Raw genomic sequence first — 144,179 nt, 5'->3', positions numbered from 1 at the left:
CATTTCTGAATAATATGTGCAACTGTAGTCACAGGAACATCAAGCTGCTTGGAGATGGTCTTATAACTTTTACCTTTAACATGCTTGTCTATAATTTTCTTTCTAATCACCTGAGACAACTCTTTCCTTCGCTTTCCCTGGTCCATGTTGAGTGTGGTACACGCCATGTTACCAAACAGCACAGTGGGTATCTGTAGCCCTATATGCAGGTCCACTGACTGATTACAAGATTGTAGTCACCTGTGATGCTAATTAGTGGACACGCCTTGATTTAACATGTTCCTATTGTCACATTATTTTCAGGGGTGCCATCATTTCTGTCCAGGCCTGTTTCATGAGTTTTATTTTTTGCTTCCAAGCGCTAAGCACTTTGGAAAAAGCGCTACTGTGAAAACCCCCTTAGAGAGCTTTCACACTAGCGCTTTTTCACGAGCGCTTGACGGTCAGGAAAAGCACTGCACTTCTCCAGATGGAGCGCACACACTGCATTCAATGCCGCTGGTGAAAGCGCCCGCTTTTCCTGGTGGCAATTTAAAATCTTTTCTTGGGTTCCATTTTCCAGCACTAATCACTGCTGCCAAAGTGCAGCAATTAGCAATCCAAAAAGCGCTCATGTGAAATTAGCCTAAGGTCTCTTTCACACCAACACTTTTGAGAGCGCTAATAGCTGCGATTTTGTGAGCAAAGGGTCATGGGATATCTTGAAAATGTAGTGCAAAAGTGTGCGAAAGTAGTTGAAAAAGTGCACAAACCGTGCAGCTAAAGCGCACGCTTTAAAAGCATGCAATGTTGGCGCTTTTAAAGCACTTGTGATTAGCGTTGTTACAAGCGCCAAAATGAAAGCCCCCTTAGGTCTCTTTCACATCAGCACTTTTGCAAGCGCTAATCACTGCGATTTTGTGAGCGGCGATTAGCGCTCGCAAAAGCACTCAATGAATGGGTGCTTTTATATAATGGAAATCAATGTAAGAAAAAGCGCTCAGGTTTAGCACGAGCGCTGAGAAAATCTTTGTGCCATGAGGCTATTTTCCAGCGCCAAGCACTGGAAAATAGCCCATGTGCTTCAGTGGGGCTGTGCTCACCAGCATTTTTCTGAACACTTTTTACAAGCGCTTTGCTGGGTGCAACATGGGCGCTTTTCATAGCGCTTTTCCAGACATGGACTACAAGTGTCACATTTCCTGTGTTAAGCCACTCACGAACAACAGACAATGCCAAAAGCCCCTCATGTATGCAGCCACCCCATGAATGCAACCCCTCCATGTATGCAGCCACCCCATTGTATGCTGCCCCCCTGTACGCAGCCCCCCATGTATACAGCCCCCCATGCCTCCATATAGTGCCCTTATATGTCGGTATATAGCTGCTCCCATTTCTCCATATAAAGCTCCCCCAATGTACACAGTTCCCCCTCAAGGGTACACAGTTCCCCTCCAAGGGTATACAGCTCTCCTTTCTGGTATATAGCTCACCCCCAAGGGTATACATCTCCCCTCCCTGGTATATAGCTCCCCCAAAGGTATACAGCTCTACCCCAAGGGTATACAGCTCCCCGCCCCCCAAGGCTATACAGCTCCCCTCCCCCCAAGCGTATACAGATCTCCCCCCAAGAAGGGTATACAACTCCCCCAAAGGAAAAAAGAGAGAATCCAGCACTCGTGTCCGATGCAAATATAAAACTTGACTTTTATTTACATTCCATTAAAATTAGATGTAAGTCACATCCAGGATATAAAAATCCCCATGAAAGATGAGATAAATAGCAAGATGGTACGCGTTTCGAGCTGAACGCTCTTAATCTCAATCCATGTAGGTTAGAAACACAAATGAAAATTTAAAAGAAAAAAGGGGGAGGAGAAGGAATAAAACGGACATGACATCATAGAAAAGAAAAAAGTCTGACTTATATGTGAACAAATAACATAGATATATACTCAGAGCATAGTTGTTATAAATATAATATAAGCAAGGGGAACACAAAAAACTAAATAAACTAATAATGTGCAAATATATAGTCATATACAAAAATGCATACACATGATTGAGCATATATGTATATTATTGTATGTTCTCATATCTAAATTTATGGACCGCAATATACAGTATAGAATGAAAGAGTGTCAATTTCATACATTAGAAAACCTAGAAAACATGTGAGCATAGAAACAATGTTGAAGATTAAATACACAAATCATACCTCCACATATAGAATTCATGAATTAGAGCATATAGCAAGCATGAATCGGAGGGACAAAATTATTCAGTAATATATATTTCTTAGTTCGTCCCTCAGATTCATGCCCAGGGGAGCTCTTGTCTCCTTTAAAAAAATCCATCTTGCCTCTTTTTTGCGCATGATTTTTATAAGATCCCCATCTCTATGTGGCAACATGATTTTTTCAACCGCATTCACACGGCAGCTGTCCGTGCAACCACCATGAACAGAAATATCGTTCAGCTCGAAACGCGTATCTCATCTTTCATGGGGATTTTTATATCCTGGATGTGACTTACATCTAATTTTAATGGAATGTAAATAAAAGTCAAGCTTTAGATTTGCATCGGACACGAGTGCTGGATTCTCTCTTTTTTCCTTGGAATTTCCTGGCCGGGCCGGCCCTTTTCGTGCACCTGTCCTCCATTGAAGTCTCCATTGATCTGGGTGAGCTGATCTTTTTTCTCTATGTTCTGTTACCTGCTATGGCCTTCGTGCTCCCTTGATTTATTGATCACATTCATAGTGTGAACTTTGCTGCAAGATTAGGGCTAAGCCACACGGCGAGAAAATCGGTGCGAGTGGAGTGCGATAAAACATCGCATTCCCCTCGGACCAATTCTAGCCTGTGTGTCAGCACACATGGGCGATTATTTTCTCAGCCCTAATCGGACTGAGAAAACAATCGCAGCATGCTGCGATTGTAATCCGAGACTCTTTCTCTCGCACCCATTCAAGTGAATGGGGCGAGAGAAAAATCGCACTGCACTCGCGGTACACCGGTGTACTGCCAGTGCAATGCGAGAATGGCTATAGCTGACTACGCAGGAGAGAGGGAGAGAAATCCCTCCCTCCCCTCCTGAGTGCCGGCCCGCCCCCCGCAGCTGAGGTCTGCTCGCACGAACGGACCTCAGTTGCAAGGACACAAGCATGAGACTCGGCTCTGCTGTACTGCCAGCACGAGCCGAGTCTCATGCAAGAGGATCGCAGTAGTGCCCGTGTGGCCCCAGCCTTATATTGAGAAACTTTCTATGAGATTTGTGGCTTGATCACATTGCATTAAATATGGAGACTTCTAACCCTCATATTTCTACGTATACTGATGAATTTTTTAACGTTAATTGTCAGACAAGACTTAATAGAGCAGCAAATATTTTTCTTAATAAAACTGGGAACCCGACTTCACAAGAGCAAAGTGATCTGAACTCACTAATGCATAAATTGGAAAAACAAATGTCCTCTCGATTGAAAACGTGGTGGGACTACAAAAAGTTATCTGCTTATTTGGACAACAAAATGATCCCTAGAGGACTAAGGATAAAAAAATGCCCCACCACTGAATTTGATGCAGTTTTTTTGAAGGAGTGGGATACCATCCTATCTGAATGCTCTCTTAAACTCATCAAGCTCACTACAGATAGGGAACTACTGAAATTAAATGGGAAAAACCAAGGAGAAAAATTGTATGAAAAATACCCTGAATATAAATAAATAAATTGCAAGTGCTTAATAACAGGGTACTTAGTGTATACATTTTTGCAAAAAGGTAAAAAGCTGTCTCACCTCGTCACGGTGTACCCATCTGAGACAGTCCCTAACCTACTGAAGTTAAAAACATTATCAATAACTGACTTGTGTCATGTCAGAACTCCAATATGGATGGCGGCAAGTGGCTAGCTGTGTCCCAGATAAAATACACAGCAAAGTGAGACGCAATCAGCTGTTCAGTCTCAGTACTAGGAGGGCTGCGCCCCCAACTTGCAACCAAGCAAGAAAACATACAAAAAACACAAAAACCTGAGCTGAAACAATGTTCAGTAAACATGCAGCATTAAGCATGTGAATTGCAGCCTTAAGACTAGAAAAAACCAAGGAGAAAAATTGTATGAAAAATACCCTAAATATAAATAAATAAATTGCAAGTGCTTAATAACAGGGTACTTAGTGTATACATTTTTGCAAAAAGGTAAAAAGCTGTCTCACCTCGTCACGGTGTACCCATCTGAGACAGTCCCTAACCTACTGAAGTTAAAAACATTATCAATAACTGACTTGTGTCATGTCAGAACTCCAATATGGATGGCGGCAAGTGGCTAGCTGTGTCCCAGATAAAATACACAGCAAAGTGAGACGCAATCAGCTGTTCAGTCTCAGTACTAGGAGGGCTGCGCCCCCAACTTGCAACCAAGCAAGAAAACATACAAAAAACACAAAAACCTGAGCTGAAACAATGTTCAGTAAACATGCAGCATTAAGCATGTGAATTGCAGCCTTAAGACTAGAAAAAACCAAGGAGAAAAATTGTATGAAAAATACCCTGAATATAAATAAATAAATTGCAAGTGCTTAATAACAGGGTACTTAGTGTATACATTTTTGCAAAAAGGTAAAAAGCTGTCTCACCTCGTCACGGTGTACCCATCTGAGACAGTCCCTAACCTACTGAAGTTAAAAACATTATCAATAACTGACTTGTGTCATGTCAGAACTCCAATATGGATGGCGGCAAGTGGCTAGCTGTGTCCCAGATAAAATACACAGCAATACCCTGTTATTAAGCACTTGCAATTTATTTATTTATATTCAGGGTATTTTTCATACAATTTTTCTCCTTGGTTTTTTCTAGTCTTAAGGCTGCAATTCACATGCTTAATGCTGCATGTTTACTGAACATTGTTTCAGCTCAGGTTTTTGTGTTTTTTGAAATTAAATGGGTCAGAACTAAAAGTCAAAGAGATTGAAACTGAACTAAAGGATTTTTCTAATAATCCACAATTTACATCTCTTAAAGAAAAAAATCAGTAACAATCTAATAAGATTAGACTCCATTACCCTTATGAAGGAAAAAAAATTCAAAAGGGACACTTTTGATTATAAAAATGACCAAGTGTATGACTGGCCGCAGGCTCGGAGACAATTTAGACAACAGATGACACCCAGGTCAATCATGAAAAAGAGAGTGAGTTTTTCCTCTACGGAAATGGACTCTTCTGAAAACAACATTGAAACGTCTGATTCAGAAGGACAATCTTTTTTGGATGCACAGAGTGTTCAGATGAGCATGTCAAAAAACGCTCAAGAAAAATTCCCAAAAAAACCCACCAAAAAAGAAAAACAACATTTCAGACGGGCTGGACGGAAGCACCGTAATAGGAAAAGATCTATTCTTTCACCGGACCCAGAGGGGCAATTATTAGGGAATAACCATGATCTCTTTATACCTCAAAATCAAATTATAGGGAGGAACCCAATTTATCAAAAACCATGAAAAAAATTCCTATATTAAAAATATCAATCTTTATTAGTCAATATCTAAAAAACTGTCAGTGCAGTCACAAAAAGAAAAGAATAGCCAAAAAAAGTGGTTGGGCGGGTAAAACAGGGGAGACAAGTGCGCCAGATGACGATATTGAGGATGTAGGCAGGGAAGGGGGGGGCCTATCCTAGCCCTATGAATTTCCCCTACCTACCAGCGGAGTGAAAACACCCTACTTTACTCGGTGCCCCCGCTCCTCGGCGGCTGTCCCTTAATGTCCCTCCAACCATAAAACCACCATCACCAAAAAGTGTACGTGAAAAAGTGCAAGTCAAAACACTAAAAAGTCTGGTATGCAGTTCAGTTAATACACATGCAGTCAGGTAGTTCCCAATCAGGGTGAAACAATGATCACACTATTTCCCTTAGGGATGACCAACGGTGCTCTTGTTTCAGAGGACACAGGCCTAAATAGTCTGAGTAACCACCCTAATGTTCATACACATCAGGTCAACTGCACACCCATCTCAGTTGAAAAAATATTTTTGACATTTTAGAATGAAGTACTCATCAGGTCATATCATAATATCAAAGATGATTAAAGCACTTAACATGTCAAGCTGTATACTCTCTCAGCATCTCTCTCAAGTCTGGTGTGCAGTTCCATTCATGCAATTGCAATAAGGTAGTTCCCCTATCAGGGTAAAAAACGACAATATTTCCCCTAAGGGTGACCGACAGTGTTCTTATTCCAGAGGATACAGGCATAAATAGTCTGGGTAGCCACTCTGTTGTTAATACACGTCGGGTCAACTACATACCAATCCCAGATGAAAAATTTGATAATTTAAAATGAAGTACTTATTATCAGGTTATATATCATACTCTCACAATAATAAAAGTACTTATCCATGTCATGTTGCATATCATCTCAGCATATCTCTCAGCATATCTCTCTCAACGCGTTTCTCCCTCAGGATCTCTGGGGGTTCATCAGGAGATTTTCAATCAGTAAAGCCGATCTCACAATGGAGCGGTTGCTATGCCTAATAACGCCACTCAGGACCGCAAAAATATGGGTCCTGGCTCATTAGTGGTATCAGAGGTAATGCCTCATTTGGCCACACACCACCTCCACTTATATCAACTCGATAAGCGTCACTTAACCCCACCCCCATGCGACTTACTGTCCATGATAATTTCAAAAGGCCGCGCCATTCCGCCGGCGGTCACTTCCGGTTTGCAGTCTATGTGACGTAGGAACGGAAATCAATATTCCCCATCAGGCCTTGTACACAGTTCCAGGCCTCTGACGTCACACCGGAAGTTCCGGCCCATGGACCGCACATTGCGTTCCACTTATCAGGGACGCCCACATGGAGCACATGTTAGGGGAGGGTAATTGGCGAATCACATGACAATACACTGGCGGAACGCAAATTGCGCTCCACATGCAGTAAATGCCCTCATAGCAACAGGGGCGTCGCCTGTAGTGAGGGCTAGTCACGTGACTACCGAGTAAAGATTGGGCTATTCATATGAATGGAGAAATGAAAAAAAAAACGATAACATTATATCGCCAGGAAATAACCATGCTCGTCCTATAGGGACAATAAGCGCATAGGCATAAAAGTCAGCTCCGCTCAATAACTCATCCCATAGAGATGTAAAGGGGGTTCCCAAACCACCATAAACCTTTCACAGGGGAGTTAGATGAAACTGGTGAAATTTAATTGTTCATTAATCCCATCTGGGGACATACTCCGCAGAAGGTAGATCCACCTCGTTTCCCTTTGGAGAATCGCCCTATTCCAGTCACCCAGCCTCTCATGTTTTTGAACGGTCTCAATCACCCTAAATAGGATATTTTTATCCCCATTATGGTATTGGACCATATGCCGGGCCAGTGCAGTATCCCTTTTGTGGAGAATATCCCCCATGTGCTCTCCAATCCTTACTCTCAGTTCCCTCTTAGTTTTCCCCACATAATTTTTGGGACACTGACAGGTGCACATATAAACTACTCCAGTGGTCTTGCAGTTCGCAAAATCCCTATTGGAGAATACTCTCCCTGTCGCTGCACTTGTGAAGGTTTTAGAGGGGTCAATATACCTACAAAAACTGCAGGTCCCACACCTAAAAGTCCCAATCGGTCTCCTGTCCAACCAGGTCCCTCCCGATTTTGGTTGCTCAAAGTGGCTATGGACCACGTGGTCCCTTATTGACCTCCCTCTCCTAAAAGTGACTGAAGGTTTTGTAGTTAGGGTATCTGCCAAATCTGGGTCTGCCCGAAGAATGTCCCAGTGCCGCCTTAGAATGTCCATAATCCTATCCGTATGGTCGTCAAAGGTCCCAATCAATCTTGTCAGCCCATCATTTTGTATTCTCTGGCGGGGCGCAATTAGCTCTGTTCTGTTTCTTCCCTTTGCGACTCTATATGCTTCCTCAATTACTCCCACTGGATAACCTCTATCTCTGAACCTGCGTCTAAGGTTATTAGATTGTGCCTGAAAATCTCCCAAATTAGAACAGTTCCTCCGAAGTCGAAGGAACTGTCCCTTGGGGATCCCTCTCTTCAGGCTAGTGGGGTGACAGCTCTCCCATCGCAGCAAACTATTAGTTGCCGTCGGTTTTCTGTAGATGGTGGTATCCAGATAGCCGTCCTGGTTCCTCTTAATGTACAGATCCAAAAAGGAGATCCTGTCCCCCCCTATCTCCGAGGTAAACCTCAGGTTCAAATTGTTCAAGTTCAGATGTCCAACAAAGGCCCTGAAGGAGTTTTGGTCACCCGACCAAAGGATGAGGATGTCATCAATATATCTCCCCCAGAACAAAATCCTGGGGGTCCAGATGACATCCTCATCCCTAAAAACAACAGTGTCCTCCCACCAACCCAGGAGCAAGTTTGCGTATGTGGGAGCACAGGGGCTCCCCATCGCTGTGCCCCTGAGTTGATGGTAAAACTTCCCGTTAAACAGGAAGTAGTTGTGTCCCAGGACAAACCTCAGCAGTTCAATAATTAAGATGTTATGGGGTCCGAGATGACTCCCCCTACTCTTTAAAAAGTACTCGACTGCCTCAATGCCCTTCTCATGCGGGATACTGCTGTACAGGGCCTCCACGTCTATAGATGTTAGGATGGTGCCCTGTTCCACACAGATTCCATCCAACTTCCCAATAAGATCAGCAGTATCCCTAATGTACGATGGTAAAGATGTTACAAACGGGCGCAACAGTTTGTCCAGATATACACTCACATTCTGACACAGTGCTTCTATGCCCGAGACTATAGGTCGGCCTTTCAAGGGCACCACCCCTTTATGTATCTTAGGGAGTGAATAGAATGTTGCTATTCGTGGATGTTTAAGATACATAAAGTCAAACTCACTCTTAGAGATAAGCAGGTCCTCCAGTGCACGTGTCAATATCTCCAATAATTTACAGGCATAGTCATTAGTCGGATCCCCCCTCAGTACCTCATACGTGGCAGAGTCATGGAGAATGGAAAAGCACATGTCCTTGTATTTACCCACATCAAGGATCACAGTATTCCCCCCCTTGTCGGAGGGCTTTATTACGATGTTTCTGTTTTTTTCTAGAGACAATAGTGCATCCTTCTCTAGTGGTCCAAGGTTGGTATCAGATCTCCCCTTTCTCGGATTAATTTTACTAATCTCGGCCGACACCAGTTTGGCAAATATGTCAATATTACTACATTCTCCCAAGGGTGGAAGTCGTAAGCTCTTAGGTTTAAGGTCCGAAAAAGGGCCTTCGCCAATCTCACGGTCACTCTCCTCTGCAAGTCCGGCCAAAACCCTAACATCATTGAGCGATTCAAGAGGAATCCCCAATTGTTGGCATTTATTTCTATCGTTAATGACAAAATATTTCTTCCACTTAAGTTTCCTAAGAAACAAATTAATGTCCTTGATCCAAATAAACGGATCGCACCGTGTGGTCGGAACAAATGAAAGGCCCGCAGCCAGAACCCTCTCTTCATTAATAGATAGAGTATACGAGGACAGGTTAATAATTCGTTGCCTATCTTCCTCTACACCTGCCCCTACTATTTTTTCTGTACCCCCACTAATCGTGTGCGTAGTTGGTAGGACATACCGTCTGTCCCCTCTAAAAAAGAGGCCGGAACCGAGGATGAGGTAGAGGATGAAGATGGAGCAGAAGGTTCCCCCAGGGATGCTCCAACTACCGGGAATCTCTGATTCCCCCTTTTTTCTTCCCATTTTTTGTTCTTATTTTTGTACCTCCTGAATTGGCCTCTCCCTCTATTATTTCTAAATGGGCCCTCTCTCATCCGAAACTCAGTATCCGAATTCTCTGCGTCTGAGGAGGAGGGATCAACTGCGTGATCGTATGACTCCAAACTGGGATAAGCTTTGTTATCCTTAAAATCAGCCAGGTCCCGTACGTAGTGTCTGTGTTTTCTCTCTTTGAGTTCCTGCTGATATTTATCTACTGTAGTTTTGAGTGTAATTTCTTTATTACTAAAGTCTGAGTCAGATTTATATTCACGAGCTTTCTCGATTTGGCTCTCAAGTTTCTTAGACGATTCTTCTAAAGTCAATCTCTCCTCCTCTAGCAGGATTGTCATAAAACGAATTGATGACGCTATTGATTCCTTGCGCCACTTATCTAGCAGTGTCTGGGTTCTAGACCTCGGTGCTGGTGTAAGTGGGATCCTTAGGCCTCTTGGAACAATGCCACTCTTAATATAATGCTCTAACGATCTCACCTCCCACCAAGACTTCAGGTGGTTTTTGTAGCATGCAAGTAAATCCGAAAAAATATTTTTAATGCTAGGTTTGGCCAAGGTCCTGCTCAGTTCAGAGGCCTCAGAAAACACCTCCTCCACATCACTCAACCAATCAGACGTGTTAAGCGGAGCTGACAAGAAGCCAGCCATATCAATTTATACCTCAAAATCAAATTATAGGGAGGAACCCAATTTATCAAAAACCATGAAAAAAATTCCTATATTAAAAATATCAATCTTTATTAGTCAATATCTAAAAAACTGTCAGTGCAGTCACAAAAAGAAAAGAATAGCCAAAAAAAAAATGGTTGGGCGGGTAAAACAGGGGAGACAAGTGCGCCAGATGACGATATTGAGGATGTAGGCAGGGAAGGGGGGGGCCTATCCTAGCCCTATGAATTTCCCCTACCTACCAGCGGAGTGAAAACACCCTACTTTACTCGGTGCCCCCGCTCCTCGGCGGCTGTCCCTTAATGTCCCTCCAACCATAAAACCACCATCACCAAAAAGTGTACGTGAAAAAGTGCAAGTCAAAACACTAAAAAGTCTGGTATGCAGTTCAGTTAATACACATGCAGTCAGGTAGTTCCCAATCAGGGTGAAACAATGATCACACTATTTCCCTTAGGGATGACCAACGGTGCTCTTGTTTCAGAGGATACAGGCCTAAATAGTCTGAGTAACCACCCTAATGTTCATACACATCAGGTCAACTGCACACCCATCTCAGTTGAAAAAATATTTTTGACATTTTAGAATGAAGTACTCATCAGGTCATATCATAATATCAAAGATGATTAAAGCACTTAACATGTCAAGCTGTATACTCTCTCAGCATCTCTCTCAAGTCTGGTGTGCAGTTCCATTCATGCAATTGCAATAAGGTAGTTCCCCTATCAGGGTAAAAAACGACAATATTTCCCCTAAGGGTGACCGACAGTGTTCTTATTCCAGAGGATACAGGCATAAATAGTCTGGGTAGCCACTCTGTTGTTAATACACGTCGGGTCAACTACATACCAATCCCAGATGAAAAATTTGATAATTTAAAATGAAGTACTTATTATCAGGTTATATATCATACTCTCACAATAATAAAAGTACTTATCCATGTCATGTTGCATATCATCTCAGCATATCTCTCAGCATATCTCTCTCAACGCGTTTCTCCCTCAGGATCTCTGGGGGTTCATCAGGAGATTTTCAATCAGTAAAGCCGATCTCACAATGGAGCGGTTGCTATGCCTAATAACGCCACTCAGGACCGCAAAAATATGGGTCCTGGCTCATTAGTGGTATCAGAGGTAATGCCTCATTTGGCCACACACCACCTCCACTTATATCAACTCGATAAGCGTCACTTAACCCCACCCCCATGCGACTTACTGTCCATGATAATTTCAAAAGGCCGCGCCTTGAAAGGCCGACCTATAGTCTCGGGCATAGAAGCACTGTGTCAGAATGTGAGTGTATATCTGGACAAACTGTTGCGCCCGTTTGTAACATCTTTACCATCGTACATTAGGGATACTGCTGATCTTATTGGGAAGTTGGATGGAATCTGTGTGGAACAGGGCACCATCCTAACATCTATAGACGTGGAGGCCCTGTACAGCAGTATCCCGCATGAGAAGGGCATTGAGGCAGTCGAGTACTTTTTAAAGAGTAGGGGGAGTCATCTCGGACCCCATAACATCTTAATTATTGAACTGCTGAGGTTTGTCCTGGGACACAACTACTTCCTGTTTAACGGGAAGTTTTACCATCAACTCAGGGGCACAGCGATGGGGAGCCCCTGTGCTCCCACATACGCAAACTTGCTCCTGGGTTGGTGGGAGGACACTGTTGTTTTTAGGGATGAGGATGTCATCTGGACCCCCAGGATTTTGTTCTGGGGGAGATATATTGATGACATCCTCATCCTTTGGTCGGGTGACCAAAACTCCTTCAGGGCCTTTGTTGGACATCTGAACTTGAACAATTTGAACCTGAGGTTTACCTCGGAGATAGGGGGGGACAGGATCTCCTTTTTGGATCTGTACATTAAGAGGAACCAGGACGGCTATCTGGATACCACCATCTACAGAAAACCGACGGCAACTAATAGTTTGCTGCGATGGGAGAGCTGTCACCCCACTAGCCTGAAGAGAGGGATCCCCAAGGGACAGTTCCTTCGACTTCGGAGGAACTGTTCTAATTTGGGAGATTTTCAGGCACAATCTAATAACCTTAGACGCAGGTTCAGAGATAGAGGTTATCCAGTGGGAGTAATTGAGGAAGCATATAGAGTCGCAAAGGGAAGAAACAGAACAGAGCTAATTGCGCCCCGCCAGAGAATACAAAATGATGGGCTGACAAGATTGATTGGGACCTTTGACGACCATACGGATAGGATTATGGACATTCTAAGGCGGCACTGGGACATTCTTCGGGCAGACCCAGATTTGGCAGATACCCTAACTACAAAACCTTCAGTCACTTTTAGGAGAGGGAGGTCAATAAGGGACCACGTGGTCCATAGCCACTTTGAGCAACCAAAATCGGGAGGGACCTGGTTGGACAGGAGACCGATTGGGACTTTTAGGTGTGGGACCTGCAGTTTTTGTAGGTATATTGACCCCTCTAAAACCTTCACAAGTGCAGCGACAGGGAGAGTATTCTCCAATAGGGATTTTGCGAACTGCAAGACCACTGGAGTAGTTTATATGTGCACCTGTCAGTGTCCCAAAAATTATGTGGGGAAAACTAAGAGGGAACTGAGAGTAAGGATTGGAGAGCACATGGGGGATATTCTCCACAAAAGGGATACTGCACTGGCCCGGCATATGGTCCAATACCATAATGGGGATAAAAATATCCTATTATTTATTATTATTATTATTATTTATTATTATAGCGCCATTTATTCCATGGCGCTTTACAAGTGAAAGAGGGTATACGTACAACAATCATTAACAGTACAAGACAGACTGGTATAGGAGGAGAGAGGACCCTGCCCGCGAGGGCTCACAGTCTACAGGGAATGGGTGATGGTACAATAGGTGAGGACAGAGCTGGTTGCGCAGTGGTCTACTGGGCTGAAGGCTATTGTAGGTTGTAGGCTTGTTGGAAGAGGTGGGTCCTGTTTAGGGTGATTGAGACCGTTCAAAAACATGAGAGGCTGGGTGACTGGAATAGGGCGATTCTCCAAAGGGAAACGAGGTGGATCTACCTTCTGCGGAGTATGTCCCCAGATGGGATTAATGAACAATTAAATTTCACCAGTTTCATCTAACTCCCCTGTGAAAGGTTTATGGTGGTTTGGGAACCCCCTTTACATCTCTATGGGATGAGTTATTGAGCGGAGCTGACTTTTATGCCTATGCGCTTATTGTCCCTATAGGACGAGCATGGTTATTTCCTGGCGATATAATGTTATCGTTTTTTTTTCATTTCTCCATTCATATGAATAGCCCAATCTTTACTCGGTAGTCACGTGACTAGCCCTCACTACAGGCGACGCCCCTGTTGCTATGAGGGCATTTACTGCATGTGGAGCGCAATTTGCGTTCCGCCAGTGTATTGTCATGTGATTCGCCAATTACCCTCCCCTAACATGTGCTCCATGTGGGCGTCCCTGATAAGTGGAACGCAATGTGCGGTCCATGGGCCGGAACTTCCGGTGTGACGTCAGAGGCCTGGAACTGTGTACAAGGCCTGATGGGGAATATTGATTTCCGTTCCTACGTCACATAGACTGCAAACCGGAAGTGACCGCCGGCGGAATGGCGCGGCCTTTTGAAATTATCATGGACAGTAAGTCGCATGGGGGTGGGGTTAAGTGACGCTTATCGAGTTGATATAAGTGGAGGTGGTGTGTGGCCAAATGAGGCATTACCTCTGATACCACTAATGAGCCAGGACCCATATTTTTGCGGTCCTGAGTGGCGTTATTAGGCATAGCAACCGCTCCATTGTGAGATCGGCTTTACTGATTGAAAATCTCCTGATGAACCCCCAGAGATCCTGAGGGAGAAACGCGTTGAGAGAGATATGCTGAGAGATATGCTGAGATGATATGCAACATGACATGGATAAGTACTTTTATTATTGTGAGAGTATGATATATAACCTGATAATAAGTACTTCATTTTAAATTATCAAATTTTTCATCTGGGATTGGTATGTAGTTGACCCGACGTGTATTAACAACAGAGTGGCTACCCAGACTATTTATGCCTGTATCCTCTGGAATAAGAACACTGTCGGTCACCCTTAGGGGAAATATTGTCGTTTTTTACCCTGATAGGGGAACTACCTTATTGCAATTGCATGAATGGAACTGCACACCAGACTTGAGAGAGATGCTGAGAGAGTATACAGCTTGACATGTTAAGTGCTTTAATCATCTTTGATATTATGATATGACCTGATGAGTACTTCATTCTAAAATGTCAAAAATATTTTTTCAACTGAGATGGGTGTGCAGTTGACCTGATGTGTATGAACATTAGGGTGGTTACTCAGACTATTTAGGCCTGTGTCCTCTGAAACAAGAGCACCGTTGGTCATCCCTAAGGGAAATAGTGTGATCATTGTTTCACCCTGATTGGGAACTACCTGACTGCATGTGTATTAACTGAACTGCATACCAGACTTTTTAGTGTTTTGACTTGCACTTTTTCACGTACACTTTTTGGTGATGGTGGTTTTATGGTTGGAGGGACATTAAGGGACAGCCGCCGAGGAGCGGGGGCACCGAGTAAAGTAGGGTGTTTTCACTCCGCTGGTAGGTAGGGGAAATTCATAGGGCTAGGATAGGCCCCCCCCTTCCCTGCCTACATCCTCAATATCGTCATCTGGCGCACTTGTCTCCCCTGTTTTACCCGCCCAACCACTTTTTTTGGCTATTCTTTTCTTTTTGTGACTGCACTGACAGTTTTTTAGATATTGACTAATAAAGATTGATATTTTTAATATAGGAATTTTTTTCATGGTTTTTAATAACCATGATCTCACAATACTAAATATGTCAGCTACCATCCTCAGCAATGATCAAATAAGTGTTTTACATAAGGGTCTGAACTTTGTTCCTACTACGAGATTCAATGTTTTTGAAACACTTATGGACATTAACAAATTTATCAGACGTTTAACCATCAAAAAACACTTTTATGAGGGGGCGGAGCTAGCCGATGGCGTGTTAGGACGCAGTGAGAGGGAGCTCCCACAGACACACGGCAGAAACCTGAATCCACAGGCACTCACCGGGTCCCAGGTCGCTGTAATGGCCCGCAGGAGAGGGCGGGCGACGGGCACACAAATCCCTGAAGGAGAAAGCACCGATATCGCCCGTTTCTTCGGGGCCACAGCTCCCCAGCCAGACACTGCAGCAGCTCACAAGATGGCGCCGGCAGACGGAGAGACAGGAGGTAACGCTCAGCAGACATGCAGCGGAGCGGCCTCGCAGCCTCAACAGGTGGGAGCAGACAAGCCAGCCTTAAGCCCAGACATACAGCAGCAGAGCACCACAGAGGGGAATATTGAAAAACCCCCATCCCAGTCTCAGCAGCGATCCCTAAGTGAGCTGCAGGCAGAACAAGGCCACAGCACACCATCACTGCAGACTCCAGCAGTCATAGGGAACAGACCTGCAGCACCCGGAGAGGAGCCTATAACACCACTACAACTGCATGCATCATCTAAAGAGCAAAGATCCCCTAACTTAAATACCACCACCCGCAGAAACAAGGGAGAAAAGAATAAAACAGACCAGGCACAGACACAAGAGGAGGACTGGGACTGGAAAGCACATATCAGATCCATCCCAACCAGACAGGAAATGGATTGTTTACTGGGGAAACTGAGAGAATCCCATAAGAAAGACATGGCCTCTATACAATCAGAGATCAAGCAGATTGGCCAACGGGTAGCAGCAACAGAGCAGATATTCTCCCATATAGAATCACACCAACAAGTCCTAACAGAACATACGGTCCAGATACAGGACATTCTGACCCATTTAGATGACATCGAGAACAGACACCGCCGAAATAATCTAAGGATCAGAGGCCTCACAGAAGCAGTGGAACCACCACAGCTGGAAGATTGGGCACAAAAATTCTTCACCAGTCTTCTCCAACGTGATCCAGGACAACACATAGAACTAGACCGCATCCACAGATCCTTGGGTCCCAAATCCCCTGATCCGGCCAGACCAAGAGATGTGATATGTCGGATCCACTTCTATAAAGAAAAAGAGGCCATACTACAAAGATGCAGAGATAAGGGAGCGGGTACATATAAAGGGTCGCTCCTGATTGTCCTACCAGATCTAGCACGAAGGACACTGCAACTGCGCAAGGCCTTAAGACCACTACTCCAGTCCCTTAAAGATAAAGATATTCCATACCGCTGGGGATACCCTTTCCAACTTATAGCAAAGAAAAATGGGAAGTCGGCGGTCCTCCGATCCTTGGGAGATCTACCCAATTTCTTAGGGACTTTTGAACTGCCAATGATCAGCTTACCAGATTGGCCAACCCCGGGAGGTCCCACACCCTTAACACCGAGGGAGCAATGGCGACAAGTCCAGAGCAGACGAGCCGGAGGATCCCCCCGAGATGTGCACCGTTGATCATCCGGAGAAAACTTAATGGAAGAACCAGGAGACGAGACACATGTTGATTATATTTGATTATTCACCTGTTTATAGAGCGTAACTTTATCAGGATCTTTCCCCTACCTTTTTTTTTTCTCTCCCCCCTTTCCCTCTTCTTCTTTCCCCTCACTCTCTTTCTTACTCACTTTCTTTCCTCCCCCATACCGCGCATCTCCTCACACTCTCCATACACACACTACTTCACAACAATCAGATCATTTTCATTTAACCCCCCCCCCTACGCACAATCACAAAGGCCATATGCCCCCACGCTACCCTCACTTATTTCACCCTCCCCTCTTCCGGGACATGCCATTATACACACTCCCTCACACACTCTTTACACTCCATCTTTCCATCACCCAATCCATCTCACACCGCCTCCTGGCCCTCTGCCTTGCACTATTCTCTGTCTTATACTGGGTGTTTTTTTTTTTTCTTTCTCTCTCTTCCCTCCTCCTCTCCCCATCTGATATTGAGCTCTGGTTTAACTACACTTCGGGCTGAGTTTGTTGCCTCGTGTCCTCTAAATGCCATACGTTTTATATGTGCTATATTCGAAATGTACCAAACATTGCTGGGTCTGGGGGGGAGGGGGAATAGTGCAGAGACTGACCAATACTAGACTAAATTTGTGGATTGACACTCATAATACTTGTAGGGTTCTGCCGTGGGAACGGGGGAGCTCCTGACAGGCTGTAGGCTTCCCCGTACCCCTACTAGGGACGTGACAGAGCATCACAGTAGACAATAGTCTATTAGTAGAAACTTAGGATCAGTAGGCAATCTAGTCCTACTTAGCCTATCTAGCTTTTTTCTTTCTTCGCTATCCTCTTTTTGCTCTTTTTCCTCTTCCTTCGGTTTACCCTACCTCTTACTCGCCCTCTTCTCTGATGTCACACCTATCCTTTTGTACCTATAATACCAAAGGTTTAAATAAACCTGAAAAGAGGAGTCAAATCTTGTACCGCCTTCACAGGAAGGGAGTTAAAATAGCCCTATTTCAAGAAACACATTTCATAGCCTCTAACACACCTAAATGTAAAACCAAAAATTACCCGATATGGTTCCATAGCCCACATCCTGATAGGAAGGTATGTGGGGTTTCCATAGCCTTCCACAAGACATTCCAACCAATAATTCTTGACACACTCGTCAGTCCGGAGGGACGTTGGTTATTTATTAAAATATCTTTTTTAAACAACACCTACACTATTGCTAACACTTATTTTCCGAATCAAGCCCAGGTATCCTTTGGACTGGAGACTCTGGAGAAACTTGCAGAGTTCGCGGATGGCACCTGTATCATTTTGGGAGGAGACTTCAATCTCGTACTGGACCCGGCTCTTGACTCGTCCTCTGGTAGGTCTGCAATCCCCTCCTCGGCACTACGTAGATTGAAAAAGGAACTGACATCCCTTAAATTAGCTGACCTTTGGAGAGTCTTACATCCCGGAGTCAGAGACTACAGCTTTCATTCCATAGTTCATAATAGCTACACTAGATTGGACCACATCTTTATTTCCCACGACCTGCTAGACAAATCCCCGGGCTGTTCAATGGATGTCTTTCTTTGGTCCGACCACGCGCCATTATATGGGGAAGTTGGGGTAAGAGACGGAAGGGGAGTGGGACACACTTGGAGACTGAATGACAATCTGCTCAAGAATGAGCAATGTCTGGAGGATATCCATAAAACTATTGCAAACTTCAAAGTAGACCATGCGGCAGATCCCACACCTGCCCCGGTCAAATGGGAGGCGCTGAAATGTGTGATTCGGGGGGTTTGCATATCCCATGGTGCCAGAATTAAAAAAGAAAATGCAAGGGAACTAAAAGAGCTATTACTGCAATTAGGTCACAAAGAAACAATAAATAAATCCAGGTCCAGTGATATCCTTAAAACAGAAATATCTAACATCCGGCACCAAATATTATCTATCCTTGATCAAAAAACACTATGCGCCAGAGATAAATTTCGTAGGAATTTTTTTGAGTTTGGAGATAAAAGTGGGCGATTGTTGGCTAGAACCCTACACCCCAGACATACACAAACCCCAATACTTGCGTTAAACTCGCAGACAGGAACCCAGATCCACTCCACTTCTGACATATTAGAAGAATTTAGAACCTACTATGCTAAGCTGTATAACATCCCAACACCACATGCCCCATTATCTGATGCGAGACACCATGACATTTTGGAATATCTCAACAAATATGCACCTGACCCCCTTGAGGATGTGGAGGCTGGAGATTTAGATGAGGATTTCTCAGATGCAGAGCTAAGCGATGCCATTAAAACTCTTAAGGTTGGTAAATGTCCCGGTCCTGACGGGTTCACTCCCCGGTTTTACAAAATATGTGGAGAGGCATGTAGCCCTATAATGTTGACAGCTTTTAACTCTATAACTAACACATGCCAGTTCCATAAACAGACACTCCAAGCCCGAATCACCGTAATCCCAAAACCTGGTAGGGACCCCATGGCTTGTCCCAATTACAGACCTATCTCACTAATGTAGATATTTGTCACGCTCCCCAGGTCCTCGGCTCCCCTTCCCGGGTCCTCTGTTCCGCTCCCCGGGTCCTCAGCCCCGCTCCCCGGCTCACCTGCCATGCTCCCCGCTCTCCAGCCTCCGGTGCCCGTCCTTCCCAGGCCCCCTGGTCTCCGATCCCGGCGCCCGACGGCTTCCCAGGCCCTGGCCGGCTCCCATGCGTCCTCCTCTCAGCTTCCTTCCCTGGCTTCTGGCACCCGGGCCGCGCGCATGCGCATTAGGGCGCGCGCGCGGTCACTGACCCTTTCTTAAAGGGCCAGCGTCCATTAACAGGAAATGAGGCTAAACAGGTACAGGGTATAAAGGGGTTTATTGTCCAAGGGGGCGGGGCCTGATCTTCGTGTTTCCTAAGCTAGGAGTCAGGTCTCCTGGTGTCTCTGTGCATATACTCACCTATCTCTCTTGTAGAGCCGTGCCTGCCTCGCCATCCAGTCCTGCCGTATCCTGAACCCCGAACGCTGTCCATCTGCCATCCTGACAGTCCGCACCATCTCGGATCCCTGCGGTGACCCGTCATCTCGCTCCAAAGGTTCCGGACCCCGCCTGACATCATCTCGGCTTCCGAACCTGAGCTGCGTCACCCGGACTACCACCCTTGACTCCGTGGTCCCAGGGACTTCTCCGCTATACTCGTGTGCACGGACTGTTCTGCTGTTTATAGTGTTCCAGCTACCGGACTCTTTACTACCATCTAGGAGTTCGGCCCAGTGGATCCACCTCCTGGGTCTGCCCGTCCACCTGGCCGTGACAGTAAGATCAGGCCATGGATCCCGCTGCAGCACTAGCAGCCGTACAGGAGGAACTCCAACGCCAGCGTGAAGTCCAGACCCGCATGCTGCAATTCATGTCTTCTGTGGACGCCCGCCTGAACACGCTACAAGCGGCAGTTACGACTTCAACATCCCGGGCTTCCACTAGTCAATCCACGGATCCAGCTCCTGTGGCGACTTCTTCAGATACCACCAGACTTCGGTTGGCTTCACCACCCCGGTACGCCGGAGACCCCAAGACCTGCAGGGGATTCTTAAACCAATGCTCCCTCCATTTCACGCAGCTGCCGCATTTGTTTGCCTCCGACCAAGCCAAGGTCGCCTTCATCATGTCCCATCTAGAGGGTGAGGCACTGGCGTGGATGAACCCCTTGTGGGAGAAGGGGGATCCTGTGACCACGAACATCCAGGACTTCCTGCAGGCATTCCGTGGTACCTTTGATGAGCCCGGACGCGCCTCCGCGTCTGCTTCGTCTCTTCTCCGGTTACGTCAGGGGACTCTGACGGTGGGTCAATACGCGATCCGGTTTCGCACCCTGGCCTCAGAACTCGGGTGGAACAACGAGGCCCTAACCGCCGCCTTCTGGGAAGGACTCTCAGGGTGAATTAAAGACGAGCTGGCGGGTCGTGACGTACCGACCACCCTGGATGCCCTGATTGCCCTAGCGACTCGAGTGGACATTCGCTTTCAGGAGCGATCCAAGGAAGTGTCCCGTGAGAGACGTCCGGTACGGCATTCCTCTCCTCCGCAGAAACCCTCCGTACTTCAGTCATCGACAGCTGGGGCTCCCGTCCACGAGCCCATGCAGATCGACCGAGTGCGTCAGTCTGAACAACGTCGAGCAGAGCGGCTCGCCAAGGGTCTCTGCTTTTACTGCGGTGAGGGCACACACCTGCTACGCTCCTGTCCAGAGAGGCCGGGAAACTCCAAAGCCTAGGGTTGGTAGGAGAGGCCACCCTAGGTGCTGGGACTCTCTCTGACCCGGTTACATGGACAGTGCAAGTGACAACGGGAGACACGCGGTTCACGGCTGATGCCTACCTCGATTCCGGGGCAGCAGGCAATTTCATCCAGCAGGCCACGGTGGACAAGTACCGGGTGCCTGTTATTCCACTCGACAAGCCCCTAGTGATTGCCTCGGTGGATGGGAGACCCCTCTCTGACACCATCTCCTGGATCACCAGGCCGGTCGAACTGCGTATCGGTGCCCTTCACACCGAGAACATCGCTTTCTACGTCCTCCCACACATGTCCCACCAGATCCTGCTGGGACTTCCATGGTTGCGGACACACGAACCATCAGTTAGCTGGGGCACTGGCGAAATCACGCGATGGGGCTCTTCGTGTCATGAGAGGTGCCTAAAGTCCATACAACCCATCCGACGACCTCCGGTCCCAGAGAACCTACCGGGGCTGCCCTCGGCCTATTGGTCCTTTGCAGATGTCTTTGATAAAAAGGAATCCGAGGTACTGCCGCCACATCGTCCATACGATTGTGCCATCGATCTGCTCCCAGGAACAACACCACCACGAGGACGGATATATCCTTTATCTCCAGCCGAAACAAGGGCCATGTCTGCTTACATCTCAGAGAGCCTGGCAAGGGGGTTCATTCGGAGATCCTCCTCTCCTGCTGGAGCAGGTTTCTTCTTTGTCAATAAGAAAGAGGGCGACTTACGCCCATGCATAGACTACCGGGGTTTGAATCAAATCACCGTAAAAAACAAGTACCCTCTGCCGCTCATTCCCGAATTGTTTGACCGGCTTAGAGGAGCTCGTGTGTTCACCAAGCTGGATCTTCGGGGTGCTTACAATCTGGTACGCATCCGCTCTGGTGACGAATGGAAAACCGCGTTCAATACGCGCGATGGACATTATGAATACTGCGTGATGCCCTTCGGCCTGTGTAACGCTCCTGCCGTCTTTCAAGAACTGGTGAACGACGTGTTCCGGGACCTTCTCTACATCTGTGTGGTAGTGTATCTAGATGACATCCTTGTCTTCTCTCCGGACCTCCAAACCCACAGAGAAAACGTACAGCTGGTTCTACAAAGACTGAGAGAGAATCGTCTGTACGCAAAGCATGAGAAGTGTGTCTTTGAGCAGTCTTCTCTCCCCTTTCTGGGGTACATCATCTCTGATACTGGACTGCAGATGGATCCCAAGAAGGTCTCCGCCATTCTCAACTGGCCTCCTCCTTCTGGACTGAAGGCAATCCAACGCTTCCTGGGATTCGCCAACTACTACCGCCAGTTTATCCCTCACTTCTCTGCCTTGACTGCTCCTCTCTCCGCTTTGACTAAGAAGGAGGCTAATCCAAAGGACTGGTCACCTGCGGCTGACGCCGCGTTTGGCTCTCTGAAGCGGGCTTTTGCTTCCTCTCCTGTACTTCACCGTCCGGAGTTAAACCGCCAGTTCACCTTGGAGGTGGATGCCTCCTCCTCAGGAGCCGGAGCAGTGCTCATGCAAAAGTCCTCCTCCGGGAAGATGGTGACTTGCGGATTCTTCTCCAAGGGCTTCTCAGCGCCTGAACGCAACTACACCATCGGTGACCGAGAGCTCTTGGCAGTCAAACTGGCTTTGGAGGAATGGCGCTACCTCCTGGAAGGTGCAGTGTACCCCGTGATTATTTACACGGACCACAAGAACTTGGAATACCTACGGTCCGCTCAGCGTCTGAACCCACGGCAAGCCAGGTGGTCCCTATTCTTTGCCAGGTTTGATTTCCAGCTTCACTTCCGACCCGCGGACAAGAATGTACGCGCTGATGCCTTGTCCAGGTCTTTCATGCCCATGGAGCAGGAGGAAGAGACTACCCAACCCATCATTTGTCCTAGTAAAATCATTCCGGTGGCCCCTGTCACCCTGGCCCAGATACCGCCCGGGAAGACCTATGTCTCCGAGGTAGACAGGAAAAAAGTGTTACACTGGGGTCATGCCTCGAAAACAGCCGGTCATGCTGGTCAGAAAAAGACATGGGGTGCGATTGTACGTCATTATTGGTGGCCATCCCTTCGCACGGACGTCGCTGCTTTTGTATCCGCCTGTTCCTCTTGTGCCAGGAACAAGACGCCCAAACACCTCCCATATGGCCGTCTTCTGCCTCTGCCGATACCCTCAGTTCCGTGGCAACACATAGCAATGGACTTTATTACGGACTTGCCATTGTCCTCCGGACACACAGTCATATGGGTCGTGGTGGACCGGTTCTCTAAAATGGCCCATTTCGTCCCTATGGCTGGACTGCCCTCTGCTCAGGAACTCGCGGACGCCTATATACAACACATCTTCCGCTTGCATGGCTTTCCATTACACATCGTATCCGACAGAGGAACTCAGTTCACCTCCCGCTTCTGGAGGGCTCTCTGTAAACATCTGGGAGTGACTCTGGACTTTTCATCTGCATACCATCCTCAGTCTAATGGCCAGGTAGAGAGGGTCAATCAAATCTTGACCTCTTTCTTACGTCACTATGTTAACGCCCATCACGACGACTGGTCCGCTCTTCTTCCTTGGGCTGAATTCTCCCACAACCACCACATCAGTGAGTCGTCCTCCAGCTCTCCCTTCCATGTCGTTTACGGACTTCAGCCTTCCATCCCATTGCCTGTATCCCCTTCTTCGGATGTCCCTGCTGCAGATACAGTAGCCCGTGACTTTGCAACCATTTGGGACTCTGTCAAAGCGTCCCTTGGGCGTGCTTCCCTGCGGATGAAAAGACACGCAGACAAGAAACGTCTGGACCCTCCGTGTTTCTCTCCTGGAGATCTCGTCTGGCTTGCTTCCCAGTACGTCTGCCTGAAGATACCATCATACAAGCTGGGTCCTCGCTACATTGGGCCGTTTAAAGTCCTCAACAAGATCAATGAGGTCTCCTACAAGCTACAGCTCCCGGCCACGATGAGGATACCCAACTCATTCCACGTCTCCCTGCTCAAGCCGGTTGTCCTTGGTCCCTTCTCCGCTGCTGCCAGTCCGGCTCCTCCACCTATTGCCGATGACGACATCTATGCGGTAAGGGATATCGTGGCCATGAAGACCGTACGAGGTCGACAGTTCTTCCTGGTGGACTGGGAAGGGTATGGTCCTGAGGATAGGTCCTGGGAGCCCAGGGAGAACGTAGGCACTCCTCTGATCCGTGCCTTCATGTCCCGGTTGCGGGGAGGGGGGCGTGGGGGGGGGGGTACTGTCACGCTCCCCGGGTCCTCGGCTCCCCTTCCCGGGTCCTCTGTTCCGCTCCCCGGGTCCTCAGCCCCGCTCCCCGGCTCACCTGCCACGCTCCCCGCTCTCCAGCCTCCGGTGCCCGTCCTTCCCAGGCCCCCTGGTCTCCGATCCCGGCGCCCGACGGCTTCCCAGGCCCTGGCCGGCTCCCCTGCGTCCTCCTCTCAGCTTCCTTCCCTGGCTTCTGGCACCCGGGCCGCGCGCATGCGCATTAGGGCGCGCGCGCTGTCACTGACCCTTTCTTAAAGGGCCAGCGTCCATTAACAGGAAATGAGGCTAAACAGGTACAGGGTATAAAGGGGTTTATTGTCCAAGGGGGCGGGGCCTGATCTTCGTGTTTCCTAAGCTAGGAGTCAGGTCTCCTGGTGTCTCTGTGCATATACTCACCTATCTCTCTTGTAGAGCCGTGCCTGCCTCGCCATCCAGTCCTGCCGTATCCTGAACCCCGAACGCTGTCCATCTGCCATCCTGACAGTCCGCACCATCTCGGATCCCTGCGGTGACCCGTCATCTCGCTCCAAAGGTTCCGGACCCCGCCTGACATCATCTCGGCTTCCGAACCTGAGCTGCGTCACCCGGACTACCACCCTTGACTCCGTGGTCCCAGGGACTTCTCCGCTATACTCGTGTGCACGGACTGTTCTGCTGTTTATAGTGTTCCAGCTACCGGACTCTTTACTACCATCTAGGAGTTCGGCCCAGTGGATCCACCTCCTGGGTCTGCCCGTCCACCTGGCCGTGACAATATTAAATTATACTCTAAAATGATAGCCTTGAGATTAGGCCCTCTTATCCCCAAACTGATACACAAAGATCAGGTGGGATTTGTGCCTGGGAGGGAGGCACGGGATAACACTATTAGAACCCTGTCTCTGGTGGCTCAGGCAAGTCAGCGCCAAACCCCAATGTGCCTCTTGACAGTGGATGCTGAAAAAGCATTTGATAGAGTCCATTGGGGTTTTCTAGAGGCCACACTGCGGGCAATCGGTGTCCGTCCGCGCTTGCTACAATGGGTTAAAGCACTATACCATGAACCAACGGCACAAGTGGGCGTGAACGGGCGCCTGTCAGCTCCATTTAATATTAGAAATGGCACCAGACAGGGATGCCCCCTGTCACCATACCTATATATCTTAGTGATGGAGTCCCTGGCAAACGCGCTTAGGAAGAATCCTTCGGTGAAAGGGATACAGATAGGACAAATAACCCATAAACTGGCATTGTTTGCGGACGACCTTTTGATATATGTGACACAGCCGAGGATCAGCCTACCTGTTATATTACAGGAGTTTGAGACTTTTGGTAGACTTTCCAACTTTAAAGTAAACCTACAAAAAACAGAGATCTTAAACGTATCGCTGCCAACTGCAGAAGAGAATATCCTCAAACCAGCCTTCCCCTTTAAGTGGAACAGTAATTACATTAAATATCTAGGGATTAGGGTTTCCCCTAAACACCAAGACCTATATGACTATAATTTCCCAGACCTCCTAAAAAATATACAAAAAGACCTCATGGCTTGGCATAACCTACCTATCTCGTGGTTTGGCAGAGTCAACACAATAAAAATGGATGTTCTACCCAAAATACTATATATGTTTCAAACCATTCCATTGAACCTGGGAGAAAATTTCTTCCTCAAATTAAAGAAGATGATTAGCAATTTTATTTGGCGCGGTACCAGACCTCGACTGAAACATACCATGCTAAATAAATCCCGTTGGGACGGAGGGGTGGGGCTACCGGACTTTAAAGCATACCATGCCGCGGCAGTGGGCAACTGCATACTGGATCTCCTTCACAATAAAGACAGAAAATTGTGGGTGGAGATTGAGTGTGTTTTAAACCCGACTATGACACAAGGAATCTTCTGGTTGCCATCTGGAACCAGGCTGGAGACTTTGGGAGTTTCTCCGATCCTCTTATCTTTGGCTACCGCGTGGAGGAAGGCTAATAGGCGATTTGGACTGACAGAGGAACCGGGTCCTATGACACCACTGGTGGGCAACCCCGCGTTCCAGTGTTGGCTTCATGAGCCCCATCCTAGCCTGATTTCAACGCCGACAGGAGGAATCTCACGAGTCAAAGATGCAATTACCCAACAGGGTTGCAGATCATTGATGTCCCTGATCGGTGAGAGGCCGAGAGAACCAAGTCATTGGTTTCAATACCTGCAATTACGCAGTTTTATAGACTCACTGACTCCGGGATCCGAGATTCATAGGGATCTGACTCCATTTGAAAAGCTATGTTTCCTCCAAGAAACACCCCCTCACACAGTTTCGATAATCTACAACATAACAGTGTCCGGGGGGGGTTGGAGATGACCTGCCTGGAGTACGTTAGACATTGGCAATCAGAACTGAGCCAGACCCTCCCTAAAACACAGTGGTATAAGTCATTTAACTTAACACACAAATCCACTATTTCTTGTAGAATGCAGGAACTCAACTATAAAATCCTCTCACGGTGGTACAGGACACCCGCTAGATTGCACAAAATGTTCCCAGAAGTCCCGGACACTTGTTGGAGGTGTCACACCTCGGTGGGCACAATGCTGCATGTTTGGTGGACATGCCCAGGGATACAGGGGCTATGGGAAGAGGTCTTTGCGCTCTACAACCATTTACATCACACGGAAATTGCACCCTCACCGGAAGTGGCTCTATTGTCAATGTATACGGGAGCAATCTCCAAGGTGAAGAGGGGTCTGCTATCGTACTTCATGATTTCAATGAGGCAGATCATACCGAAACATTGGAGGTCCACGTATGTGCTGGGGAGAGCAGACTGGGTGGAGGCCGTTGATACCCTTCGACGTCTAGAGGAGATGAGAGCTTTCGATGAAGGGAGAGACTCCCTATGCTTCTCTACCTGGTACCCATGGCTCCAATTTAGAGAGACACAGCAATTCCAAACTTGGCTGCTTACAGGTACTTTACCACAATGAATGTTGAGGTGGGGTGGGCTGGATCCCCCAATAAGAAGGCGGTGTGGCATCACGTCACAGAACCTCCCCTCCCTTTTCCGTTCCTCCTTTTTCCTCGGCTCCTCCTTCCCCTTTTCTCTTTTCATCTTTTTCTTTTTCTACCTTTTTTTCTTCTAATTGATATGCATAGGTTTTCATGTTCATATTTACAAGACTTTACAGAAGGATGTTGCCTTCCATATTCCATATTCTAAATAGAACAAGATAAAGGATTATCATACATTTAGTTCTTGAGGTTACTTGGAATAGCATATAGATATTATTTCATGCAAGATATGTGACAATTCTACTGTACTTTATGTGTATGAGACTCATAGGCCCAGGTTATGTTATAACCTTTCCATATTGTGTAAAATTGGGCAACACGAAATATCTATATACACTGTTTGTTATATAAAGTTTTGAAATAATAATAAAGAAATATTAAACGAAAAAACACTTTTATAACAATACTGAATCTACATGTTCTGATGAGATCTCTAAACCCCAGGAATTTTTCCTTACCTCATTTCCTGAACAAATGTCTTTAACCATATTGCGTGATTTGTCTGATCTGGATTTGGAACCCTCAAATAACTATAATACGCAGTTTTCTAACCTGGTTCCCAATCCAGATTACTATCCTATCCATTCTAAAACTAACAGCATGGAGGATTTCCAGAATGTCATGGAGTACAAACTAATTAAACTAAGAAAAAATACTAAAAACATCAAACGTAATTTAAGTTTACATGAACAGACCGCTTTGTCCCAATTACGGGATAACAATAATATTGTTATCAAGAGATCTGACAAAGGCGGGTCCGTTGTTGTATTAGATGTCCGACTTTATGAACTGGAATTAACTAAAATGCTTAAAGAAAATTCCATATACAAAAAAAATCTCTACCAACCCCAGTGAAGGAGTTAAAACTTGTCTTTCTAGAATTCTGGAGGAGGGTGTACATCTTGGTGTGATTTCAGCTAAACAAAGTGAGTATTTAAATCCATCTTCCTCTATTACATACACTACCAAAAACGCACAGGAATCGCTTTCCTCCAGAATTCAGGCCCATTGTATCAGGGATTGGCACTGTGACGGAACGATTATCTGAGTGGTTAGATACACATTTGAAGTCTTTGGCACAAATTTCACCCAGTTACGTTAGGGACACCAAACATATCTTGAGCATTTTTTCTAAGTTTACATGGAGGAGGGGTTACAGCTGGCTAACTTGCGATATTGCCATCCTTGTATACTTCCATACCCCATGAATTGGCCGTCCTGGCCCTTAAACATTATTTGTCTAGATACAGTGGCTACCCATTTGATCTCCAGAATTTTATTTTGGATGTAACTTGGTTTCTACTTAAAAACAATTTTTTCACCTTTTTGGGTAGCTATTATATCCAGACACAGGGCTGTGCTATGGGGGCCAAATTCTCCCCCTCCTTAGCAAACATTTTTTTGTCCTGGTGGGAGGAAGGGACCATCTTTTCTGTGGATAACCCATATTCACACAGCATTGCGATATTTCTCCGTTATATTGATGACGTGATTATTGTGTGGAATGGGGAAGAAGGAAAAATCACAGATTTTATGGCATATTTAAATAACAACCCTTGTAACCTCAGGTTTACGCATGAGTATCATAAAGAACAAATTACCTTCTTGGTTGTTAATTTTTCATCTAATGCTGAGAGTGGAGCTGTAACATGTAATCTATTTAGGAAGCCGACGGCAGGGAACTCTCTACTTCATGCCAACAGTTGTCATCCCAGACATGTGGTGAACAACATCCCCACAGGGGAATTTATTAGAGCAAGAAGATGCTGCTCATCGGGAAAAAATATATGAAAACGAATATAAAATTACACTGGGGAACAATTTGAAAAAAAAAATTCTGTTGAGTTAGGTTTTTGAGCTGATTTATACTAAAATTGGCATGCTGATTCCAAAAATTTAGTCAGTTTTTTTCTATCACGTCAAGTTTTTCCTCCTCAACTTACCTGCCATAGAAGCACAATTGCAATGATTTCTGTAATAAGACTTGTTATCTGAGTACAATTCGACTCATATAGAGCTACGTGGCAACTTGTAAGAGTAGTCACAACTGAGGAGACAGTGTGGTGAGAGGTGTGTGCAGCTCCCAATAAGTCATAATTATCAATATCTTTACACAAAAAATGTATCATAGTAGGAATAAATAGGATTTGTGATAGCTTTTCTCTTTACATTGGGCGCTTAGTTGTAATTTATATATCTTTTATGATTTTTTTTCTTTGTTAGTTTTCAAAGCTTGTAACTTTCCATCTCAGTGTTTTATTTACTTATGTACATATTTCCTTTGTTTCAGATCATTTCTGCTCCTTCTTCCTCTCGTCGTAAATGCCTAAACAACCCTGACTCCTTCTGCTATATTTGTGGTGTTTTCACCATTCCAGTTCAAAGGGCAAACATCAGTGCATTTGTCAAACAAGCATATTTTGCATATTTTAAAGTAAAACTCAGTGATCAAGATAAGTCATGGGCCCCTCACATAGTGTGCAAGCAGTGTGTCGAGAGTTTACGGATGTGGACCAAAGGAACACGTGAAAAGTTGGCATTTGGTATCCCCATGGTGTGGAGAGAGCAAAAAAGTCATTCCACAGACTGTTACTTCTGTTTAGTGAAAACATCAGGATTTAACAGGAAAAATAAAAGTAAAATAGAATATCCAAATCTACCGTCAGCTATCAGACCAATGCCTCATTCAGCTGAAATTCCAGTGCCAGTTTTCGAACAGCTACCATCTCTAGAAGTTCTGAGTGATGTTGACGAACACAGTGACAGCAATGATGCAGAATTTGAAATTCACAAGGATTCAGTTCGTAAGGGATTTGATCAGCACGAGTTAAATGATTTAGCACGTGAATTGGGCTTATCAAAAAAAGCTTCAGAATTACTAGCATCAAGGCTGAATGAGAAACAGTTACTTCAATAAGGAGCGAAGGTATCATACTTTCGTACTAGAGAAAGTACATTTTTGCAGTACTTTCGGTGTGACAGCGGTTTTGTGTTTTGCCATAATATTCCTGGTTTACTACAAGAATTAGGGCTTTCAATGTACAATCCAAATGAATGGCGACTGTTTATTGATAGCTCAAAGCGGAGTCTTAAGTGTGTCATTCTACACAATGGCGATTTATTTGGTGCAGTCCCTATTGGGCATTCTGTCTCTCTTCGTGAAGAACATGGAGATGTAAAGAGAGTTATTGAGTTATTGAAATATGACACACACGATTGGATCATCTGTGTTGACCTTAAAATGGTTTGCTTCCTTCTTGGTCAGCAACGTGGGTACACAAAGTATCCCTGCTTTCTCTGTATGTGGGATAGCAGAGCTCGAGAAAAGCATTGGGTTGAGTCGAATTGGCCTCCAAGATCTGGTCTTAAACCTGGAGATCCTAACATTCTAGATCAGCCACTTGTTGACAGGAAGAATATACTATTCCCACCTCTGCACATAAAACTAGGTCTCATGAAGCAATTTGTAAAAGCATTGCCAACTGACGGCGACTGTTTTAAGTACATCATGTTGGCACTTCCTGGACTGTCCATTGAAAAAATCAAGGCTGGTGTGTTTGATGGTCCACAAATTCGACAGCTCATCAAAGATGAACATTTCACCGGGACTATATCAGATCTTGATAAGAATGCTTGGTTATCATTCAAAGACGTCGTCAAGAACTTTCTTGGAAATACACGAACAAGTAATTACAAAGAAATTGTTCAGAAACTATTGGAGAGCTATAAAGCGCTTGGTTGCAACATGAGTATTAAACTACATTTCCTGCATTGCCATCTTGCCAACTTTCCGTAAAATCTTGGTGCTGTTAGCGATGAGCAAGGTGAACGATTTCACCAAGATTTGAAGGTTATGGAAGACCGTTACCAGGGTAGATGGGATGTACATATGATGGCTCACTATTGCTGGAGCATCAAATGTGATTGTCCTCAAGTTAAACACTCCAGAAAAAGCTATAAATGTACATTTTTACCTTAAATACTTGCATATATATATATATATATATATATATATATATATCCTTTGTAAAAAACATGATAGTGTTAAAAAACATATTTGTCATGCCTATTTCTTATATATTTCATTTTTTGTTCATATTTGTACTATTTAAAAAAAACAAAACACTTTTTAGGTACAGTAGTTTACATATTTTTGAGAAGACAAAAATCCTATAGTTCAAAAACTTGACATGATAGAGAAAAACTGAGATCATTTCTGGATTCAGCATCCAAAAATTAATTAAGAACAGTTGTCTGACCTAACTCCTAAAAAATTGCGTTCCCCATTGTTATTAGAGAGAGATTTCTCTGTCGGGGCTTTTCTGATGCGGTTATTTCTAAAGCTAGGGCATGTGCGGACTCCAAAAATAGAGATTAATATTTGGAGGATAAACAAATAAACCCTGTACTTAAACAGTCACCAATTGTATTTTCCACTAAATACAGCACAGATTTTTACCCTATTGTGAATATTATAAAGAAATATCTTCCTATACTCAGCACCGATGATACCATTAGGAATATTCTTGAAAAAGGAGTAAGATTTGTCTCCAAACGTAACAATACCATCGCATCTACTATCTCCCCAAGTGATCATACTAACCGCAATAAAACTACTATATTTTTCGCTTTATAAGACGCACTCTTCCTCCCAAAAATTTGAGAGGAAAATGGGGGGTGCGTCTTATAAAGTGAATATAGCGGTACCTGGGGGTCCTGTCTGTGCGGTGATCGGGCGGCCGGGTGCCTGGCTGGGTACCTGTGCTTGCGTGCAGTGGCAGCCGGGTACCCGTGGCTGCGTGCTGGCGGCAGTCGGGTGCTGTGTGCAGGCTGCGGCCGGGTGCTGTGTGCGGGCGGCGGCCGGGTGCTGTGTGCGGGTGGCGGCCGGCAGCCGGGTGCTGTGTGCGGGCGGCGGCTGGGTGCTGTGTGCGGGCGGTGGTCGGGTGCTGTGTGCGGGCAGTGGCCGGTGGCCGGGTGCTGTGTGCGAGCGGCGGCTGGGTGCTGTGTGCGGGCAGCGGCCGGCGGCCGGGTGCTGTGTGCGGGCGGCGGTCGGGTGCTGTGTGCGGGCAGTGGCCAGGTGCTGTGTGCGGGCAGTGGCCGGCGGCCGGGTGCTGTGTGCGAGCGGCGGCTGGGTGCTGTGTGTGGTCAGCGGCCGGCGGCCGGGTGCTGTGTGCGGGCGGCGGTCGGGTGCCTGTGCGGGCGGCAGATGGCTTCCGCCCGCACGAAAGCGCAGTTACCCGGCCGCTTGCACGCAGGGTGGGCGGGCAGCCTGCTGGCGGCCACTCTGTGCGTGCGGGGCGGGCGGCTGTGCAGCAAGTTACCCAGTTTGTCCGCGGTCCCAGTTTCAAATGATGGCAGCGGGCGAGTGCGCAGATGGAGCTCTTGAATGAGAGCTCCATCTGCGCACACGCTCCCCCGGGAGTCAGCGCGTGCGCAGATGGAGCCCTTGGATGAGAGCTCCATCTGCGCAGGCGCCATTATTTGAACCACGACCGCGGACACTGGGACACTCACTGCACCGGCCTGCTGCATTACTCACCCGCCGTCGCTGACGCGGCTGCTGCCGCCACCACCACGGGCCCCGCGGCTCCTGCCACCACGGGTCCCCCGGCTCCTGCCACCCCGGACGCCACCTGCCACCACAGACCCCGCTGCCACTGACCCGCCGTGCCTGCCAGCACAACCTCTGCCTCCTGTGACCCTGCTTCACCACCACTGCTGCCCCCCTCCGGTAAGAGAACACCGGATTATAAGACGGACCACATTTTTCTTTTTTTTACCTTTTTTATGTCTAAGTTTGGGGTGCGTCTTATAATCCGGTGCGTCTCATAAAGTGAAAAATATGGTAATCCCCATAATTGGCTGTCTGTTGCTGGTTCATATAGGTGTGGACAAAAAGCATGTGGTCTATGTAAGCATATGCCTAACACGAAAAAAATTGTGTCTAGTGTAACAAAAAAAAGAATATAGTATTAATTCCTTTATTAATTGTGGGACAACCCACGTTATTTACCTTATTACATGCGATGTATGTAATATTCAATATGTCGTGGAAACCCCTTACCTGGGAGAGCTAATTTGGGTGAGATGCAAAGTGATCTCCAGATCTGCCAATGTTGGTCCAATTAATAGCGATGCATCGGAGACAAACACAAGAATACACAGTCAATGTCCGTGTACCAGGCTTTGTCTGGATCTCAGATGCCCAAACAGTAGTTTATTAAAACCACAAAAGATAAGTGGACGGCTTAGTACATGACCAAAAATGGAATGAAAGTTGGAAATAACAAAATCGTAAATTATGGATCCTGCTGAATTCCTTAAAACCAGATCTGTCCAGTTTTCTGGACCTTCAGTAACAAAGAAACTTTAGACAAAGGCCTCTTTAAAGACACTACACCCAGTGCTATTGCTTTTATGAATAACACTTATAAAGCTAATACAAAAATACAAAATTATTAAACATATATAAATTTCTTAAATGATAATCAAAACTTGATATAAAATATTAACCATAACAAGGGTTATGTGAGACCCATTATACTATATGGCAGGCTAGGTGGGGGCCATTATAGTATTTGGAGAGCTTTATACAAGGGAGGACAAATATACAAGGATGGGAAAGTGTTGTGCTGAGAGAAAGAGGCTATTTCCCTCAGTACCCAGCTTTCCCATGCTCTGCTATACATCTTCCCTCAAAACCCAGCTGTCACATGCTCTGATATTATGGGAAAGCTGGGTGCTGAGGGAAAGATGTATATTAGAGCATGGCAAAGCTGTGAGCTGATGGAAAGATGGATAACAGAGCATGGAAAAGCTGGGTGCTTAGGACAAGATGGATATCAGAACATAGGAAAGCTGGGTGCTGATAGAGGGGTTTCAGATCATGGGAAACCTGGGTGCTGAGGGAAAGAGCCAAGTGTCAGCATCATTATCCCGTACCCCGAGTGTCAGCGTCATTATCCCATACCCCATGTGTCGGTGTACGTGGTGTGTGGGGGGGGGCAAGTACAAATTTTGCACAGGGGCCCATCAAACTCTAGTTATGCCATTGTATCTAGCTAATCCACAATTTGTCCTTAACACATCTCTCTTGGAAGGTTCTACTGCAGCATTTCAACTGGCTTGAGGTCTTGAATTTGACTTTGCCATCATAACATGACTTCTTTTTTTTTAGCCATTCTCATGTAGATATGCCGGTCTGTTTGGGATTGAATTGTTTTGTCTCTGGCCGAGATATATTAACCTGTATGTAGAGATTTCAATGTCTACTGTGTTTTATAACTTGTGGGGTCACCGTTGTGGTCAGCTCTCTGGGTTTTTGTTATCATACAATTTAATAAAAGGCTGCTGTGGCCATTTCACACAAGTCACAAGCGGTCACGTGTCTCATATATAAATATTAGGCATTATAAGGGGGTTAGAATTGGTTAAGGAATAATTAAACTACCGGATCCCTCTTAGCTTGTCAAGTAGACATAAGGGAAATGTTATTTATTAACTGTTTTTGTGATATAACTATCTAGTTTAAGAGAATAAAAAAATAAAGTCTGAAAATTGCTAAATTTCAATATTTTTTATAAATTAACTCAAATCATATTGAATGAAATTTACCACTATCATGAAGTACAACGGGCCACAAAAATCTCAGAATCACTGGGATATGGTGAAGCGTTCCAGAGTTATTAACACATAAAGTGACACTGGTCGGAATTGGAAAATGAGACTGTCATTAACATACAAAGGGGCTCAGGCCTTAAGGGGTTAAATATTCAGGGTATATATCAGCAAAGCTTTAGTTAAGGATCCTCCAAATTTGATTATCTATCCATCTCATATCTATACCTATGTATTTATCTATCTATCTATCTATCTATTATCTATCTCTCGCTCGCACTCTCTCTCCTGCTGACATCACAGTAAAATCAATGTCACAAGTGGTGTGATGTCATCATGGCGTTCTATTTCCCAGTGTTCCGGCCACAGAGAGCTCATTGCTTCACAGACTCCCAATAGTGACGCAACCCCTTAGATTTTCGTGATAAACGTAGCGAAAATTTATTTCAATATGGTTAAAGAGAAAAGAAGAGCCCAAAGAGATCGGGTTCTGAGAGAGAGGAGAGGAATAAATGAAGAGCAGGTAATGTTGTTCGCTTTAGGGCGAAATGACGTTATAATACCGGACATGGACACTGACGCCTTAAAAATGGCGTCCAAAAGACAAAATCTGGAAAAAATAGGAAAGACCAGAAGACATGAGCTCTTTACAAAGAGAAGGAAACTGGAGACCCCCATCCAGACTAACTCTGCAGACTCCGCTGAGCTTCAGAGGGCCATACTCATCTCCTTGAAAAAGCTTGGAGAACTGGTACCTGAAATAAGGAGACGGAACAAAGATGCCCTCCTTAATAAGCGGAGAAACATCAGTGCAGAGATAGAGCTGGAGGAAGATCTCCAAGAAAGACCCAGACATGTCACATCCAGTTATGGAAGTGAAGACGACGCCCTGAACCTACAAAGAGTGGCAGCCCAGAAAAGAATCAAGAACAACAGAGACTGGGTTGTCCAATGTAGGAGACGTCTCATCAATCCCCAGCATATGATAAATGGGAATGGTGCAGTATGGAGGCTGCAGTCATCAGCCAAAACCATCTCCATTCCAGAGTATCTATTTCAGCGGAGTGATTCTCCCCAACCAATGATAAATGGGAATGGTGCAGTATGGAGGCCGCAGTCATCAGTCAAGACCATCTCCATCCCGGAGTATCTATTCCAGCGGAGTGATTCTCCCCAACCAACGATAAATGGGAATGGTGCAGTATGGAGGCCGCAGTCATCAGTCAAGACCATCTCCATCCCAGAGTATCTATTCCAGCGGAGTGTTTCTCCACCAGACGGATCACTGGATAAGGATGAACCAGGTAAGATAGAAACAGCTCAGAATAAGAAGACTGGGGGGAGACGGATTGTACAAATATTATGTACAGACCTCAATTATCAATGCTGTTTAATGAAAAAACTGCCCTTATTGCCCCTAGCAACCAATCACATTTCATGTTCTATAGAATGTTCAGGAATGGAATCTGTGAGTCGTTGCTATGGGCAACAGGGACATTTTTGCTAATAGATAGTTTAGATAAATATTGGACACTTTTTGCTCATTTACATAATCATGTTTAACATAGTAATATATGCTCCGGTGCTAGATTTATTAACCCCTTCTTGACCCGGTAGTTGTTTTTTTTCTTCTCTTTCAAAAAAAACCATATTTTCTTAATTTGTCTGCCAATATAGCTGTATGAGGATTTGTTGTTTTTAGTTGGTGAAGCTGCAGTTATTTTTTGTCACTGAATGTTCTGGAAAATGGGTCAAAAAATGGCAAGTGTGGTACAACTGTGGGAAAAAGAAGTGATTCCACCATTGTGTTTTTTACTGTGTTCATTGAGTGGTAAAAATGACCTCAGAAAATGATTCTCCGCCCGTTACATTTATTGTATTAGGGAACATGCAGAGAGTTTTTATTTATAGAATTGGTGATGAAAGTAAATGTTGGAATTAAAAAAAATAATTTGTCTGTTTTTAAATTCTGAGACTTGTAACTTTCTTTTGATGGCTCGGTGGAGCTGTGCGAGGGATTGTTTATTGTGTGTCAGGTTGTAGCTTTTATTGATACCTTGCTTTGGTAGACAGGACATTGGGATATATTTTCAAAGCAGTTTTTAGATGTATACGGCACCCCAACAAAATGCAATTCCAGAGTTGCAATTTTTCCTTCTCATTTCACTGCTTACTGTTTGGGTAAAATAAGGAATTGACCCTTGTAATCGTGTCATGAGGAGGCTAATAGGAGCTGGTGCAGGCAAATCTGCAATTGCTTCACTGTCAGCATTGAAACGGATAAACTGCAGTAATCAGAGTGTGCTCCGGTCGCTGCAGTTATAGGCAGATGGCAGCAATGTAATACAGCCGGCATCTCCCTGGTATGGTGCATCCTCAGGTCCTGAGCCCACTACATGCACTTGCCGCACAACATGATAAACATTTTCCATTATGTGTTCTCAAAGAGGTTAATAACTTTTGTATCATCTCAGCAGATGGAAGCCTTATGACACCTTCTGATGTAGCAGACATGCCAGCACACGACCTTGGTGATGCCAGATCCCGAATTGTACCCCTAAGAGAAATGGTCAACTCGAAAAATTCTATTGATCTTTCTAGTCTTAAAATCCAGAAAGATCTTGCAGAGGGAGACTTCGGAAAAGTAAGTGTGAATTATCCTCCTCTGTGTTTCCTAATGTGTTCTGCACCAGATACACAGGAGGAATATACATATTCATTATAGGATATTCATGTGTAATGATAACCAGGATAATCCAGTGATCCATTACACAGATCCATATAATAGATTGCAGAGTTTGGTCTGATCTGTTGTGTTTTTCCTTTAGGTCATCTTGCCATCAGATCCGGTCAGTGAAGAACCGATGGACGTTGATATACCAGTTGTCTGTTCCCGGAGAAAAGTGGTCTACACAGACAAACTTTTAGACAATGACCGTCTAACATTCCACACAAAGCTTGGACAGGGAGGGTTCGGAAAAGTAAGTGTGAATTCCTGCTCTTCCATACTCACCAATGTATCCTGACCAGATACACAGGAGGGTACACATATTCATTACAGGACGTTCATATGTGATAATAATTGGGATAATGTAGTGATCCATTACACAGATCCCCATTACAGATGACAGTCTGGTCTGATCTTTTGTGATTTTCTTTCAGGTCCTTTTGGCATCACATGTGGACAGTGAAGAACTGCTGGCAATAAAGATCATCAAGAAGAGCCGTTGTTATAAGGACATGATATCCACAGAGTTAGATGTCCTGACAATGGCCGCCGGGTGCCGCTACCTAATGCCTATGCGAGAGTTTCTGGAAACACCTATCGAATATGTAATCGCCATGGACTATATGGCCGGGGGAGACCTGTATGGCTGTATGGAATATTCGATGATGTTTAATACAAAAACAATAAGGTAAATTAATGTTTTATATTAAATCCTAATATTCCACTGCCCGTACATTATAGCCCTAGAGAAACAGACAATGACAGCAGGAGAAAATAATTACATAAGACGAACCCGTGTGTGATCTCCTCATGTTCTCTGTATAATTGTGTATGTAACCACTGATCCATCTTCTACTTTCTTCTCCACAGACTCTTTGCGGCAGAGATGGTATGCGGAATACAGTTCCTCCATGAACGTGGCATCATACATCGGTAATCAGTTCATCTTCATACATCTGTCACCTCTGATTCTCTGTTGTCTCCTTATATATCTATTGTACAATGATTTCTTCATGAATTATCCTCACAATCAGTGTCTGCTTCTTCTCCCTACAGTGACCTGAAGCCACATAACATCCTCCTCCAAGACACCGGACACATAAAGATCTCCGACTTTGGCTTAGCAGCCATGAATGTCCGTGAGGATGATGTACTGAAAGAGTTTGTAGGTACACAGGGTTACATGGCACCCGAGGTAAGGAACATCCCGGTACGGTTGATACCCACACTAAGACTGATTAATAGTCTGATCCCTATGTATCCTGCTCATATCTAACCACAGACCGTCCCTCTTACCCTCTGTGTGTAAATCCCCTCCCCAGTATATTCAGCTAATCTCATGTCTCCTCTTCCCACAGCTAATGGACCGCGCTGGATACAACCATCTGGTGGACTCTTTTTCCTTTGGTGTCATCCTATATATGATGACTGTAGGTGAAGAGCCTTTCTGGAGCGATGCTACAATGGACGACTATCACTATTCTCTGCAAGAGGACATCCCATATTTTCCACCTGGGATCTGCTCTAACGCCATTAATATCATCCAAAGGGTGAGTAGGATCAGAAGGAGAACGATGATGTGGATTATAAGGAGAGATAGAAGATAAGATGTTGACAGTCCATAGAGATTGTGTAATATCCTATCAGTAAGACAACATCATTTAATTAATAATGATCTCTCTCATTTTCCAGCTTCTTTGCAAAACTCCATACGGCAGATTGGCCATAAAATCATCCATCAGAGCTCACCCGTTCTTCCACTCCATCAACTGGAGCGACGTGGAGTCCGGCAGAGCCGAGCCACCATTCCCATATTTCTATGTAAGTATAATAGATAGGGACATCCAAAGTGTTATCACTGCCCAGTAACACACAGACCCACTATACACCTTAATGCTATATTCCCCCCAGTATACAGTATATATGCGGAGCTGATTCTCTAAAATGTACATTTCTCTTCTTACAGGACATTTAGGCTGATAGAAATCAGCCCCATTCCAATAACATCATGGAATGAAACTTTACATCAAAACGATGAGACGACTAAACTGGACTTTCCTATTTACCGAACTACGACAAACCCACCGCGCTTCCACCACATAACATCCATGTAGATGTGAGCACCAGACATCCAGGGATTTACTCCGATCGCCATATTTGGGGTCAGGAAGGAATTTTTTTTCCCTTGAAACGAGGATAATCCAACAACAAGTCCTCAGGGTTTTTCGCCTTCCTCTGGATCAACATAACAAGTAGGCTGAAATTGAAGGAATTCTTTCAGCCATACTTGCTATGTTACCATCTGGTTGACTCATCTACAATGTGGTGGTAAAGAGAAGACTACCGGATATGGACAAATGAAGGCAGCGGCTGCTCCTTCACAAACCTAATATGGACAAATGAAGACAGCGGCTGCTCCTTCACTTACTGAATATAGACAAAAAGAAGGTAGCGGCTGCTCCTTCTCCTACTTGGCCTCGTACAGACAGAAGGTAGCGGCTGCTCCTTCTCCTACTTGGTCTTGTATGGACAGAAGGTAGCGGCTGCTCCTTCTCCTACTCGGCCTTGTGCAGACAGAAGGTAGCGGCTGCTCCTTCTCCTACCTGCACATGGTCAGACAGAAGGTAGCAGCTGCTCCTTCTCCTACTCGGCCTTGTGCAGACAGAAGGTAGCGGCTGCTCCTTCTCCTACCTGCACATGGTCAGACAGAAGGCCGTATGGTTGATCACGGTGCTGTAGGAATCTAGGAAAACTCCAACTACACACATCACACGTTCCTGCTCTTCTCCTCTCCGTCATGTGTGATTTAGACCTGGATATCCTAACACAGCACAAGTGCGACCAGAGGCCTGAGGAGCAGAATCATCATCATCTGCTCCTTTCTACAGAAAGTGACTGTATCTACAGACTTTCTTTTTAATGTTTGCACGATATTAACAACTTTCATGCACAAATAAAAAAATCTATAACATCTATGGAGCTTTAAACTTTCATTTCATATACAGAATTTAGTGTTTTTATTAATTTCCTGATGATCTAATGTAATTGTGGAAGGGGCTTAATAAGGTGTTAGAGCCACAGAAGATTTGTAGGAAAGTAATCCGAAAGGGAGACCTGATGCCGTCCTCAGGGCAAGTAGAGCACACCAGTTGGGCGGAGTCAGGTGGAAAGGCACGCCCACCGAGAAGACACGGCACCTTGCACCCCGACATCAACGCCCGTCTCACCGGGCCCCGGGACACACCGCCCCTACACACGGAGGGGCTAACATCCAGGCTGCGCCCTCAACACCGATCCCGGGAGCCCCCTTCACTCCGGCCGCAGCGGTGGTGCATCCTATCATCACGACCCGTGGGTGGCGTCACGACCCGTCCGGCGACAACGCGGCCCCCGGCTGCGAGCCTCGTCCTACACCACCACCCCACTGCCTCCCCTTAAAAGAGCGACGTGGCCCCCGGTCCAGAGGCGCTCGAGCCACCGACAATCCGAGCCCGGACCTCGAGCGGCTCGGCCCCGAGGCAAGGGGAGCGGCCGAGCCCTCTCAGGGCGGTACACATCGACTCTTCTGGCGTCACGAACAGGATTCGGACAGTCCACTTACCTGTGGAAGTGCGCCTTAGAAGTATCCGTCAGCGGCGTCCTGCCGAAAAAGTTGAAGATCCGCCATCTTAGGTGCGAAAGTTTCCCGCTCGAGTTGTCTTCCCCGAGCAGTGAAGGCGCGAAAAGAAAGCCCCGCCCCCAGAGCAGAAAGTGCTGGAAGAAAACCAGGGGGGAGGCGTGCGAAGAGACCGCCTGATGTGACCAAGAAGATAAAAAGGCAGGGACTCCAGGACCCTGCATCCGTTCCTGGATCCCGACAGTGCGACAGCAGCAGGACAACTCCCGTCCAGAGTCCCGAGATCCCGGAGCCCGTGCCAGGAACAGCGGCGTGGGTGAAGGCCCGGACAGAGGAGATGTGCCGCCGCCTTCAGCACCAGGTACGCTTTCTAGTAGAGCACTGGGCAGTGGAGATGGGGGAGATAGTGGCTACCGTGTGGGCCCGTGAGAGGATGACGGTGTTGGCAGGGTTGGAAGGCGACCCACGTCCCTGTGCCCTTGAGGGGTCGGCCATCACGGCTGAGGGACTCGGTCTGCTGCTGTCCGCCATACCGCCTCCTCCATTGCCCGCAGTGGTTGTTGCTGCTCCTCCGCCCGTATCCCCACCCCCGACACCGGTGGCGGAGTCCGTCCTGGGCGCTCATGGAAAGCTGCTTGGGGAGGCTGGCCCGGACCTGCTGTGGAATTCATCCACGCTGTGCCCGTTGTCCGAGAAGACCCGTCCCCAGCCAGCATTTGATCCCGAAGCGGTGCCGGCTGTTCCGGAAGTGACCGCGCCCAAGAGCGCACCGGCCCCGGCAGGCCGCCCGGCTAAGAAGGCCTAGAAGGCGGGGCAGGCCTCGGCTGAGGTTCCGCGGGGAGGCAGCTGCAAGGCAGCAGAGCCGGCCGCGACACAGCGGGGCTCCCCTCCCAGGGAGAAGAGGAGAGAGGAGGTCCTTGCCCGTACCATCGAAGGGAAGGAGCATCTGAGGAGTGCCGGATACTGGGTGCGGGGCCCGACATATCAGGGCCAGGTCAGAATATTCAACCGGGATAAAGGCTGGGGGTTCCTGTATGACCTCAACTTGGAAGGAGAAGTCTTCTTTTCCCGGCAGGACGTGAATGCTCATCTCCCGTTTGGGCACCCGGACCGTGATCTCCTGCCCGGTGATTTGGTGCACTACACCCGGCACCGCGAGGAGAGGGGCTGGTTCGCCCTGGATGTTCGTAGTGGCAGAGAGTGCCACGTGCAGGTGCGGTCCCCATCCCCTCCTCCACCGTACAGCCCCGATGTGGAGGTTGAAGAAGAGATGGAGTAAAGTTGTTTGCCGGTAGCCCGTTGGCTCTAAAGTGCCCGTCCCCGTTGGGACTAGTGTTGATCCCCATTTTGCCCCTGTTGCGTGATTGACTGCTCATGGACAAGGCCGTGGACTTGCAGGCCACCCAAAAACTATTGGGTTTGTAAATATTGCCCCATCCTGCCCCCTTTAACCATGCCTTCCCGTTCTGTTAGCCTCCGGAGAGGCAGATTTGAGGAAGGACCCGCAGCAGAGCAGGCTGGGGTCCGGTCACCACCGGGACCGGTGACCATCCTTCGGGGAGCCTTTGGGCAACTGCCGGGTGCGCCGCATGTACCCGTTCCCACCTGGGTGATCTGGCCATGTTCCTGTTTCCGGACTGGGGAAAAGGGGTGCTGCCTGTTTCTTAGTGGCAGCATCAAGGCTAGGTTGTTTGGGTGGGAAAGGCAGAAGAACATGAACCTGTTCCGTTATTAAAGTTATGCAACGTTTAAGTAAAATGCCTCCCGTTATGGGAAGACCTTCAGTAATCATATGTTTGTAACCTTGTTATTATACTTGTAAATGTTTCCCCGTTTCACAGTTAAAAAAGAAAACAAAAATAAACCGGAGTTGGTCGGGCAGCCCGCGGACAGTCTGCATTAAACCAAGGGGGAGTTTGACGCCCTGGATCCCAGGGGTCACAGGTAACAACACCACCAACACCACACACACCCCCATCCCTTGTGATGACACACCCGTCACCTGAAAGGGAGACCTGATGCCTCCTTCAGGGCAAGTAGAGCACACCAGGTGGGCGGAGTCAGGCAGAAAGGCACGCCCACCGAGGAGATTACTGTCCTGAGGCAGGAAGTACCGTTTAGTTTTAAGTTTAAGTAGGAGTGGAGAACAGTTTAAGTACAGTGAGAGTTGTGAGAGGAGCAAAGCTGACAGGGACCCAAACATCCAACGGGCTAGTGCCTGCGGGCAACGGAGGGCTCTTCCGGCAGCCAAACGCCGGGGAGCGGGCTACCACTGTCCAGGCAGGGGAGCCAAAAGTCAAAACAAAAGTGCAAGGGAAAGGGACCACCATCGGCCTCACAAGGGACACAAGCAGCCAGCTGCGGAACCCGACCATATACGAAATTTGGTTTACCAGTGACTCTGAGTGTGAATTAATCGTGAGTACACCAGTGCCATCTGGGCATGACACTGCACCGCAGCACGGCACCTTGCACCCCGACATCAACGCCCGTCCCACCGGGCCCCGGGACACACCGCCCCTACCCACTGAGGGGCTAACATCCAGGCTGCGCCATCAACACCGATCTCGGGAGCCCCCTTCACTCCAGCCGCAGCGGTGGTGCATCCCGTCACCACGACCCGTGGGTGGCGTCACGACCCGTCCAACGACAACGTGGCCCCCGGCTGCGAACCTCGTCCCACACCACCACCCCACTGCCTCCCCTTAACAGAGCGATGTGACCCCTGGTCCGGAGGCGCTCGAGCCACCGACAACCCGAGCCCGGACCTCGAGCGGCTCGGCCCCGAGGCACGTGGAGCGGCCGAGCCCTCTCAGGGCGGTACACTTGCACTGGAGGCAGGCGAAGGAGGCAGCAAACCAGGAATTGCTCCTTATTTGGAGAATTTTTGGAGGAGTTTTTAGTTTCCTGAAGACTTTTGGAAGAGTTTCCTTTTAATTTCTGCAGCTTTTTTCAGTGTACAGTGCTTAGTTTGGAGAGGTTTAGGGTGCTGTTAGGATCCTCATTGATAGATATATATAACAGCATTAAAATTAATCCTTTATTAATATATTCTAAAAAGAGGAACCCAATCCCTCTGATTAAATATTCGTCAACTCACAAAGCCTTCACCATGTATAATCATATGCGTGCCCAGATAACCTAAGGCAATACATCCCGCATTTAGAACATCATGGATGAGGCCACTAGTTCAAAAGCAAATAAACAAACCAACATAATAAACAAACACAAATGTTTGTATGCCAAATCAACGGACGTTAGTCCAATTTGATAGAAAAACTTAGGCATAAAAAAACTAAATATACCTAACAAAAATTCATCAATTATTATATGGTACTGACAGCGGTCAGATACCACAATTATAGACATATATTAGGCATATAACAGGAATGGTCTCACCAACTCCTTCCACAGATAGGGGGAAGGCAGTCTCTCCTTTGGATTCCTGGGTTCAGCATACTGATCCAGCATTCACTTTCCCTGTCCAATCAGGAGACCATAAAACAACAAATTACCTGCCACCCCAAACTCCCGTCCTAACAAGGACGGTCCACATCTAATGCAAGGTTGGACCCCTAAGCTGACCCTGTTAGCGTCCCGACGCGTTTCGTCCACATCGACTCTTCAGGGGACATATCAGAAATAAACCAGGTCCTCACTGCCAGCCCTCACATGCCTCAGATGTCAAAAGACATGTGTTTGTTTATTATGTTGGTTTGTTTGTTTTTGAACTAGTGGCCTCCACCATGATGTTCTAAATGCGGGATGTATTGCCTTAGGTTATCTGGGCACGCATATGATTATACATGGTGAAGGCTTTGTGAGTTGACGAATATTTAATCAGAGGGATTGGGTTCCTCTTTTTAGAATATATTAATAAAGGATTAATTTTAATGCTGTTATATATATGCTGTTAGGATCCGCTGCAAACAAATGACATGCACTGTCTTTCGTTCCCCCCAGGCATTTATCAAAACCTCTACAGGTAAAAAGAAAAAAACAAATACCTAAATACATCTTCATAAGATCAGCAAAGTAGATTCCCCATTGTATTGGATATGGATCCAGTCTCTGTGACTGCAGACTTGCACATACTCACTGTGCTGTCAGGATTCTCCGATGCCGGTAGCGGGCAGTCATGTGACCGTAAGTATGTAATCTGCATTCTTCTGGCCACATTCCAACTAGACAAGTCCAGCCTCGCTCAATTCACTTGTATTGAGTGAGACCATGCACATCTAGTCGGCACGTGACCGTATGTATGCAAATCACATACTTGTGACTGCCCGCTCTTGGAGAATCGTGACATTGCGCGCTCACACAGTGTGCTGTGAGGATTCACAAGTTTGTAGTCACATAAAGTGTCTGTAGACTTGTACCCCAAGGCCGGACAACCCCTTTAATTATGATTTATAGATGAGAGGCTGCCAAGTGTCCAGTGATATTGGATTTATCTAGCCAGGGGCGTAACGACCACGGACGCAGAGATCGCCACTGCGATCGGGCCTGGCAGGGTCAGGGGTCCACGCGCCCACCCTGGAGAGAGGCAGCCGGCTACTCTCTGTGAGAGAGGAGCAGCACTGTAACAGCAGACCAAGCGGACGCTATGGGGCTTGTGAGTCAGGGGGGCCCATTGCAAGTGGGGTCACCGGGCCTCCCTCACCTGCAGACCCTCACCTATCATCATACACACCATTAATGAAGAATGGAGCCGAGCACTCCGCTCAATTCTTCATCATTCTTCCCCTGTGCCTGCGCTCGACGTCTCAGTGCAGCAGAGCGTAGTGACGTCACTTCTGTGTGTCTGCTGTGCTGAGACTGCAGAATGCGTGGGACACTGACTGGGACAGCGGGAGAACGAGGAAAGGTGAGCACTTGTTTATTTATTTTTTTTCAATCGGTGAGCACACGGTGGCCAGAGGCCTATGGGGCTGCATTCAACTGTATGGGGGCTGCATAATATAATATGAACTATAGGGCTGCATTATACAATATGGCCTATGTGGCTTTATAATGCAGTATGGACTATGGGGCTGCATTATATTATATGGAGGACTAATGGGTTACCTTATACATGGACTATGGAGGTGCATTATAATATATGGAGGACTATGGGTTGCAATATAATATATGGAGAACTATGGAGTTAATTATACATGGAGGACTATGGGATGTGCATTATAATAATTGTAGGGCTATGAGGACAACCTTATACATGGAGGACTATGGGGAATGCATTATAATACATGGAGGACTATGGGGGTACATTCTAATATATGAAGGGTTATGTGGGACCCATTATATTATATGGAAGACTATGTGGGGGGCTATTATAGTATTTGGAGAGCTTTATACAAGGAGGGACAAATATACAAGGATGGGAAAGTTTTGTGCTGAGAGAAAGAGGATATTTCCCTCAGTACCCAGCTTTCCCATGCTCTGCTATACATCTTCCCTCAAAACCCAGCTGTCACATGCTCTGATATCATGGGAAAGCTGGGTGCTGAGGAAAAGATGTATATTAGAGCATGGCAAAGCTGTGAGCTGATGGAAAGATGGATAACAGAGCATGGGGAAGCTGGGTGCTGAGGACAAGAAGGATATCAGAACATAGGAAAGCTGGGTGCTGATAGAGGGGTTTCAGATCATGGGAAACCTGGGTGCTGAGGGAAAGAGCCAAGTGTCAGCACCGAGTGTCGGTGTACGTGGGGGGGGGGCAGGTCCAAACTTTGCACAGGAGCCCATCAAACTCTAGTTATGCCATTGTATCTAGCTAATCCACAATTTCTCCTTAACACATCTCTCTTTCAAGGTTCTACCGCAGCATTTCAACTGGCTTGAGGTCTTGAATTTGATTTGCCATCATAACATGACTTTTTTTTTTTTAGCCATTCTCATGTAGATATGCCGGTCTGTTTGGGATTGAATTGTTTTGTCACGGGCCGAGACATATTAACCTGTATGAGAGGGGAGCCAGCACGATCTGAAAGTGGCATGCATCATATAAAAAGTGCAAATTCACAGATTTATTCCAACTGTACTGTAATATAAATGAGATTTTTAGTAAATAATTGATCAATTCTTTGAGCCACCCCTGCCAACGTCACGGCAAATCTCAATAGGGGGGGTCCTACTCTATATTCTGTATTTCATGTGCCATGCGGCCTCCTAGAAAAATTTAAAAGCAGAACCATAATGGAGCACACATACCTGTAACCTGTATATATAACCGCTTCTATGTTGCAAAAGAGGCAATTGTGGATAGAGGCCAGCCCAGGTCCCAGCATGTGGAGCAAGCTCTACACATACCAGGACTATATCAGAACTGACCCTCCCAGTGCCAGACAGCAACCATTGATAAAGGCGGACCAGATCCAAGTATGGTGCTTAATCAGCAATGCCTGTGGAAAGGGTGAGGCAACTGAATGTGTACAGCTACCAACAGGAGGAATATATTGCAAACCAAGATCAGGCGTGCATAGCATGGTGGTGACCAGCCACCAGACATTTGTAGCATAACTACAACCAAACAGAGAGAGAGGGGAGCCAGCACGATCTGAAAATGGCATGCATCATATAAAAAGTGCAAATTCACAGATTTATTCCAACTGTACTGTAATATAAATGAGATTTTTAGCAAATAATTGATCAATTCTTTGAGCCACCACTGCCAACGTCACGGCAAATCTCAATAGGGGGGGGTCCTACTCTATATTCTGTATTTCATGTGCCATGCGGCCTCCTAGATAAAGTTAAAAGCAGAACCATAATGGAGCACACATACCTGTAACCTGTATATATAACCGCTTCCATGTTGCAAAAGAGGCAATTGTGGATAGAGGCCAGCCCAGGTCCCAGCATGTGGAGCAAGCTCTACACATACCAGGGCTATATCAGAACTGACCCTACCAGTGCCAGACAGCAACCATTGATAAAGGCGGACCAGATCCAAGTATGGTGCTTAATTAGCAATGCCTGTGGAAAGGGTGAGGCAACTGAATGTGTACAGCTACCAACAGGAGGAATATATTGCAAACCAAGATCAGGCGTGCATAGCATGGTGGTGACCAGCCACCAGACATTTGTAGCATAACTACAACCAAACAGAGAGAGAGGGGAGCCAGCACGATCTGAAAATGGCATGCATCATATAAAAAGTGCAAATTCACAGATTTATTCCAACTGTACTGTAATATAAATGAGATTTTTAGCAAATAATTGATCAATTCTTTGAGCCACCCCTGCCAATGTCACGGCAAATCTCAATAGGGGGGTCCTACTCTATATTCTGTATTTCATGTGCCATGCGGCCTCCTAGATAAAGTTAAAAGCAGAACCATAATGGAGCACATATACCTGTAACCTGTATATATAACCGCTTCTATGTTGCAAAAGAGGCAATTGTGGCAATTATAGTACAGTTGGAATAAATCTGTGAATTTTCACTTTTTATATGATGCATGCCAATTTCAGATCGTGCTGGCTCCTTTTTCTCTGTTATGACTCAATTGCCTTTTTTGCAACCTGGAAGCGGCTATATACAGGTTACAGGTATGTGTGCTCCATTATGGTTCTGCTTTTAACTTTATCTAGGAGGCCGCATGGCACATGAAATACGTAATATAGGTTAGGACCCCCCTATTGAGATTTGCCGTGACGTTGGCAGGGGTGGCTCAAAGAATTGATCAATTATTTGCTAAAAATCTCTTTTTTTTTCTATAGTACAGTTGGAATAAATCTGTGAATTTTCACTTTTTATATGATGCATGCCAATTTCAGATCGTGCTGGCTCCTTTTTCTCTGTTATGACTGTAGTTATGCTACAATTTCTGGTGACTGACCATCACCATACCATGCACGCCTGATTTTGGTTTGCAATGTATTCCTCCTGTTGGTAGCTGTTCACATTCAGTTACCTCACCCCTTTCCACAGGCAATGCTAATTAAGCACCATTCTTGGATCTTGTCCGCCTTTATCAATGGTTGGTGTCTGGCACTGGGAGGGTCAGTTCTGATATAGTCCTGGTATGTGTAGAGCTTGCTCCACATGCTGGGACCTGGGCTGGTCTATCCACAATTGCCTTTTTTGCAACATGGAAGCGGCTATATACAGGTTACAGGTATGTGTGCTCCATTATGGTTCTGCTTTTAACTTTATCTAGGAGGCCGCATGGCACATGAAATACGTAATATAGGTTAGGACCCCCCTATTGAGATTTGCCGTGACGTTGGCAGGGGTGGCTCAAAGAATTGATCAATTATTTGCTAAAAATCTCATTTTTTTTATAGTACAGTTGGAATAAATCTGTGAATTTTCACTTTTTATACGATGCATGCCAATTTCAGATCGTGCTGGCTCCTTTTTCTATATTAACCTGTATGTAGAGATTTCAATGTCTACTGTGTTTTATAACTTGTGGGGTCACCGTTGTGGTCAGCTCTCTGGGTTTTCATTATGATACAAATGTAATAAAAGGCTGCTGTGGCCATTTCACGCAAGTCACAACCGGTCACGTGTCTCATATATAAATATTAGGCATTATAAGGGGGTTAGAATTGGTTAAGGAATAATTAAACTACTGGATCCCTCTTAGCTTGTCAAGTAGACATAAGGGAAATGTTATTTATTAACTGTTTTTGTGATATAACTATCTAGTTTAAGAGAATAAAAAAATAAAATATGAAAATTGCTAAATTTCAATATTTTTTATAAATTAACTCAAATCATATTGAATGATATTTACCACTATCATGAAGTACAACGGGCCACAAAAATCTCAGAATTACTGGGATATGGTGAAATGTTCCAGAGTTACTACCACATAAAGTGACACTAGTCAGAATTGGAAAATGAGACTCTGTCATTAACATACAAAGGGGCTCAGGCCTTAAGGGGTTAAATATTCAGGGTGTACAGTACAGACCAAAAGATTAGACACATCTTCTCATCTCTAGAACAACTGTTAAGAGGAGACTTTGTGCAGCAGGCCTTCATGGTAAAATAGCTGCTAGGAAACCCCTGCTAAGGACAGGCAACAAGCAGAAGAGACTTGTTTGGGCTAAAGAACACAAGGAATGGACCTGGCCTCCACAGTCACCAGACCTGAACTCAATCAAGATGGTTTGGGGTGAGCTGGACCACAGAGTGAAGGCAAAAGGGCCAACAAGTGCTAAGCATCTCTGGGAACTCCTTCAAGACTGTTGGAAAACCATTTCCGGTGACCACCATTTGAAGCTCATCAAGAGAATGCCAAGAATGTGCAAAGCAGTAATCAAAGCAAAAGGTGGCTACTTTGAAGAACCTAGAATATAAGACATATTTTCAGTTGTTTCCCACTTTTTTAAGTATTTCATTCCACATGTTTTCTTTCAAAATTTTGATGTCTTCAATGTGAATCTACAATTTTTAAAGTCATGAAAATAAAGAAAACTCTTTGAATGAGGAGGTGTGTCCAAACGTTTGGTCTGTACTGTATATCAGCAAAGCTTTGGTTAAGGATCCTCCAAATTTGATTATCTATCCTTATTTATCCATCTCATATCTATACCTATGAATTTATCTATTATCTATCTCTCGCTCGCACTCTCTCTCTCCTGCTGACATCACAGTAAAATCTATGTCACAAGTGGTGTGATGTCATCATGGCGTTCTATTTCCCAGTGTTCCGGCCACAGAGAGCTCATTGCTTCACAGACTCCCAAGAGTGACGCAACCCCTTAGATTTTCGTGATAAACGTAGCGAAAATTTATTTCATATTTCAATATGGATAAAGAGAAAAGAAGAGCCCAAAGAGATCGGGTTCTGAGAGAGAGGAGAGGAATAAATGAAGAGCAGGTAATGTTGTTCGCTTTAGGGCGAAATGACGTTATAATACCGGACATGGACACTGACGCCTTAAAAATGGCGTCCAAAAGACAAAATCTGGAAAAAATAGGAAAGACCAGAAGACATGAGCTCTTTACAAAGAGAAGGAAACTGGAGACCCCCGTCCAGACTTACTCTGCAGACTCCGCTGAGCTTCAGAGGGCCATACTCATCTCCTTGAAAAAGCTTGGAGAACTGGTACCTGAAATAAGGAGACGGAACAAGGATGCCCTCCTTAATAAGCGGAGAAACATCAGCGCAGAGATAGACCTGGAGGAAGATCTCCAAGAAAGACATGTCACATCCAGTTATGGAAGTGAAGACGACACCCTGAAACTACAGAGAGCGGCAGCCCAGAAAAGAATCAAGAACAACAGAGACTGGGTTGTCCAATGTAGGAGACGTCTCATCAATCCCCAGCATATGATAAATGGGAATGGTGCAGTATGGAGGCTGCAGTCATCAGCCAAAACCATCTCCATCCCAGAGTATCTATTTCAGCGGAGTGATTCTCCCCAACCAACGATAAATGGGAATGGTGCAGTATGGAGGCCGCAGTCATCAGTCAAGACCATCTCCATCCCGGAGTATCTATTCCAGCGGAGTGATTCTCCCCAACCAATGATAAATGGGAATGGTGCAGTATGGAGGCCGCAGTCATCAGTCAAGACCATCTCCATCCCAGAGTATCTATTCCAGTGGAGTGTTTCTCCACCAGACGGATCACTGGATAAGGATGAACCAGGTAAGATAGAAACAGCTCAGAATAAGAAGACTGGGGGGAGACGGATTGTAGTAATATTATGTACAGACCTCAATTATCAATGCTGTTTAATGGAAAAACTGCCCTTATTGCCCCTAGCAACCAATCACATTTCATGTTCTATAGAATGTTCAGGAATGGAATCTGTGAGTCGTTGCTATGGGCAACAGGGACATTTTTGCTAATAGACAGTTTAGATAAATATTGGACACTTCTTGCTCATTTACATAATCATGTTTAACATAGTAATATATGCTCCGACGTTAGATTTATTAACCCCTTCTTGACCTGGTAGTTGTTTTTTTTCTTCTCTTTAAAAAAAACAAAACATATTTTTTTAATTTGTCTGCCAATATAGCTGTATGAGGATTTGTTGTTTTTAGTTGGTGAAGCTGCAGTTATTTTTTGTCACTGAATGTTCTGGAAAATGGGTCAAAAAATGGCAAGTGTGGTACAACTGTGGGAAAAAGAAGTGATTCCACCATTGTGTTTTTTTACTGTATTCATTGAGTGGTAAAAATGACCTCAGAAAATGATTCTCCGCCCGTTACATTTATTGTATTAGGGAACATGCAGAGAGTTTTTATTTATAGAATTGGTGATGAAAGTAAATGTTGGAATTACAGAAATAATTTGTCTGTTTTTAAATTCTGAGACTTGTAACTTTCTTTTGATGGCTCGGTGGAGCTGTGTGAGGGATTATTTATTGTATGTCAGGTTGTAGCTTTTATTGATACCTTGCTTTGGTAGACAGGACATTGGGATATATTTTCAAAGCAGTTTTTAGATGTATACGGCTCCCCAACAAAATGCAATTCCAAAGTTGCAATTTTTCCTTCTCATTTCACTGCTTACTGTTTGGGTAACATAAGCAATTGACCCTTGTAATCGTGTCATGAGGAGGCTAATAGGAGCTGGTGCAGGCAAATCTGCAATTGCTTCACTGTCAGCATTGAAACGGATAAACTGCAGTAATCAGAGTGTTCTCCGGTCGCTGCAGTTATAGGCAGACGGCAGCTCAGTATTACAGCCGGCATCTCCCTGGTATGGTGCATCCTCAGGTCCTGAGCCCACTACATGCAGTTGCCGCACAACATGATAAGCATTTTCCATTATGTGTTCTCAAAGAGGTTAATAACTTTTGTATCATCTCAGCAGATAGAAGCCTTATGACACCTTCTGATGTAGCAGACATGCCAGCACACGACCTTGGTGATGCCAGATCCCGAATTGTACCCCTAAGAGAAATGGTCAACTCGAAAAATCCTATTGATCTTTCTAGTCTTAAAATCCAGAAAGATCTTGCAGAGGGAGACTTCGGAAAAGTAAGTGTGAATTATCCTCCTCTGTGTTTCCTAATGTGTTCTGCACCAGATACACAGGAGGAATATACATATTCATTATAGGATATTCACGTGTAATGATAACCAGGATAATCCAGTGATCCATTACACAGATCCATATAATAGATTGCAGAGTTTGGTCTGATCTGTTGTGTTTTTCCTTTAGGTCATCTTGCCATCAGATCCAGTCAGTGAAGAACCGATGGATGTTGATATACCAGTTGTCTGTTCCCGGAGAAAAGTGGTCTACACAGACAAACTTTTAGACAATGACCGTCTCACATTCCACACAAAGCTTGGACAGGGAGGGTTCGGAAAAGTAAGTGTGAATTCCTGCTCTTCCATACTCCTCAATGTATCCTGACCAGATACACAGGAGGGTACACATATTCATTACAGGACGTTCATATGTGATGATAATTGGGATAATGTAGTGATCCATTACACAGATCCCCATTACAGATGACAGTCTGGTCTGATCTTTTGTGATTTTCTTTCAGGTCCTTTTGGCATCACATGTGGACAGTGAAGAACTGCTGGCAATAAAGATCATCAAGAAGAGCCGTTGTTATAAGGACATGATATCCACAGAGTTAGATGTCCTGACAATGGCCGCCGGGTGCCGCTACCTAATGCCTATGCGAGAGTTTCTGGAAACACCTATCGAATATGTAATCGCCATGGACTATATGGCCGGGGGAGACCTGTATGGCTGTATGGAATATTCGATGATGTTTAATACAAAAACAATAAGGTAAATTAATGTTTTATATTAAATCCTAATATTCCACTGCCCGTACATTGTAGCCCTAGAGCAACAGACAATGACAGCAGGAGAAAATAATTACATAATACGAACCCGTGTGTGATCTCCTCATGTTCTCTGTATAATTGTGTATGTAACCACTGATCCATCTTCTACTTTCTTCTCCACAGACTCTTTGCGGCAGAGATGGTATGCGGAATACAGTTCCTCCATGAACGTGGCATCATACATCGGTAATCAGTTCATCTTCATACATCTGTCACCTCTGATTCTTTGTTGTCTCCTTATATATCTATTGTACAATGATTTATTCATGAATTATCCTCACAATCAGTGTCTGTTTCTTCTCCCTACAGTGACCTGAAGCCACATAACATCCTCCTCCAAGACACCGGACACATAAAGATCTCCGACTTTGGCTTAGCAGCCATGAATGTCCGTGAGGATGATGTACTGAAAGAGTTTGTAGGTACACAGGGTTACATGGCACCCGAGGTAAGGAACATCCCGGTACGGTTGATACCCACAGTAAGACTGATTAATAGTCTGATCCCTATGTATCCTGCTCATATCTAACCACAGACCGTCCCTCTTACCCTCTGTGTGTAAATCCCCTCCCCAGTATATTCAGCTAATCTCATGTCTCCTCTTCCCACAGCTAATGGACCGCGCTGGATACAACCATCTGGTGGACTCTTTTTCCTTTGGTGTCATCCTATATATGATGACTGTAGGTGAAGAGCCTTTCTGGAGCGATGCTACAATGGACGACTATCACTATTCTCTGCAAGAGGACATCCCATATTTTCCACCTGGGATCTGCTCTAACGCCATTAATATCATCCAAAGGGTGAGTAGGATCAGAAGGAGAACGATGATGTGGATTATAAGGAGAGATAGAAGATAAGATGTTGACAGTCCATAGAGATTGTGTAATATCCTATCAGTAAGACAACATCATTTAATTAATAATGATCTCTCTCATTTTCCAGCTTCTTTGCAAAACTCCATACGGCAGATTGGCCATAAAATCATCCATCAGAGCTCACCCGTTCTTCCACTCCATCAACTGGAGCGACGTGGAGTCCGGCAGAGCCGAGCCACCATTCCCATATTTCTATGTAAGTATAATAGATAGGGACATCCAAAGTGTTATCACTGCCCAGTAACACACAGACCCACTATACACCTTAATGCTATATTCCCCCCAGTATACAGTATATATGCGGAGCTGATTCTCTAAAATGTACATTTCTCTTCTTACAGGACATTTAGGCTGATAGAAATCAGCCCCATTCCAATAACATCATGGAATGAAACTTTACATCAATACGATGAGACAACTAAACTGGACTTTCCTATTTACCGAACTACGACAAACCCACCGCGCTTCCACCACATAACATCCATGTAGATTTGAGCACCAGACATCCAGGGATTTACTCCGATCGCCATATTTGGGGTCAGGAAGGAATTTTTTTTCCCTTTGAAACGAGGATAATCCAACAACAAGTCCTCAGGGTTTTTCGCCTTCCTCTGGATCAACATAACAAGTAGGCTGAGATTGAAGGAATTCTTTCAGCCATACTTGCTATGTTACCATCTGGTTGACTCATCTACAATGTGGTGGTAAAGAGAAGACTACCGGATATGGACAAATGAAGGCAGCGGCTGCTCCTTCACAAACCTAATATGGACAAATGAAGACAGCGGCTGCTCCTTCACTTACTGAATATAGACAAAAAGAAGGTAGCGGCTGCTCCTTCTCCTACTTGGCCTCGTACAGACAGAAGGTAGCGGCTGCTCCTTCTCCTACTTGGTCTTGTATGGACAGAAGGTAGCGGCTGCTCCTTCTCCTACTCGGCCTTGTGCAGACAGAAGGTAGCGGCTGCTCCTTCTCCTACCTGCACATGGTCAGACAGAAGGTAGCGGCTGCTCCTTCTCCTATTCGGCCTTGTGCAGACAGAAGGTAGCGGCTGCTCCTTCTCCTACCTGCACATGGTCAGACAGAAGGTAGCGGCTGCTCCTTCTCCTACTTGGCCTCGTACAGACAGAAGGTAGCGGCTGCTCCTTCTCTTACTTGGCCTCGTACAAACAGAAGGTAGCGGCTGCTCCTTCTCCTACTCGGCCTTGTGCAGACAGAAGGTAGCGGCTGCTCCTTCTCCTACCTGCACATGGTCAGACAGAAGGTAGCAGCTGCTCCTTCTCCTACTCGGCCTTGTGCAGACAGAAGGTAGCGGCTGCTCCTTCTCCTACCTGCACATGGTCAGACAGAAGGCCGTATGGTTGATCACGGTGCTGTAGGAATCTAGGAAAACTCCAACTACACACATCACACGTTCCTGCTCTTCTCCTCTCCGTCATGTGTGATTTAGACCTGGATATCCTAACACAGCACAAGTGCGACCAGAGGCCTGAGGAGCAGAATCATCATCATCTGCTCCTTTCTACAGAAAGTGACTGTATCTACAGACTTTCTTATGTTTGCATGATATTAACAACTTTCATGCACAAATAAAAAAATCTATAACATCTATGGAGTTTTAAACTTTCTTCTTTTCATATACAGAATTTGGTATTTGTATTAATTTCATGATGATCTAATGTAATTGTGGAAGGGGCTTAATAAGGTGTTAGAGCCACAGAAGATTTGTAGGAAAGTATTAAAATAGAGTTGTAAAGGGAAAGAAAAAATATCTATCTATCTATCTGTCTATCTATCTATCTATCTATCTGTCTATCTATCTATCTATCCCTCTATCTATCTATCTATCTATCTATCTATCTATCTATCCCTCTATCTATCTATCTATCTATCTATCTGTCTATCTGTCTATCTATCTATCTATCCCTCTATCTATCTATCTATCTATCTATCCCTCTATCTATCTGTCTATCTATCTGTCTATCTGTCTATCTATCTCTCTATCTGTCTATCTATCTCTCTATCTGTCTATCTATCTGTCTATCTATCCCTCTATCTATCTGTCTATCTATCTATCTATCCCTCTATCTATCTATCTATCTATCTATCTTTCTATCTATCTATCTATCTATCTATCTATCTATCTATCTATCTATCTATCCCTCTATCTATCTGTCTATCTATCTATCTGTCTATCTATCTCTCTATCTGTCTATCTATCTGTCTATCTATCTGTCTATCTATCTATCTGTCTATCTATCTGTCTATCTATCTGTCTATCTATCTGTCTATCTATCTATCTATCTATCTATCTCTCGATCTATCCTTCATATCTCATATTCATCTCTCTTCTGCTGAAATTCAATTCAATATATTCAATATACAGTGTACACAGAAAGCTGCCAATCAGTGGTGTGCGCGGGGTTATACACGGCTTTGCTAGATCTGCAGGGATTGTATCACAACTGCTGCACCCAGTAAACTAAGTGATTTATCACTGGAATAGAGTATTTGCCCCAACATCATGTTGCTGTCAGATTACATAGCAAAAACCTGTGAACAGATTCCCTGTAAATTTAATAATAGTTCAAATTCCACTGTCTTCTCTATTAAGGGCACCAGAAGGGGGAGCAGGTACAGGTGTGATGGATCCACTGCGCCATGGGACCCGGGCTTACCCTGTGTGGAGGGGAATGACTAAGCGGCTACCTGGTCTTCATTAGAGCCTCTGGTGGTGAGGTTAGGCTTGAGCCACATGTAGGCCCCAGGTGCCACTACAGGGCAGTCCCCGAGCCTGCAGCAGCTGACTGGAGGAGTCAGGGTGCAGAAAACGTTAGGCGGATCACAGACACTAGGGCAGCCTGAATCTCTGTCCTGGGTACAGAAGTGCCTCAGACTCACTACAGAGCTGGTTTAATTACTAGTTTGTCATATGATAAATTCTCTCCTCTGTGCAATTAATATGACAGCAGGTGTGATTCTACAAGCAGTGAATGAGCTGAAGCAGGGGCTGGGGCAGGTGTGGATCACATTTACCCGTCATGAAGTCCCCCAAGTGTCCGACCACACAGTCAAATTCTGCATCCTTCAGGGAAGATCTGAAATGCAAAGGAAAGGGATTATACAACCATTTTCACAAGCATTGTCATTATAAGCACACCAGCCTCATCAGGTCTAGAAGATATTTTATAGTGATATTCAGTGACAGATTTTCTTTCATGTACAGACTTTTTTGTGCAAAAGCCCACAGCCGGCGGTAATGGCGTGGTGGAAGAACCCACAGCAGTTCGGTAACAGCATGATGGAAGAGCTCAATGCTGCCCGGTAACGGCATGGTGCAAGAACCCACAGCTAGGAACTAGGCAGTAACGGCGCAGTGGAAGAGCCCCCAGCCGGGAAGTAACAGCACGATGGAAGAGCCCAATGCCGCGCGGTAATGGCATGGTGGAAGAGCCCATAGCCAGGCCGTAACAGTGCGGTGGAAGTGCCCCAGCCGGGTGGTAACAGTGTGGTGGAAAAGCCCACAGCCGGATGGTAAGGGTGCGGTGCAAGAGCCCAAATCTGGGCGGTAATGGCGCGGTGGAATAGCCCAAAGCCGGGTGGTAAGGGTGCGGTGGAAGAGCCTAAAGCCGGGCGGTAATGGCGCGGTGGAAGAGCCCACAGCCGGGCAGTAATGGCGTGTTGGAAGTGCGCACAGCCGGGCAGTAATGGTGCGGTGGAAGAGCCCACACCATCCAGCTATCTTTACAGCAACGCTTACTAGCCGTATTGCAATAAGCTTGCAAGCGTGCACTTCTTACCAAAAAAACTTGCCCCCCCTCTGAGGTGGCTGGTAACCTTAGCAACAAGCTGTACACTGCAGAAAAAAGCCCACTTTTCTTGAGCATGGCGAAGATTTTTAATAAGAAATAAATTGCAAAGTCCTTGTTTACACATGCACTGTGCAATCTTTCCAATCTATAGCAACAATATTGCAATAAGAGGAGATCAAATCATCCATATACCCAGAAATGGTATCAATAAAAACAGATCAGGGAGCAAAAAATAAGCCATCACTGAGCCCCAGATCCCGAGAGATGAAAGTGATACGGGTCTCAGAAAACGGCGACAAAAGCAAAACTGTATTTATTTCTTTCTAAATTTCTTTTCATCACTTAAATAAAAAAAAAAACAATAAAAAAACTATACAAATTTGTTATCTACAAACTTGCACTGACCTGGAGAATCATACTGCTATGTCCATTTTACCATATAGTGAACATGGTAAATACAAAACTCCAAAAAAAATTGTGGAATTGCACTTTTTTTGCGATTTCGGTTTTTTTTCACACTTTGCAGAGCATCATATGATAAAATGAATGGTGTCATTAAAAAGTACAACTCGTCCCACAAAAAAGAAGCCCTCGAATGGCGGAAGAATAAAAAAGTTATAGCTCTTGGAAGAAAAGGAAGAAAAACCTGAAAAAAAAACCAAAACAAAAAAAAGAATTGACCGATCTTGAAGACATTAACCCCTTAACGACCGGGGACGTACCAGTACATCCTAAATCATCAAGGGGTAACCAACTTTGGCTGCTGCTGGCGATGAGCAGGCGATGATTCATGCACATATCAGCTGATTTGAACAGCTGATATGTGTGCCTACAGACGCGGATGGATCCGCGATCCACCCGTGCCTGTTAACCCCCTTAAACTACGCTGTCAAACTGAAACCGTGACAGCGAGATTTAAATACCCGCAGCGGTAAATGTGCACTTACCCGCCTCTATTGGCGGCAACATGACATGATCACAGAGAGCCGATGGTAGCCATGGTAGCACACGTTCATGTGATGACTCTTGTAGCTCACATGACTCACTTCATGTAACACTCGGCAGAGCTGCCTCTGTTACAAGAGATGAGCGTTTCTGGTGATCACATCCTGTGTAGGTAGCTGTGAACAGCAGAAATGAATGAGCGATCAGACTGCTGATACTTATAGTCCCCTAGGAGAACTAGTAAAATTAAAAAAAAATAAAAAAAGTAAAAAAAAGTTATAAAAAAATAAATAAATAAACCTAAAAGTTCAAATCACCCTTCTTTCACCCCATTGAAAATTAAAGGGTTAAAAAAAAATTTAAAAAAAATATGTGCACATTTGGTATCGCTGCATTCATAATTGCACGATCTATGAAAATATTAAATCAATTAATCTGATCAGCAAAATTCCAAAAGCCAAAATGACATTTTTTGATCGCTGCAAATTTTTTGCAAAATGCAATAACGGGTGATCAAAACGTAGCATCTGCGTAAAAATTGTACCATTAAAAAACATCAGCTCAAGACACAAAGAATAGGCCATAACCGACCATAGATCCCGAAAAATGAGAACGATGCTTTTTCTGGAGAAACGTGTGAATTTTTTTTAACCCTTTAGATAAAAGTAAACCTATACATGTTTGGTGTGTACAAACTCATGCCGACCTGAGGCATCACACCGACATGTCAGTTTTACCATATAGTGAACACGATGAATAAAATATCCCAAAAACAATCATGCAATCGCACTTTTTTTTGCAATTTTTCCGCACTGGAATTTGTTTGCCATTTTCAAGTACACTATATGGGAAAACTTATGGTTTCATTTAAAAATTCAACTCATCCTGCAAAAAATAAGCCCTCATCTGATCTTACATTGATAGGGTGAAATTGTCTTCTTCTAGGTCCTTCATATTACATGGACTTGATCTGTGAAAAGAAAAATAAGTAATGTAACATAAACCTGTGTGCACTGAAGACTAAAGGGGAACCAGCCGGAGAAAAGCTTAATCAGCGTTCCTAAAGGGACACTCAGAAGTGCTGATAGTGCTACCTAGGGGAAGCATTACATCTGCATTGTGATTGGTTATCAGGAATAACAATACTAAAACCTGCACTATGATTGACTGTTAGGGGTAAGAATAATAAAAGCTGCATTGTGATTGGCTGTTAAGTGGTAAGAATGATGAACGTTGCATAGTGATTGGCTGTTAGGTTTAACAATAATAAAAGCAGTGCCGTGATTGGCTGTTAAGGTAAGAATAATAAAAGATGCATTGCGGTTGGCTGTTAGGTGGTAAGAATGATGAACGTTGCATAGTGATTGGCTGTTAGGTTTAAGAATAATAAAAGCTGTGCCGTGATTGGCTGTTAAAGGAAAGAAAAGTAAAAAGCTGCAATGTGAATGGCTGTTAGGGGTAAGAATAACAAACGCTGCATTGTGATTGGCCTTTAAGGGTAAGAATAATAAAAGCTGCATTGCGATTGGCTGTTAGGGCTAAGAATAGTAACAGCTGAGCTGACTGGCTGTGGGAGGTAACATTAATAAGAACCATGCTGTGATTGGTTGCTATGGACAACAAAGACAGCTTTAATTTTTTTTCCAAGAAAGGACAATTTCCTTCTTTTCAACAATTGTGAAAAACAACATTAAATAATATGAAGAAAGCTGGGCCTGGGCCCTTTCTTCTGTCAATGGCGGCATGCATAGGGGTAATGGCACTGGGTAAATGTCCCCTCGTCTCCTTTGTGTGGATGCTGCTGGCGTTGAGCTCTCAGCCCAGACACACACCGTCTACATAACAATGAAGAATATACATACGAGTTATCAGCGTCCAGGCTCTCCGCCGGCCGGATACAAATAAAGCTTTTCTTGTTGCCTTGTTGACTTTCAGTTCTGGGAGGTGCCACATTTACACCTGACCAAGAGCATTTGGAAATCATCTTCTACTGACCAATAGGAACAGCTGATAATTAGATGTTCCACACAGCAACCAATCAGCGCAGAGGACCCGCTGTTACCCGTCTCCATGGCAACAGCGTGTGGTTGGCCTGTGCGTCATGTGCCCTGGAAGAGATTCTAGAAGCGGTTACATAGTTACATAGTTACTTAGGTTGAAAAAAGACCTAGGTCCATCCAGTTCCCCCTTCCTCCACCAGTTCTACATTTTGTCCCTAAGTCACTTATAACCAACAATGTTGTGTGTAGTGAGGAAATCATCCAGCCCTGATATAAAAGCTGTTCTAGTATCTGCCATTACTACCTCTTGTTTACATATTTTTTATTTTAAAATTTTGGTTCAAACAAAACAAATTGTTCACACAGTAAAACTTAACAACAATTAGTCAAATTACAATCTAAAGTTAAATTAACATTCAATTTTTGAAATAGAAAAAGTGGAGCACGGGAAAGGGGGAAAACAAAAAAAAAACAAAAAAAAAAAACAAAAAGAAAAGGGGGGGGAGAGGGAAAGGGTATATGATTAAAGAAAAAGGTAAACTACAGTTATAGTAGAGTTTTGGCTGAAAATTTAAACTGAATCTCTTAACACATAAATTGCTAAACGTAACTATTAGAATAAAAAAGACGGAGAATATAATTAAATCATTTTTACAGCTAGTAGCTACACTAACTCAAGGATTTAATATAATAAGATTGGGATTGAACTTCTTTGACCAAAGATTCCATCTCACCGAGTATTTATCATATAATCTATCTTTCAAAGCAAACTTAAATTCGTAAAGATTGTGAGAGGAAATTCTTTCTATTACTTCATGTATAGATGGAATATTAGTATTTCTCCAGTTGGCAGCGAGGAGATTTTTAATCACTTGTATGATATGACAGGTAATATGTCTATAATTTAAGTTAAGTTCATCTATCCCAATTGATAGCAGAACTAATTCCGCAGAGAGACTAACTTCAGATGAGGTTACATTATGGAGGAGAATTTCTGTATCTCTCCACAATTCCTTTAGTTTTGGACAACTCCAAAAAATATGACTGGTAGTACCTCTCTCTCCACATTCTCTCCAACATAAATCAGAATTTTGAGAAGAGAATCTATGTAGTTTTTGTGGGGTATAATACCACTCAACCAGAATCTTATAATAAGATTCTTGTATGGATATACAGGTAGACATCGAGTATGTATAGGTTAATGCAGATTTCCATTTGTTAGATTGAAATGTCGTATTCAATTGTTTTTCCCAAGATTCCATATATTTAAATTTCTTAAATGTATAGTCATCATTAAAAATTGAATATATGTTTCTGGTATTCCATAAACCTATGTTTAATGGGTTGTTTAGTAAGTCTATGATGAAGGTGGGTAATTTTTTTGATAAAAGATGTGTTTCTTGCAGAAACTCCCATATACGAGTCCATTTATATTTCTCTGATATTGGTAGATTGTATTTTATAAGTAATATGTCAAAAGGAATAATATCTTTATTACTTACAATATCGTCAAGGAAAAGTATACCACATCTTTTCCAATTTAATAATTTAATTCTTGGTATCATCAGTTCCAAAGTATCTATCGAGATGTTTTTTAAACTTGTCATCGAGACCTTTTGTGCTAATAAACAGTTTAGCAGAGTTCTCCAAGCTTTTATCTCTGCATTATTAGTTGGGTTTCTTGGCAATTTTTTATTTGTTCTAAGCAGATAAGCTAAGAGTAAGGGTACCTTCACACTTAGCGATGCAGCAGCGATCCGACCAGCGATCTGACCTGGTCAGGATCGCTGCTGCATCGCTACATGGTCGCTGGTGAGCTGTCAAACAGGCAGATCTCACCAGCGACCAGTGAACAGCCCCCAGCCAGCAGCGACGTGCAAGCGACGCTGCGCTTGCACGGAGCCGCCGTCTGGAAGCTGCGGAGACTGGTAACTAAGGTAAACATCGGGTATGGTTACCCGATGTTTACATTAGTTACCAGTGTGAGCAGGGAGCAGGGAGCCGCGCACACTGAGCGCTGGCTCCTTGCTCTCCTAGCTACAGTACACATCGGGTTAATTAACCCGATGTGTAATGCAGCTACATGTGCAGAGAGCAGGGAGCCGCGCACACTGCTTAGCGCTGGCTCCTTGCTCTCCTAGCTGCTGTACACATCGGGTTAATTAACCCGATGTGTACAGCAGCTACATGTGCAGAGAGCCGGAGCCGGCAGCACAGGCAGCGTGAGAGCTGCAGAGGCTGGTAACTAAGGTAAATATCGGGTAACCACCTTGGTTACCCGATGTTTATCTTGGATACAGCTTACCTCAGCTGTCAGACGCCGGCTCCTGCTCCCTGCTCGCTTCATTTGTCGCTCTCTTGCTGTCACACACAGCGATCTGTGTGTCACAGCAGGAGAGCGGCTTTGAAGAAAACGAACCAGGGCTGTGTGTAACGAGCAGCGATCTCGCAGCAGGGGCCAGATCGCTGCTCATTGTCACACACAGCGAGATCGCTAATGAGGTCACTGCTGCGTCACAAAAAGCGTGACTCAGCAGCGATCTCGGCAGCGAGCTCGCTGTGTGTGAAGCACCCCTAAGTCTTTTTTATTTTTATTCCAGGTGGTGAATTTTTCAAGAGACATCCAACTGTTATCAAGGTTCTCTAATAGTGTAAACTGAGTTTGTTTTACTAGGTTGCTTAGGTAATAGGATTGTATATTAGGCACACCCAGGCCACCTTTCAGTTTGTGTTTAAATAGTATTGTTTTAGAGGTTCTAGGCTTTTTGCTTTGCCAGACAAACTTTTGTAATTGAGATTGAATTTTTCCTAACCACTTATTGGGGATATTAAGGGGTAAACATCTAAAGGTATATAGAATTTTTGGCAAAATAATACTTTTGTATGATGATATTTTCCCAAACCATGAGGTCTTTTCTATTTTTAAAGCTTTCAGGACATTGTCCAGAGCAGCAAGAAGGTGTTTCATGTTAGAGGGTATAATTTTATTTAAATTATTAGAAAGCAATATACCTAAATAAGGTACATTACCTTCCCCCCAGGAATAGTTAAATTCTTTATAGATAGCATCTTTTAGGCTGTCATCTAAATTGAAACTAAGAATTTGTGACTTAAGTTTATTAATTTTGTAGTAGGAGATATTATTAAATTCCTGTAAAGCCTTGTCAATATTTCTTAGAGATTCTAACGGATCTGTGATTGATAAAATAATATCATCCGCATAAAGGGTCAGTTTATACTGTTTCCAATTAGTATTAATTCCCTTAATTCTATTTTCCATTCTAATATACTCTGCTAGAGGCTCCATAAGTAAGGCGAATAGAAGTGGCGATAGTGGGCAGCCCTGTCTTGTACCATTAGTAATAGGAAATTTTCTCGAAATATAATTATTAACGTAAATTTGAGCTGAGGGTTTGGAGTAAAGAAGGGATATGAGATTTTTAATTTGCCCTATGAATCCAAATTTTTCCAAAGTTGCATCCAAGTAGCCCCAATGGATTCTATCAAATGCCTTTTCTGCATCTAATGCAAGAAACAGAGAAGGAACTTTTTCTTTGTTAATATGGTCAATTAGATTGATGAGTTTTCTAGTAGCATCCGAGGCCTGTCTCTTTTTGATAAACCCAACTTGGTCCATATTAATTATTTCTGGGATTATAGTTTGGATTCTATTTGCAATTAATTTTGAAATAATTTTCGTGTCCGTATTTATAAGCGAAATTGGCCTATAGTTCGAAACGTCCATAGGATCTTTTTTTGATTTCAACAGAATAATTATATTTGCCCCTAACATTTCCTCGGGAATATCATTTGATGATAATATATAATTATTAAGATTGGTTAGGTGGGGTATTAAAATGTTTTGAAATGTTGTGTAATATTCATTATTTAGGCCATCAGGGCCAGGAGATTTTTCATTTTTTTAATTTTTAATAATGGTCTCTATTTCTTTATTTGTGATGGGCCTGTTCAGAACCTCTAAATCATTTTCTTCAATTTTAGGTAAATTAACTTTATCTAGAAAAGAATTAATTAACGATTGCGAAGGTTGCGTTTGTAAAGTACAGTCTTTTAGATTATATAAGTCATGGTAGTAGTCAGCGAATGCCTCTGCAATATCTTTTGGATGTTTGCATAGCTGACCATGTTTGTTTACAGCTATAATTCTGTTTCATAAGGCCCCGTCACACTAAGCAACATCGCTAGCAACATCGCTGCTAACGAACAACTTTTGTGACATTGCTAGCGATGTTGCTGTGTGTGACATCCAGCAACAACCTGGCCCCTGCTGTGAGGTCGTTGGTTGTTGCTGAATGTCTTGGGCCATTTTTTAGTTGTTGCTGTCCCGCTGTGAAGCACAGATCGCTGTGTGTGACAGCGAGACAGCAACAACTAAATGTGCAGGCAGCAGGAGCCGGCTTCTGCGGAGGCTGGTAACCACTGTAAACATCGGGTAACCAAGAAGCCCTGTCCTTGGTTACCCGATATTTACCTTTGTTACCAGCCTCCGCCGCTCTCACTGTCAGTGCCGGCTCCTGCTCTGTGCACATGTAGCTGCAGGACACATCGGGTTAATTAACCCGATGTGTGCTGTAGCTAAGAGAGCAGGGAGCCAGCGCTAAGCGGTGTGCGCTGCTCCCTGCTCTGTGCACATGTAGCTGCAGCACACATCGGGTAATTAACCCGATGTGTGCTGTAGCTAAGAGAGCAGGGAGCCAGCGCTAAGCGGTGTGCGCTGCTCCCTGCTCTGTGCACATGTAGCTGCAGCACACATCGGGTAATTAACATCGGGTAATTAAGTGTGCGCTGCTCCCTGCTCTCTGCACGTGTAGCTGCGTGCACTGGTAACCAAGGTAAATATCGGGTTGGTTACCCGATATTTACCTTAGTTACCAAGCGCAGCATCTTCCATGCGGCGCTGGGGGCTTGTCACTGGTTGCTGGTGAGCTCACCAGCAACTCGTGTAGCGACGCTCCAGCGATCCCTGCCAGGTCAGGATGCTGGTGGGATCGCTGGAGCGTCGCAGTGTGACATCTCACCAGCAACCTCCTAGCAACTTACCAGCGATCCCTATCGTTGTTGGGATCGCTGGTAAGTTGCTTAGTGTGACTAGACCTTAACTCTTTGCTGTTTTATCCTTGACATCATAAATTTAGTTGGCTTATTGTTTGAATGATACATATTAGTTTTACTGAAGTTTATAACTCTGTTATAATCCTCAATTAAACAGGATTTAAGCTTAATCCTCAATTCTAAGAGTTTAGATTCCAAGATGGTGTTAGGTTTTCTTATTTGTCTTTGCTCAAGATGTTTTATTTCTTCAGTTAGATTTTTTACCTTTTCTAAATTTTTCTTTCGTTCTCTTTTGCTTATGAATACCTCTAATAAATGCTTTGTGAGCAGTCCACAAGGTATTTGTGGAAATATCATTGGTATTGTTATCTGTGAAAAAATGTTTTAAGGATGATTCTATCTCTTTCTTATACTCAAGATTTCTAAATATGTGAGAATTACATCTTCAAATTCTGTTGTTGTTAAAAGGGAATTTTTCAGTAATCTCAAAGAAAACTGGTGCGTGATCTGACCAAGATCTAACGCCAATTTCTATCGATGTAAATTTATTAAGAGTATGTAGAGTGGATAAAATCAAGTCTATTCTAGAGTATGTTTTATGTGAATGTGAGTAGAAAGTGAATTCCTTGGAAGAAGTGTTGATACACCTGAAGATGTCCATTAGTTCTTCTTTATCTAACCATTTATCTAATGTTGGCTGGAGTATTCTAGTCTTAAGCTGGGTTTACACACTGCAACATCGCAAAGGACATCGCTGTAACGTCACCGGTTTGGTGACGCAATAGCGACCTCCCTAAGTCTCTGCTAAGTCTCTGGTGAGCGTTCAAACAGGCAAACCTGGCCAACAACTCAACAGCGATCCGGACCTGCAGAGCGACCTAGCTGGTTGTTGGGGACGTTGATAAGCAGCCTTTTCAAAGGGAAGTTGCTAACAAAGTCGCTGCAAAGTCTTCACACACTAAAACTTCATGCTGCACAGCTGGAAACAAAGGACCTAGGAATGGTCCTGAACGATTTGTAACGATTACAACTTCACAGCAGGGGCCGGGTCGCTGATAAGTTTCACACACTGCAACATCGCAAACAACATCGCTATTGCGTCACCAAACCGGTGACGTTACAGCGATGTCCTTTGCGATGTTGCAGTGTGTAAACCCAGCTTTAGATGTTGTATCTAATACACCTAATAATAATATAGGAAGAGTCTGTCTCGTAGTTCTGACTCTGTGGCAATATTGGGTTATCCCATTCAGAGTTTTTCATTTTCCTTTCACCTTTTCTTTTCTGTTTAGCTGGAAGATTGATTTCCATTTATATACGTCTCTTTCAAGGGTAGACTCTTTATTCTTTCTTGCTTGTTTGTTGTGACAATATAAGATTTTATAATCTGCGAGTCTGATTGGTCAGTAATTGAATCTCCAGAGCATAGCATATATAGTATAGTATAGCAATGCTTCAGCTAGTTATAACAGGTAAAAAATTGGTATAAATGATATGTAATTTAAAAAAAAAAAAACTGGTTTTCCTTTAAATAGGCATTAATGTTATTGTAATTCTCGTCCTCTGCAGATTATAAGAATAAAGACTCAGACATATAAGTGTCCTTTTAAATTTAATAGTATACACAGTCCGCTGTATTGAAAGCAATGTGATTTCTGAATTGAGAGAAAGCAGCTTTGTTAGAAATCCTGTATGAAGGCTCTGATTAGATGGTTACACTTCACCTCTCTCTGTAGTGTAGTCGTGGTAACGCTATTTGGGTAATGACTAGCAATGTAAAGATCACTAATAAAGTATTTTATAAGTTGTAGACTTCTTCAGAAACAGGAGCAGTGTGTACAGGGCAGATCCGCAAGGTAGAACAAAAGGCTGAATGCTTTCATTAGCCAGGTGAATTGCTTAGTAAGAGTATTTACTATTTATTTCATAGATATTAGGCGCTTTATAATTTTATTTACTTTACTGACAGGAATGAATCCAAAATGGCCGCCAACCTCTCACACAGCTTCGGTTGCCATATCAACTAAACGATTACTCATGGTATCTGTGCCATTGTATGCTGTAAAATTTAGTTTTATTTAATAAACTGTGTGAGATTAAGGCTACTTTCACACTTGCGTTGAACGGTATCCGTTGCATTGCGTTGTGTAACGGATGCAACGGATGTGTTGCATATAGTGACACAACGGATGCAACGGATGCTGCAAAACAACGCAATTCGTTTTGATTTTTTTTTTTTTTTTTTCCCGGTTTTACCAGCGGCAGACTATAGTGAACGATCAGCTGATCGTTCCCTGCAGCCGGCCGCTGGGTGATCAGCTGATTGCTCCCAGTAGCCGGCCGCCGGGTGATCAGCTGATCGCTCCCGCCCGCCGGGTGATCAGCTGATCTCTCCCGGCTGCCGGGTGATCAGCTGATCGCTCCCTGCAGCCGGCTGCCGGGTGATCAGCTGATCGCTCCCGGCTGCCGGGTGATCAGCTGATCGCTCCCTGCAGCCGGCTGCCGGGTGATCAGCTGATCGCTCCCGGCCGCCGGGTGATCAGCTGATCGCTCCCTGCAGCCGGCCGCCGGGTGATCAGCTGATCGCTCCCGGCTGCCGGGTGATCAGCTGATCGCTCCCTGCAGCCGGCCGCCGGGTGATCAGCTGATCGCTCCCGGCTGCCGGGTGATCAGCTGATCGCTCCCTGCAGCCGGCTGCCGGGTGATCAGCTGATCGCTCCCGGCCGCCGGGTGATCAGCTGATCGCTCCCTGCAGCCGGCCGCCGGGTGATCAGCTGATCGCTGTCACTTGCCGGCGCCCGGGCATGCCGGCGGGCGGGCGCTCAGCTGAGCGCTGTGACTTGCCGGCGGCCGGGCATGCTGGTGGCCGGTCATTCAGCTGAGCGCTGTCGCTTGCCGACGGCCGGGCGCTCAGCTGAACGTTCGGCCACCGCGAGCCAAAATAAAGTTTGATTTAAAAAAAAAAAAAAAAAAAAAAAAAAAAAAAAAGAGCATGCGCAGTGAAATCCAGAGGATTCCGCTGCTCAAAATAACGTTACATGCTGCGTTCCTCCCGCTGGGCGGAAGCAACGGAGCGTCGCCCAGCGGAAGCAACGCAGCTCCTTTTGGTACAATCCGTCAACCATACAAGTCTATGGGAAACAGCGGAATCCGTTAACGGATTCCGCTGTTTCCCAAAAGGGCGGATTGTAACGGAAGGAAAATAACGCAAGTGTGAAAGTACCCTAACAGAACTTCTGAAGTGCTTGGTTTACAGCTGATTTATATATAGTGTTGATATTAATAAAGAAGATGCCTTCTCCACATATTTGTTTGTACAATAAATCCTGTCAATAGAGCAATTGCTGATCTGTAGTGAAAATGGCGGATTTGTTATCAGATTTTCAAGCTTAGGCTGGTTTCACACTACGTCTTTTTAACATCCGTTGAAAACGTTATTTTAGCGGAAGTACGGATCCAGTGCAAATGCGTTTTCATTTCAATGCATTTGCAATGGACTCGCGTCCACCTGCGTTCACCTGCGTTTGCGTGCGTTATAGTGCGGATCCAGTGACTTGCAGTTTTTTAACATGTTTCAAAAACGCTACTTGTAGCGTTTTTGAGCTGCGTCAAAATACTGCAAGTCACCGGATCCGCACTATAACGCACGCGAACGCAGGTGAACGCTGGCGTGCTGATAGACAGGATCCTGCTTTTGTACTGAGCATGCCCAGAAAGTACTGAGCATGCCCAGAACCAGTCTCGCGTGATCTGTCTCTCTCTCCTCCTCCCTCCCTCACCCTCTCTCTCTCTATCTGTCTTTCCCCCTTCCTCCCTCCCTCCCTCTCCCCCACCTGAGAGCTGCGGACACTCGTAACCAAGGTAAATATCGCGTAACCACTTCTCTTAGTTACCCGATATTTACGTTGGTTACGCGTGCAGGCAGCCCTGCTCCTAGCAGCTGCAGACACTCGTAACCAAGATAAATATCGGGTATCCAAGGCCGATGTTTACCTTGGTTACCAGCGTCTGCAGCTGTCAGAAGCCGGCTCCCAGTCTAGTTCCCCTCACTCCCGATCACATGACTCCAATGCCCGCCCCTAAACATCCAGTGCAGGATCCTGCAAAATAACATATGCGTTTGCATACGTTATTTGCTGTAAAAACAGGATCCGTACTTCCGCTAAAAAAACGTTTTCAACGGATGTTAAAAAGACGTAGTGTGAAACCAGCCTTAGTAAGAAAATATGGCAGGGAAGACTTTATTCAGAGAAGGCATAGGAATATTTGTAATTAAAACTCACAAACTCAGCACCACAGATTGCAATACAGTCCCAATATGGCCGCTAAATTATATGAAAATTTCTCCACTTCAATATAGATTAGCTCAGGAGATTAATTATGTTCAAAGTGAAAATTTGATTGTCCAGATGTTTTCTTTTTTGTAGTTTAACAAGTTTTACTTATCTTTTGGCCCAGAGTTTCACTGCTGAGGAGATGGCAGAGATGACAGTTCTCTTTAGAAGCTGAAGTTGAAGATGGGTAAAAAAAAAATCTAAAATTCACAAAAAGACTATATAAATTGTTTCTATTGTACACATTTCTTCTTTTTTGAAGAAAAGTTTTGTAGAATTCATCTAATGTCGTCGCTTTTGGGGATCTTAAAGCAGGAGCTGATGCACCGTATGTCTTACATTGTCGGCAGTTAGGCCACGCCCCCGCCATTACTACCTCTTGTGGTCGGCATTCCACAGTCTGACTGCTCTAACTGTAAAGAACCCTTTCCTATTTAGCTGCCGGAATCGCTTTTCTTCCACTCGCAGTGAGTGCCCCCTGGTCCTTAGTACTGTCTTTGGAAGAAATTAGTCATGTGCCAGTCCTTTATATTGACCACACATGTATTTATACATATAAATGAGATCTCCTCTGAGACGTCTTTTTTCTAATCTAAACATATCTAACTTTTCCAACCTCTCATCATACGGGCGGCCTCCATTTCTTTGTAGTAGTCTAGTTGCTGCCTTTGAACTGACTCTAACTTCTGAATGTCCTTTTTAAAATGTGGAGCCCAAAACTGGATCCCATATTCTAGATGTGGCCTTACAAGTGATTTATAAAGGGGTAACAATACGTTGGGATCACGGAATCTAATCTCTCTTTTTATACACCCTAGAATCTTGTTTGCTTTAGCAGCTGCTGCCTGACATTGAGTGCTGCTGCTCAGCTTATTTGTAATGAGAATACCCAAGTCCTTATCCTGTTCTGTAGTCCCAAGTTTACTTCCATTTAATGTATATGCAGCTATAGGATTACTCCGTCCTAGGTGCATTACTTTACATTTATCAACATTGAATCTCATTTGCCAAGTATTCAAGCATTCTGACATCTTATCCAGATCTTTTTGTAATATTGTACTATCAAGGTCAGTTTTTAATATCCTACATAGTTTGGTGTCATCAGCAAAGACTGACACTTTACTATCAATCTCATCCACAAGGTCATTAATAAAGAGATTAAAAAGAATCGGTCCTAGCACAGATCCCTGCGGCCCCCACTGCTGACTATAGCCCATTTAGAGAATGTTCCATTTATGACTACTCTTTGTTTCCTATCTTTTAGCCAATTCCTTACCCAGTTGCATATAGGGGAAATAGTCCTTGCTTCTGGAGCTTTAGTATAAGGCTATTATGTGGTACAGTATCAAATGCCTTTGCAAAGTCCAAATAAATCGCATCAGCTGCATTACCAATATCCAGGTTTGCACTTACCCCCTCATAGAACCCCAACAGGTTGGTTAGACACGACTTATCTTTCATGAATCTATGCTGTCTGTCAGTTATTATATTATTTTCTGTAATATATTTTTGCATGTAATCCCTTAAAATGCCCTCAAAAACTTTGCATACTACTGATGTCAGGCTTACTGGACGGTAGCTGCCTGGATCTACCCTCTTACCTTTCTTAAATATCGGTAATACATCAGCAATCCTCCAATCCTGAGGCACCAACGATGTTACAAGCGAGTCTAGGAAGATGAGATACAGCGGTCTGTCAATTACGGAGCTCAATTCCCACAATATTCGTGGATGAATGCCATCTTTTTCAATGTTTAATTTACTCAGGCGTAGGCGTACTTCATCTTGTGTTCAATTAATTATATCGGGTGGTGAATTTTGATTTTTCACTTGTTGAATGATCCCTGGTATAGTCAGTTCCTTGGTGAACACAGATGAGAAATGCCTATTTAATATCTCAGTCTTTTGTTTGTCATCTATAACTAACATGTTATTATATTTTAAGGGGCCGATACTATCCTTTGTTTTCCTTTTGGCATTAATGTATTTATAAAAGATTTTGGGATTTATTTTAATGTCATTGGCGATTTTTGTTTCAGTAGCTAGTTTTGCTTGTTTGATTTCTTTTTTACATTTCCTATTGATATCCTTATACTCCTGCAATGCTATTTCTCTATTCTCAGCCTTTAAGATTTTAAACGCCCTTTGTTTTTGTTTTATTATACTTTGTACAGTCTTATTTATCCATAGTGGTTTCTTTTTATTCCTGGACATTTTATTACCAGAGGGTATACGTTTTTTACAGGACTCTAGTAGTATATTCTTAAACTTTCCCCATTTATGTTCATTATCCCCAGTTACCATGACTTTGTCCCAATCTACACCTTTAAGCTCTTCCCTTAATTTGTTGACATCAGCTTTCCTAAAATTCCAGGTTTTAGCATCTCCCCTTTGAAATGTTCTATTGAATATTACGTTGAAGCTTACCATATTATAATGGATGAAACTGTAACTGGGGAGAGATCAATAAAGTTTTACACAATTTTTCTAAAACTTTATTGATCTCTTGCCTAGAAGTGAACATTCTCCTTGTTCCCATGGTTACATGGACATAGCAGCACATGCAGAGGCACCATATACTGTGTAGACTACATTATACATAGCGCTACATACAGTTAGGTCCAGAAATATTTGGACAGTGACACAATTTTCGCGAGTTGGGCTCTGCATGCCACCACATTGGATTTGAAATGAAATCTCTACAACAGAATTCAAGTGCAGATTGTAACGTTTAATTTGAAGGTTTGAACAAAAATATCTGATAGAAATTGTAGGAATTGTACACATTTCTTTACAAACACTCCACATTTTAGGAGGTCAAAAGTAATTGGACAAATAAACCAAACCCAAACAAAATATTTTTATTTTCAATATTTTTTTGCGAATCCTTTGGAGGCAATCACTGCCTTAAGTCTGGAACCCATGGACATCACCAAACGCTGGGTTTCCTCCTTCTTAATGCTTTGCCAGGCCTTTACAGCCGCAGCCTTCAGGTCTTGCTTGTTTGTGGGTCTTTCCGTCTTAAGTCTGGGTTTGAGCAAGTGAAATGCATGCTCAATTGGGTTAAGATCTGGTGATTGACTTGGCCATTGCAGAAGGTTCCACTTTTTTTCACTCATGAACTCCTGGGTAGCTTTGGCTGTATGCTTGGGGTCATTGTCCATCTGTACTATGAAGCGCCGTCCGATCAACTTTGCGGCATTTGGCTGAATCTGGGCTGAAAGTATATCCCGGTACACTTCAGAATTCATCCGGCTACTCTTGTCTGCTGTTGTGTCATCAATAAACACAAGTGACCCAGTGCCATTGAAAGCCATGCATGCCCATGCCATCACGTTGCCTCCACCATGTTTTACAGAGGATGTGGTGTGCCTTGGATCATGTGCCGTTCCCTTTCTTCTCCAAACTTTTTTCTTCCCATCATTCTGGTACAGGTTGATCTTTGTCTCATCTGTCCATAGAATACTTTTCCAGAACTGAGCTGGCTTCATGAGGTGTTTTTCAGCAAATTTAACTCTGGCCTGTCTATTTTTGGAATTGATGAATGGTTTGCATCTAGATGTGAACCCTTTGTATTTACTTTCATGGAGTCTTCTCTTTACTGTTGACTTAGAGACAGATACACCTACTTCACTGAGAGTGTTCTGGACTTCAGTTGATGTTGTGAACGGGTTCTTCTTCACCAAAGAAAGTATGCGGCGATCATCCACCACTGTTGTCATTCGTGGACGCCCAGGCCTTTTTGAGTTCCCAAGCTCACCAGTCAATTCCTTTTTTCTCAGAATGTACCCGACTGTTGATTTTGCTACTCCAAGCATGTCTGCTATCTCTCTGATGGATTTTTTCTTTTTTTTCAGCCTCAGGATGTTCTGCTTCACCTCAATTGAGAGTTCCTTAGACCGCATGTTGTCTGGTCACAGCAACAGCTTCCAAATGCAAAACCACACACCTGTAATCAACCCCAGACCTTTTAACTACTTCATTGATTACAGGTTAACGAGGGAGACGCCTTCAGAGTTAATTGCAGCCCTTAGAGTCCCTTGTCCAATTACTTTTGGTCCCTTGAAAAAGAGGAGGCTATGCATTACAGAGCTATGATTCCTAAACCCTTTCTCCGATTTGGATGTGAAAACTCTCATATTGCAGCTGGGAGTGTGCACTTTCAGCCCATATTATATATATATAATTGTATTTCTGAACATGTTTTTGTTAACAGCTAAAATAACAAAACTTGTGTCACTGTCCAAATATTTCTGGACCTAACTGTGGGTTTTCTCTCCTTCCTTCTCCCCTTAGGGATAAATTGTGGGGAAAAAATAAATTCATTTTTATTTCTGATTTCAATAAAAAGCTGAAAAACTACAATTCAGTATTTTCCTACAATTCCCAAACACCCATGTGATGTCAGGGTAAAACGAGGGGTTCAGTGCTGGACGGGTCCAAGAGTCTCAGCGGCACTAACGGCTCACAATATACGGTACTCGCCCCGGTACCGGCAACGTACACTACACCACTGCCAGGGCCGGCTCCAGGTTATTGTGGCCCCCGGGCAAGAGAGTCTCAGGGGCCCCATGTACAGGCAGACACGCACATACACAGATAAGCATATACACAGACATGCACATACACAGACACGAACATACACAGACACGCACATACACAGACACGCATATACACAGACACGCACATACACAGACACGTACACCTACACAGATATGTATACCTACACAGATACATATACATATTTAATGACAAATTCACAAAAATACACATAAAGAGACAAATCTATACCCAGTCATATACAATAACATACACAGACACATCATACACACACACACAGACACATTACAGATATTATTAATATGGTGAAGCCAGCAGCAGCCTCGCTCACCTCCCCGCTTGTCTCCATCCAGCTCCATCTGGGCATGTGGCTGTGCTGCACTGCATGACGACCGTCACTAATAGACAGGGCCCACACAGTGCACACCGACACCTCTGTATATATATCACAGGATGGGCTGGGGGGCAAATACATCACTGGAGGCATAGACAGCACTCGGAGGCATACACATTACCGGTGTCACTGGGGAGCATATACATTACTGGGGGATGCTGGTGGGCATACACATTACTGAGGGATCTTGGGAGGCATACACATTACTGAGGGATCCTGGGAGGCATACACATTACTGAGGGATGCTGGGGGCCATACACATTACTGGGGGCCTGTGAGATATCCACATTATTGGGTCACACTGAGGGCCATACACATTACTGGTGGCTGCTGGGGGCCAGTGGGATATACACGTTAGTAGGAGGCATACACATTACTAGGGGATGTACACATTACTGGGTGACACGGGAGCCTGGGGGCCAAAGACATTACTGGGGCCCTGCGGGATATAAACTTTACTGTGGGACGCTGGGGGGTATACACATTACTGGGAGCCCGTGGGTCATACACATACTGGCCCTGGGGGCCCGTGAGGCATAAACATACTAGCCCTGGGAACGCTGTGGGCATATGCAGACAGGCGGCAGCACTGGAGGACACTCTGCCCATAGATGAACCCCTGACCTGCAATGCACGTGCACTCAGCATTCAATGCTGTGGACGCGTGCTTGCCGCTTTAAAGTGCCAGCAGCCAGTAAAATGTGGCTACCGGCCGCAGAACTGTCTGTGGTCCCTGGAAATCTACCCAGGGGCTGTAGGAAAGCTATTGACGACTTGCTCCTGCCAACCGTGAGTTGCACCCTCGGATGTCCTGGTCTCTGGAACTTGCCCAGGTGCGCCGGGTGCTGATGCTGGTCCTGGCCACTGCCATACACATGTGATCCCCCCTTACAATATAATGCCCCTCGCAGTACCTCCCATACATTATGACATTCCACGTTCCACACTGCCCCCCACACAATATAATTTCACTCACAGTGGCTTCCATAAATTATGACATTCACAGTGCCCCCCACGCAATATAATGCTCCCAACAGTGCCTCCCATACAATGACGTTCCACAGGCCCCCCCACTCAATATAATGCCCCTCACAGTGTCTTCCATACATTATGAAATTCCAAAGTGCCTCTCACAAAATATAATGCCCCGCACAGTGCCTCCCATATATTATGATGTTCCACAGTACCCACCACACAGTATGATGCCCGATGCAGTGCTCCACCACGCAAAGTTTGATGCCTGCCAATGGCTGCCATACATTATTATTTTCATCACAGTGCCCTCCACACAGTATTATGTCCCTCACAGTGCCTCCCATATATTATGCCCATCACAGTGCCCTCCACACAGTATGATGCCCCTCACAGTGCCTCTCATACATTATGCCCATCACAGTGTCCTGCACACAGTACGATACCCCTCACAGTGCCTCCTATGCATTATGCATAAACAGTGCCCTTTGCACAGTATGATGCCCCTCACAGTGCCTAACATACATTATGCCCATCACAGTGTACTACACACAGTATGGTGCCTTACAGTGCCTCCCATACATAATGCCCATCACAGTGTCCTCCACACAGTATGATCCCCTTCGCGGTGTACCCCCCACACACAGTTTGATGCCTACCATACAATGTTATGACTGATTCACAGACTAAAAAACTCCTTAATTTTATAAAAATTAGTTTTATTAGCAGAAGCAATTAGATACAAAATACTTCCACAATATATTTTTGTGAGACAATATGTTATGCCCATCACAGTGCCTCCCACACAGTATGATGCGCCTTACAGTGCCCCCACACACAGTATGATGCCCCTGACAGTAGCCCACATACAGCTTGATGCCCCCCATACATTATGCCCAGCAAAGTGCCCCCACATATAGTATGATACCCTCATAGTGCTCCACACACAGTTTGAAGCCTATCATACATTATGCCCATCACAGTACCCCCAACACAGCATGATGCCACTCTCAGTGACCCTCGCTCATGTACAGGTGCATCTCAATAAATTAGAATATCATGAAAACGTTAATTTATTTCAGTAATTCAATACAAAAAGGGAAACTCATAAATTATATGGAATCATTACACACAGAGGGATCTATTCCTATATATTAACCCCTTCAGCTCCTAGGCACTTTCTGTTTTTGCGTTTTTGTTTTTTGCTCCCCTTCTTCCGAGAGACGTAAGTTTTTTATTTTTCCGTCAATCTTGCCATATGAGGGCTTGTTTTTTGCGGGACGAGTTGAACTTTTAAATGAAACCATAATTTTTAGCATATAGTGTACTGGAAAAAAGCAAGAAAATTCCAAGTGTGGAAAAACTGCAAAAAAAGTGTGATGGCACAATAGTTTTTGGGATGTTTTATTCACCGTGTTCACTATATGGTAAAACTGATGTGTCGGTTTGATGCCTGAGGTCGGTGCGAGTTTTTAGACTCCAAACATGTATAGGTTTACTTGTATCTAAGGGGTTAAAAAAAATTCATAAGCTTGTCCAATAAAAGTGGCATACGTTTTGCGCCATTTTCCGAAACCTGTGAAGGATCCCAGGATCCTACACCAGCAGGTGACATGGCTCCCCAAACCATCACTGATTGTGGAGACTTCACACTAGACCTCCAGCAGCTTGGATTGTGGCCTCCACTCTTCCTCCAGACTCTTGGGTCTTGATTTCTAAATGAACTGCAAACTAAAATTTCATCTGAAAACAACACCTCGGACCACTGAGCAGTAGTCTAGTTTTCTCCTTGGCCCAGGTAAGATGCTTTTGGTGTTGCCTATTAGTCATGAGTGGCTTCACACAAGGAATACAACAGTTGTAGCGCATCATCATTTCTCTATAGGGTATAGATATATCCTGGATACATCTGTGTGTGGTGGCTCTTGAAGCACTGACTCCAGCATCAGTCCACTCCTTGCGAATCTCCACCAAATTTTTGAATAGTCTTTTCTTAATCCTATCAAGGCTGCGGTTATCTCGGTTGATTGTGCACCTTTTTCTACCACACTTTTTCCTTCCACTCAACTTTATATTACTATGATTGGATACAGCACTCTGTGAACATCCAGCTTTTTTTAGCAATGACCTTTTGTGGCTTACCCTCCTTGTGGAGTGTGTCAGTGACTGCCTTCTGGACATCTGTCAAGTCAGCAGTCTTCCCCATGATTGTATAAAAACACGGGAGAAACGGAGTTTTAATCATGCATTCTAAATAAACTTTGTTATCATTTTGCACCATATATACTCCGTTTCTCCCGTGTTTTCATGTATTCTATGGAGTAGGTGTTTACCTCAGGGCCCCTCACTCGAGGAGGTCCCTGATGGTTATATATCATTATATTGGTTATGAGGTTTTTTTGTTTTTCCCCATGATTGTGTAGCCTACTGAACTAGACCAAGGGACCATTTTAAACGCTTAGGAAGCCTCTGCAGGTGTTTTCTAGTAATTATTCTAATTTTTTGAGATAATGACCTTGGGTTTTCATTGGCTGTAAGCCATAGTCATCAATATTACCAGAAATAAACACTTGAAATAGATCCCTCTGTGTGTAATGACTCTATATAATATATACGAAGAGATCCCTCTGTGTGTAATGACTCTATATAATATACAGTATGTGTTTCCTTTTTTGTATTGAATTACTGAAGTAAATTAACTTTTTGATGATATTCTAATTTATTGAAATGCACTTGTAGCTCTTCAAAGCCTCGGTTCCTGGGAATACTGGGGGTCAAAGTGATCTGGAAGTTATCCTGACTTCCAAACTTGGTTCATCCCCTGTAAGTGTTGACCTGCTTTTTGAGATTGACAGGAATCCAACCCAAGAGTTAAAGTAGGACTTCATTCATGTACACCAGAGTTCCCCAACTCCAGTCCTCGAGGGCCGCCAACAGTGCATGTTTTTAGGATTTCCTTAGCATTGCATGGGTGTTGGAATGATCACCTGTGCAGGTGATTAAATTATCACATGTGCAATACTAAGGAAACCCTAAAAACATGCACTGTTGGTGGCCCTCGAGGACTGGAGTTGGGGACCCCTGATGTACACCAATACACCAAAATATCAGAGATGTTACAATACAACGATTGAAATCAAGACACCCACCCATCCGAACTGCAATCACCTTGCATGAACAAGACTTCAATTTAGAGGAGAAATGGCGAGAACTTTGGGTCAATGTAGTAGATGGTGATCCCCAAATGTTCCCTAACTTACAAAATCCTCCACCAGGCTTCAATCTACCAAGGAAAACATGGGTTACTCTAAATCGTATCAGAACAAACTTTGGCGTCTGTGCAGATTTTATGTATAAGTGGGGAAAATATGACTCTCCCACCTGTGACTGTGGAGCAGATCGTCAAACTATCCAGCACATTGTTGAGGAGCCCCCTGAGATCCTACCATGGTGATAAGAATGATTTCTATATTGTAAATGATAACGCTATTCCATATATAGAAAATCTTGATAATCAACTTTGATTTTTATCCTTTTGATTTTTTTAAATCACTGTCTATTGTCTGGTGTTTATTTTTATATGATGGTAAGGTATACATTCATCCTATTAAATAAATTCATGTACAGTTTCTACTTTTTATATTTGTGCCCCGATTACCCACCAGACATTGTAAATTAACAATTACATCACAGATCTATGTGGTCAGTTCTCATTTCAAACCAGATAAACCAGCTCATTGACATGTTGGAAGACTTGGAAGTTCTCACACATCGCATTCTCTTCTGGTGACGTCTCCCATTCCATCCTCTATATTGCTCTACATTGTACAGAGCCCAGTATGTATCTACCCTTTCCTATACCTCCGTGTATTGCCCATATTTTTCTTGTACTTGTCAGAATCCAAAAATATTGTATATATTTATACTGTTTCATGATGTTCTTACATTATCTCATGATATATTATGAGTCAACTGGAAAATAGGATATATGGCCCTTGTGCAAATTGCTGCATGTGTAATGGCCAATCCAAATCATGCAGACTTTAGTGAATCTGCCTTTATAATGTACTATGTGTCCAAAAGTGAGTACACCCCTCATTTTTTTCTAATATATCTTTTCATAAGACATCACTGAAGATATGACGCTTTGATATAATGTACAGTGTCAGTGTACAACTTGATTAACAGTGTAAATTTGGTGTAACCTCTAAATAATTCAGCACAGGCATAAATGTCTAAACCGCGAGCAATAAAAGTGAGTACACCCCTAAGTGACAATGGGCAAATGGTGTCCAATTAGCCATTTTCCCTCCCCGGTGTCAAGGTTGCAGGTGTGACTAGGGGCAGGTGCGTTACATTTGGTGTTATCCCTCAAACACTCTCTCATACTGGACACTGGAAGCTCAACAAGGCTCCTCATGGCAAAACATGCTCTGAGAAGCAGTAAAAAAGAATTGTTGCACTACATAAAGATGGCCGAGGCTATAAGAAGATTGTCAGCACCTTGAAACGGAGCTGCAGCACGGCGGCCAACACCATACAGCGGATAAACAAGACAGGATCCACTCAGAACAGGCCTCGCCATGATCGCCCAAAGGAGTTGATTGCACATGCTCAGTGTCATATCCAGAGGTTGTTTTTTCACAATAGACCTATAAGTGCTACCAACATTGCTGCAGACGTTACAGGGGGAGGTCCGTCTGTCAGTGCTCAGACGATACGCTGCATACTGCATCACATTGCTCTGTATGGCCATTGTCACAGAAAGAAGCCTTTCCTAAAACTGATGCACAAGCAAGTTTGCAGTTTGCTGGAGACAAGCAGACTAAGAACATGGATTACTGGAACCTGTGGTCTGATGAGACCAGGATAAACTTATTTGGTTAAGATGGTGTCAAGTGTGTTTGGAAGCAACTAGGTGAGGAGAACAAAGACAAGTGTGTCCTGCCTACAGTCAGGCATGTTGGTGGGAGTGTCATGGTTTGGGGCTGCATGAGTGCTGCCGACTGTGGGGGGGCTACAGGTCATTGAAGAAACTATGAATGCCAACATGTACTGTGACATACTGAAGCAGAGCAAGATCCCCTCCCTTCATATTCAAACATGATAATGACCCCAAACACCTATAAGATGAACACTGCCTTGCTGAAGAAACTGAGAGTAAAGTTATGGACTGTCCAAGAATGTCTCCTGACCTAAACCTTATTGATCATCTGTGGGACGGGACATCATCCTTAAACGGAAGGTGAAGGAGCGGAAGGTCTCTAACATCCACTAGCTCTATGATGTCCTCATGGAGGATGGAAGAGGATCCAGAGGCTCCTGTGAAGCTCTAGTGATCTCCATACTCAAGAGAATTAAGGCAGTACTTGGAAATAATGGTGGCCACACAAAATATTCACACTTTGGGCACTATTTGGCCATTTGAACTTAGGGTGTACTCACTTTTGTTGCCAGTGGTTTGGACATTAATGGCTGCATGTTGGGTTATTTAGAGGACACCAAATTTACACTGTTATACAAGCTGCACACTGACACTGTACATTGTATCACAGTGTTACATCTTCAGCGTTGTCCCATGAAAACATATAATACAAAATTTACAAAAATTGAATAGGTGTACTCACTTTTGTGATATACTGTATATTCCATGTTAGTGAATGGAGTAAAAACAATCTGCTTTCCACAATGGTACAAATACTGAACTGAGGAAGGTACCGCAATAAGGAGAGAAACGTCCGTTCCAGTTTATTCGGAGTTATCACTACGATCGTTACAAGAACCTTGTTGAGTGAAATCTTCGAGGACTTCTTACATACTGTAATAATTTCTATACTACGGTAGATTAGGCCACTTCACTTATATACATTACACATTATGCACTTTCTTACATAATAACCATCATGTTCTTCTATTTGCATTTTATAAAAGGTCCATTTTTGGTGGACATGTGGACAATCTTCCATCAGTCATAAACATTGCTTGTCTTTGAGACGTGCCACCTACATCTTTTTTGCTGCCTATTTCAGTCTATGCCCTGTTTCCCGCCCCTTGAATTTCCATTTGGATGTCGGGCTCCTTCAAGTGACAGGAGGTTTCCAATGTTGTGTTCAAGCGCTTCTTTCCGGGAGGGTTTGGGAGACTTAAGCTTGCATCCCATGGCTTTGTCTAGTCTTCGAGGAGTCTGGGAGGCTTCCCCTTTTTCCGTGAGCCTCATGGATCTTTCAGCAGAATTGGCCAATATGGCCACAAAGTACAACAACAATCACATCTTGAAGCTTTTAAATTGCCCAAACCAAGACCACAATTACTACAATAATAGTCACAATTAACAGATAGAGGATGAGAATGAACCTGTCCAAGACAAAAGCTACTAAGTGCCATTCTGACTTTGCCGTCTCCTCTTTCTTGGAGACGATGAGATGTCGGCGGACCATGAGCAGCTCCAGTAATAATCTCTTGAGTAGTTTAATCTCTGGACTGTCCTTCGGGTCCTTCGTTAGTTGTCTATTAGTTTCATTTTCTGATTCTTGAACTGCTCGAGATTCGTCCACAGCTAGAGGCAAAGGAATAACAATTATTCAACACCTCCGGTGACAATAACACAGATCCTGCTTCAGACCGGTTATACGTTTCACCTGCAGAGGTTGCACAGATTTACTCTTAATAACTGGCTAAGAAAGAAACGGGTCCTGAGTAGAGGCCTCCTCTCTATACTGCCCCAAAAGAGATCTATATTCTTACCTTTATTATTAACTGCATGAGTGATGGAATCTGTTAATTCTTCCTGAGTAGAAATCCGAAGGACAAATGCCAATCGCTTCAGTACCCAAAGCTTCAGCCATTTGGGCACCTCCGGTTTGACAGCAGACAGGTACAGCATATAAGATATGAAGATGGAGTCGATGATGCTAACAATCATTATCAGCAGACATACCATACAGAAGACACCTGAGCAACAGAAAAATTAGATTTTTTTTCTCCGAATATTGGAATTTTTGGCTTTGACAAGAAAATTGGCTTAAATGAGAGATAAACTGCAGATAAAAAACATCCAGTATCCTACAGAGTCTCCCAGTGTCTGTTATTGTCTGCAGCACTGATGTCATGTCGACACCGCTGCAGCCAATCAGTGCTGAGCTCTCTGATTGGCTGCAGCATTATAGTTGTAACATCAGCACTAACAAGGCAGAGTCTCAACGCTGGACCAGCCAGGACAGGAGTTTCTGACAATGGAAAATTCCTTTAACCATAGTTTTGCTATAAGCAGTAATGCACATACCTAATATTGGGGGATTATCTGTGTTAGGCAGAAAATCGTTTAAAATCAACAGCAGCACAGAGAATCCAAGCACGACTGTTATCTTAAATCCCAGGCGCTCCCCGCCCTCCATTGGGATGAACATACTCGCCACATCTACTAACACAAGCAGGCAAGCCGGGATAATGAGATTGATAACGTACAGAACAGGAGCTCTCCTTATCAGGATCTGCGAATGACATGAGAGAGGCATTAAAGGGGGTCTCTACTTGGGTAGGAACTACAGGTTGTGAACCCTCTTGGCGTCTAAAGTGGTGATTTTGTATTATTTTAGGACGTAATTACCTGATAAATGACTTTGCTCCACTCCTCTCCGGACTTGGAAACATTTAGATGAATAATGCTGATACTTTTCAGATCCCATTCCGATTTTGCAAACTCTTGTATTGATAGTAATGTAACGATCTCAGCATTGGAGGATGGGACCAGCAGAATATCGGACACTGGTGGAAGATTGCATATCATTAGTGGGTCCGGCTTCATCACAGTAATGGTAGTAAAGGCTGCATAGCACAGAAAAAAGGCCCGGTCCAATTAGCCTGGCTAGCATCTTGGATCGCCTACTAATAGATATAAGCGGTGGAATCGCTAGCGCTGAAGATTCAGAGCAGCGCACATGCCCCAAACCTTTCAAAGGGTGTCTGGGATTTACATTGATCCCCACTTTGAACTTTATTGGGGTCAACATAATGCTGATACTATTTGGTCATATGGTAGAGGAGGGAGTCATTGGCTCCCTGCACCACCACTCTCCTTCAAGCAAACCACAGGCAGCAATATATGTACGACATGATGTCAGCGCATTGTGCCACCGGTGTCAACTGGCTCAGCATGCAGGAAAAAAGAGGACTTGGTCACCCAGATTAGGAGAGTATATCCCTTATTATTGGCAGGGGATAGCACAAAGGATGCACTATTACTTTTTTGAGAGGACAGCATTAACTACTATAAGGGAGCATTATTATTTTACTAAGGAAGCATTAATACTTTCTAAAGGGAGCACTAGTGATGAGCGAACATTACCATGCTCAGGTACTTGCAACTAGTGATGAGCGGGCACTACCATGCTCTGGTGCTCAGTACTCATAACTAGTGATGAGCGGGCACTACCATGCTCTGGTGCTCAGTACTCGTAACTAGTGATGAGTGGGCACTACCATGCTCTGATGCTCGGTATTCGTAACTAGTGAGGAGCGGGCACTACCATGCTCTGGTGCTCGGTACTCGTAACTAGTGATGAGCAGGCACTACCATGCTCTGGTGCTCGGTATTCGTAACTAGTGATAAGCGGGCACTACCATGCTTGGGTGCTCAATACTCGTAATGAGCAGTAGGATGCTTGGATGGGCTTGTCTCATGTACCGAGTATAATGGAAGTCAATGGGAAACGCGAGCCTTTAGTCAGAAAATCTTTTATATGCTTGTGTAACCCTAGTCTTAAGCCAACGTATATTCTCACACCAGTACTGGCGTCACCAGTGTTTTCCATCAGTGTGCCATCTGTGTTTCTCTGGTTTGGATAAAGAAAGAATGATATTTCAAAGCTTCTCCTATACTTTGATTGTTAAACACGTACAGCACATGGATGGCACACGGATGGCACATGGATGCCATCCGTGTGCTGTATGTGTTTTCATAGACCCATAGACTTGTATTAGCCCCTGTCATCCATGTTGCCAGAAAAAACACATCTGTCTCCGTGTGATTTACATAGACACTGTGTCCATGTGAAAACAGGGACATCTGAGGATCACTATAGGTTATAATGGGTACATGTGGCATCCATAAAAACACCAGACCTGAAACACGGACATGTGAAGGGGGCCTTAGCCGAAGTAGACCCAGCACATCCGTGAAAAATATGGATGGCCCGTTGCTTCTCATAAGCTTTGTATAATGCTCAATCTTTCTGGTGGCAGCTCCATACAGTCCCTGACAGAAGTTCTGTCGCTTATCCATCTTATGTAAATAAAAGCTTATAACCTGAAAAACATCTCATACATCCATCTCTACAACAAAGTTCCTCCTAGCAAAGAATATCAAGGTGCTCAAGGACTGGCCAGCCCAGTCACCAGACATGAACATCATTGAGCATGTTTGGGGTAGTATGAAAGAGGAAGCTTGGAAGACAAAACCAAAGAATCTAGATGAACTCTGGGAGGCATGTAAGACTGCATTCCTTGCTATTCCTGATGACTTCATCAATAAATTGTATGAATCATTATTAAACCGCATGGATGCAGTCCTTCAAGCTCATGGAACTCACACAAAACAATAAATATGGCTTGAATTTCACATTATTTTCTGTGGGCGACAAAACTTTTGTCTTGCCAAAATCTGACCTTTCTGTGTTCATTAAATGATCAATATTTCAGCTTTGCAGCAACTTTATTTTCATAACCTAAACCAAATTTGGGAGGGTTTCAGCTTTCAAAAGAGTAATTTATAAAACCAATGGATGAATTTAAAGTCAGGTTATAAGCTTTTATTTACATAACATGGATAAGCGACAGAACTTATGTCAGGGACTGTACATATTATACACGCTTATAGGGGTTGATATAATGGTGCAGTAGAAACTTTTCAGTATAATAATATCATGTGTTAATCAATAACCAGTAAAACTGGACAGCCGCAAGCACTCAGCATATCCTCACCAGTCCTGTTCTTCTATTTACCTGTATTCATGGTTGATCCAAATGTTAGATTGCACTTTTGGGTGTCAAAGGGGAACTTGTAGAGGTCAAGAGGACACGTGGTCACCACTTTCAGAGTTTTAATCCTCCTTATGGTGCCGTTGTAAGAGAGCTGCATGTAGACCACATCAAGAGAGTCATCCTCCGTTCTGTTAAAAGTAAAACAGTACAGTTATTAAAGGGGAGATTCATTTAGACTTGTGTGGAGCACTAAGGCGGGCTTTACACATTGTGACATTGTTAGCATCGGCTAGCGATGTCGAGCGCGATAGCACCCGCCCCCATCGCACATGCGATATGTGGTGATAGCTGCCGTAGCAAACATTATAGCTACGGCAGCTTCACACGCACATACCTTGTCGGCGACATTGCGGTGACTGCCAAACAATCCCTCCTTCAAGGGGAGGTGCGTTTGGCGTCACCGCGACGTCACTAAGCGGCCAGCAAATAGAAGCGGGGGGTAGAGATGAGCGGGACATACCATCCCGTCCACATCCTTCCTTCCGCATTGGCGGCGGGACGCAGGTAGGAGATGTTTGTCGTTCCTGCGGCGTCATGCACAGCGATGTGTGGTGCTGTAGGAACGACAAACAACATCGTACCGACATTATGGAATGGAGCGACATGTCACCAATCACCGATTTTTGACGTTTTTGCAATCGGTGATCATTGCTCCTAGGGTTTACACGCTGCGATGTCGGTAACAGCGCCGGATGTGCGTCACTAACGACGTGACCCCGACGATATATCGTTACCGATGTTGCAACGTGTAAAGCCCGCCTAAGGGTTGGCACTCGGATTTTCAGTGTATTTTGGTCATAAGTTTCTCAAAAGTCAGCGGAAGCAAGCACATTTTACTTTTAGGGTATGGTTGATTGTAAAGATGCTTGTGTGACGCCCTGGACCCCAGGGGTCACAGGTAACACCACCACCAACACCACACACACACCCATCCCTTGTGAGGACACACCCGTCATCCGAAAGGGAGACCTGATGCCGTCCTCAGGGCAAGTAGAGCACACCAGTTGGGCGGAGTCAGGCGGAAAGGCACGCCCACCGAGAAGACACGGCACCTTGCACCCCGACATCAACGCCCGTCTCACCGGGCCCCGGGACACACCGCCCCTACACACGGAGGGGCTAACATCCAGGCTGCGCCCTCAACACCGATCCCGGGAGCCCCCTTCACTCCGGCCGCAGCGGTGGTGCATCCCGTCATCACGACCCGTGGGTGGCGTCACGACCCGTCCGGCGACAACGCGGCCCCCGGCTGCGAGCCTCGTCCCACACCACCACCCCACTGCCTCCCCTTAAAAGAGCGACGTGGCCCCCGGTCCAGAGGCGCTCGAGCCACCGAAAACCCGAGCCTGGACCTCGAGCGGCTCGGCCCCGAGGCAAGGGGAGCGGCCGAGCCCTCTCAGGGCGGTACACATCGACTCTTCTGGCGTCACGAACAGGATTCGGACAGTCCACTTACCTGTGGAAGTGCGCCTTAGAAGTATCCGTCAGCGGCGTCCTGCCGAAAAAGTTGAAGATCCGCCATCTTAGGTGCGAAAGTTTCCCGCTCGAGTCGTCTTCCCCGAGCAGTGAAGGCGCGAAAAGAAAGCCCCGCCCCCAGAGCAGAAAGTGCTGGAAGAAAACCAGGGGGGAGGCGTGCGAAGAGACCGCCTGATGTGACCAAGAAGATAAAAAGGCAGGGACTCCAGGACCCTGCATCCGTTCCTGGATCCCGACAGTGCGACAGCAGCAGGACAACTCCCGTCCAGAGTCCCGAGATCCCGGAGCCCGTGCCAGGAACAGCGGCGTGGGTGAAGGCCCGGACAGAGGAGATGTGCCGCCGCCTTCAGCACCAGGTACGCTTTCTAGTAGAGCACTGGGCGGTGGAGATGGGGGAGATAGTGGCTACCGTGTGGGCCCGTGAGAGGATGACGGTGTTGGCAGGGTTGGAAGGCGACCCACGTCCCTGTGCCCTTGAGGGGTCGGCCATCGCTGTTGAGGGACACGGTCTGCTGCTGCCCGCCATACCACCTCCTCCATTGCCCGCAGTGGTTGTCGCTGCTCCTCCGCCCGTATCCCCACCCCCGACACCGGTGGCGGAGTCCGTCCTGGGGCTCTATTGCATTGATCAATTCAGTAGCTAAATTTCTCTTGATTCATATGTTCATGGCAGTAATGCAGATTCCATTTTTCACATTTTCACTCTTACATATAGCTATTGGATTTTTCAAGTCAGTATTCACACAGCAGTTTCTGCTATTTCATGTATTCCCCTTACATAGTCACTGGTGTGCATACCTTATCTCCCCATAGTGATGTTTTTTTAGGTTTTTGCACCCAGTTCAGACTTAGAATGGTGTTCCAAACGTTATTCCTTATTGCAAGAAGATAAAAAGGCAGGGACTCCAGGACCCTGCATCCGTTCCTGGATCCCGACAGTGCGACAGCAGCAGGACAACTCCCGTCCAGAGTCCCGAGATCCCGGAGCCCGTGCCAGGAACAGCGGCGTGGGTGAAGGCCCGGACAGAGGAGATGTGCCGCCGCCTTCAGCACCAGGTACGCTTTCTAGTAGAGCACTGGGCGGTGGAGATGGGGGAGATAGTGGCTACCGTGTGGGCCCGTGAGAGGATGACGGTGTTGGCAGGGTTGGAAGGCGACCCACGTCCCTGTGCCCTTGAGGGGTCGGCCATCGCGGCTGAGGGACACGGTCTGCTGCTGCCCGCCATACCGCCTCCTCCATTGCCCGCAGTGGTTGTCGCTGCTCCTCCGCCCGTATCCCCACCCCCGACACCGGTGGCGGAGTCCGTCCTGGGCGCTCATGGAAAGCTGCTTGGGGAGGCTGGCCCGGACCTGCTGTGGAATTCATCCACGCTGTGCCCGTTGTCCGAGAAGACCCGTCCCCGGCCAGCATTTGATCCCGAAGCGGTGCCGGCTGTTCCGGAAGTGACCGCGCCCAAGAGTGCACCGGCCCCGGCAGGCCGCCCGGCTAAGAAGGCCTAGAAGGCGGGGCAGGCCTCGGCTGAGGTTCCGCGGGGAGGCAGCTGCAAGGCAGCAGAGCCGGCCACGACACAGCAGGGCTCCCCTTTGAGAGTGTCGATCGTAGTCGACACCGGGGAGCGCCGGCTGGGCCAGACCCCCACTGTAGTAGACCCCGGGCATGCGGATGCCCCATATTGGGGGCGGCAGCCTAGCCAACTGAGCCGGGAGATCGCGGCCAGGGAGAAGAGGAGAGAGGAGGTCCTTGCCCGTAACATCGAAGGGAAGGAGCATCTGAGGAGTGCCGGATACTGGGTGCGGGGCCCGACATATCAGGGCCAGGTCAGAATATTCAACCGGGATAAAGGCTGGGGGTTCCTGTATGACCCCAACTTGGAAGGAGAAGTCTTCTTTTCCCGGCAGGACGTTAATGCTCATCTCCCGTTTGGGCACCCGGACCGTGATCTTCTGCCCGGTGATTTGGTGCACTACACCCGGCACCGCGGGGAGAGGGGCTGGTTCGCCCTGGATGTTCGTAGTGGCAGAGAGTGCCACGTGCAGGTGCGGTCCCCATCCCCTCCTCCACCGTACAGCCCCGATGTGGAGGTTGAAGAAGAGATGGAGTAAAGTTGTTTGCCGGTAGCCCGTTGGCTCTAAAGTGCCCGTCCCCGTTGGGACTTGTGTTGATCCCCGTTTTGCCCCTGTTGCGTGATTGACTGCTCATGGACAAGGCCGTGGACTTGCAGGCCACCCAAAAACTATTGGGTTTGTAAATATTGTCCCATCCTGCCCCCTTTAACCATGCCTTCCCATTCCGTTAGCCTCCGGAGAGGCAGATTGGAGGAAGGACCCGCAGCAGAGCAGGCTGGGGTCCGGTCACCACCGGGACTGGTGACCATCCTTCGGGGAGCCTTTGGGCAACTGCCGGGTGCGCCACACCGTACCCGTTCCCGCCTGGGTGATCTGGCCGTGTTCCTGTTTCCGGACTGGGGAAAAGGGGTGCTGCCCGTTTCTTAGGGGCAGCATCAAGGCTAGGTTGTTTGGGTGGGAAAGGCAGAAGAACATGAACCTGTTCCGTTATTAAAGTTATGCAACGTTTAAGTAAAATGCCTCCCGTTATGGGAAGACCTTCAGTAATCATATGTTTGTAACCTTGTTATTATACTTGTAAATGTTTCCCCGTTTTACAGTTAAAAAAGAAAAAGAAAACAAAAATAAACCGGAGTTCGTCGGGCAGCCCGCGGACGGTCTGCATTAAACCAAGGGGGAGTTTGACGCCCTGGATCCCAGGGGTCACAGGTAACAACACCACCAACACCACACACACCCCCATCCCTTGTGATGACACACCCGTCACCTGAAAGGGAGACCTGATGCCTCCCTCAGGGCAAGTAGAGCACACCAGGTGGGCGGAGTCAGGCAGAAAGGCACGCCCACCGAGGAGATTACTGTCCTGAGGCAGGAAGTACCGTTTAGTTTTAAGTTTAAGTAGGAGTGGAGAACAGTTTAAGTACAGTGAGAGTTGTGAGAGGAGCAAAGCTGACAGGGACCCGGGTTGGAGCCTGGGATCCCCGTAACGTCAGGCAGGTAGATGGTGGTGGCCACCTGCAGGAGTACCGATGTAGCGACCGACGGAACCGTAGGGACCGGTCCAGGGTTGGAGCCCGCCGGACCCGAACCGGGGAGTCAACAGCTAATCAGAGCACCAGTAACCGGGTACTCAGACCCCGTCCTAGCTTAGGCCGGTTTCACACATCCGGCTTTTCGCCGTTTGCCGGATCCGGCGCTCTCCCGTACAGACAATACAGTACAGTGACAGCGCTGTAACTTCTGGGTCACATGTGCCGGTCACATGACAGCACGTGACCGGCGCTTGTTGCACTGTCACTGTACTGTAGTCACTGTATGGGAGAGCGCCGGATCCGGCAAACCGGCAAAAAGCCGGATGTGTGAAACCGGCCTTAGAAGCCACTGAGTTTAGGCAAATTCACTGATTGCAGTCTGGACCTCTCGGGTTCATCCTCACCCAAAGTCCCGAAAGAAGGCAACAGCCCACTGATACCGGGTAAGAGCCACCGCCAAGGGCCAAACATCCAACGGGCCAGTGCCTGCGGGCAACGGAGGGCTCTTCTGGCAGCCAAACGCCGGGGAGCGGGCTACCACTGTCCAGGCAGGGGAGCCAAAAGTCAAAACAAAAGTGCAAGGGAAAGGGACTACCATCGGCCTCACAAGGGACACAAGCAGCCAGCTGCGGAACCCGACCATACACGAAATTTGGTTTACCAGTGACTCTGAGTGTGAATTAATCGTGAGTACACCAGTGCAATCTGGGCATGACACTGCACCGCAGCACGGCACCTTGCACCCCGACATCAACGCCCGTCCCACCGGGCCCCGGGACACACCGCCCCTACCCACTGAGGGGCTAACATCCAGGCTGCGCCATCAACACCGATCCCGGGAGCCCCCTTCACTCCAGCCACAGCGGTGGTGCATCCCGTCACCACGACCCGTGGGTGGCGTCACGACCCGTCCGACGACAACGTGGCCCCCGGCTGCGAACCTCGTCCCACACCACCACCCCACTGCCTCCCCTTAACAGAGCGACGTGGCCCCTGGTCCGGAGGCGCTCGAGCCACCGACAACCCGAGCCCGGGCCTCGAGCGGCTCGGCCCCGAGGCAAGTGGAGCGGCCGAGCCCTCTCAGGGCGGTACACTTGCGCTGGAGGCAGGCGAAGGAGGCAGCAAACCAGGAATTGCTCCTTATTTGGAGAATTTTTGGAGGAGTTTTTCGTTTCCTTAAGACTTTTGGAAGAGTTTCCTTTTAGTTTCTGCAGCTTTTTTCAGTGTACAGTGCTTAGTTTGGAGAGGTTTAGGGTGCTGTTAGGATCCGCTGCAAACAAATGACATGCACTGTCTTTCGTTCCCCCCAGGCATTTATCAAAACCTCTACAGGTAAAAAGAAAAAAACAAATGCCTAAATACATCTTCATAAGATCAGCAAAGTAGATTCCCCATTGTATTGGATATGGATCCAGTCTCTGTGACTGCAGACTTGCACATACTCACTGTGCTGTCAGGATTCTCCGATGCCGGTAGCGGGCAGTCATGTGTAAATATGTAATCTGCATTCTTCTGGCCACATTCCAACTAGACAAGTCCAGCCTCGCTCAATTCACTTGTATTGAGTGAGGCCATGCACATCTAGTCGGCACGTGACCGTATGTATGCAAATCACATACTTGTGACTGCCCGCTCTTGGAGAATCGTGACATTGCGCGCTCACACAGTGTGCTGTGAGGATTCACAAGTTTGTAGTCACATAAAGTGTCTGTAGACTTGTACCCCAAGGCCGGACAACCCCTTTAATTATGATTTATAGAGGAGATGCTGCCAAGTGTCCAGTGATATTGGATTTATCTAGCCAGGGGCGTAACGACCACGGACGCAGAGATCGCCACTGCGAACGGGCCTGGCAGGGTCAGGGGTCCACGCGCCCACCCTGGAGAGAGGCAGCCGGCTACTCTCTGTGAGAGAGGAGCTGCACTGTAACAGCAGACCAAGCGGACGCTATGGGGCTTGTGAGTCAGGGGGGCCCATTGCAAGTGGGGTCACCGGGCCTCCCTCACCTGCAGACCCTCACCTATCATCGTACACACCATTAATGAAGAATGGAGCCGAGCACTCCGCTCAATTCTTCATCATTCTTCCCCTGTGCCTGCGCTCGACGTCTCAGTGCAGCAGAGCGTAGTGACGTCACTTCTGTGTGTCTGCTGTGCTGAAACTGCAGAGTGCATGGGACACTGACTGGGACAGCGGGAGAACGAGGAAAGGTGAGCACTTGTTTATTTATTTTTTTTCAATCGGTGAGCACACGGTGGCCAGAGGCCTATGGGGCTGCATTCAACTGTATGGGGCTGCATAATATATGAACTATAGGGCTGCATTATACAATATGGCCTATGTGGCTTTATAATGCAGTATGGACTATGGGGCTGCATTATATTATATGGAGGACTAATGGGTTACCTTATACATGGACTATGGAGGTGCATTATAATATATGGAGGACTATGGGTTGCAATATAATATATGGAGAACTATGGAGTTAATTATACATGGAGGACTATGGGATGTGCATTATAATAATTGTAGGGCTATGAGGACAACCTTATACATGGAGGACTATGGGGAATGCATTATAATACATGGAGCACTATGGGGGTACATTCTAATATATGAAGGGTTATGTGGGACCCATTATATTATATGGAAGACTATGTGGGGGGCTATTATAGTATTTGGAGAGCTTTATACAAGGAGGGACAAATATACAAGGATGGGAAAGTTTTGTGCTGAGAGAAAGAGGATATTTCCCTCAGTACCCAGCTTTCCCATGCTCTGCTATACATCTTCCCTCAAAACCCAGCTGTCACATGCTCTGATATCATGGGAAAGCTGGGTGCTGAGGAAAAGATGTATATTAGAGCATGGCAAACTCGGTGTACGTGGGGGGGGGGGCAGGTCCAAACTTTGCACAGGAGCCCATCAAACTCTAGTTATGCCATTGTATCTAGCTAATCCACAATTTCTCCTTAACACATCTCTCTTTCAAGGTTCTACCGCAGCATTTTAACTGGCTTGAGGTCTTGAATTTGATTTGCCATCATAACATGACTTTTTTTTTTTTAGCCATTCTCATGTAGATATGCCGGTCTGTTTGGGATTGAATTGTTTTGTCACGGCCGAGACATACTAACCTTTATGAGAGGGGAGCCAGCACGATCTGAAAATGGCATGCATCATATAAAAACTGCAAATTCACAGATTTATTCCAACTGTACTGTAATATAAATGAGATTTTTAGCAAATAATTGATCAATTCTTTGAGCCACCCCTGCCAACGTCATGGCAAATCTCAATAGGGGGGGTCCTACTCTATATTCTGTATTTCATGTGTCATGCGGCCTCCTAGAAAAAGTTAAAAGCAGAACCATAATGGAGCACACATACCTGTAACCTGTATATATAACCGCTTCTATGTTGCAAAAGAGGCAATTGTGGTAGAGGCCAGCCCAGGTCCCAGCATGTGGAGCAAGCTCTACACATACCAGGGCTATATCAGAACTGACCCTCCCAGTTGCAGACAGCAACCATTGATAAAGGCGGACCAGATCCAAGTATGGTGCTTAATTAGCAATGCCTGTGGAAAGGGTGAGGCAACTGAATGTGTACAGCTACCAACAGGAGGAATATATTGCAAACCAAGATCAGGCGTGCATAGCATGGTGGTGACCAGCCACCAGACATTTGTAGCATAACTACAACCAAACAGAGAGAGAGGGGAGCCAGCACGATCTGAAAATGGCATGCATCATATAAAAAGTGCAAATTCACAGATTTATTCCAACTGTGCTGTAATATAAATGAGATTTTTAGCAAATAATTGATCAATTCTTTGAGCCACCCCTGCCAACGTCACGGCAAATCTCAATAGGGGGGTCCTACTCTATATTCTGTATTTCATGTGCCATGCGGCCTCCTAGATAAAGTTAAAAGCAGAACCATAATGGAGCACACATACCTGTAAGGCTGGGGCCACACGGGGACTACTGCGATCCCCTTGCATGAGACTCGGCTCGTGCTGGCAGTACAGCAGAGCCGAGTGTCATGCCTGTGTCTTTGCAACTGAGGTCCGTTCGTGCGAGCAGACCTCAGCTGCGGGGGGCGGGCCGGCACTCAGGAGGGGAGGGAGGGATTTCTCTCCCTCTCGCCTGTGTAGCCGGCTATAGACATTCTCGCTCTGCACGCACGGTACACCGGTGTACCGCGAGTGCAGTGCGATTTTTCTCTCGCCCCATTCACTTGAATGGGTGCGAGAGAAAGAGTCTCGGATTACAATCGCAGCATGCTGCGATTGTTTTCTCGGTCCGATTAGGGCTGAGAAAATAATCGCCCATGTGTGCTGTCACACAGGCTAGAATTGGTCCGAGGGGAATGCGATGTTTTATCGCACTCCACTCGCACCGATTTTCTCGCCGTGTGGCTTAGCCCTAACCTGTATATAGCCGCTTCCATGTTGCAAAAGAGGCAATTGTGGCAATTATAGTACAGTTGGAATAAATCTGTGAATTTTCACTTTTTATATGATGCATGCCAATTTCAGATCGTGCTGGCTCCTTTTTCTATATTAACCTGTATGTAGAGATTTCAATGTCTACTGTGTTTTATAACTTGTGGGGTCACCGTTGTGGTCAGCTCTCTGGGTTTTCATTATGATACAAATGTAATAAAAGGCTGCTGTGGCCATTTAACGCAAGTCACAACCGGTCACGTGTCTCATATATAAATATTAGGCATTATAAGGGGGTTAGAATTGGTTAAGGACTAATTAAACTACCGGATCCCTCTTAGCTTGTCAAGTAGACATAAGGGAAATGTTATTTATTAACTGTTTTTGTGATATAACTATCTAGTTTAAGAGAATAAAAAAATAAAGTCTGAAAATTGCTAAATTTCAATATTTTTTATAAATTAACTCAAATCATATTGAATGATATTTACCACTATCATGAAGTACAACGGGCCACAAAAATCTCAGAATTACTGGGATATGGTGAAGCGTTCCAGAGTTACTACCACATAAAGTGACACTGGTCAGAATTGGAAAATGAGACTCTGTCATTAACATACAAAGGGGCTCAGGCCTTAAGGGGTTAAATATTCAGGGTGTACAGTACAGACCAAAAGTTTAGACACATCTTCTCATCTCTAGAACAACTGTTAAGAGGAGACTTTGTGCAGCAGGCCTTCATGGTAAAATAGCTGCTAGGAAACCCCTGCTAAGGACAGGCAACAAGCAGAAGAGACTTGTTTGGGCTAAAGAACACAAGGAATGGACATTAGACCAGTGGAAATCTGTGCTTTGGTCTGATGAGTCCAAATTTGAGATTTTTGGATCCAACCACCATGTCTTTGTGGAAAAGGTGAACGGATGGACTCTACATGGCTGGTTCCCACCGTGAAGCATGGAGGAGGAGGTGTGATGGTGTGGGGGTGCTTTGCTGGTGACACTATTGGGGATTTATTCAAAATTGAAGGCATACTGAACCAGTATGGCTACCACAGCATCTTGCAGCAGCATGCTATTCCATCCGGTTTGCGTTTAGTTGGACCATAATTTATTTTTTAACAGGACAATGACCCCAAACACACCTCCAGGCTGTGTAAGGGCTAATTGACTAAGAAGGAGAGTGATGGGGTGCTACGCCAGATGACCTGGCCTCCACAGTCACCAGACCTGAACTCAATCGAGATGGTTTGGGGTGAGCTGGACCGCAGAGTGAAGGCAAAAGGGCCAACAAGTGCTAAGCATCTCTGGGAACTCCTTCAAGACTGTTGGAAAACCATTTCCGGTGACCACCATTTGAAGCTCATCAAGAGAATGCCAAGAGTGTGCAAAGCAGTAATCAAAGCAAAAGGTGGCTACTTTGAAGAACCTAGAATATAAGACATATTTTCAGTTGTTTCCCACTTTTTTAAGTATTTCATTCCACATGTTTTCTTTCAAAATGTTGAGGTCTTCAATGTGAATCTACAATTTTTAAAGTCATGAAAATAAAGAAAACTCTTTGAATGAGGAGGTGTGTCCAAACGTTTGGTCTGTACTGTATATCAGCAAAGCTTTAGTTAAGGATCCTCCAAATTTGATTATCTATCCTTATTTATCCATCTCATATCTATACCTATGAATTTATCTATTATCTATCTCTCGCTCGCACTCTCTCTCTCCTGCTGACATCACAGTAAAACTATGTCACAAGTGGTGTGATGTCATCATGGCGTTCTATTTCCCAGTGTTCCGGCCACAGAGAGCTCATTGCTTCACAGACTCCCAAGAGTGACGCAACCCCTTAGATTTTTGTGATAAACGTAGCGAAAATTTATTTCATATTTCAATATGGATAAAGAGAAAAGAAGAGCCCAAAGAGATCGGGTTCTGAGAGAGAGGAGAGGAATAAATGAAGAGCAGGTAATGTTGTTCGCTTTAGGGCGAAATGACGTTATAATACCGGACATGGACACTGACGCCTTAAAAATGGCGTCCAAAAGACAAAATCTGGAAAAAATAGGAAAGACCAGAAGACATGAGCTCTTTACAAAGAGAAGGAAACTGGAGACCCCCGTCCAGACTAACTCTGCAGACTCCGCTGAGCTTCAGAGGGCCATACTCATCGCCTTGAAAAAGCTTGGAGAACTGGTCCCTGAAATAAGGAGACGGAACAAGGATGCCCTCCTTAATAAGCGGAGAAACATCAGCGCAGAGATAGAGCTGGAGGAAGATCTCCAAGAAAGACATGTCACATCCAGTTATGGAAGTGAAGACGACACCCTGAACCTACAGAGAGCGGCAGCCCAGAAAAGAATCAAGAACAACAGAGACTGGGTTGTCCAATGTAGGAGACGTCTCATCAATCCCCAGCATATGATAAATGGGAATGGTGCAGTATGGAGGCTGCAGTCATCAGCCAAAACCATCTCCATCCCGGAGTATCTATTTCAGCGGAGTGATTCTCCCCAACCAACGATAAATGGGAATGGTGCAGTATGGAGGCCGCAGTCATCAGCCAAAACCATCTCCATCCCAGAGTATCTATTCCAGCGGAGTGATTCTCCCCAACCAATGATAAATGGGAATGGTGCAGTATGGAGGCCGCAGTCATCAGCCAAAACCATCTCCATCCCGGAGTATCTATTCCAGCGGAGTGATTCTCCACCAGACGGATCACTGGATAAGGATGAACCAGGTAAGATAGAAACAGCTCAGAATAAGAAGACTGGGGGGAGACGGATTGTACTAATATTATGTACAGACCTCAATTATCAATGCTGTTTAATGGAAAAACTGCCCTTATTGCCCCTAGCAACCAATCACATTTCATGTTCTATAGAATGTTCAGGAATGTAATCTGTGAGTCGTTGCTATGGGCAACAGGGACATTTTTGCTAATAGACAGTTTAGATAAATATTGGACACTTCTTGCTCATTTACATAATCATGTTTAACATAGCAATATATGCTCCGACGCTAGATTTATTAACCCCTTCTTGACCCGGTAGTTGTTTTTTTTCTTCTCTTTCAAAAAAACCCATATTTTTTTAATTTGTCTGCCAATATAGCTGTATGAGGATTTGTTGTTTTTAGTTGGTGAAGCTGCAGTTATTTTTTGTCACTGAATGTTCTGGAAAATGGGTCAAAAAATGGCAAGTGTGGTACAACTGTGGGAAAAAGAAGTGATTCCACCATTGTGTTTTTTTACTGTATTCATTGAGTGGTAAAAATGACCTCAGAAAATGATTCTCCGCCCGTTACATTTATTGTATTAGGGAACATGCAGAGAGTTTTTATTTATAGAATTGGTGATGAAAGTAAATGTTGGAATTACAGAAATAATTTGTCTGTTTTTAAATTCTGAGACTTGTAACTTTCTTTTGATGGCTCGGTGGAGCTGTGTGAGGGATTATTTATTGTATGTCAGGTTGTAGCTTTTATTGATACCTTGCTTTGGTAGACAGGACATTGGGATATATTTTCAAAGCAGTTTTTAGATGTATACGGCTCCCCAACAAAATGCAATTCCAGAGTTGCAATTTTTCCTTCTCATTTCACTGCTTACTGTTTGGGTAACATAAGCAATTGACCCTTGTAATCGTGTCATGAGGAGGCTAATAGGAGCTGGTGCAGGCAAATCTGCAATTGCTTCACTGTCAGCATTGAAATGGCTAAACTAAAGTAATCAGAGTGTGCTCCGGTCGCTGCAGTTATAGGCAGACGGCAGCTCTGTATTACAGCCGGCATCTCCCTGGTATGGTGCATCCTCAGGTCCTGAGCCCACTACATGCAGTTGCCGCACAACATGATAAACATTTTCCATTATGTGTTCTCAAAGAGGTTAATAACTTTTGTATCATCTCAGCAGATGGAAGCCTTATGACACCTTCTGATGTAGCAGACATGCCAGCACACGACCTTGGTGATGCCAGATCCCGAATTGTACCCCTAAGAGAAATGGTCAACTCGAAAAATCCTATTGATCTTTCTAGTCTTAAAATCCAGAAAGATCTTGCAGAGGGAGACTTCGGAAAAGTAAGTGTGAATTATCCTCCTCTGTGTTTCCTAATGTGTTCTGCACCAGATACACAGGAGGAATATACATATTCATTATAGGATATTCATGTGTAATGATAACCAGGATAATCCAGTGATCCATTACACAGATCCATATAATAGATTGCAGAGTTTGGTCTGATCTGTTGTGTTTTTCCTTTAGGTCATCTTGCCATCAGATCCGGTCAGTGAAGAACCGATGGACGTTGATATACCAGTTGTCTGTTCCCGGAGAAAAGTGGTCTACACAGACAAACTTTTAGACAATGACCGTCTAACATTCCACACAAAGCTTGGACAGGGAGGGTTCGGAAAAGTAAGTGTGAATTCCTGCTCTTCCATACTCACCTATGTATCCTGACCAGATACACAGGAGGGTACACATATTCATTACAGGACGTTCATATGTGATGATAATTGGGATAATGTAGTGATCCATTACACAGATCCCCATTACAGATGACAGTCTGGTCTGATCTTTTGTGATTTTCTTTCAGGTCCTTTTGGCATCACATGTGGACAGTGAAGAACTGCTGGCAATAAAGATCATCAAGAAGAGCCGTTGTTATAAGGACATGATATCCACAGAGTTAGACGTCTTGACAATGGCCGCCGGGTGCCGCTACCTAATGCCTATGCGAGAGTTTCTGGAAACACCTATCGAATATGTAATCGCCATGGACTATATGGCCGGGGGAGACCTGTATGGCTATATGGAATATTCTATGATGTTTAATACAAAAACAATAAGGTAAATTAATGTTTTATATTAAATGCTAATAATCCACTGCCCGTACATTGTAGCCCTAGAGCAATGGACAATGACAGCAGGAGAAAATAATTACATAAGACGAACCCGTGTGTGATCTCCTCATGTTCTCTGTATAATTGTGTATGTAACCACTGATCCATCTTCTACTTTCTTCTCCACAGACTCTTTGCGGCAGAGATGGTATGCGGAATACAGTTCCTCCATGAACGTGGCATCATACATCGGTAATCAGTTCATCTTCATACATCTGTCACCTCTGATTCTCTGTTGTCTCCTTATATATCTATTGTACAATGATTTCTTCATGAATTATCCTCACAATCAGTGTCTGCTTCTTCTCCCTACAGTGACCTGAAGCCACATAACATCCTCCTCCAAGACACCGGACACATAAAGATCTCCGACTTTGGCTTAGCAGCCATGAATGTCCGTGAGGATGATGTACTGAAAGAGTTTGTAGGTACACAGGGTTACATGGCACCCGAGGTAAGGAACATCCCGGTACGGTTGATACCCACAGTAGGACTGATTAATAGTCTGATCCCTATGTATCCTGCTCATATCTAACCACAGACCGTCCCTCTTACCCTCTGTGTGTAAATCCCCTCCCCAGTATATTCAGCTAATCTCATGTCTCCTCTTCCCACAGCTAATGGACCGCGCTGGATACAACCATCTGGTGGACTCTTTTTCCTTTGGTGTCATCCTATATATGATGACTGTAGGTGAAGAGCCTTTCTGGAGCGATGCTACAATGGACGACTATCACTATTCTCTGCAAGAGGACATCCCATATTTTCCACCTGGGATCTGCTCTAACGCCATTAATATCATCCAAAGGGTGAGTAGGATCAGAAGGAGAACGATGATGTGGATTATAAGGAGAGATAGAAGATAAGATGTTGACAGTCCATAGAGATTGTGTAATATCCTATCAGTAAGACAACATCATTTAATTAATAATGATCTCTCTCATTTTCCAGCTTCTTTGCAAAACTCCATACGGCAGATTGGCCATAAAATCATCCATCAGAGCTCACCCGTTCTTCCACTCCATCAACTGGAGCGACGTGGAGTCCGGCAGAGCCGAGCCACCATTCCCATATTTCTATGTAAGTATAATAGATAGGGACATCCAAAGTGTTATCACTGCCCAGTAACACACAGACCCACTATACACCTTAATGCTATATTCCCCCCAGTATACAGTATATATGCGGAGCTGATTCTCTAAAATGTACATTTCTCTTCTTACAGGACATTTAGGCTGATAGAAATCAGCCCCATTCCAATAACATCATGGAATGAAACTTTACATCAAAACGATGAGACGACTAAACTGGACTTTCCTATTTACCGAACTACGACAAACCCACCGCGCTTCCACCACATAACATCCATGTAGATTTGAGCACCAGACATCCAGGGATTTACTCCGATCGCCATATTTGGGGTCAGGAAGGAATTTTTTTTCCCTTGAAACGAGGATAATCCAACAACAAGTCCTCAGGGTTTTTCGCCTTCCTCTGGATCAACATAACAAGTAGGCTGAGATTGAAGGAATTCTTTCAGCCATACTTGCTATGTTACCATCTGGTTGACTCATCTACAATGTGGTGGTAAAGAGAAGACTACCGGATATGGACAAATGAAGGCAGCGGCTGCTCCTTCACAAACCTAATATGGACAAATGAAGACAGCGGCTGCTCCTTCACTTACTGAATATAGACAAAAAGAAGGTAGCGGCTGCTCCTTCTCCTACTTGGCCTCGTACAGACAGAAGGTAGCGGCTGCTCCTTCTCCTACTTGGTCTTGTATGGACAGAAGGTAGCGGCTGCTCCTTCTCCTACTCGGCCTTGTGCAGACAGAAGGTAGCGGCTGCTCCTTCTCCTACCTGCACATGGTCAGACAGAAGGTAGCGGCTGCTCCTTCTCCTACTTGGCCTCGTACAGACAGAAGGTAGCGGCTGCTCCTTCTCTTACTTGGCCTCGTACAAACAGAAGGTAGCGGCTGCTCCTTCTCCTACTCGGCCTTGTGCAGACAGAAGGTAGCGGCTGCTCCTTCTCCTACCTGCACATGGTCAGACAGAAGGTAGCAGCTGCTCCTTCTCTTACTCGGCCTTGTGCAGACAGAAGGTAGCGGCTGCTCCTTCTCCTACCTGCACATGGTCAGACAGAAGGCCGTATGGTTGAACACGGTGCTGTAGGAATCTAGGAAAACTCCAACTACACACATCACACGATCCTGCTCTTCTCCTCTCCGTCATGTGTGATTTAGACCTGGATATCCTAACACAGCACAAGTGCGACCAGAAGCCTGAGGAGCAGAATCATCATCATCTGCTCCTTTCTACAGAAAGTGACTGTATCTACAGACTTTCTTTTTAATGTTTGCATGATATTAACAACTTTCATGCACAAATAAAAAAATCTATAACATCTATGCAGCTTTAAACTTTCTTCATTTCATATACAGAATTTAGTGTTTTTATTAATTTCCTGATGATCTAATGTAATTGTGGAAGGGACTTAATAAGGTGTTAGAGCCACAGAAGATTTGTAGGAAAGTAATCCGAAAGGGAGACCTGATGCCGTCCTCAGGGCAAGTAGAGCACACCAGTTGGGCGGAGTCAGGCGGAAAGGCACGCCCACCGAGAAGACACGGCACCTTGCACCCCGACATCAACGCCCGTCTCACCGGGCCCCGGGACACACCGCCCCTACACACGGAGGGGCTAACATCCAGGCTGCGCCCTCAACACCGATCCCGGGAGCCCCCTTCACTCCGGCCGCAGCGGTGGTGCATCCCATCATCACGACCCGTGGGTGGCGTCACGACCCGTCCGGCGACAACGCGGCCCCCGGCTGCGAGCCTCGTCCCACACCACCACCCCACTGCCTCCCCTTAAAAGAGCGACGTGGCCCCCGGTCCAGAGGCGCTCGAGCCACCGAAAACCCGAGCCCGGACCTCGAGCGGCTCGGCCCCGAGGCAAGGGAAGCGGCCGAGCCCTCTCAGGGCGGTACACATCAACTCTTCTGGCGTCACGAACAGGATTCGGACAGTCCACTTACCTGTGGAAGTGCGCCTTAGAAGTATCCGCCAGCGGCGTCCTACCGAAAAAGTTGAAGATCCGCCATCTTAGGTGCGAAAGTTTCCCGCTCGAGTCGTCTTCCCCGAGCAGTGAAGGCGCGAAAAGAAAGCCCCGCCCCCAGAGCAGAAAGTGCTGGAAGAAAACCAGGGGGGAGGCGTGCGAAGAGACCGCCTGATGTGACCAAGAAGATAAAAAGGCAGGGACTCCAGGACCCTGCATCCGTTCCTGGATCCCGACAGTGCGACAGCAGCAGGACAACTCCCGTCCAGAGTCCCGAGATCCCGGAGCCCGTGCCAGGAACAGCGGCGTGGGTGAAGGCCCGGACAGAGGAGATGTGCCGCCGCCTTCAGCACCAGGTACGCTTTCTAGTAGAGCACTGGGCAGTGGAGATGGGGGAGATAGTGGCTACCGTGTGCGCCCGTGAGAGGATGATGGTGTTGGCAGGGTTGGAAGGCGACCCACGTCCCTGTGCCCTTGAGGGGTCGGCCATCGCGGCTGAGGGACTCGGTCTGCTGCTGCCCGCCATACCGCCTCCTCCATTGCCCGCAGTGGTTGTTGCTGCTCCTCCGTCCGTATCCCCACCCCCGACACCGGTGGCGGAGTCCGTCCTGGGCGCTCATGGAAAGCTGCTTGGGGAGGCTGGCCCGGACCTGCTGTGGAATTCATCCATGCTGTGCCCGTTGTCCGAGAAGACCCGTTCCCGGCCAGCATTTGATCCCGAAGCGGTGCCGGCTGTTCCGGAAGTGACCGCGCCCAAGAGCGCACAGGCCCCGGCAGGCCGCCCGGCTAAGAAGGCCTAGAAGGCGGGGCAGGCCTCGGCTGAGGTTCCGCGGGGAGGCAGCTGCAAGGCAGCAGAGCCGGCCGCGACACAGCGGGGCTCCCCTTTGAGAGTGCCGATCGTAGTCGACACCGGGGAGCGCCGGCTGGGCCAGACCCCCACTGTAGTAGACTCCGGGCATGCGGATGCCCCATATTGGGGGCGGCAGCCTAGCCAACTGAGCCGGGAGATCGCGGCCAGGGAGAAGAGGAGAGAGGAGGTCCTTGCCCGTACCATCGAAAGGAAGGAGCATCTGAGGAGTGCCGGATACTGGGTGCGGGGCCCGACATATCAGGGCCAGGTCAGAATATTCAACCGGGATAAAGGCTGGGGGTTCCTGTATGACCTCAACTTGGAAGGAGAAGTCTTCTTTTCCCGGCAGGACGTGAATGCTCATCTCCCGTTTGGGCACCCGGACCGTGATCTCCTGCCCGGTGATTTGGTGCTCTACACCCGGCACCGCGGGGAGAGGGGCTGGTTCGCCCTGGATGTTCCTAGTGGCAGAGAGTGCCACGTGCAGGTGCGGTCCCCATCCCCTCCTCCACCGTACAGCCCCGATGTGGAGGTTGAAGAAGAGATGGAGTAAAGTTGTTTGCCGGTAGCCCGTTGGCTCTAAAGTGCCCGTCCCCGTTGGGACTTGTGTTGATCCCCGTTTTGCCCCTGATGTGTGATTGACTGCTCATGGACAAGGCATTGGACTTGCAGGCCACCCAAAAACTATTGGGTTTGTAAATATTGCCCCTTCCTGCCCCCTTTAACCATGCCTTCCCGTTCCGTTAGCCTCCGGAGAGGCAGATTGGAGGAAGGACCCGCAGCAGAGCAGGCTGGGGTCCGGTCACCACCGGGACCGGTGACCATCCTTCGGGGAGCCTTTGGGCAACTGCCGGGTGCGCCGCATGTACCCGTTCCCGCCTGGGTGATCTGGCCATGTTCCTGTTTCCGGACTGGGGAAAAGGGGTGCTGCCTGTTTCTTAGGGGCAGCATCAAGGCTAGGTTGTTTGGTTGGGAAAGGCAGAAGAACATGAACCTGTTCCGTTATTAAAGTTATGCAACGTTTAAGTAAAATGCCTCCCATTATGGGAAGACCTTCAGTAATCATATATTTGTAACCTTGTTATTATACTTGTAAATGTTTCCCCGTTTTACAGTTAAAAAAGAAAACAAAAATAAATCGGAGTTGGTCGGGCAGCCCGCGGACGGTCTGCATTAAACCAAGGGGGAGTTTGACGCCCTGGATCCCAGGGGTCACAGGTAGCAACACCACCAACACCACACACACCCCCATCCCTTGTGATGACACACCCGTCACCTGAAAGGGAGACCTGATGCCTCCCTCAGGGCAAGTAGAGCACACCAGGTGGGCGGAGTCAGGCAGAAAGGCACGCCCAGCGAGGAGATTACTGTCCTGAGGCAGGAAGTACCGTTTAGTTTTAAGTTTAAGTAGGAGTGGAGAACAGTTTAAGTACAGTGAGAGTTGTGAGAGGAGCAAAGCTGACAGGGACCCAAACATCCAATGGGCTAGTGCCTGCGGGCAACGGAGAGCTCTTCCGGCAGCCAAACGCCGGGGAGCGGGCTACCACTGTCCAGGCACGGGAGCCAAAAGTCAAAACAAAAGTGCAAGGGAAAGGGACCACCATCGGCCTCACAAGGGACACAAGCAGCCAGCTGCGGAACCCGACCATACACGAAATTTGGTTTACCAGTGACTCTAAGTGTGAATTAATCGTGAGTACACCAGTGCCATCTGGGCATGATACTGCACTGCAGCACGGCACCTTGCACCCCAACATCAACGCCCGTCCCACCGGGCCCTGGGACACATCGCCCCTACCCACTGAGGGGCTAACATCCAGGCTGCGCCATCAACACCGATCCCGGGAGCCCCCTTCACTCCAGCCGCAGCGGTGGTGCATCCCGTCACCACGACCCGTGGGTGGCATCACGACTTGTCCGACGACAACGTGGCCCCCGGCTGCGAACCTCGTCCCACACCACCACCCCACTGCCTCCCCTTAACAGAGCGACGTGGCCCCTGGTCCGGAGGCGATCGAGCCACCGACAACCCGAGCCCGGACCTCGAGCGGCTCGGCCCCAAGGCAAGTGGAGCGGCCGAGCCCTGTCAGGGCGGTACACTTGCGCTGGAGGCAGGCGAAGGAGGCAGCAAACCAGGAATTGCTCCTTATTTGGAGAATTTTTGGAGGAGTTTTTCGTTTCCTGAAGACTTTTGGAAGAGTTTCTTTTTAATTTCTGCAGCTTTTTTCAGTGCACAGTGCTTAGTTTGGAGAGGTTTAGGGTGCTGTTAGGATCCGCTGCAAACAAATGACATGCACTGTCTTTCGTTCCCCCCAGGCATTTATCAAAACCTCTACAGGTAAAAAGAAAAAAACAAATACCTAAATACATCTTCATAAGATCAGCAAAGTAGATTCCCCATTGTATTGGATATTGATCCAGTCTCTGTGACTGCAGACTTGCACATACTCACTGTGCTGTCAGGATTCTCCGATGCCGGTAGCGGGCAGTCATGTGACCGTAAGTATGTAATCTGCATTCTTCTGGCCACATTCCAACTAGACAAGTCCAGCCTCGCTCAATTCACTTTGTATTGAGTGAGGCCATGCACATCTAGTCGGCACGTGACCGTATGTATGCAAATCACATACTTGTGACTGCCCGCTCTTGGAGAATCGTGACATTGCGCGCTCACACAGTGTGCTGTGAGGATTCACAAGTTTGTAGTCACATAAAGTGTCTGTAGACTTCTACCCCAAGGCCGGACAACCCATTTAATTATGATTTATAGATGAGAGGCTGCCAAGTGTCCAGTGATATTGGATTTATCTAGCCAGGGGCGTAACGACCACGGACGCAGTATAATATATGGAGAACTATGGAGTTAATTATACATGGAGGACTATGGGATGTGCATTATAATAATTGTAGGGCTATGAGGACAACGGGAATGCATTATAATACATGGAGGACTATGGGAGTACATTCTAATATATGAAGGGTTATGTGGGACCCATTATATTATATGGAAGACTATGTGGGGGGCTATTATAGTATTTGGAGAGCTTTATACAAGGAGGGACAAATATACAAGGATGGGAAAGTTTTGTGCTGAGAGAAAGAGGATATTTCCCTCAGTACCCAGCTTTCCCATGCTCTGCTATACATCTTCCCTCAAAACCCAGCTGTCACATGCTCTGATATCATGGGAAAGCTGGGTGCTGAGGAAAAGATGGATAACAGAGCATGGGGAAGCTGGGTGCTGAGGACAAGAAGGATATCAGAACATAGGAAAGCTGGGTGCTGATAGAGGGGTTTCAGATCATGGGAAACCTGGGTGCTGAGGGAAAGAGCCAAGTGTCAGCACCGAGTGTCGGTGTACGTGGGGGGGGGGCAGGTCCAAACTTTGCACAGGAGCCCATCAAACTCTAGTTATGCCATTGTATCTATCTAATCCACAATTTCTCCTTAACACATCTCTCTTTCAAGGTTCTACCGCAGCATTTCAACTGGCTTGAGGTCTTGAATTTGATTTGCCATCATAACATGACTTTTTTTTTTTTTAGCCATTCTCATGTAGATATGCCGGTCTGTTTGGGATTGAATTGTTTTGTCACGGGCCGAGACATATTAACCTGTATGAGAGGGGAGCCAGCACGATCTGAAAATGGCATGCATCATATAAAAAGTGCAAATTCACAGATTTATTCCAACTGTACTGTAATATAAATGAGATTTTTAGCAAATAATTGATCAATTCTTTGAGCCACCCCTGCCAACGTCACGGCAAATCTCAATAGGGGGGGTCCTACTCTATATTCTGTATTTCATGTGCCATGCGGCCTCCTAGATAAAGTTAAAAGCAGAACCATAATGGAGCACACATACCTGTAACCTGTATATATAACCGCTTCTATGTTGCAAAAGAGGCAATTGTGGCAATTATAGTACAGTTGGAATAAATCTGTGAATTTTCACTTTTTATATGATGCATGCCAATTTCAGATCGTGCTGGCTCCTTTTTCTCTGTTATGACTGTAGTTATGCTACAATTTCTGGTGACTGACGATCACCATACCATGCACGCCTGATTTTGGTTTGCAATGTATTCCTCCTGTTGGTAGCTGTTCAGATTCAGTTGCCTCACCCCTTTCCACAGGCAATACTAATTAAGCACCATTCTTGGATCTGGTCCGCCTTTATCAATGGTTGCTGTCTGGCACTGGGAGGGTCAGTTCTGATATAGTCCTGGTATGTGTAGAGCTTGCTCCACATGCTGGGACCTGGGCTGGTCTATCCACAATTGCCTTTTTTGCAACATGGAAGCGGCTATATACAGGTTACAGGTATGTGTGCTCCATTATGGTTCTGCTTTTAGCTTTATCTAGGAGGCCGCATGGCACATGAATTACGTAATATAGGTTAGGACCCCCCTATTGAGATTTTCCGTGACGTTGGCAGGGGTGGCTCAAAGAATAGATCAATTATTTGCTAAAAATCTCATTTTTTTTTATAGTACAGTTGGAATAAATCTGTGAATTTTCACTTTTTATATGATGCATGCCAATTTCAGATCGTGCTGGCTCCTTTTTCTATATTAACCTGTATGTAGAGATTTCAATGTCTTTTGTGTTTTATAACTTGTGGGGTCACCGTTGTGGTCAGCTCTCTGGGTTTTCATTATGATACAAATGTCATAAAAGGCTGCTGTGGCCATTTCACACAAGTCACAACCGGTCACGTGTCTCATATATAAATATTAGGCATTATAAGGGGGTTAGAATTGGTTAAGGAATAATTAAACTACCGGATCCCTCTTAGCTTGTCAAGTAGACATAAGGGAAATGTTATTTATTAACTGTTTTTGTGATATAACTATCTAGTTTAAGAGAATAAAAAAATAAAGTCTGAAAATTGCTAAATTTCAATATTTTTTATAAATTAACTCAAATCATATTGAATGATATTTACCACTATCATGAAGTACAACGGGCCACAAAAATCTCAGAATCACTGGGATATGGTGAAATGTTCCAGAGTTACTACCACATAAAGTGACACTGGTCAGAATTGGAAAATGAGACTCTGTCATTAACATACAAAGGGGCTCAGGCCTTAAGGGGTTAAATATTCAGGGTGTACAGTACAGACCAAAAGTTTAGACACATCTTCTCATCTCTAGAACAACTGTTAAGAGGAGACTTTGTGCAGCAGGCCTTCATGGTAAAATAGCTGCTAGGAAACCCCTGCTAAGGACAGGCAACAAGCAGAAGAGACTTGTTTGGGCTAAAGAACACAAGGAGTGGACATTAGACCAGTGGAAATCTGTGCTTTGGTTTGATGAGTCCAAATTTGAGATTTTTGGATCCAACCACCGTGTCTTTGTGGAAAAGGTGAACGGATGGACTCTACATGGCTGGTTCCCACCGTGAAGCATGGAGGAGGAGGTGTGATGGTGTGGGGGTGCTTTGCTGGTGACACTATTGGGGATTTATTCAAAATTGAAGGCATACTGAACCAGTATGGCTACCACAGCATCTTGCAGCAGCATGCTATTCCATCCGGTTTGCGTTTAGTTGGACCATAATTTATTTTTCAACAGGACAATGACCCCAAACACACCTCCAGGCTGTGTAATGGCTAATTGACTAAGAAGGAGAGTGACGGGGTGCTACGCCAGATGACCTGGCCTCCACAGTCACCAGACCTGAACTCAATCGAGATGGTTTGAGGTGAGCTGGACCACAGAGTGAAGGCAAAAGGGCCAACAAGTGCTAAGCATCTCTGGGAACTCCTTCAAGACTGTTGGAAAACCATTTCCGGTGACCACCATTTGAAGCTCATCAAGAGAATGCCAAGAGTGTGCAAAGCAGTCATCAAAGCAAAAGGTGGCTACTTTGCAGAACCTAGAATATAAGACATATTTTCAGTTGTTTCACACTTTTTTAAGTATTTCATTCCACATGTTTTCTTTCAAAATTTTGATGTCTTCAATGTGAATCTACAATTTTTAAAGTCATGAAAATAAAGAAAACTCTTTGAATGAGGAGGTGTGTCCAAACGTTTGGTCTGTACTGTATATCAGCAAAGCTTTGGTTAAGGATCCTCCAAATTTGATTATCTATCCTTATTTATCCATCTCATATCTATACCTATGAATTTATCTATTATCTATCTCTCGCTCGCACTCTCTCTCTCCTGCTGACATCACAGTAAAATCTATGTCACAAGTGGTGTGATGTCATCATGGCGTTCTATTTCCCAGTGCTCCGGCCACAGAGAGCTCATTGCTTCACAGACTCCCAAGAGTGACGCAACCCCTTAGATTTTCGTGATAAACGTAGCGAAAATTTATTTCATATTTCAATATGGATAAAGAGAAAAGAAAAGCCCAAAGAGATCGGGTTCTGAGAGAGAGGAGAGGAATAAATGAAGAGCAGGTAATGTTGTTCGCTTTAGGGCGAAATGACGTTATAATACCGGACATGGACACTGACGCCTTAAAAATGGCGTCCAAAAGACAAAATCTGGAAAAAATAGGAAAGACCAGAAGACATGAGCTCTTTACAAAGAGAAGGAAACTGGAGACCCCCATCCAGACTAACTCTGCAGACTCCGCTGAGCTTCAGAGGGCCATACTCATCTCCTTGAAAAAGCTTGGAGAACTGGTACCTGAAATAAGGAGACGGAACAAGGATGCCCTCCTTAATAAGCGGAGAAACATCAGCGCAGAGATAGAGCTGGAGGAAGATCTCCAAGAAAGCCATGTCACATCCAGTTATGGAAGTGAAGACGACACCCTGAACCTACAGAGAGCGGCAGCCCAGAAAAGAATCAAGAACAACAGAGACTGGGTTGTCCAATGTAGGAGACGTCTCATCAATCCCCAGCATATGATAAATGGGAATGGTGCAGTATGGAGGCTGCAGTCATCAGCCAAGACCATCTCCATCCCAGAGTATCTATTTCAGTGGAGTGATTCTCCCCAACCAATGATAAATGGGAATGGTGCAGTATGGAGGCCGCAGTCATCAGTCAAGACCATCTCCATCCCGGAGTATCTATTCCAGCGGAGTGATTCTCCCCAACCAACGATAAATGGGAATGGTGCAGTATGGAGGCCGCAGTCATCAGCCAAAACCATCTCCATCCCGGAGTATCTATTCCAGCGGAGTGATTCTCCCCAACCAATGATAAATGGGAATGGTGCAGTATGGAGGCCGCAGTCATCAGTCAAGACCATCTCCATCCCAGAGTATCTATTCCAGTGGAGTGTTTCTCCACCAGACGGATCACTGGATAAGGATGAACCAGGTAAGATAGAAACAGCTCAGAATAAGAAGACTGGGGGGAGACGGATTGTAGTAATATTATGTACAGACCTTAATTATCAATGCTGTTTAATGGAAAAACTGCCCTTATTGCCCCTAGCAACCAATCACATTTCATGTTCTATAGAATGTTCAGGAATGGAATCTGTGAGTCGTTGCTATGGGCAACAGGGACATTTTTGCTAATAGACAGTTTAGATAAATATTGGACACTTCTTGCTCATTTACATAATCATGTTTAACATAGTAATATATGCTCCGACGCTAGATTTATTAACCCCTTCTTGACCTGGTAGTTGTTTTTTTTCTTCTCTTTCAAAAAAACCCATATTTTTTTAATTTGTCTGCCAATATAGCTGTATGAGGATTTGTTGTTTTTAGTTGGTGAAGCTGCAGTTATTTTTTGTCACTGAATGTTCTGGAAAATGGGTCAAAAAATGGCAAGTGTGGTACAACTGTGGGAAAAAGAAGTGATTCCACCATTGTGTTTTTTTACTGTATTCATTGAGTGGTAAAAATGACCTCAGAAAATGATTCTCCGCCCGTTACATTTATTGTATTAGGGAACATGCAGAGAGTTTTTATTTATAGAATTGGTGATGAAAGTAAATGTTGGAATTACAGAAATAATTTGTCTGTTTTTAAATTCTGAGACTTGTAACTTTCTTTTGATGGCTCGGTGGAGCTGTGCGAGGGATTGTTTATTGTGTGTCAGGTTATAGCTTTTATTGATACCTTGCTTTGGTAGACAGGACATTGGGATATATTTTCAAAGCAGTTTTTAGATGTATACGGCTCCCCAACAAAATGCAATTCCAGAGTTGCAATTTTTCCTTCTCATTTCACTGCTTACTGTTTGGGTAACATAAGCAATTGACCCTTGTAATCGTGTCATGAGGAGGCTAATAGGAGCTGGTGCAGGCAAATCTGCAATTGCTTCACTGTCAGCATTGAAATGGCTAAACTGCAGTAATCAGAGTGTTCTCCGGTCGCTGCAGTTATAGGCAGACAGCAGCTCTGTAATACAGCCGGCATCTCCCTGGTATGGTGCATCCTCAGGTCCTGAGCCCACTACATGCACTTGCCGCACAACATGATAAACATTTTCCATTATGTGTTCTCAAAGAGGTTAATAACTTTTGTATCATCTCAGCAGATGGAAGCCTTATGACACCTTCTGATGTAGCAGACATGCCAGCACACGACCTTGGTGATGCCAGATCCCGAATTGTACCCCTAAGAGAAATGGTCAACTCGAAAAATCCTATTGATCTTTCTAGTCTTAAAATCCAGAAAGATCTTGCAGAGGGAGACTTCGGAAAAGTAAGTGTGAATTATCCTCCTCTGTGTTTCCTAATGTGTTCTGCACCAGATACACAGGAGGAATATACATATTCATTATAGGATATTCATGTGTAATGATAACCAGAATAATCCAGTGATCCATTACACAGATCCATATAATAGATTGCAGAGTTTGGTCTGATCTGTTGTGTTTTTCCTTTAGGTCATCTTGCCATCAGATCCGGTCAGTGAAGAACCGATGGACGTTGATATACCAGTTGTCTGTTCCCGGAGAAAAGTGGTCTACACAGACAAACTTTTAGACAATGACCGTCTCACATTCCACACAAAGCTTGGACAGGGAGGGTTCGGAAAAGTAAGTGTGAATTCCTGCTCTTCCATACTCACCAATGTATCCTGACCAGATACACAGGAGGGTACACATTCATTACAGGACGTTCATATGTGATGATAATTGGGATAATGTAGTGATCCATTACACAGATCCCCATTACAGATGACAGTCTGGTCTGATCTTTTGTGATTTTCTTTCAGGTCCTTTTGGCATCACATGTGGACAGTGAAGAACTGCTGGCAATAAAGATCATCAAGAAGAGCCGTTGTTATAAGGACATGATATCCACAGAGTTAGATGTCCTGACAATGGCCGCCGGGTGCCGCTACCTAATGCCTATGCGAGAGTTTCTGGAAACACCTATCGAATATGTAATCGCCATGGACTATATGGCCGGGGGAGACCTGTATGGCTGTATGGAATATTCGATGATGTTTAATACAAACACAATAAGGTAAATGAATGTTTTATATTAAATCCTAATATTCCACTGCCCGTACATTGTAGCCCTAGAGCAATGGACAATGACAGCAGGAGAAAATAGTTACATAAGACGAACCCGTGTGTGATCTCCTCATGTTCTCTGTATAATTGTGCATGTAACCACTGATCCATCTTCTACTTTCTTCTCCACAGACTCTTTGCGGCAGAGATGGTATGCGGAATACAGTTCCTCCATGAACGTGGCATCATACATCGGTAATCAGTTCATCTTCATACATGTGTCACCTCTGATTCTCTGTTGTCTCCTTATATATCTATTGTACAATGATTTCTTCATGAATTATCCTCACAATCAGTGTCTGCTTATTCTTCCTACAGTGACCTGAAGCCACATAACATCCTCCTCCAAGACACCGGACACATAAAGATCTCCGACTTTGGCTTAGCAGCCATGAATGTCCGTGAGGATGATGTACTGAAAGAGTTTGTAGGTACACAGGGTTACATGGCACCCGAGGTAAGGAACATCCCGGTACGGTTGATACATACAGTAAGGCTGATTAATAGTCTGATCCCTATGTATCCTGCTCATATCTAACCACAGACCGTCCCTCTTACCCTCTGTGTGTAAATCCCCTCCCCAGTATATTCAGCTAATCTCATGTCTCCTCTTCCCACAGCTAATGGACCGCGCTGGATACAACCATCTGGTGGACTCTTTTTCCTTTGGTGTCATCCTATATATGATGACTGTAGGTGAAGAGCCTTTCTGGAGCGATGCTACAATGGACGACTATCACTATTCTCTGCAAGAGGACATCCCATATTTTCCACCTGGGATCTGCTCTAACGCCATTAATATCATCCAAAGGGTGAGTAGGATCAGAAGGAGAACGATGATGTGGATTATAAGGAGAGATAGAAGATAAGATGTTGACAGTCCATAGAGATTGTGTAATATCCTATCAGTAAGACAACATCATTTAATTAATAATGATCTCTCTCATTTTCCAGCTTCTTTGCAAAACTCCACACGGCAGATTGGCCATAAAATCATCCATCAGAGCTCACCCGTTCTTCCACTCCATCAACTGGAGCGACGTGGAGTCCGGCAGAGCCGAGCCACCATTCCCATATTTCTATGTAAGTATAATAGATAGGGACATCCAAAGTGTTATCACTGCCCAGTAACATGAAGTGATGGCCCAGGGGCACCTCTGGCTGTGTAGTCGTGGCACTGGTACTGAGGCAGACCCCTGGTTCCACCACTTCTTTAACTTCGGGGGCTGACTTGATTGTGCAGTGTGGGACGTCTCTTTCACCGGCCGATGCACAAAGAGTCTTCAGGCAAAAGTTGAAATGCATAAAAACTGACATTTATTCACACAGAAAATAACACTCCGGTCAGCAGATTCCGGCAATATTGGTGGAGCTGGGGACAACCTGCCCAAACGCGCCCTCTGGTGGGGATATGCCCTAGATACTCCTCTTCTCCGGGCTCCCACTCTCCGGTCAAGCACGCACTGGACCCACACCAGCGGAATAGACCCTGAGGTTGCGTCCACCTCCTTTGCTCCGGTGTCCCCTGGTGTTCCGCTCACACACTCACACTTGCCGCTGCAGATGTTCACTGCCTGCTGTCCCGGATCCTTCTCTCCCCACACACACACAGACCTTCCCTAGATATCCGGCCGACTCCTCCTTCCCCGGTGGCAACAGCCGTCCCACCCGGCCACTAGGGGGTGCCCTAACACAACACATACAATAATAAAAATCAACACTTTTAATAATCACAATGCCGGGTAAACTATGCTAAACTAGTAGGGGATAGGCCCACCCACTACAAACACACAGACCCACTATACACCTTAATGCTATATTCCCCCCAGTATACAGTATATATGCGGAGCTGATTCTCTAAAATGTACATTTCTCTTCTTACAGGACATTTAGGCTGATAGAAATCAGCCCCATTCCAATAACATCATGGAATGAAACTTTACATCAAAACGATGAGACGACTAAACTGGACTTTCCTATTTACCGAACTACGACAAACCCACCGCGCTTCCACCATATAACATCCCTGTAGATTTGAGCACCAGACATCCAGGGATTTACTCCGATCGCCATATTTGGGGTCAGGAAGGAATTTTTTTTCCCTTGAAACGAGGATAATCCAACAACAAGTCCTCAGGGTTTTTCGCCTTCCTCTGGATCAACATAACAAGTAGGCTGAGATTGAAGGAATTCTTTCAGCCATACTTGCTATGTTACCATCTGGTTGACTCATCTACAATGTGGTGGTAAAGAGAAGACTACCGGATATGGACAAATGAAGGCAGCGGCTGCTCCTTCACAAACCTAATATGGACAAATGAAGACAGCGGCTGCTCCTTCACTTACTGAATATAGACAAAAAGAAGGTAGCGGCTGCTCCTTCTCCTACTTGGCCTCGTACAGACAGAAGGTAGCGGCTGCTCCTTCTCCTACTTGGTCTTGTATGGACAGAAGGTATCGGCTGCTCCTTCTCCTACTTGGTCTTGTATGGACAGAAGGTAGCGGCTGCTCCTTCTCCTACTTGGCCTCGTACAGACAGAAGGTAGCGGCTGCTCCTTCTCCTACTTGGTCTTGTATGGACAGAAGGTAGCGGCTGCTCCTTCTCCTACTCGGCCTTGTGCAGACAGAAGGTAGCGGCTGCTCCTTCTCCTACCTGCACATGGTCAGACAGAAGGTAGCGGCTGCTCCTTCTCCTATTCGGCCTTGTGCAGACAGAAGGTAGCGGCTGCTCCTTCTCCTACCTGCACATGGTCAGACAGAAGGTAGCGGCTGCTCCTTCTCCTACTTGGCCTCGTACAGACAGAAGGTAGCGGCTGCTCCTTCTCTTACTTGGCCTCGTACAAACAGAAGGTAGCGGCTGCTCCTTCTCCTACTCGGCCTTGTGCAGACAGAAGGTAGCGGCTGCTCCTTCTCCTACCTGCACATGGTCAGACAGAAGGCCGTATGGTTGATCACGGTGCTGTAGGAATCTAGGAAAACTCCAACTACACACATCACACGTTCCTGCTCTTCTCCTCTCCGTCATGTGTGATTTAGACCTGGATATCCTAACACAGCACAAGTGCGACCAGAGGCCTGAGGAGCAGAATCATCATCATCTGCTCCTTTCTACAGAAAGTGACTGTATCTACAGACTTTCTTATGTTTGCACGATATTAACAACTTTCATGCACAAATAAAAAAATCTATAACATCTATGGAGCTTTAAACTTTCTTCTTTTCATATACAGAATTTGGTATTTGTATTAATTTCCTGATGATCCAATGTAATTTTGTAAGGGGCTGAATAAGGTGATAGAGCTACAGGAGATTTCTAGGAAAGTATTAAAATATAGTTGTAAAGGGAAAGAAAAAATATCTGTCTGTCTGTCTGTCCATCTCTGTCTTTCATATCTGAACATTTATTCATCTCTCTTCTGCTGAAATTCAATTCAATATATTCAATATACAGTGTAGACAGAAAGCTGCCAATCAGTGGTGTGCGCGGGGTTATACACGGCTTTGCTAGATCTGCAGGGATTGTATCACAACTGCTGCACCCAGTAAACTAGGCGATTTATCACTGGAATTAGAGTCTCTGCCTCCAGATCATGTTGCTGTCAGATTACATAGCAAAAACCTGTGAACAGCAGGGCTGTGGAGTCGGAGTCGTGGAGTCGGAGTTGGAATCGGAGTCGGTATAAATTGGACAGACTCCGACTTCTAAAATATTTAATAAATTGGGTCTAGTAGTTCAATGCAGAATGTGCTGAATATTTTTTTCATAGGAATTTGGGAAAGTTATGAAATATCCTATAAATGGCTGTTCTATTCCTGATTTAATTCTACATTCACACACAGCGTTTTTGCTGCGTTTTTTGAGGATAAGTTTTTCAGCTGCAAAAGCAGATCAGCTTTTTAAAAAACCGCATCAGCTGAAAGGTTTTTGAGCTCATAAATAATGCTTTCATAAGCAAAAGCAGATTAGAAAAATGCCACAAACTGACATGCTAAGTCTTTGTGAGAATCCGTTTTTGAGCCCAAAAACGGATCCTCACAAAAAAATGCTTCAATCATGATAAGCACAATTAAACTGATGAATGAGAGTAATGAACAACAGCTAGAAGTAAATTTAGGATTCAGTATGTTAGAGATGGAGCCACAGCGCTGTTCATGTAACTGAGGAACAAACAGATATTACAACAGAAGGACAGCAAAATGATACTTTAGAATTAGATGATGTTGTTGAAGCTGCTTCAAAAACAATTTCATATTCATCACATGTGCTGTGTTGTTCACACGCTGCAGCTGGCAATCATAGATAGTCTGCAAGAGGGACATGCTGGAAATCTGATTGGAAAAGTGAGGAAATTGGTTATTGCCGCCAGAACCCCTAAAATTGATTCCATCTTGAAGAGACGTGCTGGGAAAGGGGCAATTGTCGATCAAGCCACTCGTTGGGTCAGCACTTATTTAATGATTGAGTGATTGCTTGAACTAAAACCGTTTCTTATAGATATTGCGAACCCTCAGGTAACCCTAAATGAAGGTCAATGGACACAAGTGGATGAATTAAAGGAACTTCTTAATCACCCATTTACCGTGACTAAAAAATTACAAGCTGAGGATTTAACTCCTGGCATTTTCATAAGGGAGTGGAAGAACTTGCTATTTTGCCTGTCCCAAAGACGTTTAATCGCAGATGGCATTTCTGCTTCACTGAAACGGAGAAAGACACAGCTATTGGAAAAGAACATTCTTCTGGCAGCTGTTTATGTGAACCCAAGTCATCGTATACTGCTTGATGATCAACAGCTTACTAAAAAGAAAAGAAGCTCTGACTGAGGCAGCAGTTAGGATGAGTGGCTACAGGACTACCAGGCACAAGAGGACTTGGGTCCTGACAGTGCTACTGCTGCCATATCTTCATCCTCATCAGATGAGGAGTTTAACTTTGACAAGAATTTGGATGACATGGAGCAGGCAAAGCATTGCCGCAAGGAAAAAGATTTCACTCCATCTCCTATAGCAAGCATATTGACCAGATTTCAGCAACATTTTTCACTTGCTCTCAAATAGAAAAATTCAACCGTTCATCAAAATTGACTGTGCATGAGACAATTCCTTTATACTCGGAAATTGTTAGAGATGTTGCCCATGTGGTTACCGCTTTGCCTCCAACCCAAGTTACTGTAGAGAGGTTGTTCTCTTGCCTTAAAATTATTAGGTCAGACTTGAGGTCATCTGCGAAGGAGGATCTGATGGAGGCAATTCTATTTCTTACAACAAATTCTGCCACTTATATGGCTTATTACAGTGTTATATATATATATATATATATATATATATATATATATATATATATATACACATACACAGTTAGGTCCAGAAATATTTGGACAGTGACACAATTTTCGCGAGTTGGGCTCTGCATGCCACCACATTGGATTTGAAATGAAACCTCTACAACAGAATTCAAGTGCAGATTGTAACGTTTAATTTGAAGGTTTGAACAAAAATATCTGATAGAAATTGTAGGAATTGTACACATTTCTTTACAAACACTCCACATTTTAGGAGGTCAAAAGTAATTGGACAAATAAACCAAACCCAAACAAAATATTTTTATTTTCAATATTTTGTTGCGAATCCTTTGGAGGCAATCACTGCCTTAAGTCTGGAACCCATAGACATCACCAAACGCTGGGTTTCCTCCTTCTTAATGCTTTGCCAGGCCTTTACAGCCGCAGCCTTCAGGTCTTGCTTGTTTGTGGGTCTTTCCGTCTTAAGTCTGGATTTGAGCAAGTGAAATGCATGCTCAATTGGGTTAAGATCTGGTGATTGACTTGGCCATTGCAGAATGTTCCACTTTTTTGCACTCATGAACTCCTGGGTAGCTTTGGCTGTATGCTTGGGGTCATTGTCCATCTGTACTATGAAGCGCCGTCCGATCAACTTTGCGGCATTTGGCTGAATCTAGGCTGAAAGTATATCCCGGTACACTTCAGAATTCATCCGGCTACTCTTGTCTGCTGTTATGTCATCAATAAACACAAGTGACCCCTGTAATCAACCCCAGACCTTTTAACTACTTTATTGATTACAGGTTAACGAGGGAGACGCCTTCAGAGTTAATTGCAGCCCTTAGGGGCACTTTGCACACTGCGACATCGCAGGTGCGATGTCGGTGGGGTCAAATTGAAAATGACGCACTTCCGGCATCGCATGCGACATCGCAGTGTGTAAAGGCTGGATGATACGATTAACGAGCGCAAAAGCGTCGTAATCGTATCATCGGTGCAGCGTCGGCGTAATCCATGATTACGCTGACGCGACGGTCCGATGTTGTTCCTCGCTCCTGCGGCATCACACATCGCTGTGTGTGAAGTCGCAGGAGCGAGGAACGTCTCCTACCGGCCTCACTGCGGCTTCCGTAGGATATGCGGAAGGAAGGAGGTGGGCAGGATGTTTACATCCTGCTCATCTCCGCCCCTCCGCTCTGATTGGCTGCCTGCCGTGTGACGTCGCAGTGACGCCGCACGACCCGCCCCCTTAACAAGGAGGCGGGTCGCCGGCCACAGGGACGTCGCACGGCAGGTGAGTGTGTGTGTGAAGCTGGCGTAGCGATAACTTTCGCTACGCCAGCTATCACCACATATCGCTGCTGCGACGGGGGCGGGCACTATCGCACTCGGCATCGCAGCATCGGGCTGCGATGTCGTAGTGTGCAAGGCCCGCCTTAGAGTCCCTTGTCCAATTACTTTTGGTCCCTTGAAAAAGAGGAGGCTATGCATTACAGAGCTATGATTCCTAAACCCTTTCTCCAATTTGGATGTGAAAACTCTCATATTGCAGCTGGGAGTGTGCACTTTCAGCCCATATTATATATATAATTGTATTTCTGAACATGTTTTTGTAAACAGCTAAAATAACAAAAACTTGTGTCACTGTCCAAATATTTCTGGACCTAACTGTATGTATATATATATATATATATATATATATATATATATATTATATATAAAATCTATATTACATAGTGTATTACATATTTACAATTTATTGTAGTTTTTTGTGATCTTAGGTTGTATTCCAATAAATATATTTTGTTCTATCTAAATATCCTGATTAATATATCATAAAAATGATTAAATGTCTGACGTTCACATTGTACTATAATACATTTTTCACTTAAATATAAGCAATATATGTGGGAGTCGGAGTCGTGGAATCGGAGTCGGTGCAAAAGAAATTGAGGATCCGGAGTCGTAGGTTTGGCTTACCGACTCCACAGCCCTGAACAGTTTCCCTCTAAAATTATTAATAAACTATTAGTTCAAATTCCACTGTCTTCTCTATTAAGGGCACCAGAAGGGGGAGCAGGTACAGGTGTGGTGGATCCACTGCGCCGCGGGACCCGGGCTTACCCTGTGTGGAGGGGAATGACTAAGCGACTACCTGGTCTTCATTAGAGCCTCTATTGGTGAGGTTAGGCTTGAGCCTCATTTAGGCGCCAGGTGCCACTAGAGGGCAGTCCCCGAGCTTGCAGCAGCTGACTGGAGGAGTCAGGGTGCAGAAAACATTAGGCGGAACCCAAACACCAGGGCAAACTGAACAAGGACAAGACAAACTAAACAGGTACAGGTAACAGACGAAGACTAGAGAGGAGAGGTCAGAAACAGACATGAGGTAAGCCAGGGCAAAATCAGACAAGACAAAATGGAAACTGAAATGGACTAACCAGCCAGAACGTCAGATAGAACTCAGGCAAAACCTGCAAGCAGGTGGAGAAGCTGAACAAAACCAACAGAACTTGCAAGCTGTCGGACGGACAGAGTAAAAACATGAATAACGGACGGAACTTGCAAGCAACCAGAACTAAAGCACTCTGAACTAAGTAAAACAGAAGCTCAGACCCAGAGTGGAAGTGAAGCTGAACTCTGCTGGACACAATAATACAAATTCCAGCAGAGTCTGGTCCCGCCTCCCTATAGCCAGGTGGAGACTCTTCAAGCATGAAGATGCAGTAGAGCTGGAAGTGCTACAAAGCTGCATCGCAAAAGACCTGACACTAGGGGGGGAACAGAGCAAGGAGTGCTCAGCAAGTCAGTAAGTATGAATGTGCGCATGGATAACAGGTGTGACATTTCCCACATCTGATGCTGTGCCACCCATAAAAAGTCCTCTATGTGCTTGTTATGTGTTACATCCTATCCATTCTACATTAAGCCGAGGAATAACTATGATGTGATTCACATATCTATGGCTGAAAGCTCGCTTCCGTCATTAGGTATCCAGTGCGCATGCTCCAAATTTTACATATTTTCCACAGGCACTAGAAATCATATATATTGCAATAAAGCTTTGTATGTGCATGCGCCAGATAGTTTATTCGGAGCATGCCAAATGGATTTAGCCATGAACAGGTCGGCCACATCATAGGTCATTGAATCACCTGGGCCTAAGGCTAAGCAATGCCCCTGCTTCATGCATTTGACAAGAATATAATTCTAGGTTTTGACTTACATTTCAGATATGTTGATGTCAGGGATCCACACTGAGCCCTCCGGTATGAGGATACGTTTTATCCCACAAAATTCCTCAGGATCCCAAGCTATAAACTGATTTTCCCAGATCTGTTAAAAAGTTGATAAGATCAGTAATCAGTAGAGTAATAACCCTAAAAATCAGTATCAATGTGTTGTCCGCGTGTGCTCGTTGTCTAGTCAGTGTGCTCGGTGTGTTCGATGTGTGTTCGATGTGTGCTCGGTGTGTGCTCGGTGTGTGGTCAGTGTGTGGTCAGTGTGTGGTCAGTGTGTGGTCAATGAGTGGTCAGTGTGTGGTCAATGAGTGGTCAGTGTGTGGTCAGTGTGTGGTCAATGAGTGGTCAGTGTGTGGTCAATGAGTGGTCAGTGTGTGGTCAATGAGTGGTCAGTGTGTGGTCAGTGTGTGGTCAATGGGTGGTCAATGGGTGGTCAGTGTGTGGTCAATGAGTGGTCAGTGTGTGGTCAATGAGTGGTCAGTGTGTGGTCAATGAGTGGTCAGTGTGTGGTCAATGAGTGGTCAATAAGTTGATAGTATGTGGTCAATGAGTGGTCAGTGTGTGCCCGGTGTGTGGTCAATGTGTGCTCAGTGTGTGCTTGGTGTGTGGTCAATGTGTGCTTGGTGTGTGTGCTCGATGTATACTCGGTGTGTGGTCAGTGTGTGCTCGGCTTGTGCACGGTGTGTGGTCAGTGCGTGCTCGGTGTGTGGTCAGTGCGTGCTCGGTGTGTGGTCAGTGCGTGCTCGGTGTGTGGTCAGTGCGTGCTCGGTGTGTGGTCAGTGCGTGCTCGGTGTGTGGTCAGTGCGTGCTCGGTGTGTGGTCAGTGCGTGCTCGGTGTGTGGTCAGTGCGTGCTCGGTGTGTGGTCAGTGCGTGCTCGGTGTGTGGTCAGTGCGTGCTCGGTGTGTGGTCAGTGCGTGCTCGGTGTGTGGTCAGTGCGTGCTCGGTGTGTGGTCAGTGTCTGCTCAATGTGTGCTCGGTGTGTGCTCGGCTTGTGCTCTGTGTGTGCTCGGCTTGTGCTCGGTGTGTAGTCAGTGTGTGTGCTTGGTGTGTGCTCGGTGTGTGGTCAGTGTGCTCAATGTGTGCTCGGTGTGTGCTCGGCTTGTGCTCGGCTTGTGCTCTGTGTGTGCTTGGTGTGTGCTCGGTGTGTAGTCAGTGTGTGTGCTTGGTGTGTGCTTGGTGTGTGGTCAGTGTGTGGTCAGTGTGTGGTCAGTGTGTGGTCAGTGTGTGGTCAGTGTGTGGTCAGTGTGCTCAATGTGTGCTCGGTGTGTGCTCGGCTTGTGCTCGGCTTGTGCTCTGTGTGTGCTCGGCTTGTGCTCGGTGTGTAGTCAGTGTGTGTGCTTGGTGTGTGCTCGGTGTGTAGTCAGTGTGTGTGCTTGGTGTGTGCTCGGTGTGTGGTCAGTGTGTGGTCAGTGTGTGGTCAGTGTGTGCACAATGTGTGCTCAATGTGTGCTTGGTGTGTGTGCTCGGCTTGTGCTCAGTGTATGGTCAATGTGTGCTCGGTGTGTGGTCAGTGGGTGCTCGGTGTGTTTTCAGTGCGTGCTCGGTGTGTGCTAGGTGCGTGCTCAATGTGTGTGCTCGGCTTGTGCTCAATGTGTGGTGTGTGCTCGGTGTGTGGTCAGTGTGTGCTCAATGTGTGCTCGGTGTGTGTGCTCGGAGTGCGGTCAGTGTGTGCTCGGTGTGTGGTCAGTGTGTGCTCAATGTGTGCTCGGTGTGTGTGCTCGGAGTGCGGTCAGTGTGTGCTCGGTGTGTGGTCAGTGCGTGCTCGGTGTGTGGTCAGTGCATGCTCAGTGTGTGGTCAGCTTGAGAGTTTTGGCTAAAATATATTTGACCTTTCATATAAAACTATAGAAGAGATTGTAAACTATGACTGGCAGAGAAAAGTGGAAAGAGAGGGTTAGAATAATGAAGGATGTGATAGAGGTAGGGTAAGTACAAGTCATTAATTACCATTGCCATAAAGCCCATCATGGCATCATATAGGGAAGACTGTTCAGCAATGGACCCAATAAGAAGTGGAATGAACTTGGCTCCCTTTTTATCAAAATCGGTGTGTAGTAAGTCCCCTATGTTAGTTATATGTACTATTACATTACTTATTTTTTATTGCAGAATATGTGCTTAGTTTGTTCTATCTTAGGTTTTGTCATTGCCTAATGCTTGATCATAGAAATGTTAATATGGATAGTCTAACAATGGACGACAAGGGTAATTTTGTAAATGTCCTGATGAAGGAGTTTTACTCCGAAACGCGTTGAGTAAAATCACTTTCCAGGATACGGCTTCATTCCTTCACATGGCAGCGCGGATGTACTGTAAACCCTTATCGGCCATTGTTAGCTGTAGAATTCGAGGATCTGCAGCAGCCGTGTCCATGCTCTTCAAGTGGTTGTGTCTCACACAACCCCACCAGGTGAGCAATTCCCTGTATATCACCACCATCACACAGTTAAGACCCTTTTACGTTATTGTCTTTCACTCATTCAAATATGGAGAGTCTGAAAAAGGAGCATGCCGTACAAGTACAGAGGTCACGAGCAGAGAGTAATTTCTGAGGATACCAGTGAAACCAGTTCCCAGACTTCTACAACGAGGAGATGTTTGGAAATAGGAAAAGTGATATAATGTGTTTGATATGTAAAATAAGTTAACTAACATTCTTTGTTTCATAGATTTGAGCTTTATCCTATTTCAGACACCCACTCGTGGTCCCAGACATTCAGAATTTCCTCTAAGTTGTCTCCTTACTTGTGTATTGATGGTATGAGGGTTGGCTCTCTGGTTCAGTCCAGTAGCTAAGCCTGCTGTTATGATTCATGCACGTGTCATGCTGTACAAAGGCTAGTAAGACGCAGTACAGTGTAATCCCCACTAGGTGGCAGCAGAGTAGTGAAGGAGAGACAAAAACACTGTAACGGAAAGGCAGCTGAAGTACAGCAAAGTAACTTCAGCAATGTTAACAGGCGAATCACCAGGGGCCAATAGAGTAGTCAAACAGTCAGGGTCTAGCCAGGAAAGTCGAGTCACTGCAAAGGGAGGATCAATATCAAAGTCAGAAAGCAGAACCGAATCGGAAGTCGGGAGATCAGAGGGAAACACAAACAACAGGCAGGAGCCGGAAGTCAGGGACCGGGACAGGCAGACAAACGAGGGAGGGTCAAAGTCAGGACACAGTAGCAGGGAGACAGAACAGATCGGGAACACTCACCAGAGCCAGTATACACGCTGCAAGGCAGAAATATCACTGGCATTGAGCTATAGGTAGAGAGGCAATAGATAGCGTCCTGGGATCCAGAAGAGGCAAGGGAAGTTAACCCCTGACATGACCAGGCCAGAGCTGAGTGTAACTAGCAGCAGGGAAAAGCCGGCCTTGATCTTGACAGTACGGCTCTGCCGTTCCTGAGCCAGTACATGTATCCTGCCTCCGGGAGGAGCCTGTTTGTTCTGGCCTCGTTCCGGGGGTCACGCCGCCATATCGTGGTGCTGCTGCCTCCGGGATGCCGCCAGTGATATTTCCGGCTCTGCTGTGTGCTCCGTTTCTGTGAGACGTTCTCTGGTTCTTGTCCTGCTACTCGACACTGTTTGTCCTGACCTCAGCTCCCCTTCCCCGACCTGACTTCCATCCCTCTTGCCTTACATAACCTCCATCTCCCCGACCTGACCTTCGTTTCCTCAGCCTGTCCTTATCTCGGTTCCTCCGGCCCGCCTGTCCCTCCTACCCATCCCTCCCTGTCCCTCCGGTCTCCTATCCTGTCCTGTGTTCCCCACATCCTCCCCTGTGCTTACTTGCTCTCCCGGTATCCAACCTCAGCTCTGATCTTTGATTTTGGCTTGTTTTCTCCTCAGTACTGATGTGACATCCCAGCTTAGACCCTGACTGATCGACTATCCCTGCTCTTGTAAGCGACCTCTAGTGGGCTTCTATCTAACTACATGCAGTTCTTTTCCTACCTGAGTCCCTGCGCCCCCTAGTGGCAGCTTGACACCTGTGACTTGATGACTGATAACATGATGACTGATGTTGAGATCCAGGTGGCTGGCTTACTTGAGGAACTGAACTAAACCGCAACAACCAACCTTCTTCATCATGTCATCAATAGACAGTGAGGGGGAAAAAAATCTCTTTGTGGAACGTCACATCTCATCAGGAACCCATAACTTCTGGGACCATGAAGATGGAAACTCTCTGCTTGTGTTGGAATGTAAGAAGCACAGAACTTGTTTAATGTCATCAGATCTGCCTGTGTATCTATTGTGAAGATCATTATAACCTGTCAGTCTTTTTTCTTGAGGCTATTTACTTAGCGAAATTACATACCACTCACACACGTCTCACCATTTCAAAGTCCATCAAGGTTGTCATAATCTGAAGTTTTTCATCCTGCAAAAAAAATATTGTTAATTACTTTACCCGCTGAAGGTCTCTCAAAGACGCTATTGTTTGTTTTATCATAGTAGCATCACAGTTTAAAGAAATATTATACACTAGCTGTAGTACCCGGCGTTGCCCGGGATAGTAACTGTTTCTCTCCCAGTCTCTGTCTCCTTCTCTGTCTGTCTCTCTTTCTGTCTCTTTCCCTGTCGCTCTCTCTATATTCTGTCTGTTTGCCTCTTTCCCTATCTCTTTGTATCTTTCCTCGGCTGTCTCTTTCCAACTGCCTGTCTTTGTCTGTCTTTCTGTATGTCTGTCTTTTTCCCTGTTTGTTTAATTGTCTCTTTACCTGTCTCCCTATCTCTGTCTGCCTCTCTCTTCCCTGTCTGTATGTCTCTTTCCCTGTCTCTCTCTACCTGTCTCTCTATGTCTTCTGTCTGCCTCTTTCCCTGTCTGTCTGTGTCTTTCCTTGTCTGTCTCTTTCCCTGTCTGCCTCTTTCCATCTGTCTCTTCCCCTGTCTGCCTCTTTCCCTGTCTGTATGTCTCTTTCCCTGTCTCTCTCTACCTGTCTGTCTCTCTGTCTTCTGTCTGGTTGCCTCTTTCCCTGTCTGTATCTTTCCTTGTCTGTCTCTTTCCCTGTCTGCCTATCTCTGTCTCTTTCCCTGTCTGCCTATCTCTGTCTCTTTCCCTGTCTCTATGTCTCTTTCCCTGTCTGCCTCTTTCAGTCTGTCTCTTTCCCTGTCTGCCTTTCTGGCTCTTTACCTGTCTATATCTCTATTTCCCTGTCTCTATGTCTCTTTCCCTGTCTGCCTCTTTCAGTCTGTCTCTTTCCCTGTCTGCCTCTTTCTATCTGCCTTTTTCTGTCTCTTTCCCCGTCTGCCTCTTTCCCCGTCTGCCTCTTTCCCCGTCTGCCTCTTTCCCTCTCTGTGCCTGTATGTCTGTCTCTCTTTATGTCTCTCTCTCTCTCTCTATCTGGCACTCCACCTCCAAATGAGGCATCTGTGCAAAAGTTTGTGATTGTAAATGTGATGGTGCGGATTCCTTTAGCAGACGCACACACACACACGTACGCACACACACACGCATGCACGCACACACGCACACGCACACACACAGATTTATATATTAGATTTTACCATAGCTATAAGTCCAACCATAACTAGACATAAACCTGCTGCAAAATTAGCCGTATACTGACTGCTGTCAGCTGACATGCTGATTCAGCCAATAGCTATCATACCTCCCAACTTTTAAAGAAGGAAAAGAGGGACAAAGTTTGCGGCGGCAAATTTTTAGGCCACGCCCCCTAACCACACCCATTTCACAGTCACGCCCATATCCACTCCCCATCCACACCCATTCAGCATGGACACGCAGGCGGCCAGCGGGCCTCCAGCATGGACACGCAGGCGGCCGGCGGGCCTCCAGCACGGACACGCAGGCGGCCGGCGGGCCTCCAGCACGGACACGCAGGCGGCCGGCGGGCCTCCAGCACGGACACGCAGGCGGTCGGCGGGCCTCCACAATGGACACGCATGCGGTCGGCGGGCCTCCAGCACGGACACGCAGGCGGCCGGCGGGCCTCCAGCACGGACACGCAGGCGGCCGGCGGGCCTCCAGCACGGACACGCAGGCGGCCGGCAGGCAGCCGGCGGGCCTCCAGCACGGACACGCAGGCGGCCGGCAGGCAGCCGGCGGGCCTCCAGCACGGACACGCAGGCAGCCGGCGGGCCTCCAGCAGGGACACGCAGGCAGCCGGCGGGCCTCCAGCACGGAGAGGCAGGCAGCCGGCGGGCCTCCAGCACGGAGAGGCAGGCAGCCGGCGGGCCTCCAGCACGGACACGCAGGCAGCCGGCGGGCCTCCAGCACGGACACGCAGGCAGCCGGCGGGCCTCCAGCACGGACACGCAGGCAGCCGGCGGGCCTCCAGCACGGACACGCAGGCAGCCGGCGGGCCTCCAGCACGGACACTCAGGCAGCCGGCGGGCCTCCAGCACGGACACTCAGGCAGCCGGCGGGCCTCCAGCACGGACACTCAGGCAGCCGGCGGGCCTCCAGCACGGACACTCAGGCAGCCGGCGGGCCTCCAGCACGGACACTCAGGCAGCCGGCGGGCCTCCAGCACGGACACGCAGGCAGCCGGCGGGCCTCCAGCACGGAGAGGCAGGCAGCCGGCGGGCCTCCAGCACGGAGAGGCAGGCAGCCGACGGGCCTCCAGCACGGAGAGGCAGGCAGCCGGCGGGCCTCCAGCATGGAGAGGCAGGCAGAGGGCAGGCGGCAGAGGGGCGCCCGCACAGACAGGCGGCGGGGGCGCCCGCACAGACAGGCGGCGGGGGCCCGCAAAGACAGGCGGCGGGGGGCCCGCAAAGACAGGCGGCGGGGGGCGCCCGCACAGACAGGCGGCTGGGGGCGCCCGCACAGACAGGCGGCTGGGGGCGCCCGCACAGAGAGGCGGCTGGGGGCGCCCGCATAGAGAGGCGGCTGGGGGCGCCCGCATAGAGAGGCGGCCGGCCGCACGGACAGAGAGGCGGCCGGCCGCACGGACAGAGAGGCGGCCGGCCGCACGGACAGTGAGACGGCGGGCCGCCCGCACAGAGAGGCGGCCGTCCGCCCGCAGAGAGGCGGCCGTCCGCAGAGACAGGCGGCCGTCCGCCCGCAGAGACAGGCGGCCGTCCGCCCGCAGAGACAGGCGGCCGTCCGCCCGCAGAGACAGGCGGCCGTCCGCCCGCAGAGACAGGCGGCCGGCCGCCCGTACAGACAGGTGGCCGGCCGCCCGCACAGACAGGCGGCCGGCCGCACGCACAGAGAGGCGGTCGGCCGACCGCACAGAGAGGCGGCCGGCCGCACGCACAGACAGGCGGCCGGCCGCACGCACAGACAGGCGGCCGGCCGCACGCACAGACAGGCGGCCGGCCGCACGCACAGACAGGCGGCCGGCCGCACGCACAGACAGGCGGCCGGCCGCACGCACAGAGAGGCTCCGGCCGGGAGGGGAGGGGAGGGGAGGAGAGGAGAATCAGCGCTGGGGAGATTCTACATACCTTAGCAGCAGCACAGAGACAGAGACTAGTTTCGGGCAGCGCACTCCTCTCTGTTCACGTGTTAGGATGGTAGGAGGGAAAAGCAGGGAGGCGGGGAGAGAGTGGGTGGGCGGAGCCTGGGAGACGGCCGTCCCGCTCGTGGCAACGGGACAAACAATGCAAAGCGTGATAGTCCCGCTGTATCCGGGACGGTTGGGAGGTATACATGGAAGCTCAGTTTGGACAAGCATGCATGTATTCTCAATTTTCAAAGGGGATACGCTTTTGCTAGACACCCCTAGCCAGTGGCGACCATATTGCAGGCCTAGAAGGGAGGGGGGTCTTCGCAACCAGGGTCTGACTGGTCTTGCGGGAAAGCAAGTCCTCGGTCGCCCCCCGTGTTGGATATAGTGGGGGCCCGCCGCTGGCAAACATGGTCGTTAGAACGGGCCTACACGTGCGCTCTGACGTCAGCAAGCAGCGCATAGCAGAGATGTTTACTGGCCGCCGGCCTATCAAAGGTCGCGCGAGTTAGAGAGCGGCCTCTGATAGGCCGGCGGCAATACAAGTCTCTGCTATGTTCCTGGAGCTGCTGCCAGAACGCGGTGCAGAGCAGTATGCTTAATGGCCGTCATGCCTTACTGCATCACGCTGGGCCGCGGAGGTGGCAGTGACAGACTGGAGGCAAAGACTGTGAGTGCACATTATGAAGCAGTGTGACAGAGAGCAGGGTGGGGTGAGTGGGCCATATGGAAAATGGGGCACAGTATTTAGAAATAAAGAAACAGTGTGAAGAAGGGGGGAATAGTATGGAGAGATAAGAACTTGTGGGCACAGTATGGATGAGTGGGAGCATAGTGAGGACAGAATGGAGGAGTGGGAGCATAGTGAGGACCGTATGGATGAGTGGGAGCATAGTGAGGACAGTATGGATGAGTGGGAGCATAGTGAGGACAGTATGGATCAGTGGGAGCATAGTGAGGACAGTATGGATCAGTGGGAGCATAGTGAGGACAGTATGGATCAGTGGGAGCATAGTGAGGACAGTATGGATCAGTGGGAGCATAGTGAGGACCGTATGGATGAGTGGGAGCATAGTGAGGACAGTATGGATGAGTGGGAGCATAGTGAGGACAGTATGGATGAGTGGGAGCATAGTGAGGACAGTATTGATAAGTGAGAGCATAGGGGGGACAGAATAGTACGGATAAGTGGGAGCATAGAGGGAACAGTATGGATGAGTAGGAGCCTAGAGGACAGTATGGATAAGTGGCAGCATAGTGAGGACAGTATGGATGAGTGGGAGCATAGGGAGGACAGTATGGATGAGTGGGAGCATAGGGAGGACAGTATGGATGAGTGGGAGCATTGGGACCGTATGGATAAGTGTGAGCATGAGGGAATTGTATGGATGAGTGGGAGCATAGTCAGGACAGTATGGATGAGTGGGAGCATTGTCAGGACAGTATGGATGAGTGGGAGCATTGTCAGGACAGTATGGATGAGTGGGAGCATGAGAGAATTGTATGGATAAGTGGGAGCATAGCGGAACAGTATGGATAGGTGTAAACATGGGGGACAGAATGGATAAGTGGGAGCATAGGAACGTTGGAAGCATAGGAGGAACCGTATGGATAAGTGCGAGCATGGGGGGTTTGTATGGAGAAGTAAGGGATCTAAATGTTGAAGTGGGACCATGGGGGACAGTGTGGGGAGGTAAATCAGATGTTGGCTGGTAACAGCCTTACCATTGTTAAAGAAGCTTCCCATTGAATATTGCATTCATTAAATGTGTGCAGGTAATGTAGTGTGATAAAATACTCACCTACTGCTGCTTTCTCCGGTGTCCAGCGCTGTTCTCCTTTTTTCAGTGATGTCACCGCGCTGCAGACTTTCTGGAATACGCTGCTCTGCATATCCCACAGGTGACTTTTAGGCTCGAGGAGTGGGGAAGGGCCATACACAATTCTTGCACAGAGGCCCTATGCTCTCAGTGTCTGCCCCTGACCCTCGCGGTGCCTTACCTTGCATGAGATCAAAAGGATTGAGCATGTTGAAATCCAACATGCTCAACCCAGTTTTTCTCACGAGAAATTGCCAACAGGTGAGTTTTGGGACACGCTTATATCTAGTCGATATTAGGCTGAACTAGATGGGTTCGGATGACGTTTCTCTTGTATATGGACATGTTAATTCTCTTTATTTCAGGGACTATCTTGGCTTTTCAAGATTTGAGACTGGACTTTCTTGACATTACCTTTGTCACCGTCTATTGAACTAATGATCTGATGTTGCAAGTTAAAGCTGACTTCACAATACATACTGACACACAAGTAAAGGGCTTTTTTGGGGTACTGCTCACTTCTACATCCAGAGGTGAGCCGTGCTAATGACGTTGCAGCTCTTCATACCTGTTGCAACCCATGCATGTTCGTCAGGTGTTGCATACCTGTCGTATTCGTTTGAATAAGACGCATGTATGATACATACTTCCCAGCAGTTATGTGGGGTCGCAATGTCATCAGCATCACTCACCTGCCGAAGCGGAAGTGAGCAGCAAAATCTGGTATCATATCTGCATTAATTTGCAATATCAGACTGTAAACTCAGTAGATTGTGACCAAGAAAAGATCAGGCTAATGTAGCGAAACATCCCTGTCTGTACTCACTTCTGATCCTGTTGCTGGTAGGCGCAACACCTTTATTATGAATGATGAGGGGTAACAATGCAGCAGTTCTGTTTAATGTTCTTGAACTTGGGCAGTTTGGGGGTAAATATTGAAAATGGTTTTCTAATTGACACTCTTCTGTGACCCTCGGAAGCAGCTACACACTTTTTAAACCACTAGCTCAATCCTTCCAGTTGCCAGTTATAAATGCTACTTACCCTGGTTCACTCCTGTTACTCTGCTCCTGTCTAGCTAGCTTAATTCCCGTTACTGAACTCTGCTTATATTTTGACTATTCTACTGTCTGCCAACTTTATTTCTATCCTGATCTTTTGCTACGTACTGATTAAACTTTCCAACCATTTTTTGTCAAGTGATTCCTCCAGCTAGCCACCACTCCATGAACTCAACCTAGGGGCTCCTACGTAAGACCAGATCTCTGTATAGGAGTCAGAAACTGAAGGCCAGGGTTCCCCTAGCACCTGCTAGACAGATTGACTAGTGCAAAACCTATCTTTGGAAGCCCTTTTAGCTTCTACCAGCCTTTCACCGATGGTGCTCTGTGATATCCAGTCCAGTCTCACATCTTGTAACCTATTCTTAGAAGCCCTTTTAGGTTCTACAAGTCTTTCACCGATGGTGGTTTGTGACATCCAGTCTAGTCTCAGATCTTGTAACTTAGCCATGGAAGCCCTTTTAGGTTCTACCAGATTTTCACTAATGGTGCTCTGTGACATCCAGTCCAGTCTCACTTCTTGTAACCTACCCTTGGTAGAACCTAAAAGGGCTTCCAGCCTTTCACCGATGGTGCTCAGTGACATTCAGTCCAGTCTCACATCTTGTAACCTATCCATGGAAGCCCTTTTATGTGCTACCAGCCTTTCACTGATGGTGCTCTGTAACATCCAGTCCAGTCTCACATCTTGTAACCTATCTTTGGAAGCCCTTTTAGGTTCTACCAGCCATTCACCGATGATGCTGTGTGACATCCAGTCCTGTCCCACATCTTGTAACCTATTCTTAGAAGCTCTTTTAGGTTCTACCAGCCTTTCACTGATGGTGTTCTGTGACATCCAGTCTAGTCTCACATCTTGTAACCTATCCTTGGAAGCCCTTTTAGGTTCTATCAGCCTTTCACTGATGGTGCTCAGTGACATTCAGTCCTGTCTCACATCTTGTAACCTATTCTTAGAAGCTCTTTTAGGTTCTACCAGCCTTTCACTGATGGTGTTCTGTGACATCCAGTCTAGTCTCACATCTTGTAACCTATCCTTGGAAGCCCTTTTAGGTTCTATCAGCCTTTCACTGATGGTGCTCAGTGACATTCAGTCCTGTCTCACATCTTGTAACCTATTCTTAGAAGCTCTTTTAGGTTCTACCAGCCTTTCACTGATGGTGTTCTGTGACATTCAGTCCAGTCTCACATCTTGTAACCTGTCCATGGAAGCCCTTTTACGTTCCACCAGCCTTTCACTGATGGTGCTTTGTAATATCCAGTTCAGTCTCACATCTTGTAACCTGTCCATGGAGGCCCTTTTAGGTGCTACCAGCCTTTCACCGATCATGCTCTGTGACATCCAGTCCAGTCTCAAATCTTGTAACCTATCCTTGGAAGCCCTTTTGGGTTCTATCAGCCTTTCACCGATGGTGATCTGTGGCATCCAGTCCAGTCTCACATCTTGTAACCTATCCTTGGAAGCCCTTTTAGGTGCTGCCAGCCTTTCACTGATGGTACTCTGTGGCATTCAGTCCAGTCTTAAATCTTGTAATGAATCAACCTCTTTAAAATAGATCTTCTAGGCTGGTGTACTTACTTTGAAAATCCATGTAAGAATGACAACATTTTCCACAAATATTAAAATACGTATTTTAGGACTCCAGCTCACTTTATAAAACTATTAGCATGTCCATACTCTGATATCTCATTTGATTGTATTGCTGCTACAATGCACAGCATACCCTGGTATTATGCTAGGTGTTTAAGTGAAGATGAGACACACATTCTGACTATATGACATGAAGCAGTTGAGGTGAAGTATATATATGTATACATATACCAAATGGCATTACATAGAGTCTCTTTGTATATACTTTACCATTTCCAGGACTCCTCTGAAGGTCATATCCACTGATACAATTGTAGGTTCACGCCAATCTCTGACAGATCTGATATTCGCCAAGCGATCAGCCATCCCATCGTTAATAATACTGTCCGTCACATTGTAATAGCCGCAAATGTCTTGGCAACGCGTCATAGCTGCAAGCCCACATACAATATTATGATCAGATACAACAAGTTGCACACCTTAAAAGCCATCAGATTGTTAATGATAAAAATGATTATATATATATACACAACAGAAAAAATTGAATGACGCAATAATCAAACAAAACTATCAGATATACAAAAAAATCCCAATCGAAATTCATTAAGAGAGTCCTGATTTCGGATCGTGTTGGGTCCCAATGATCAGAGTCCAAGCACTTAATATTTTGGGCATAATCCTTTACGATAATTACAAGAGGTGTCACACAAAACACTTAAAGGGTAACTTACCGCACAGAAGGAAAATAAGAAGAGTCCACTGCATTTCCCAAAAAGTTCTGAGCCCAAAGAGATCAAATTGTTAATTCACGAAACCCATGAAATGCCGAAATCTAGCAGTTGAACAGGATGAACAACTTATTTCAGAGAACATGATTTTCCACCTGAACGGGAATTCGAAGGTAAAACCAGAAGAAGCGATCACATGTAGAACAATGAGGACGGAACAGAAGCCACCGCTGTATATATCACCTGGGAGTGGTAAAGAGGAGGGAGCAGAAAGGAAGGGGGAGCGGAAAAGAAAAATGAGAGCTAACTGCATGGTGACTTAGGAAGAAAAGGGTAAATCAAACGCAAATTTATGGGAAAAAAAGGACAGAACTGATTGATGAAGTTGGTGCTATTGGGCGGTCCCCAACAGCTACTGAAATTACAAACTAATGCAAAAATACCGAAAAGAAAAATGACGAGACGTGTTCTTTGTTATAAAAATGGATACTTCATCTGCATTTTTTCTTTATAGCTTCCTCTCCAATTGAATCCATAAATTTGGCTCACAGATATAAAACTTTATGGTACCATTCACACCTGCATTTTAAATATCTCAATATTTGTAAGAGGAACAAAAACATGAGATATAAGAGCTTGGCTCTGTCACAGGGAATGTAATGACGGGACAGGGGCCCCTAGGCTGGCCTTCACACTTGAGACCCTGCACATTCCCTTATCTTGGAGGTAAGCTTGAAGGTAGCCAGGTCCAAGCCCCTAGCGTGACCCTAACTCCTGTCCGGAGCCTGATCTTACTCCCCCTCTCCCACACCCTTGGGGTGGGCCGGAAAACAGAAAGAGAAAACACCACAAAACGACACTTACAAGGGAGAGTGGAAACTCATACACAACTCAAAACACAAAAGGAGAAACTATGTGTATTGGGGAACAATGAAAAAAGGAAGGAAGTAACGCACAACAGGGGAACACTCACACCACTCAAAAGCGCAATATGGATCACCATTAACAGGATAACCACCAAGACCGGTATCGCTGGAGCTTATACTGAAGCCATCAGCAGTACCTGCTGGAAGGAAGCTGTGCTTTAAATAGGGAGAAGATAGCTGTACAAGGCAATTAGCAACCTGAGCTCTAGGACCTGTTTACAAGTCTTAAGGAATTAACTGCTGCAGAGCTGAAGACCAGTGAACCTGAACCAGCCGACGTCCGGCTCTGGCTGAACAATCCAGAAGCCTCAGGTTGCTTGTCAGACTCTGAGGTGTGAACAGAGTCTGATGACGTTGTGCCAGTCGGTGTGTGCAGAGCCGAAAATCACATGACAGGCTCTTGCAGAGACTTTATAAAAATGATGTCAAGAAAAAAAGGGAAATAATATACTACTGCAATATGAGTTATAAGGCTCACCTGTTGAAGTAGATTTGTTGTGCCACAGGTCAAGGAGAGCAACAGAAACTGGAGATGTTGATGCTGCGGAGCTGGTCTAGCCAAATTTAATAGTGAGGACTAGTAGAGCTGGATATGCAGGGCAGCACATGGATTAGTGTAGCTAGAGGTCACAGGTGTAGCCGAATTGAGTGTGCTGACACCACTTAGGATCAGCTGAGTAGGCTGGCAGAATCCTTGAAGCAGCAGAACTGAGTGTGCGGACAGCACCTTGGAACTGAAGAGACGAGAACGCTGGCAGGTACCGTGATACAGCTGAGTTGAGACAGGCAGATATCTTGCAACAGAATTGAGAGTACAGGTATCACCTTGAAATAGCAGACACCAACAGGCAGGCAGGTACCTTGATGCAGGAGAATTGAGAGTAACAGCACCTTTGATTAGCAGAAATGAACAGGCTTGCAGGTACCTTGATGCAGCAGAGTTGAGTGCGCCAACAGAACTTTGGAATAGCAGAGGAGAGCTGCAAGTGTGGATAGCACCCAGGATCAGCTGAGCATAGTAGACAATCAGGTTTCCAGGTTGTAGCTGAACTGGATAGGACTTGTGGATAGACTCCTGGCTAGCATGCGGTAGCAGGGTGCAGTAGTACCTAAATACTCAGGTAGCACATAGCTGCCTAGGGCGGCCTTGAAAGCCTTTTGATGATGATGAAATCACTGGTGTGGCGCGAACTAGCACAGAGGGAGCCGGAAGGACAAAGCAAATTTGAGCGCTGAGTGGGGTAAGGTGAGCAAAAAGGGGTTTCTGTCTCTTCTAAATCTTACCTACAGATGCCACGGCATAAACCTGGTGACAGATTCCTTTCAAAGAGGAGATCCACTCAAAATGATCTTCTAATGTCACAGATATTTAAATGTAAGATGATCACATTGGTGAAGTCTATTATATCGGCTCACCACTGATTTCTATACTGGAAATTCTGAGTAAACAGCCAAACCACTTTGCAACTGTTTACAGATTTCTATTACTGGAAATATCTAATTATCACAAGATTCAGGAAAACAGCATAATTTACACCAGGTTGTAACGCTTGGCACTATCTTACGGGGTCAGATGAACGGAAGGGTAGTCAGGTCACGTATAATCATAAGGGGTAAACAAAGATGGAGTCAGGGCCCAACCTGAGGGTCACAATACCAGAAGAGCACGTAGTAGTAAAAGGGAGCAAGCAAATATGTAGTCAGATAACGGTCCGGGGTCCAGACCAGGAATGCACAACAGGAATAGGGAGCAGGCAGAGGGAAGTCCAACAACAGTCCAGGGTCAGAATACCAAGAACAGACCACTAGCAGACACACAAACTACGGCAACACAGCAGAGCCAGAGAGTACAACTGGCAGAGATCTGGGGGAACTTCAGTAAAGAAGCCTGAGCAATTACCCGGAAGATGGAACAGCTGAGTAACCAGCACCTCCCAGAACCAACCTGGACTCCAGTATAGTGACCAAGTTGCTAGTTCATTAACAAGGATGGCACCGCAGAGCATCTCCAAAGGCAAGATGCTCTGTACAAGGAATTGACACACTGCCAGATATGTAAGTGCCACAGAGCATCTCCAAGGGCAAGATGCTCTGCATAAAGGAACAGACACACTGCCAGATCTGTAAGTGCTACAGAGCATCTCCAATGGCAAGATGCTCTGCACAAAGGAACAGACACACTACCAGATCTGTAAGTGCCGCAGAGCATCTCCAAGGGCAAGATGCTCTGCACAAAGAACAGATACACTGCCAGATCTGTAAGTGCCACAGAGCATCTCCAACGGCAAGATGATCTGTACAAGGAATGGACACACTGCCAGATCTGTAAGTGCCACAGATCATCTCCAAGGGCAAAATGCTCTGCATAAAGGAACAGACACACTGCCAGATCTGTAAGTGCTACAGACCATCTCCAATGGCAAGATGCTCTGCATAAAGGAACAGACACACTGCCAGATCTGTAAGTGTCACAGAGCATCTCCAAGGGCAAGATGCTCTGCACAAAGGAACAGACACACTACCAGATCTGTAAGTGTCGCAGAGCATCTCCAAGGGTAAGATGCTCTGCACAAAGAACAGATATATGCCAGATCTGTAAGTGCCACAGAGCATCTCCAACGGCAAGATGATCTGCACAAGGAATGAACACACTACCAGATCTGTAAGTGTCGCAGAGCATCTCCAAGGGTAAGATGCTCTGCACAAAGAATGGACACACTGCCAGATCTGTAAGTGCCACAGAGCATATCCAAGGGCAAGATGCTCTGCACAAAGGAACAGATACATTGCCAGATCTGTAAGTGCCACAGAGCATCTCCAAGGGCAAGATGCTCTGCACAAAGGAACAGATACATTGCCAGATCTGTAAGTGCCACAGAGCATCTCCAAGGGCAAGATGCTCTGCACAAAGGAATACATACACTGCGAGATCAGTAAGTGCTGCAGAGCATCTCCATGTCTGTGAGATGCTCTGCACAGAGAATCGTGACACAGATTAAAAATAATTCATATATGTGACAGGTGCTTTTCAATGAAGTGTAGAAGGTTTATATACATAAATTTACATCATGTTGTTAATATGAGTTGACAATGTGACCCCTAGATCGGACAATGAGCAAGTGAGCTTGTCGTTGTCTGTTTTATTTGACAATTTATTCCGTGTGTCCACATCCAGAGATTTTACAGTTTCGATATACTGGACAAAAGGTAACGCCGTCATCCTCTAGTTTCCTTTATATGCAGAGGATATTATACTGGCATGTCCAGATAGCTGCATTATTACTGTCCTCTCCCCTCGCTTGTGGGAATAGTAGATCCGGGCGTGCAATAAAAAAAAAAAAATCTACCCTAGAACAAACTGTGACTCAGGCAAACACAGTCATAAAACAAGATTTATTGAATTTGGGCTGTTTGTAAAACTATACAAATTTACAGCATAGTGCAAATAGGTCTTATTAGTGCATCAGATTGCAGTAGAGCTACAATGTACACGGCTATGAGGAGATGGGGCTACCAGCCACCACTGCGGGGTATATACAATAAGGCGGATCTATAAAGGAAGGTAAAGTCGTAACAAATATGAGGAAGTCGGCTACATTTCCATTACCACATATTGTAGATAATGTTTTAATGGGTAAATATGTTCTTCACAGTCACAGAATAAATACATTTATGTAATACAATGGCACTGATTATGCAGCTGTCTGGTACAATGATGGTGGATATGGCTGCCAAACACAATTGTGTTGTGTCGATATTTACCTTTCATATAGCTCTAAAGTGGATCTGTCATCAGATGTCTCAATATAAACTGCATGCTTCATTAAAAAGATCTCTAAGACCTAATGAAACTGGTGTACTTACTTAATAAATCAATGTGAGAATGTCTGTACAATCTTGTTTCAAAGTGTAAACTCAATCTCTGCCCAACTATACTAATTGACAGCTCCTCTTCCCCGCTGGGGCTGAATCTTCACCCATCTGACCTGATTGACAGCTCCTTATTGTCCCTCCTTCCTGCTGTTGCTGAAGCGCCACCCATTTAGCCTGACTGACAGCTATTTATTGTCCCTCCTCCCTGCTGTAGCTCCACCCACCTAGCCTGATTGATAGCTCTTTATTGAACCTCCTCCTTGCTGTTGTTGAATTTTCACTCATCTAACCTGATGGACATCTTCTCATTGTCCCTCCTCCCTGCTGTTGTTGAATCTTCACCCATCAAATCTGATGGACACCTCCTGATTGTCCCTCCTCCTTGCAGCTGCGTAATCTCCAGCCACCTAGCCTGATGGACAGCTCCTCATTGTCCCTCCTCCTTGCTGTTGTTCAATCATCACCCATATAACCTGATGGACAGCTCCTCATTGTCCCTCCTCCTTGCTGTTGTTCAATCATCACCCATATAACCTAATGGACAGCTCCTCATTGTCCCTCCTCCTTGCTGTTGTTCAATCATCACCCATATAACCTGATGGACAGCTCCTCATTGTCCCTCCTACTTGCTGTTGTCCAATCTTCACCCATCTAACCTGATGGACAGCTCCTCATTGTCCCTCCTCCCTGCTGTTGTTAATCTTCACCCATCTAATCTGATGGAAAACTCCTGATTGTCCCTCCTCCTTCCTGCTGCGGAATCTCCAGCCACCTAGCCTGATTGACAGATCCTCAGTGTCCCTCCTCACCGCTGCAGCTGAATTTTCTCATACCTACCCTGATTGACAGCTTCTCCGTGTCCCACATCTGTTCTGCTGCTGCTGAACCACTGTCCACAAAGACGATTGAAAGTTCTACATTGAACCTCTTCCGTGCTGTTGCAGAATCTTCACCCATCTAATCTGACTGACAGGTCCTTATTGTCCCTCCTCTCTGCTGTTGATGAATCTCGACCCACCTAGCCTAATTGACATCTCTTCATTGTCCCTCCTACCTGCTGCTGAATCTACACCCACCTAGCCTGATTGACAGCTTTTCTGTGCTCCACATCTGTGCTGTTTCTGCCAAACCACTGCCCACCAAGCCGATTGGAAGCTCCACATTGAACCTTCTCCCTCCTTTTGTTGAATGTTCACCCATCTAATCTGATTGACAGCTCATTATCGTCCCTACTCCTTGCTGTGGCTGATTCTTCACCCCTCTAACCTGATTTGGAGCTCCTTATTGCCCCTCCTTGCTGTTGCTGAATCTCTACCCACCTAGCCTGATTAACAACTCCTCATTGTCTATCTATCTTGATGCTGCTGAATCTACACTCACCTATCCTGATTGACTGCTCCTCAGTGTTCCTCCTCACCGCTGCAGCTGAATTTCCTCCTACTTAGCCTCACTGACAGCGTTTCCATGTTCTACATCTGTCCAATTGCATCAGAACCACTGCCCACCTGGCCGACTGACAGTTCCATAATGTTTTTCCTCCCTGCTGTATGTCTACCCACCTAGCCTGATTGACGACTCCTCAGTGTCCCTCCTCCGTGCTTCTGCTGAAATCTCACACTACTCAGAACAAGTTGCTACTGCCAGACTGGGTAGGCAGAAATTGATTAGAGTTGGACCCACAAGATGCAGATATTATTAGGACTGTACAGCCTTTCTATCATAGACCTCCCCAATAAGTACAACAGACTCATCAGGTTTAAGAGGTCTACATAAATAGGTATGCAGTTTGTATTATGACATTTTAATGATAGATTCCCTTTAAAGCACTAATAGACCATCTGTAATAATATAGACTGCTTTTTTTATCGAATGTATACCTTTTACCAATATATTTCAGTTTCGCTTTATTGGTAACTGTATGATATACATAGATCCTTCATAGCAGCGGCTTTCATATTAACGTTATTATTATTATTGCAAAAATGACAAAACAGAGTAGACAACAGAGTACTTATTTGCTAGGATCTGTCTCCTAGGATCTAAAATCTTACTTGAGGTTCCAAGATCTTTGGATCTTCAATCTGGAGACCCCAATGCGTCTTCCCTGGATCATAAAATCTATTATGAAGTCTATAAACTCATCAGCCAACCGTATATATATATATATATATATATACCTTCTTAGCTGGAGTGAGGACTTGGCCGACCATGATGTCATGTTACGTAGAGAAAGGCTACAAGATCTCAAAAGATCTCACCATCACTTTTAGGTGATTGGAAATGAACTCTAACTTTGGCAACTTAGTTATTGCCTAGAGGGGTCAACTGTTGGCTGGAGCTACCGGGAGGCAAAACAAAATCTTTAGACTAACCTCCATGTTTCTGGGAACAAGGTCAAGGGGAACCTGGAGGCTGTATCGCGAGACCAAACGTTGCCATGTAGCCTTTGCCTAATTTCTTGGTCAGCCTTCCTAAATATTTCACCCAAGCCTACAGGAACACACAACAGGCACGGAGGTAATAATTTGGGAAATTGTGTAAGGTCAAAACATTAATATTTTAATTCTTAAACTGTTGCAATGACCCGATGAAGGTGATCCATTAAGGCGTTGGTCTATGCACCAGTCCCATAAATAAGAACTTGACTTATCTAAAGACCTCAAGCACTCAGCCCTTCAATGCACACAGAAAATAGCTTAAAAATATCAGACGAGCAAAAAATATCAACACTACACCTCAAATCTTTACATACTTTGGTAGAAGTAGAATCGATATATATATTATAGAAAAAGTATAATTTCCAAGACTGGCAGTTTCATTCCCTGTTGGATTTCTAAGAGAGGGGACATTCGTATGGGCAATATGGGATTTAGTATTGGGACTGGTGCATTAGCCGCCTTTTACCATACCGTGAACCTGAGATTGACAAAGTAGTTATTTCTAATATCTGGATTTTGGCGTTTTTGTACTTTAGACTCTGTAGGTTTACACTGAGTAACTTTGATCCTTTTAGAAGTATGATAGGTGGCGTTGGAACAGATTTAATTAATTATTGGTGTCAACAACTAACCAGAACCAATTATCATCCTACTGGATGATAAAAGTGTTGGTGGTATGGATATGTGCGTGTCAAGCACATAGGAGGCCAAAAGACTGACCTTTGTCAGGCCACAACATAAAAATCAGAAAATAGCGCCAATAGGGCCTTAACTGTTTAACATATAGACAAGGATAAGGGAGGGAAGCTCCTCACCTGAAATGGTTATGTGAGACAGCCACTGATGAGCAAATGTACCGGCTGCTGCAGATTCACAGGTGAAGACACTGGAAAATTGCTGAAAGGAAGAGAAATGTGGTTCCTGCGCGCTGCCGTGAATGACCAGGCATGATAAATCCAGTAGGATTGATAGAATACTTTACAGTTTATAATCTACACATTTCAGGGTTTTCTGGCCATAATTAGTTTTGTCCTGATGAAGGGGTGAGGAAGCCTTGAAACGTCTAAAAAATAAACCACATAGTATTCTATCAATGCTACTGGATTAAAATTAGTTAAGTCCTGATGAAGGGGTGAGAAGGCCGTGAAACGCATAAATCATTTGATAGAAATGTAGAACTTTATTGAATGCATGACGTGCCTTTGTATTTGACAGGTAATCGCATGGTTGGGGACAACCATGATTAAAGAGGGGAGGAATGTAAGAGGGTGTCTAGTGCCCTACCACCCCCTGAAGATGTCATG

At 45.7% G+C, this 144,179-nt stretch overlaps 5 protein-coding genes across 7 annotated transcripts; 4 read left to right on the top strand and 1 right to left on the bottom strand.

The window, feature by feature from the left end:
• The first annotated feature begins 35,486 nt into the window (after positions 1-35,486).
• On the top strand, positions 35,487-40,697 carry LOC142255330 (uncharacterized). Its single transcript, XM_075326879.1, has 9 exons — positions 35,487-36,388; positions 37,559-37,728; positions 37,913-38,065; positions 38,247-38,500; positions 38,683-38,745; positions 38,869-39,007; positions 39,171-39,362; positions 39,505-39,633; positions 39,779-40,697. Exons 1-9 carry the CDS (start codon positions 35,536-35,538, stop codon positions 39,785-39,787), a joined length of 1,962 nt encoding a protein of 653 aa, XP_075182994.1. The 5' UTR covers positions 35,487-35,535; the 3' UTR covers positions 39,788-40,697.
• A 10,434-nt stretch (positions 40,698-51,131) lies between these two features.
• Positions 51,132-56,075, top strand: LOC142255329 (calcium-independent protein kinase C-like). Its single transcript, XM_075326878.1, has 9 exons — positions 51,132-52,039; positions 53,213-53,382; positions 53,567-53,719; positions 53,901-54,154; positions 54,337-54,399; positions 54,523-54,661; positions 54,825-55,016; positions 55,159-55,287; positions 55,433-56,075. The coding sequence occupies exons 1-9, from the start codon at positions 51,193-51,195 to the stop codon at positions 55,439-55,441; spliced, it is 1,956 nt and encodes a 651-aa protein (XP_075182993.1). The 5' UTR covers positions 51,132-51,192; the 3' UTR covers positions 55,442-56,075.
• A 26,847-nt stretch (positions 56,076-82,922) lies between these two features.
• Positions 82,923-142,831, bottom strand: LOC142254653 (5-hydroxytryptamine receptor 3A-like). 2 transcript variants are annotated; one of them, XM_075325827.1, is made up of 9 exons: positions 142,810-142,831; positions 135,181-135,341; positions 127,360-127,404; positions 123,010-123,119; positions 87,181-87,347; positions 84,788-84,945; positions 84,464-84,671; positions 83,926-84,132; positions 82,923-83,737 (listed from the first exon to the last, which is right to left on the bottom strand). In XM_075325827.1, the coding sequence occupies exons 2-9, from the start codon at positions 135,337-135,339 to the stop codon at positions 83,463-83,465; spliced, it is 1,329 nt and encodes a 442-aa protein (XP_075181942.1). In that variant the 5' UTR covers positions 135,340-135,341; positions 142,810-142,831; the 3' UTR covers positions 82,923-83,462. The 2 variants fall into 2 exon arrangements, with proteins under 2 accessions (XP_075181942.1, XP_075181941.1); XM_075325826.1 differs by lacking the exon at positions 142,810-142,831 and adding an exon at positions 135,642-135,827.
• LOC142254651 (calcium-independent protein kinase C-like) lies at positions 98,071-103,116 on the top strand. 2 transcript variants are annotated; one of them, XM_075325824.1, is made up of 9 exons: positions 98,071-98,977; positions 100,151-100,317; positions 100,502-100,654; positions 100,836-101,089; positions 101,272-101,334; positions 101,458-101,596; positions 101,760-101,951; positions 102,094-102,222; positions 102,368-103,116. In XM_075325824.1, exons 1-9 carry the CDS (start codon positions 98,131-98,133, stop codon positions 102,374-102,376), a joined length of 1,953 nt encoding a protein of 650 aa, XP_075181939.1. In that variant the 5' UTR covers positions 98,071-98,130; the 3' UTR covers positions 102,377-103,116. The 2 variants fall into 2 exon arrangements, with proteins under 2 accessions (XP_075181939.1, XP_075181938.1); XM_075325823.1 differs by having other exon boundaries at positions 100,148-100,317.
• Positions 111,958-117,669, top strand: LOC142254652 (protein kinase C delta type-like). Its single transcript, XM_075325825.1, has 9 exons — positions 111,958-112,344; positions 113,515-113,684; positions 113,869-114,021; positions 114,201-114,454; positions 114,637-114,699; positions 114,823-114,961; positions 115,125-115,316; positions 115,459-115,587; positions 116,389-117,669. Exons 1-9 carry the CDS (start codon positions 112,023-112,025, stop codon positions 116,395-116,397), a joined length of 1,431 nt encoding a protein of 476 aa, XP_075181940.1. The 5' UTR covers positions 111,958-112,022; the 3' UTR covers positions 116,398-117,669.
• Positions 142,832-144,179: the final 1,348 nt, after the last annotated feature.

This window comes from Anomaloglossus baeobatrachus, chromosome 10, assembly GCF_048569485.1.
Source record: "Anomaloglossus baeobatrachus isolate aAnoBae1 chromosome 10, aAnoBae1.hap1, whole genome shotgun sequence".
Taxonomy (NCBI): Eukaryota; Metazoa; Chordata; class Amphibia; order Anura; family Aromobatidae; genus Anomaloglossus; species Anomaloglossus baeobatrachus.
This window is presented reverse-complemented; position numbering and strand designations above follow the sequence as displayed.

Bases quoted from the DNA above. Each gene is read 5' to 3' on its own strand.
- LOC142254651 (XM_075325823.1), top strand. From the start codon at position 98,131: ATGGATAAAGAGAAAAGAAGAGCCCAAAGAGATCGGGTTCTGAGAGAG. The intron at 100,318-100,501 runs GTAAGTGTGAAT...TTTTTCCTTTAG, and splicing joins CAGAGGGAGACTTCGGAAAA to GTCATCTTGCCATCAGATCC. The intron at 101,335-101,457 runs GTAATCAGTTCA...TTCTCCCTACAG, and splicing joins GAACGTGGCATCATACATCG to TGACCTGAAGCCACATAACA.
- LOC142254653 (XM_075325826.1), bottom strand. From the start codon at position 135,675: ATGCAGTGGACTCTTCTTATTTTCCTTCTGTGCG. The intron at 84,946-87,180 runs GTAAATAGAAGA...ATCTTCCACCAG, and splicing joins TGGATCAACCATGAATACAG to TGTCCGATATTCTGCTGGTC. The intron at 83,738-83,925 runs GTAAGAATATAG...CTTTGCCTCTAG, and splicing joins TCATGCAGTTAATAATAAAG to CTGTGGACGAATCTCGAGCA.
- LOC142255329 (XM_075326878.1), top strand. From the start codon at position 51,193: ATGGATAAAGAGAAAAGAAGAGCCCAAAGAGATCGGGTTCTGAGAGAG. The intron at 53,383-53,566 runs GTAAGTGTGAAT...TTTTTCCTTTAG, and splicing joins CAGAGGGAGACTTCGGAAAA to GTCATCTTGCCATCAGATCC. The intron at 55,017-55,158 runs GTGAGTAGGATC...CTCATTTTCCAG, and splicing joins CCATTAATATCATCCAAAGG to CTTCTTTGCAAAACTCCATA.
- LOC142255330 (XM_075326879.1), top strand. From the start codon at position 35,536: ATGGTTAAAGAGAAAAGAAGAGCCCAAAGAGATCGGGTTCTGAGAGAG. The intron at 38,501-38,682 runs GTAAATTAATGT...TCTTCTCCACAG, and splicing joins TTTAATACAAAAACAATAAG to ACTCTTTGCGGCAGAGATGG. The intron at 38,746-38,868 runs GTAATCAGTTCA...TTCTCCCTACAG, and splicing joins GAACGTGGCATCATACATCG to TGACCTGAAGCCACATAACA.
- LOC142254652 (XM_075325825.1), top strand. From the start codon at position 112,023: ATGATAAATGGGAATGGTGCAGTATGGAGGCCGCAGTCATCAGTCAAG. The intron at 114,022-114,200 runs GTAAGTGTGAAT...ATTTTCTTTCAG, and splicing joins GACAGGGAGGGTTCGGAAAA to GTCCTTTTGGCATCACATGT. The intron at 114,455-114,636 runs GTAAATGAATGT...TCTTCTCCACAG, and splicing joins TTTAATACAAACACAATAAG to ACTCTTTGCGGCAGAGATGG.